The sequence below is a fragment of the Petromyzon marinus genome, chromosome 1 (assembly GCF_048934315.1).
Source record: "Petromyzon marinus isolate PM22_M1 ecotype Great Lakes invasive population chromosome 1, UKy_Petmar_22M1.pri1.0, whole genome shotgun sequence".
NCBI classification, from domain to species: domain Eukaryota; kingdom Metazoa; phylum Chordata; class Hyperoartia; order Petromyzontiformes; family Petromyzontidae; genus Petromyzon; species Petromyzon marinus.
Genome location: NC_133667.1, coordinates 775050 through 919228, shown reverse-complemented (window position 1 = coordinate 919228; position 144179 = coordinate 775050). Strand labels below are relative to the sequence as shown.

At 51.0% G+C, this 144179-nt stretch overlaps 2 protein-coding genes and 1 long non-coding RNA gene across 6 annotated transcripts; 1 reads left to right on the top strand and 2 right to left on the bottom strand.

The window, feature by feature from the left end:
- Positions 1-46325: 46325 nt before the first annotated feature.
- Positions 46326-48225, bottom strand: LOC142925123 (uncharacterized). Its single transcript, XM_076068000.1, has 3 exons — positions 48217-48225; positions 47722-48047; positions 46326-47639 (listed from the first exon to the last, which is right to left on the bottom strand). Exons 1-3 carry the CDS (start codon positions 48223-48225, stop codon positions 47033-47035), a joined length of 942 nt encoding a protein of 313 aa, XP_075924115.1. The 3' UTR covers positions 46326-47032.
- A 4924-nt stretch (positions 48226-53149) lies between these two features.
- On the top strand, positions 53150-85184 carry LOC142931187 (uncharacterized). Its single transcript, XR_012947171.1, has 2 exons — positions 53150-53639; positions 78919-85184. It is a non-coding gene; the product is annotated as an uncharacterized LOC142931187 (long non-coding RNA).
- Positions 85185-101942: 16758 nt separating this feature from the next.
- Positions 101943-138048, bottom strand: FANCC (FA complementation group C). Of its 4 annotated transcripts, none has more exons than XM_076074674.1 (16): positions 137910-138048; positions 133974-134192; positions 133087-133171; positions 131781-131875; positions 130418-130534; positions 129838-129902; positions 128622-128789; positions 126618-126777; positions 124622-124677; positions 120639-120741; positions 120194-120269; positions 109833-109949; positions 109479-109566; positions 107368-107536; positions 104893-105081; positions 101943-103067 (listed from the first exon to the last, which is right to left on the bottom strand). In XM_076074674.1, exons 2-16 carry the CDS (start codon positions 134154-134156, stop codon positions 102903-102905), a joined length of 1836 nt encoding a protein of 611 aa, XP_075930789.1. In that variant the 5' UTR covers positions 134157-134192; positions 137910-138048; the 3' UTR covers positions 101943-102902. The 4 variants fall into 4 exon arrangements, with proteins under 4 accessions (XP_075930789.1, XP_075930805.1, XP_075930823.1 ...); XM_076074690.1 differs by having other exon boundaries at positions 137780-138027; XM_076074708.1 differs by lacking the exon at positions 137910-138048 and adding an exon at positions 135469-137772.
- Positions 138049-144179: the final 6131 nt, after the last annotated feature.

The window sequence follows — 144179 nt, the reverse complement described above, 5'->3', positions numbered from 1 at the left end:
TAAGAAGAAGGAGCAGAGCCTGAAATCTTTCATTCAAACAGGGCGGGGGGCACATAAAGCAAAGCATTGAACAAAAAAACCCCGAAATGATGAACGAAGCAAAGTGCCGACTACACCGAGCATCTTCTTGTTTCCTCTGATCGTAAACAAAGAGAGAGAGAGGAGAGAGAAATCGAGGAGGGAGCGGTGGTGTGGTGGAGTGGTGGCGTGGGAGGGGGTAGTGGAGATGATCCCGGCTCGCTTTGCACGAGTTTCGTATCGGGCACACACCACGAACAACAACAACGACACGCACACGGTCCGTGTGATCCATGCGAGCCAAGCTACCGACTTCCCCCTGCCCAGCGGTCAACTCGCCCCGGCGCTCCTCCGAGTCTCCGAGTCGAGTCCCGGGTTCCCCGTGACGGCTGCGGTGTTCACGCGGAGGGAGCCGCCCGCGGGGGGTAGGGAAGGGCGGGTGCGTGTACGGTGTCCCAGGGTTCTCTGCCAAATACCACAGGCTCGCTCGCTCTCTCTCTCGCTCTCTCCTCCCTCTGCCAAGCGTCCCTCTCACGCGATACGCGCCCGCCCAGCCCAGCCCGGCCCAGCCAGGCACAGCCAGGCATGGGAATCGTTTCTCGCGGCTGTCGAGTTCGCTCGCTGCACATTGTTCGGTGACGCTGCAACGCGGTGTGCTGGTGGCCGTGGCCACACTGCTTCAGTATTATAACACCACCAACAACAACACCACCACCAACACCAACACTGCCACCAACACCACCAACACCACCAACACCAACACCACCAACAACAACAACACCAACACCACCAACAACACCACCACCAACACCACCACCACTACCAACACCACTACCAACACCAACACCACCACCAACACCACCACCAGCACCACCAACACTACCACCAACACCACCACCACCAACACCACCACCAACACCACTACCAACACCACCAACACCACTACCAACACTACCACCAACACCACCACCAACACCACCACCAACACCACCACCAACACCACCACCAACACCAACCCCACTACCAACACCACCAACACCACCACCACCACCACCCCCAACACCACCACCAACACACCCCACCACTACCAACACCACCAACACAACCAACACCACCAACATCACCACCACCAACACCACCAACACCACCACCAACACCACCACCACTACCAACACCACTACCAACACCACCACCAACACCACCAACACCACCACCAACACCACCACCAACACCACCACCAACACCACCAACACCACCACCACTACTAACACCACCAACACCACCACCAACACCACCAACACCACCAACACCGCCACCACCAACACCACCACCAACACCACCACTACCAACACCACCACCAACACCACCGCCAACACCACCACCAACACCAACCAAAACTACCACCACCACCAACACACCCACCACCAACACAACCAAAACTACCACCACCACAACCACCACCACACTCACCACCAACACAACCAAAACTACCACAACCACAGACCCACCACCACCACCACACTAACCACCAACACACCAACCACCAACACAACCAAAACTACCACCACCACCACACTCACCACCAACACAACCAAAACTACCACAACCACACACCCACCACCACACTCACCACCACCAACAACATAACCAGTACTATCACCACAACCACCACACTCACCACCACCAACACCACAACCATCAAACCCACCACCAACAACCCAACACCACCACCAACAACAACCGCCATTCGCCACTGAGTGGGGGTGAGGCCACCGCGACGCTTGTGCCAGGTTAGGTGCACATTGAGGCCACGTGCGAAGTTTCAAACGCTCGCCGGCAGGTGACGGGGCAGACCCAGCAGGTGCCATAACTGACTGAGATGAGTGGCCGATGCACCGCCTGTGCCCCCTAACACCACCACAGCCACCACCACCACCACGGTATTGTCACGTATTTGTTTTATCGGCAAAACAAACGCCAAGGTGATTCCCCGCTGCTCAAAGGAGCAGTGAACGAGAGACGTCGACGCTCAATCTCCCGTTCACAGCCCTGCTGCCTAGAGCCAGCGGTGTTCAAATTCCACATTTCCACGATGAGGCCAGGACACCCCATTGAGGCAACCACTGTCGACTTCCCCACGGAACAGGAGTCACAGGCAACGATCACCATCCGCGTCACCTACAGGGGGGGGGGGGGGGTATTGAGCGTCACCACCGGAAGATTCACCACCCGTGCTCCCCACTTGTGCCACCTCGCTGCGCCAGGCACTCGCGAAACGCCTGCACCATTCTCAGACGATTCGATGGCACGGTCATTATGATTGTCATCATTATCATCATCACGACTCCGCCGCTAAGTTTTACCGAGCAAAGCCTCGCCGAGTCTCGAGACCCTTCATTCAGGAGGGTCCTGCCAAGTCTTCGCAGTAGAAGGCGACGATGTTGCTGCTGCTGCTGCTGCTCTGAAATTCCAATCGAGCGATTTGCAATGGAATTATTTTTCGGCATTCGGGATGATTTTGTTGGGCAGGACCCCTTACACCCCGTGCCGGATGAAGCTAGTGTGGGGCCTGTAGCATATGTTATAAAGGGGGCTCTAAATACATAAATAAAACAATTAATAATAGAACACAATTGTTTTAACTTGCACAGTAAAGTAATTGTATTGTTTCATTTACTATACAGCCAGATAATACGACAAATCGCTAACCATAACACGTAGTCGTTCGTAAAAGTTGAAGGCGGTGTAGTACTATAGTAATAGAGCAAGTGCAGAATCACTGAACCGGAATAGATAGCTTGAAAGCATTTAGCGTGGGGGGGGCCTTAAAAGTGCGGGGCCCGTGATGGTGGTGGTGGCGATGGTGGTGGCGGTGATGGTGATGGTGGTGATGGTGGTGGTGATGGTGGTGATGGCGATGGTGGTGGTGTTGATGGTGATGATGGTGATGGTGGTGGTGGTGGTGATGGTGGTGGCGATGGTGTTGATGGTGGTGGTGATGGTGGTGTTGATGGTGATGATGGTGGTGGTGGTGATGGTGGTGGTGGTGGTGATGGTGGTGGCGTTGATGGTGATGATGGTGGTGGTGATGGTGGTGTTGATGGTGGTGATGATGGTGGTGGTGGTGATGGTGGTGGCGATGGTGGTGGTGTTGATGGTGATGATGGTGGTGGTGGTGGTGATGGTGGTAGCGATGTTGGTGGTGCCGGCGTTGTCTCATCGACAGACGAATCTGAGACCCCACCGGGACCAAAGCTTCGCTCTCACGCCACCGAAGACAACGGTTGGAGTCCGGAGCAATGCAGCACCGCAGGAACTGCTGATGGGTTTATTTTTTTTTTAGCATAACGCGCACATACCCTGCGCGTGTGCTGTGCGTCGTTTAACACCCGTGGCTCCTCCGGCCTCTGCGCCGTCGTTCTGTCGCGACGGTGGGGTTGTTTTTTGTTGATGTCTCGAATCGAGAACGATGAAACGAGGAGGCGCTTTCGGCGAACGAAATCCACGCATGGCGGGCAACTTTGAAAGATAAAAAAAAAACCCAAAACACGTTCCGGCGGAGCCCTTCGCGAGCCCATCGTCAAGCGTCGGCACCGGCACGCGGCCACGCTCCGCACGCGAGGCGCTCGCCACGAATTGACCGCAGGAGCAGCAATCTCGCTGCTGATCTCGTCGAGGAAGCTGTAAGCCATCGTCACGCGACACTCCGCTCGTCATCCTCGCAGCAGCAGGGGCGGCAGCAGCAGCGGCTTTCGTTTGGCCATCGAACAAAGACGGCGGTCACCGCATCGCGTGGCGCTTTCAGATGCGTCTCTGCGGCCGTCTGGAATGCTCTTCCTTCCGATATTAGGAAGCCACTTTTAAATCATCATCGAGATTGAAAACTCATTTCTTTCGCACTGATTTTTGTGTTTAGTTTGCTGTCCTTTCCCCGCACCTCCGCTTAGCGAGGTTGGCTGCGTACGGTGCGAAAGAAGTTCAACGTACACACGTAGACGCACGTTCGGGAGTGACACACCACCACCCCACCGAACCGTCGCTGGCGCGGCTGCAAGGGACGGAGAAATACGCGGGAGTGTGAGCATGGGGTCGAGCATGGGGTCGAGCATGGGATCGAGCATGGGATCGAGCATGGGGTCGAGCATGGGGTCGAGCATGGGATCGAGCATGGGATCGAGCATGGGGTCGAACATGGGATCGAGCATGGGGTCGAGCATGGGATCGAGCATGGGGTCGAGCATGGGATCGAGCATGGGGTCGAGCATGGGATCGAGCATGGGGTCGAACATGGGATCGAAATTGCTTTTCACAAGAAAGGGTTTTTTTTGGGTTAGATCGCGTAAATATAAATGTGCCATTAAACCCGCCACCACCGGACACACGGCCAATTAGCAAGGGTTTGTCACGTACACAAAACTTAGCAACTCGTGACTAGTTGAGCACACACTGGTTGCGTGCTAAACTAGTCACGAGTGCCGTGACGTTTCGCCAGCAATTACAACCAGCTCCATCGGTCGCCGAGAGTCTACGAGAGAAAACTGAAATCGCTATCACTTGCATCGACTTCTGTTCCATAAGCTCCTTACGACGGGCAAGGGACAAGGGACACGCCCTTGCAAGGGACGCGCCATTGCAAGGGTAATCTTATTCGGAGAAGACAAAGACAAAGATCCCCCGTATAGCCTTAACAGACTGTCGGGGCAAGTGCTGTTAGCGAGCACCTATGAAGACCGGAACGGTACACGAGGGGGTGGGTGGCCAGCACCACGCCCGTCCGCCTTTGTATCCCTAGTGACGATGTGTACACACCGCACCAGGTACTCATTTGAGGCTGAGTCGACCTAGGGGAGGCCCGGGACCGGTTCAGATAATCGTCACTGGTGTTGGCCGTGAGCAGGAATCGAACCCGGGTCGCCAGGTTCATAGCGCAGCGCGCTAAACGCTACACTACCGCTCCCCCTACACACACAGACACACACACATACACACACACACACAGACACACACACAGACACACACACAGACACACGTGCGCGCAGAGCGCATCGCTATTTTCCTTTCACCGCTGCAGCTTTCTTGCGCCACTTCGTTCTCTCTCTCTCTACTCCTCTCTCTTTCTACGAAGTTGGCGGTGTTACAGAACGGGGGAAAAGAATGCTGGAAGATGACACTGACGGCTGCTCCGTGCTGCTTCCAGTGTTCAGGGGCCTGCTCAAGGCGCGGCTCCGGCTGGAGCACGCCACGTACCACACACACACGTGTCGGTGATGTGCAGCGCGTCTTCTTCGAACGCTGGGGAGCCGGAATGCATCGAGAGCCGCCACCGTCGCCGTCACGCGGGACCTGCGCGGGCCTGCGCTGCACATTGCATGCCACTGCCGCTGCCGCCGCTAAAGCGGCATGCCGTTCCCATTTGGTGAAAACCACTTCAAGTGCCGAGGCTTCCAACCGCAACGGGGCAAAAGCCCCGACGCGCACGAGGGAGTTCCAAGCTGGAGACGAGCGACCGAGCACAATGATCGCGCTGTGCTCTGAATGTCTGCCAACGGGTGACAAGAGCCGCTGCCACGCTAGGGCGCGTGCGTGCAACGCAACGCACGCGTACACACAACAACAACAACGCCCGCTGGCAGGAGGTCACGGGGCAGACCCAGGTGCCACGGGTCGACCGAATGAGATGACTGAGATGACCGTCTGATTTACCACCTGTGCCCCCTACTGTGCCAACTTGCTGTGCTTTAGCCACCCGGCGCTCCGCTCGTGGTTGTGAGCATCGCTCCTCCGCCCTCCGTTGTTGTTGTAGGGCGACTGCCTCCGACTGCACAGTAGCATCCTTCACGAGCCTCCTCCACAGAGGCCGATCTTGACACCGCTGGTACCAGTCATCGGCAAGTCCACTCAGCTCCACGTCCTCCTGTACCACATCCCTCCATCTCTTCTCTAGCCCGTGCCGCGCCCGTTTAGCCCCCTCGATCCGGTCGAACAAAAGCTGTTTAGGCATGCGATGGCTAGGCATGCGGGCTACATGACCCAGCCAACGTAGCCTTGCCTGTCGGAGGAGCTCACAGATCTTTTACGGGTTTGTGAGCTCCTCACACAATCCAGCCTTGTTAAACCCAGGATGGATCGTAGGCAGGCCAGCCTAAATGTTTCTAACCGGCGAAGATGTTCCATTAGGGGGGTCCACGTTTCGCAAGCGTAGAGAAGGGAGGGAATGACTGTGGCCGAGAAGACCTGAAGCTTCGTCCGGAGCGGCAGACCAGGTAGCTTCCACACAACGTTACGCAACCAATGAAAAGATATTGCCACTCGACTGATTCGTAGTGAGACCTCTGCTGTTAAATCGGAACCGGTCATGAGCACACTGCCCAGGTATGGGAAACTCTCCACTCTCTCCACAACTGCCCTATCACCAATTATGAGTTGTCGGGGTGAGGTGTCCGATGGTACAAAATACCCAAGCAGGTGCTTAGTTTTGGTGGGGCTGATGGTAAGGCCCCACCTCTTAGTGGCAAGCTCCAGGTTCAGCAGCAGCGCCTCCAACTCCTCCTCTGAGTGAGCAGAAATTACCAGCTCATCGGCATACGTAACATAGTTGAGCAATAGGGAGCCATCCCTTGACCGTTCCCGGGCATCGATCAGCCTCCCATTGCATTGTATCTGTACCAGATGGAAATTCCTCCGGTACAGCTATTGAAAGCTTCACTAACTACGTGGTTGAAATTATTGTTAAATAATGTGGGAGCCAGAGGACATCCCTGTCGTACCCCAAGGTGTACAGGGAATGGCTCCGACTCCCGGCCACGTAGTTTTACCTGGGCCCGCTCACCATCATGGAGGTCCTTAATGATCGTGAGCAGAGGGTCAGGGACTCTGAAAGCACGAAGAACAACCCAGAGCCCTGGCCTACTGATGGTATCATATGCCTTGAACAGGTCAATAAAGCAGAGATGTAGGTCTTGTTGGAATTCCCTACACCTCTGCTGTAGTAGACGGACAGAAAATATGGCATCTGTGCAGGACCGCCCTTTCCTGAAACCGCATTGGGGCTCAGCAAGCCTCTCCTCAGCGTGCCTGGCAAGGCGATGTTGAATAATCCCTGCCAGGACTTTTCCCGGCACACTGAGGAGTGAGATGCCCCTGTACTTGTTACAGTTTGTGTGGTCCCCCTTCTCAAAGAGGGGGACCACCAGGGCATCCTTACAATCCTGCGAAACCTGTCCAGTGGTCCAGGCTGTTGTTATGATGTCATGTAGGGCAGTCTGTGCACAAACGCCACCCTCCCTCAGCATTTCGCTTGGGAGATCATCTCTGCCCGGCGTCTTTCCCGGTTTCAGACTCTGGATCGCCTTCAGTACTTCTTCAACAGATGGAACCTCAGCCAGCCACTCACAGGAGGTGACTTCTTCCAATATTTGAGGCACCGCAGCCTCACCAGGGTCATCCTCACTTTGTGCCATGATGTTATCCAGGCTGAGGGGTGTCCCCTCCTCCAGGACCTCACAGAAATGCTCAGCAAATCTGCAAACCTGTTCCTGGGGGTTGGAGATTCGATCACCGTTCTTTCCCCTAATGATGGTAATAGGTGTGGCACTGCAGGTTAATTTTTTGATGGAATGAAAGAGCGATTTGTGATCGCGGGTCATTGAGGCAGACTCCATCTCCTCAGCAACCCGCGACCACCACCCATCCTTGCAGCGCCTCATGGCTCTCCGAACCTCCGAGCGAAGGCTGCGGTAAGCCTCCTCATTCTCCGACGTGGGATGCTGTAGCAGCTGAGAGTGGGCCTGTCGCTTTTTCTCAGCCAGCCTGAACACCTCCTCTGTCAGCCAGGGTCTCTGGGGAGGTCTGGACCGCATACCCAAAGCAGCCATTGCAGCTGCATGAGCCACAGTCCTAAACCTCGCCCATTTCCCCTCGACATTAGGAGGAGTAGGGGATGATGCAAACCCCAGCCGCAAGCGATGATTAAATTCTCGTTTGCAACTTTCATCAGCTAGCTGAGACCATGCCACTAAGGGTTTAAATGGGGTCCTAGGTGTACACCCACCACTGGAGTGGAAAAATGGCAGGCGCATAATACAGATGACAAGTCGATGGTCAGTGGGCAGATCACTATGTAGTCCAGCAGCTGTTCTTGCTTGGACCCGGCATGCATCCATGATGTTGTGTGGATACGCCGATGTCGGAACAGCGTGTTGGTAATCACAAGCCCATGGGCTGCACAAAAATCTTGCAGCCTCCTGCCGTTATTATTGAGCTGATCTGGCCCATGCCCTCCAATCACTCCAGACCAGGTGCCAGCATCATGACCAACTCGGGCATTGAAGTCACCCAAGAAGATGACTCTATCCCGAGGGGCCACTTTAGCCAGCACCTGTGACAGGAGGTCATAGAAGACATCTCACTCCTCGGCCTTGCCTGCATCCCTCCTCGGATGTCCGTGTTCAGTGTGGACATAAGTTACCACGACCACCACTCCTCGCCTCTAGTTGATGGGAAGGCGAGCCTAAAGTAGCCTGGGACTTACAGCTTCCCACACCGCTCGCACAACCGATGTGTTGTCCTTGGCCAGGAATCAAACCCGGACCGCTGGAATCCAAAGCGCAGTGTGTGAATCGCTGTACCCCCCCCCCCCCATTGCACAACGCCACGTGTACACACACATATACATATACATGTATATGTGTGTGTACACACACATATACATATATGTGTATATATGTATGTGTGTGTACACATACATGTATATGTGTGTGTACACATACATGTATATGTGTGTGTGTATACATACATATACATGTATATGTGTGTGTGTACACATACATATACATGTATATGTGTGTATGTGTACACGTACATATACATGTATGTGTGTGTATACATATACATGTATATGTATGTGTACACATACATATATATGTATATATGTGTGTGTACACATACATGTATATGTGTGTATACATACATATACATGTGTGTGTGTACACATACATATATGTGTATATATGTATGTGTGTGTACACATACATATATGTATATATGTGTGTGTACACATACATGTATATGTGTGTATACATACATATACATGTATATGTGTGTGTACACATACATATACATGTATATGTGTGTATGTGTACACGTACATATACATGTATACGTGTGTATACATACAAATACGTGTATATGTGTGTGTACACGTACATATACATGTATATGTGTGTGTGCACACATACATATACATGTACATGTGTGTATGTGTACACGTACATATACATGTATGTGTGTGTACACATACATATACATGTATATGTGTGTATGTGTACACATACATATACATGTATATGTGTGTATACATACATATACGTGTATATGTGTGTGTACACGTACATATACATGTATATGTGTATGTATGTGTACACGTACATATACATGTATGTGAAGAGACAATGACCTCCTACCCCACCCAGCCCCCTCGTGTAGCCTAAACAGAATGTTTGGGAAAGTGTCAAGTGTCTAGTGATGTTAGCGAGCAGAACCAACGCACTCTCCAGACGCGCTCTCTGTCTGCCTGTCTGTCTGTCTGCCTGTCTGCCTGTCCGCCTGTCTGCCTGTCTGTCTGCCTGCCTGTCTCTCTGTCTCTCTGCCTGTCTGCCTGTCTGTCTGTCTGTCTGCCTGCCTGCCTGCCTGTTTGCCTGTCTGCCTGCCTGCCTGCCTGTCTGTCTGTCTGCCTGTCTGTCTGCCTGTCTATCTCTCTGCCTGTCTGTCTGTCTGCCTGCCTGTCTGCCCGTCTGTCTGTCTGCCAGCCTGTCTGTCTGTCTGCCTGTCTGCCTGACTGTCTCCCTGCCTGCCTGCCTGTCTGCCTGTCTGTCTGTCTGCCTGTCTGTCTGCCTGTCTGCCTGTCTGCCTGCCTACCTGTCTGTCGGCCTGCCTGCCTGCCTGTCTGTCTGTCTGTCTGCCTGTTTGTCTGTCTGTCTGTCTGCCTGTCTACCTGTCCGTCTGTCTGTCTGTCTGCCTGCCTGCCTGTCTGTCTGTCTGTCTGCCTGTCTGCCTGCCTGCCTACCTGCCTGCCTACCTGCCTGTCTGCCTGCCTGCCTATCTGCCTGCCTGCCTGTCTGCCTACCTGCCTGCCTATCTGCCTGCCTGCCTGTCTGCCTCCCTGCCTGTTTGCCTGTCTGTCTGTCTGTCTGCCTGCCTGCCTGTTTGCCTGTCTGCCTGCCTGCCTGTCTGTCTGCCTGTCTCTCTGTCTGTCTGTCTGCCTGCCTGCCTGTTTGCCTGTTTGCCTGTCTGCCTGCCTGCCTGCCTGTCTGTCTGTCTGCCTGCCTGCCTGTCTGTCTGTCTGTCTGCCTGCCTGCCTGCCTGCCTGTCTGTCTGTCTGTCTGTCTGCCAGTCTGTCTGCCTGTCTGCCTGTCTGCCTGTCTGTCTGACTGTCTGCCTGCCTGTCTGTCTGCCTGCCTGCCTGTATGCCTGCCTGCCTGCCTGTCTGTCTGTCTGCCTGTCTGCCTGTCTGTCTGCCTGTCTGCCTGCCTGCCAGCCTGCCTGTCTGCCTGTCTGTCTGTCTGTCTATCTGCCTGTCTGCCTGTCTGTCTGCCTGTCTGCCTGTCTGCCTGCCTACCTGTCTGCCTGCCTGCCTGCCTGTCTGCCTGTATGTCTGTCTGTCTGTCTGTCTGCCTGCCTGTCCGTCTGTCAGCCTGTCTGCCTGTCTGTCTGCCTGCCTACCTGTCTGTCTGCCTGTCTGCCTGCATGTCTGTCTGTCTGTCTGTCTGCCTGCCTGCCTGCCTGTCTGTCTGTCTGTCTCTCTGCCTGCCTGTCTGTCTTCCTGTCTGTCTGCCTGCCTGCCTGCCTGTCTGTTTGTCTGTCTGTCTGTCTGCCTGTCTGTCTGTCTGTCTGTCTGTCTGCCTGTCTGTCTGCCTGTCTGCCTGTCTGTCTGCATGTATGTCTGCCTTCCTGCCTGCCTGCTTGTCTGTCTGTCTGCCTGTCTGTATGTCTGCCTGTCTGTCTGTCTGCCTGCCTGCCTGTCTGTCTGTCTGTCTGCCTGTCTATCTGTCTGTCTGTCTGTATGTCTGTCTGCCTGTGTGCCTGTCTGTCTGTCTGCCTGTCTGCCTGTCTGTCTGACTGCCTGCCTGCCTGCCTGCCTGTTTGCCTGTCTGCCTGCCTGCCTGCCTGTCTGCCTGCCTGCCTGCCTGTCTGCCTGTCTGTCTGTCTGACTGCCTGCCTGCCTGCCTGTCTGCCTACCTTGCTGTCTGTCTGCCTGCCTGCCTGTCTGCCTGCCTGCCTGCCTGCCTGTCTGTCTGCCTGCCTGTCTGTCTGTCTGTCTGCCAGTCTGTCTGCCTGTCTGCCTGTCTGCCTGTCTGTCTGACTGTCTGCCTGCCTGTCTGTCTGCCTGCCTGCCTGCCTGTATGCCTGCCTGCCTGCCTGTCTGTCTGCCTGTCTGCCTGTCTGTCTGCCTGTCTGCCTGTCTTTCTGTCTGCCTGCCTGCCTGCCTGCCTGTCTGCCTGTCTGTCTGTCTGTCTGTCTATCTGCCTGCCTGTCTGCCTGTCTGTCTGCCTGTCTGCTTGTCTGCCTGCCTACCTGTCTGCCTGCCTGCCTGCCTGTCTGCCTGTATGTCTGTCTGTCTGTCTGTCTGCCTGCCTGTCCGTCTGTCAGCCTGTCTGCCTGTCTGTCTGTCTGTCTGCCTACCTGTCTGTCTGCCTGTCTGCCTGCCTGTCTGTCTGTCTGTCTGTCTGCCTGTCTGTCTGTCTCTCTGCCTGCCTGTCTGTCTTCCTGTCTGTCTGCCTGCCTGCCTGTCTGTTTGTCTGTCTGTCTACCTGTCTGTCTGTCTGCCTGTCTGCCTGTCTGTCTGCCTGTATGTCTGCCTTCCTGCCTGCCTGCCTGTCTGTCTGTCTGCCTGTCTGTATGTCTGCCTGTCTGTCTGTCTGCCTGTCTGCCTGTCTGCCTGCCTGTCTGCCTGTCTGTCTGCCTGTATGTATGTCTGTCTGCCTGCCTGCCTGTCTGCCTGTCTGTCTGTCTGCCTGCCTGCCTGTCTGTCTGTCTGTATGTCTGCCTGTCTGCCTGCCTGTCTGTCTGTCTGTCTGCCTGCCTGTCTTCTTGCCTGTCTGTCTGTCTGCCTGCTTGTCTGACTGTTTGCCTGCCTGCCTGTTTTCCTGTCTGTCTGTCTGTCTGCCCGCCCCAACTTTGGCAACATCCCCCAGCTTAGCAGGAGCGCTCAGCCATTCCAGACAAGCCAGGTACCTAATTGAATTTGGCGCATGATTTAGCGGCCGATGGGGGCTTTGCCGCGCATAGCTCTGGGCTCAGAACTTCGCGACAGATCGCCGGGCGCTCGCGAGCTGCGCCTAATCCTCATCGAGAAGAAACAACACGGAGCAAAGTGAGAGCCGGCACGGAGACGGCAGGAGGCGAGCCAGACCTGCCGTAGTCTGGCCCCAGTTGCCCTGCCCTCGGGGCTGGAAACTGATAGCTGTTTACTTTGACAATAACGTCGCAGCAGCAGCAGCAGTAAGCAAGCAGCTGGATTGACACAGACGTGTGATTAATTGTAATTATTATGATCACGCTTTAGTTTACCCCAGGAGAGTCTCGTCGAGTCCGAGGGGGGATAGGGAGGGAGGGGGGGCTACTAAGTTTTATATTTGGCAGGAAGGGAGTGATGCTGATTCGGAATCACCCCCCCCGCCTCCCAAGTAAAGTTCGCTTTGTTGTTATTGTTGTTGCGGTGTGATTTTTAAAATTTGGCTGAACAAAAAATTTGCGCCGTGACGGCTTTCCCCGGCTCCTTCCGAGTGACGTAGCGAGGACCTTCAACGTCCATCGTGAAGCAGACCGCGCACATTTTTTTTTGGGGGGGGGGGGGAGGTTTGTTTATTAACACGTTTAAAGCACAAATAAAGCGTTGCAAATTACCACAGGGCGGCCTGCCGGATTAGAACCGCAACAAAGCCACGCTCGCGCCACCGCTGGGCCGTCCCGCCCGCACGAAAGCTGAAAGTGACTTTGGAGCGGTGGCATCAAAAGTTTTTATTTTTATTTTTCAGTGACTCCCTTCATCATTGACATTCGTTCAGAAATTATATTGACCACATTTTAAGGGATCGGCCCCGGGGGCAAAATTCGAAACTTAAATTGTCTTTCCCTCGTTCCACCCTTTAACGTCCACCAGGCCCCGGATTTAAGGCCCAAATATGGGAAGGAAGCGAGCCACCCGGACCACGGCCACGTGACGCTGGGGCCACGCGGCAGCAAAGGCGCAGCCCCTGCAACTGCCCGCTCGCGGCACCCGCTGGCGGACGGAGAGGAGAGAAAGGGGCACTGCGCTTGAGAGTTGACAGTAAACCGTGGGGGTGCAGAAGAAACAACAACAACAACAAACAAACAATAAACAAAACTCCTCGCTCCACCCGGTGAGCGGGGCAATGCCAAGCGGAGAGCGCGTGCCAGTGAGAGGAGCGGTGGTGCAACGGTTGGCGCACCGCGCGAAGCACCCGGCGACCCGAGTTCGACTCCCGCTCACGGCCAGCCTCGGTGATGATCGTCATCCGACGCGGCCCCTCGGCCCCAGTACACGGTGCGGTGTGTGAACATCAGCACTGGGGAGACAAAGGCAGCCGGGCGTCGGCCGCAAATAGTTGCTCGCCAACAACACTTGCCCCAACAGTACCTTGAGGCTATACGGTGTGGGGGATCTTTGTCTACGCTCGCCGGTGGTTTATTAATGCCAACACCAATCCAGTAAGGGAGCCTCCGTGTCAAACTGACCTCAAACACCCCCGGGGGGAATGGCACGGGACGCAGTTTTGTTTTTCCGATACATTTACCGGCTGGCTTATACACCTGGCACGTATTCTTATACACCTGGCACGTATTCTTATACACCTGGCACGTATTCTTATACACCTGGCACGTATTCTTATACACCTGGCACGTATTCTTATACACCTGGCACGTATTCTTATACACCTGGCACGTATTCTTATACACCTGGCACGTATTCTTATACACCTGGCACGTATTCTAACACCACGCACAGCACGGCTACTCATTTGCTTTCAACGGCAGAGGGGGTGGAGGGCTGTAGAACTTCCCAAATAGGGGGATTTGGAACTTCCCAACTGGGAGTCGACGTAGGGGAGGCCCAGGGCCCGTTCTGGTAGTCGTCGCTGGTTCTGGTAGTCGTCACTGGTTCTGGTAGTCGTCACTGGTTCTGGTAGTCGTCACTGGTTCTGGTAGTCGTCACTGGTTCTGGTAATCGTCACTGGTTCTGGAAGTCGTCACTGGTTCTGGTAGTCGTCACTGGTTCTGGAAGTCGTCACTAGTTCTGGTAATCGTCACTGGTTCTGGTAGTCGTCACTGGTTCTGGAAGTCGTCACTAGTTCTGGTAGTCGTCACTGGTTCTGGTAGTCGTCACTGGTTCTGGTAATCGTCACTGGTTCTGGTAGTCGTCACTGGTTCTGGAAGTCGTCACTGGTTCTGGTAGTCGTCACTGGTTCTGGAAGTCGTCACTGGTTCTGGAAGTCGTCACTGGTTCTTGTAATCGTCACTGATTCTGGAAGTCGTCACTGGTTCTGGTAGTCGTCACTGGTTCTGGTAATCGTCACTGGTTCTGGTTCTGGTAGTCGTCACTGGTTCTGGAAGTCGTCACTGGTTCTGGAAGTCGTCACTGGTTCTGGTAATCGTCACTGGTTCTGGTTCTGGTAGTCGTCACTGGTTCTGGAAGTCGTCACTGGTTCTGGAAGTCGTCACTGGTGTTGGCCGTGAGCAGGAATCTAAACCGGGTCGTTAGGTTCGTAGCGTAGCGCTAACCGCGACACTACTAGTCACAAAGACAAAGATCCCCCGTGTAGTCTTAACAGACTGTAGGGGTAAGTGCTGTTAGCGAGCAGCACCTATGAAGGCCGGAACGGTACACGAGGGGGTGGGTGGCCAGCACCACGCCCGACCGCCTTTGTCTCCCCTGTGGCGATGTTTTTGTCCACCGCACCAGGTATTCGTTTGAGGCTGAGTTCATAGCGCAGCGCGCTAACCGCTACACTACCGCTCCTCACAAGTGTGTGCGTGTGACTGCTAGTCACACGCACACACTCACACACGCACACACACGCTGCTACACACTGACACACACTGACATACAGACACACGCGCGCGCCTGAGTGTGTGTGCATCACGCGCGTGTGTGTGTGTGCATCACGTGTGTGTGTGTGCATCACGCGTGTGTGTGTGTGCTCACACGCGTGTGTGTGTGCATCACGCGCGTGTGTGTGTGTGCATCACGTGTGTGTGTGTGTGCATCACGCGCGTGTGTGTGTGTGCATCACGTGTGTGTGTGCATCACGCGCGTGTGTGTGTGTGCATCACGTGTGTGTGTGTGTCCATCACGCGTGTGTGTGTGTGCTCACACGCGTGTGTGTGTGTGCATCACACGCGTGTGTGTGTGTGCATCACGCGTGTGTGTGTGTGCATCACGCGTGTGTGTGTGTGTGCATCACGCGCATGTGTGTGTGTGTGCATCACGCGTGTGTGTGTGTGTGCATCACGCGTGTGTGTGTGCATCACGCGTGTGTGTGTGCATCACGCGTGTGTGTGTGTGTGCATCACGCGCGTGTGTGCGTGTGTGCATCACGCGCGTGTGTGTGTGTGTGCATCACGCGCGTGTGTGTGTGTGTGCATCACGCGCGTGTGTGTGTGTGTGCATCACGCGTGTGTGTGTGTGCATCACGCGTGTGTGTGTGTGTGCATCACGCGTGTGTGTGTGTGTGCATCACGCGTGTGTGTGTGTGTGTGCATCACGCGTGTGTGTGTGTGCATCACGCGTGTGTGTGTGCTTCACGCGTGTGTGTGTGCATCACGTGTGTGTGTGTGCATCACGCGCGTGTGTGTGCGTGCATCACGTGTGTGTGTGTGTGCATCACGCGTGTGTGTGTGTGTGTGCGTGCATCACGTGTGTGTGTGTGTGCATCACACGCGTGTGTGTGTGTGCATCACGCGCGTGTGTGTGTGTGCATCACGCGTGTGTGTGTGTGTGCATCACGCGCGCGTGTGTGTGTGTGCATCACGCGCGTGTGTGTGTGCATCACGCGTGTGTGTGCATCACGCGTGAACTCTCATGACACACACACACAAAGTGCTTCTCGTGTGAGCGGCACAGTGAGCGTTGTGCCCTGCCGACGAAGACGCCGGCAGCGTCTGGGACGCGGAGCGGCCACCGGTGGCCATGCCGCGTCGGAGGCCTCCACGCTCGCCACCTCCTTCCGGTGGAGCGAGCGCGTGCGGTGACTGCTCACCAGTGCCCCTTGTGGGGGGGCCCTTGTGGGGGGCCCCTTCTGGGGGGCCCATTCCCCGCTCCCCGTTCCCCGGTGTCCGTGTGAGCATCGCCGCGGGTTGACGAACGGCCACCGCAAGCCGTCTGGACGCTTCGGCGCGCAAGTAAATAAATAAATAAAGCCTGCGGCCAGAGCGCCAGCGCCCGTCGGCGGTCAAGCCCCCCCCCCCCACTGCCCCCCCCACTGCCCCCCCCCACTGCACCCCCCAGCCACTCTCCACAATTGACGATGGACGCGAGGGTGTCGAGAAGGGAGACCACAGCGGGCATCGATGACGGAGCCGGGGTAGAGAGGTGGGGGGGGGGGTGTGGGGGGGTGTGTGGGGGGGTGTGGGGGGGTGTGGGGGCCGTTTCCCAGGGGACTGCGACACAAACGCAGCAGCCGCAGCAGAGGGAGGGGTGGGGCCGGCCACACCCAATCGCCCCCCCCCTGCCCCCCCCCCCGTTCGCCCACGTGGTGCCTGGCACGCGACGCTTGCCGCCCCCCATGGCCACCAGGTGCCGGCTGGCCGCTGATCGGTTTCCTTTCTGCTTCTTTTCCGAGTAAAGGAAGCGGTGGGGGGCGCGTGATTATTTATTTATTTAGTTATTCATTTAGTTGCGACCTGGAACTTTCGTGGCTGCAGGAATTCGTGTTCTTCGGTTGGTTCGGTAAAGTCACGTTAGATATAAAATAAAATTTAAAATAAAAGCAACCAAAACCACCCCCCCCCCCCCCCACGACGTTTCGATCGCTCGTGTTGCGTAGATAGAAGAAAATAAAAATAAAATAAAATTAGAAATTAATTAAAAAATAAAAGCAACAGAAAAACCCCCCCACGACGTTTCGATCGCTCGTGGTTGCGATCGAAATATCGTGTGTTTCTTACTTTTATTTTACTTTAATTTTTTACGTTCTATCTACGTGACTTTACCGAAAGAACCAAGAATATTTAAGTCGTTATCGATCGATCTATCGCTGCCGTGTCCAGAGAGAGCGCGCGCGATGCCACACGTGTTAGCCTCCACGTGCAGCAGCAGCAGCAACAACAACACATTCTAAACAAATTAATCTTTTACATTATGAGACCTCCTTTGCCAGTAACAAGATATAGAAATAGGTTTCACCCTTTTAACTGGCACAAAAACTGACACCTTTATTCAAGGCATCATGTTTGCAATAACCACAACACAAGCCAACTCTGATAATAAGGACAGTGCCAATATTATTATCAGAGTTGTCTCTTTTGTTTGCATTTTGACTGCTGGTGTTGCGGTTATTGCAAACACGATGCCTTGAATGAAGGTGTCAGTTTTTGTGCCAGTTAAAAGGGTAAAACCTATTTCTACAAATTAATCTTGTTGACGCATGTCCATCAGCCTGCGACGCCATTGTGCGATATCGTATGAACCACCCGTATTGGGTCTCCAATACCGTACGCAATGTGTCGCTGTAACAGGTGAGGCTTTGGCTCCCCTGCCTCTCCTGACCGCACGTACCTGTCGCGTACGGTGGCACGTGCCCCCCAAATGATCCCATGGAAATCCCTTGTTTCGATGGGATCATTGGGGTTTATGAGTAATAAATCTGCATTTTCCGACCCCCACTGCCACTGTGTAGCATATTATTATTATTATTACTACGTGCCAGGGACTCAATGAGATGATAGGACAATAGTCTGAGTCCATAATTGGCAATAAGTAACGGCAAAGCGGTTATAAGTGACTCACAGAATTGTGCGCAGCTGCGTCTACAGAGTCCACGACTTCCCTGAAGGCATCGACACCTTCAGCGAGCGTGATGCCGATCACACAACGCGGTTCCAATTCGACCCCTCGATCGATGTCTGCGTCATCGCCGCACACGCGTCGAGTAACAAGCAAGGGACAAGTCCTTACTTTTGATTTAAAGCTTTCGTGACTGCAGGGATTCATACTCTTGGTTCTTTCGGTAAAGTCACCACGTAGAAGGGAAACATTCAAAGAATAAAAATATAAAACGATAAAATTATCACGACGTTTCGACTGCAACACAAGCAATCATGTGTTGCAGTCGAAACGTCGTGAGAATTTTGTTTAATATTTTTTTATTATTATTTCATTGTTTCCCTTCTACGTGACTTTACCGAAAGAACCAAGAATAAGTCCTTACTAACAACTCCTTACTTCCTAACAACTCCTTACTTACTAACAACTCCCTACTTACTAACAACTTCGTACTTACTAACTCCTTGCTTACTGACAACTCCTTACTTACTAACAACTCCTTACTTACTAACAACTCCTTGCTTACTAACAACCCCTTACCAACAACTTCTTACCCACTAACAACTTCTTACTAACTAACAACTCCTTACTTACTAACTACTTACTAACAACTCCTTACTTACTAACAACTCCTTACTCACTAACAACTCCTTACTTACTAACAACTCCTTACTTACTAACAACCCCTTACTAACAACCCCTTACCAACAACTTCTTACTCACTAACAACTCCTTACCAACTAACAACTCCTTACTTACTAACTGCTTACCAACAACTTCTTACTCACTAACAACTCCTTACTCACTAACAACTCCTTACTTATTAACTGCTTACTAACAACTCCTTACTCACTAACAACTCCTTACTTACTAACAACTCCGTACTTACTAACAACTCCTTACTTACTAACAACTCCTTACTAACAACTACTTACTAACAACTCCTTACTAACAACTACTAACTAACAACTCCTTACTTACAACTCCTCACTAACAACTCCTTACTTACTAACAACTCCTCACTACCAACTCCTTACTAACAACTCCTTACTTACTACTTACTAACAACTCCTTACTCGCTAACAACTCCCTACTCACTAACAACTCCTCACTACCAACTCCTTACTAACAACTCCTTACTTACTGCTTACTAACAACTCCTTACTCACTAACAACTCCCTACTCACTAACAACTCCTCACTACCAACTCCTTACTAACAACTCCTTACTTACTGCTCACTAACGACTCCTTACTCACTAACAACTCCCTACTCACTAACAACTCCTCTATCATTTTTCATTGCTGGAGGGGTTGCTCATCCCCCACTTACCTGAAGATCCTGGCTAAACCATGGCTCGCCCTGCCTGCCTTGACTTCAGATCCCTGGCACGCAACAATCTCCCCCCCCCTCACCACCGCTCCCCACTGTGAGCCGCTCCCATTCAAGGTGTCGGTGTACCCGCAAAGGTGGCGCGGTTGTGTTACAAATTTTTTATTTAAAAAAGTGTCAATTAAGTTCCCAAAAAAGCAAACTTTGTCATTAAGCGACGCTCATTTTTTTTTAGTTTGTAACAAACAAACAAACAAAAATAACTGCATCCCACTCAATGCGGGCCGTGGAGAACAGCGTAACAGGTTGCAACACGAACAACACCGCGCCCAGGGGAACTTTAACACAGGAGAAAGACGAGTCTACTTCACAAGACGGGGGAAGGAGGGGGGGGAGCGGAGGAGGGGGGGGCTGGGCCCCCCACCTCCCATTGTCTCCCCGACAATCGCGGAAAGGGGGTGAGAGGCGGCCAGGTGAGACGCAGCAGGTGAGACACAGCAGGTGAGACACAGTAGGTGAGACGCAGCAGGTGAGACGCAGCAGGTGAGACGCAGTAGGTGAGAGGCAGCAGGTGAGACGCAGCAGGTGAGACGCAGCAGGTGAGACGCAGCAGGTGAGACACAGTAGGTGAGACGCAGCAGGTGTGACACAGCAGGTGTGAGACGCAGCAGGTGAGACACATCAGGTGTGAGACGCAGCAGGTGAGACACAGCAGGTGTGAGACGCAGCAGGTGAGACACAGCAGGTGAGACACAGCAGGTGAGACGCAGCAGGTGAGACAGCAGGTGAGACACAGCAGGTGAGACACAGCAGGTGTGAGACGCAGCAGGTGTGAGACGCAGCAGGTGAGACGCAGCAGGTGAGACGCAGCAGGTGAGACGCAGTAGGTGAGACGCAGTAGGTGAGACCCAGCAGGTGAGACGCAGCAGGTGAGACGCAGCAGGTGAGACGCAGCAGGTGAGACGCAGCAGGTGAGACACAGCAGGTGAGACGCAGCAGGTGAGACGCAGCAGGTGAGACACAGCAGGTGAGACACAGCAGGTGAGACGCAGCAGGTGAGACACAGCAGGTGAGACACGGCAGGTGAGACGCAGCAGGTGAGACGCAGCAGGTGAGACACAGCAGGTGAGACGCAGCAGGTAAGACACAGCAGGTGAGACACAGCAGGTGAGACACAGCAGGTGAGACGCAGCAGGTGAGACACAGCAGGTGAGACGCAGCAGGTGAGACGCAGCAGGTGAGACGCAGCAGGTGAGACACAGCAGGTGAGACGCAGCAGGTGAGACACAGCAGGTGAGACGCAGCAGGTGAGACGCAGCAGGTGAGACACAGCAGGTGAGACGCAGCAGGTGAGACACAGCAGGTGAGACGCAGCAGGTGAGACACAGCAGGTGAGACGCAGCAGGTGAGACACAGCAGGTGTGAGACGCAGCAGGTGAGACGCAGTAGGTGAGACGCAGCAGGTGAGACACAGCAGGTGAGACACAGCAGGTGAGACGCAGCAGGTGAGACGCAGCAGGTGAGACACAGCAGGTGTGAGACGCAGCAGGTGAGACACAGCAGGTGAGACGCAGCAGGTGAGACGCAGCAGGTGAGACACAGCAGGTGAGACGCAGCAGGTGAGACGCAGCAGGTAAGACACAGCAGGTGAGACGCAGCAGGTGAGACGCAGCAGGTGAGACGCAGTAGGTGAGACGCAGCAGGTGAGACGCAGCAGGTGAGACACAGCAGGTGAGTCGCAGCAGGTGAGACACAGCAGGTGAGACGCAGCAGGTGAGACACAGCAGGTGTGAGACGCAGCAGGTGAGACGCAGCAGGTGAGACACAGCAGGTGTGAGACGCAGCAGGTGAGACGCAGTAGGTGAGACGCAGCAGGTGAGACACAGCAGGTGAGACACAGCAGGTGAGACGCAGCAGGTGTGAGACGCAGCAGGTGTGAGACGCAGCAGGTGTGAGACACAGCAGGTGAGACGCAGCAGGTGAGACACAGCAGGTGAGACGCAGCAGGTGAGACACAGCAGGTGAGACGCAGCAGGTGAGACGCAGTAGGTGAGACGCAGCAGGTGAGACGAGGTGTCAAAAGGAACCCATCCAACAGCCGCGCCCCCCACACCCCCCCCTGTGCGATGACCAGCTTCACGGGCCGACAGGTTCGGCGTGTCCCGTGTCAAACTCGCGGTGTGCAATTGTCGAGCTGTGAAAGTTTAATGAGCAAACTGTCTCTTGTTGTTTTGTGCTGCTGCTGCTGCTTCTTCTTCATCTGCCGCGTGTCACTCGCCGGCCGTTGCCAGGCAGAACCAAGGTGAGACTAAAATACTTTTTAAATAAATGATAATGGTTATTAATAATGGAATTATACCGCCAAGGGCTGATTTCAAGCAGGGTCGGGTCGTGTCAGCTACCTGGGTAACGTCGCCACGCCCGGCACACCACACCCAGTATCGCCCCTCTGTCACTGCTGCCCTTCACTGACTCATCGAAAGCTTTGCCGAGACTGAGAACCCCTTTTTTAGAGAGCATCCTGCGGCATTGGCATGGACGTATGTTGGACTTCATTCGCACCGTACGTAAGCCAACCGTGCGAATCGGAGCGTGCGGGGAAGGACAAGAAACTGAACACACATAAGCAGTTGCAACATTTGTTTTTTGTCAATCCAGACGATGACTTAAAAGTGCGTAGCTCCGGCGATGTCCTCATACCGGAAGGAAGAGAGCGTTCCAGACGGCCCGCAGACGCGCGTCCGAAAGCGCGCTTGTGGACAGAGAGCGCGAGTTACCCGGAGGAAACCCACAAGTACGACGGGGAAATCCAGCAAAAGCGACGGTGCATTTTGGCTGTGCTATTTTTGAGTTTCCAGGAACCCCAACGAATTGGAGACGTTGCTTTCGATTTGACCAACGCCAGATCGCGCAGCGCGTGGGTGGCTCCGCTTCTCCCATGGGTGTACAGCCGATTGCTCCAACAACTACAACAACACCACCACCACCACACACGACGGCATTCCCATTTCCGTTGCCCCTAGATCTATAGAGGGATTGTTGTTGTTTGTTTCAAATGATGACGGACGCGTCAGTGGACAGCAGACGAGCGGGCTTCACGCGAGCCACTCTCCAGCTGTCCATCAACTCGCCTTGGGTTAAGGAGCGACACCGCGGTTGAAGTTTGTCAGAAAGGGGAGAGAGAGAAATCATCATCACCGAACGGATGACTTTATAATGATAATAATGGTGGTTGTTGGCTGTCACAGTGGACGGGGGTTTGGGCCGTTCATGCCCGAGGGAGGCGATTCGCTCATCACGCCAGCAGCTTCTGCAGCTGCTGCAACTGCTGCAGCTGCTGCTGATGATGCTGCGTAGGGACGGTAGTTGTGGTGGTGGTGGTAGTTGTTGTTGTGGTGGTAGTTGTTGTTGTTGTGGTGGTTGTGATGGTGGCGGCGGCTACGCAGCTGCTGCTGCTGCACGCGGCTGCTGCCTGGAAGAGGAACTCAACGTGGGTTGGTGGATGACCGCACAGATGGGCTGTGAAACTCCCTTCCCGTGGTGGCCGCGGTGGTGGTGGTGGTCGAGGTGGTGGTGGTGGTGACCGCGGTGGTGGTGGCCGCGTTGGTGGTGGTCGAGGTGGTGGTGGCCGCGTTGGTGGTGGTCGAGGTGGTGGTGGTCGAGGTGGTGGTGGCCGCGTTGATGGTGGTGGTGGCCGAGGTGGTGGTGGCCGAGGTGGTGGTGGTGACCACGTTGGTGGTGACCGCGCTGGTGGTGGCCGCGTTGGTGGTGGCCGAGGTGGTGGTGGCCGAGGTGGTGGTGGTGGTGGTGGTCGAGGTGGTGGTCGAGGTGGTGGTGGCCGCGTTGGTGGTGGTCGAGGTGGTGGTGGTGGCCGAGGTGGTGGTGGCCGAGGTGGTGGTGGTGTCCGCCATTGTTTCTCAGTTCAAGGCACCGCGCGCACCGCTCCACGTTCCAACATCCCACACGCCACGTGGGGCGGTGCGGCGGGGACAACAGTGAGGGCCCCCGGGCTGCGTACGGCTGAAAACTTCAAACGCCACCACCACCGTCAAAGTGCGTCTCGTCAATCTGGCGTTCGTGTTAGAGGAACATAGAGCAGTGGACGTGACCGTCCGTCAGTCAGCTAGCTACTCAGTCAGCCACCCAGTCGGTCAGCCAGCCAGCCAGCCAGTCAGCCAGCTACTCAGTCAGCCAGCCAGTCAGCCAGCCAATCAGCCAGTCAGTCAGCCAGTCAGCCAGCCAGCCAGCCAGTCAGCCAGTCGGTCAGCCAGCCAGCCAGCCAGCCAGTCAGCCAGCTACTCAGTCAGCCAGCCAGCCAGCCAGTCAGTCAGCTACTCAGTCAGCCAGTCAGTCAGTCAGCCAGCCAGTCAGTCAGCAAACCAGTCAGTCAGTCAGCCAGCCAGCCAGCTACTCAGTCAGCCAGACAGTCAGCCAGCCAGCCAGTCAGTCAGCCAGTCAGCCAGCTACTCAGTCAGCCCGCCAGTCAGTCAGCCAGCCAGCTACTTAGTCAGCCGGCCAGTCAGCCAGCCAGATACTCAGTCAGCCAGCTACTCAGTCAGCCAGATACTCAGTCAGCCCGCCAGTCAGTCAGCCAGCCAGCTACTTAGTCAGCCAGCCAGTCAGCCAGCCAGATACTCAGTCAGCCAGCTACTCAGTCAGCCCGCCAGTCAGTCAGCCAGCTCTCAGTCAGCCAGCTACTCAATCAGCCAGCTACTCAGTCAGCCAGATACTCAGTCAGCCAGATACTCAGGCAGCCAGCTACTTAGTCAGCCAGCTACTCAGTCAGCCAGCTACTCAGTCAGCCCGCCAGTCAGTCAGCCAGATACTCATTCAGCTACCTATAAGTCAGCCAGCTACTCAGTCAGCCAGATACTCAGGCAACCAGCTACTCAGTCAGCCAGCTACTCAATCAGCCAGCTACTCAGTCAGCCAGATACTCAGTCAGCCCGCCAGTCAGTCAGCCAGATACTCATTCAGCCACCTATAAGTCAGCCAGCTACTCAGTCAGCCAGCTACTCAGTCAGCCAGCTACTCAGTCAGCCAGCTACTCAGTCAGCCAGATACTCAGGCAGCCAGCTACTCAGTCAGCCAGCCAGTCAGCAAAACTGTTTTCCACCTTCTAATGTGCAGGAGTATGATGTACGCACGCATATGTGTGCTTGGGCCTCCCCTAAGGACGACTCAGCCTCAAATGAGTACCCTGTACGATGCGTATAAAAAAAACCATTTCCACTCGGGAGACAAAGGCGGCCGGTCGTGGCGCTGGCCTCGTGCGCCGTTCCGGCCTTCGCATGTGCTGCAACTCGCTAAACAGCACTTGCCTCGACGAGCTGTCGGGGGCTACACGAGGGGACTCTTTGTCTTTGCTTGCTTGCGAGCGTGGAAGCGCAACATCCCAACGTGGCCCAGGGGGTCGCCCCGGGCAGTGGCAGCGAGCGAACCAGCCGCAGCAAAGGGAAGGGCCGCGAGTTCAACACCTGGCTGGGGAGGAGGAGGGTTGGCTCGGCCCATCATCATCATCGCTTGCCCGTGGGTTCGCTAAAGCGAGCACCGAGGAACTCGACCGTGTTTATCTCACAGGATCGGCGCTGCCGCAATCAGCGCGTGGCATTGCCACCGCTGTCTCCTGCAGCGCTGTTCAAGAGGGAGAAGCACCAATCCCTCAATGCTCATTTGAGCAGCAGCATCAGCAGCAGGAAGTCACTCTGACTTGTGAACTCTGACCGATGGCAAGACAGTTCAAATTAGTTCTCCCCTCCCCCGCCGCCCGCCGCTACTGGACATCTGCGAAAAGAGCTTCATAGATCATCGGATTCCTCCTGCAGTTTAAATAAAGCTTCAGGTACAATCACATTCGTCGGTCGATCGACAAGGTCGCGTGCGGTGGAGTGAAGTCCAAACGCGTCTGGTTAGGGTGGAAGAGGAGGCCAAATTCTTCCCGACAGGGGAGCTCTCTCGAGCGGAGGCCACTCCGTCAACAGCGCACCGAGGGGGTAATTGCAGGGCTGCGCCTTTATCCGCCGGCGCGTCTCGGTGGGGGGGGGTTACGATGTCCAAGTCCTCTAGACTAGGGGTCCCCAACCCCAGGGGCCGCGGACCGGTACCGGTCCGTGACCTGTTTGGAACCGGGCCGCACAGCAGCAGCAGGAGGTGAGGGCTGTGAGTCCGCACGTAGCCCGCCCACATTATTTTATTATTTACCACTTCCGTCCGCGCCTCTTTCGCGCACTGCGCACCCAGTCACGTGGTGTTGCTAAGCACCACAAGCTCTAACCCCTAGTAGCCACAATGAGTAAGCCCACAAGCTCTAACCCCTAGTAGCCACAATGAGTAAACCCACAAGCTCTAACCCCTAGTATCCACAATGAGTAAGCCCACAAGCTCTAACCCCTAGTAGCCACAATGAGTAAGCCCACAAGCTCTAACCCCTAGTAGCCACAATGAGTAAGCCCACAAGCTCTAACCCCTAGTAGCCACAATGAGTAAGCCCACAAGCTCTAACCCCTAGTAGCCACAATGAGTAAACCCACAAGCTCTAACCCCTAGTATCCACAATGAGTAAGCCCACAAGCTCTAACCCCTAGTAGCCACAATGAGTAAGCCCACAAGCTCTAACCCCTAGTAGCCACAATGAGTAAGCCCACAAGCTCTAACCCCTAGTAGCCACAATGAGTAAGCCCACAAGCACTAACCCCTAGTATCCACAATGAGTAAGCCCACAAGCTCTAACCCCTAGTAGCCACAATGAGTAAGCCCACAAGCTCTAACCCCTAGTAGCCACAATGAGTAAGCCCACAAGTTCTAACCCCTAGTAGCCACAAGGAGTAAGCCCACAAGCTCTAACCCCTAGTAGCCACAATGAGAAAGCCCACAAGCTCTAACCCCTAGTAGCCACAAGGAGTAAGCCCACAAGCTTTAACCCCTAGTAGCCACAATGAGTAAGCCCACAAGCTCTAACCCCTAGTAGCCACAATGAGTAAGCCCACAAGCTCTAACCCCTAGTAGCCACAATGAGTAAGCCCACAAGCTCTAACCCCTAGTAGCCACAATGAGTAAGCACCACAAGCTCTAACCCCTAGTAGCCACAATGAGTAACATAACAAACTTCGCTGGAGAGCTTCTTTGAAAAGTGGGAAAGACCCAATGATGAACACACCCCCCCCCCCACGGTCCGTGAAAAAAAATTGTCTTCCACGAAACCGATCCCTCGTGCCAAAAAGGTTGATGTCGGCGTCACCCGCGTGAACCCACGCGAGTATCATCGTCGTCGTCGTCACAAAGACGCGAGACATCGCGGCTCAACTCCATGACAATGGCCAAGACTAATAATGTCGACAACATTAGCGGACGTCCGCTAATGATCTATAATAGCCATCATCTCCCCGCCATCCATCCCCACCTCCCCGTGTTAAACAGTCGCGAGTTTGTCATTGAGAAGGCTGGCCCCGACCTGCTTGGAGCGCCGCTTTCTCCTCGAGTCTCGGCCTCGTTCCACAGCGGGTCGCGCTCGCCTTGAGCCAGTGCACTCGGGGTGAGAATGTTCGTCTTCATTACTGCGTGAGGAATCCGATGAGCTGTGAAGCGCTCATCACGGTACGTGACTTTGCCGAAAGAACCAAAGAGTAAATTCCTGCAGTCACGAAAGCTTCGGATCTTCTTGTTTGAACGACAGAACAACGCAATAGGCAGCGCGTCGTACGAGAGCGGTGAATCGAATCGCCCCAAACACGCACGGAGTGAAACTGAACTCCTAAGAAGGAAGACTCGGTTTTGGCTGACGTGATGTCTACAAAATATAAATGTGTATTTAGGCACAGCACGTTCGTGAAATGGTTCCACGTGGCTGGACAGATGTGTGACCCGAAGCGTCAGATCGTTACGTCTGCGTGAGTATACAATCTCTACGAACGTACAACCGGCAACATTGAATAACTTTACTTTGCGTACAAACGAGTTGAATTAAGATGTAAAGCACCTCGTCACCTCGTTGGAGGTGCTTTACATCTTAAATCAACTCGGGAGGAATCCGAGTTGATTTAAGAGATGTCTCCGGTACGATCGCTGTGACTGTTTATATACCAAGTTGATGACAAAATGATCATCCAAATTGTAAATTCACATCGGGCCCTGGCGGTGCCAACTCGTACAGCCTCCAACTCTCATCGTGCAATAATTATCCGCTCTATTCATGAGGTATGAGGAAGGGCCATTGCCCGAAACGTCACACACATATTTCTAGTGCCCCTCCATTAAGGCCACACAGCCGTGCTATTGACTCGGAGCGCGTAGAGAGTCGTTGTGTTGTTGTTGTATTGTTGTTGTGTTGTTGTTGTGCATTAAATTTTGGACGCCTCGCGTGAAGCGACCACCCAGCAAGGGATGGCGAGCGGCCACCTGGACCCCCCCCCTCCACCGCCCCCTGCTCCACCCCCCCTTCACCCCCCTTCTCCCCCCCCCGCCTCTGCTCCCCGTGGCATTTCCCTGACGTTACAAATCGCTGCCAATGATGACGCAGTCGGAGTGGGCCTGCGTTGGGGGGGGGGGGGTTGTCGCATCACAGCCGTGCCGCGACAGACGACATTCACCGATCCGCGATCACTCACACGACTCCTCCGACTTGGCCGACGTTAAAAGGCACGGAGAGGAAGTGGGAACTCTCGTAACAACACTCGGGCTCGAGAGAGAGAGAGAAAGACAAAGATCCCCCGTGTAGTCTCGACGGACCGTGGGGGCAAGTGCTGCTAGCGAGTGGCGGTATCTATGAAGAGCCGGAACGGTCCGCCTTTGTCTCCCGAGTGGCGATGTTTACTACACACCGTAGCAAGTACTCATTCGAGGCGAAGTCGACCTAGGGGAGGCCCAGGAGCGGTTCAAATGATCGTCACCGTCGTGTTGGCCGTGAGCGAGAATCGAACTCTGGTGGCGGCTTGGTTCGAAGCGCAGCGCGCTGACCACTGCACTACCGCACCCCATCCACATAAAACAAGCGCACACACACACACACAAGCATACACACACGCACGCATACAACACACGCGCACACGCACGTGCACACGCACGCACACACACCCCCGCACACACACGCGCACACACGCACACACTCACGCACACACACACACGCGCACACACGCGCACACCCGCACACACGCGCGCGCACACACGCGCACACACAAACGCACACACACACACACACCCGCGCGCACACACGCGCACACACAAACGCACACACACACCCGCACACACACACACGCGCACACCCGCGCGCACACACCCGCACACACACGCGCACACGCACACACACACACACGCGCTCACACACGCACACACCCACCACACTTTCAAAGGACGGTGGTGACCTTTACGATTGGCGCAACGAGTAGAAGCGAAGGGCCTCTTCTCGACTCACAGGGAGACAGAGCGCGTTGTCTTCTCGCTTGTGGCACGGAGAAGGCGGGGCCCTGCTGCCGGACTGTGTGCCCGCCCATTCCTGCAGCCGTCCTTCAAAGCGAACTTCAAATCCGCGGCTTGCTCGCCCAAAGGGAAGGGCTCCTAACGCAAAAGGGCTGGAGGCCGGGTCGGGTTTGGAGGTCGAGACGCCCCCGGGGAGTGGAGCGAGCGAGAGAGGGCGAGACTCGTCTTCCCGGCCTGAGTCGTCGACGAAATACGTTTTGTTCGTTTTATCTTCTTTGGTTCTTTCGGTAAAGTCACGTAGAATGAGAATGAAATAATACATTGATGTATTCTCATTCTACGTGGTGACTTTACCGAAAGAACCAAAGAAGATGGATCATTGCAGTCACGAAAGCTTTAAATCGAAATTTTTGTTCGTCTGTTGCCAAGTCTCAAGAGTCCGAGAGATGGGAAGGGATGGCAACTTTGGCTTCACGCCCAACTCCACCACGACCGCCAGCCGCCGCCAACAATCCACCCAAAACCCATCCCCAAGCACGCCGTGAAAGCGAGGCCCAGTGCCGGACCGCTGGCTCTCTTCATTTGGAGGACTCAAACATTCGCGACAGATTTGTCGATGTGCCCCCCCGGTCCGGGCAAACATTTCGAAACTTTTTTTTGATCTCGTCGCGCGTGTTGTTTTGCTGTTATTGTTGTTGTTATTGTTGTTGTTGCGTATTTTATTATTTTAATCAAACTGCGGGCCGAGACGCAGCCTGAACATTTGGGGCCGTCCATAAATGACGTCACGCACCTGGGGGGGGGGGGGGGGTGGTCAGACATTTGTGACGATGTGTGACGAAGGGTGGGGGGTTGAGAAATGTGACGTCACATCAAAATGCGCAACTTTAAATAAATAAATATAGACAACACGTTCTACTTAATTAAATATACTTTTAAATAAATGTTTTCTCCTACAACATCAGAGTGCAGCGGCACATTAAATACGCGCTACAATGACAATAGTTTAAAGCGATTTTAAGCATTTTTTATTTTCAAATAGAAATGTGGTTTTCGGGGGGGGGCGGTGGGGCAGAGCTTTGTGACGTCATATTTGAAGGGGGGGGGTCTGACTTTTTGTGTCGCCGTGTGACGTGGGAGGGGGGGGTCAGAAATCGTCAAAAATCTCGTGACGTCATTTATGGCCGGCCCCTTTTACAATTCTCTCGCCCCCGCGAGGCTGAGCGTCTACGGCTCGTCACCACGGCACGGGCCACCGCGTGCCTTGTGGGCGCAGGGGGGCTGCCCCGAATGTGACGGATGATTGACAGCGTGACGGAGGCACGAATTGGTCATTTGTGTTTTGCTGCTGCTGCTGCTAGTGTCGCTGTTGTGGGCGATTTCTCGGTCCTAGAAACCTCGCGATACGCAGCACGGCGCGCAGCTCAGCCGCATCGGTGTCCCGCAGAGCCCGTCGGTGGAAATTCCACATTCCTACGGCCAGGGGGATGAGTCTTTACAGAGGACAACCGCCACAAATTGGTACTCATTGTCTCGACCATGGCGGGGATGATGATGGTGATGATGGTGGTGAGTCAAGCCCAGCCAACCTGCATATTCGGGAGGTGTGTCATAGGATTCCTCCAGTATGAATATTCAGATTCTGACCGAGGGTCGCAGTTTCGTAAGAATGAACATGAATAATTATTTTCATCTTCATTTGAAGCCTTCGTGACTGCAGGGATCCATACTCTTTGGTTCTTTCACGTAGGTATAAAAAAAACCATAATAGATCTCGACGTTTCGATCGCAACACAAGCGTCCGTCATCGGGTGTGAAACGAACGCAGCAGGATTGCTGACGTAGGAGAGAGAGAGAGAGAGCTGCTGCTGCTGCAACGAGAATTTATATTTTTACACGATTTCGTTGTTGTTGTATCCTCAAATCTTGTAACTCGATTTTAACCCACATCCCAATGTGGTATCGACTGCAAACTTGGTATGCTTATGTCATACTGATGACAATACTCTATCATATCATAAAAACATGTAACATTATTTTTTTAAATATGTTATCTTTCGGCTTGGCTCTAATTGTCCGCGCTCAACTGACGTTGGCTGTAATTGGCCACGGGTCCCCTTTCGTCGTGGCCAAGCTTCGGGGCCACTTCCTGGAGTCGTGGAGTTCTTCCATTACTAGTACGGTACATTTCATTAAAGCGTGTTTAAAAAAGAATATTTTTTTAAAAAAAATATTACTTATTTTGTTCCTGTTGCCCGGCTCTCTTACATTGACACGCTAATCTTCTCACATTTTACAGCTTCAAATCAACATTCACGTACACATTCCTTCTCAAGCGCCGCCCACTTACCCTTGTGTTGGACCCACCAACAATCCTATAAAAAAAACTCTCGTTGCAGCAGCACCAGCTCTCCTCTCTCTCTCTCTCCTACGTCAGCAGTCCTCCTGCTGCGTTCGTTTCACACCCGATGACGGACGCTTGTGTTTCGCTAGCGAAACGTCGTGATCTATTATGTGTTTTTTTTTTACTTTACCGAAAGAACCAAAGAGTAATGATTTAAAATGTTCTCTCCTTGCACAACAGAGGGAAGCAGCGCCCTCAAACAGTTAACAACAACAACAATGCACCGGGATAATGCCTTTTACAAGCGGACCTATAAATGCCCCGCTGCTGGCTTTAAAAATATAAATAAATAAACACAGGGCTTTTTTACTGGGCAATACAGGAAACTGTACAGTGTCTCGAACACCCAAATGCATCGCTTCATCTCACGGCCAAGGAGGCGAGGAGTTCCATTGCGCGCACCCCCAAACTCGAGCCACGTGACTCTTCGTTTATTTTTTAGGATGGTCCTGGCCGCTACCACGTTGGGTTTTTTACTTGTAAGATGTTTGCAAGCCAATAACTGATGACGAGTCGTGTTTATTATTATTATTATGCCGCGTGTGGGAGGAGGAAATCAGAGGACCCGGAGAAAACCCCACGCCTTGCAAGAGGGAGCAACGCTCTATCCCCCACGTACAGGTGGAAACGGACGGCGATTGGTCCGCACTTTCTTCTCCTGGCGAGTCAGGGCACGGCGCCTCCTCCTCAACGCCCACGGGTAGAAGGGAGCTTCTCAACAACATCTGTGTGGATTCAACATCTGTGTGGATTCACAATCTGTGTGGATTCAACATCTGTGTGGATTCAACATCTGTGTGGATTCAACATCTGTGTCGATTCAACATCTGTGTGGATTCAACATCTGTCTGGATTCAACATCTGTGTGGATTCACAATCTGTGTGGATTCAACATCTGTGTGGATTCAACATCTGTGTGGATTCAACATCTGTGTGGATTCACAATCTGTGTGGATTCAACATCTGTGTGGATTCACAATCTGTGTGGATTCACAATCTGTGTGGATTCAACATCTGTGTGGATTCAACATCTGTGTGGATTCAACATCTGTGTGGATTCACAATCTGTGTGGATTCAACATCTGTGTGGATTCACAATCTGTGCGGATTCAACATCTGTGTGGAATTCAACATCTGTGTGGATTCACAATCTGTGTGGATTCACAATCTGTGTGGATTCACAATCTGTGTGGATTCACAATCTGTGTGGATTCAACATCTGTGTGGATTCAACATCTGTGTGGATTCACAATCTGTGTGAATTCAACATCTGTGTGGATTCAACATCTGTGTGGATTCACAATCTGTGTGGATTCAACATCTGTCTGGATTCACAATCTGTGTGGATTCAACATCTGTGTGGATTCAACATCTGTGTGGATTCAACATCTGTGTGGAATCAACATTTGTCTGGATTCAATATCTGTGTGGATTCAACATCTGTGTGGATTCAACATCTGTGTGGATTCACAATCTGTGTGGATTCACAATCTGTGTGGATTCAACATCTGTGTGGATTCAACATCTGTGTCGATTCAACATCTGTGTGGATTCAACATCTGTCTGGATTCAACATCTGTGTGGATTCACAATCTGTGTGGATTCAACATCTGTGTGGATTCAACATCTGTGTGGATTCACAATCTGTGTGGATTCAACATCTGTGTGGATTCAACATCTGTGTGGATTCAACATCTGTGTGGATTCAACATTTGTCTGGATTCAATATCTGTGTGGATTCAACATCTGTGTGGATTCAACATCTGTGTGGATTCAACATTTGTCTGGATTCAATATCTGTGTGGATTCAACATCTGTGTGGATTCAACATCTGTGTGTGCGGTGATCCACCAACCCCTTGCTGCTGCTTCCACACAGCGCTTGGTCACAGTAGGCCACGTCCATCATCATCATCAGCAGCAGCGGCTGCAGCAGCTGCAGCAGCTGCGTAGCCACCACCACCGCCACCACCACCGACACCGCCACCACCACCGACACCGCCACCACCGACACCACCACCGCCACAACCACCACCGCCACCACCGACACCGCCACCACCACCACCGCCACCACCACCGACACCGCCACCGACACCACCGCCACCGACACCACCACCACCACCGACACCACCACCGACACCGCCACCGACACCACCGCCACCGACACCACCACCACCACCGACACCACCACCGACACCGCCACCACCACCGACACCACCACCACCGCCACCACCACCACCGCCACCACCACCACCGACACCACCACCAGCTCCGCCACCACCACCGACACCATCACCACCGACACCGACACCACCACCAACACCACCGCCACCACCACCACCACCACCTCCACCGACACCACCACCGACACCACCACCACCGACACCACCACCGCCACCACCACCGACACCACCACCGACACCACCACCACCGACACCACCACCACCGACACCACCACCACCGACACCACCACTGCCACCACCACCGACACCACCACCACTGACACCACCACCGCCACCACCAGCGACACCACCACCACCGACACCACCACCAACACCACCGCCACCACCACCGACACCACCACCACCGACACCACCGCCACCACCAGCGACACCACCACCAACACCACCGCCACCACCACCGACACCACCACCACCGACACCACCACCACCGCCACCACCAGCGACACCACCACCACCGACACCACCACCGCCACCACCACCGACACCACCACCACCACACGGGCGCTGGCTCGACAGATATCTTTGCGGGGAAAGCAGCGCGCCACGTTTCACGAATGAAAGAATTCCCAGCGACGGGGCACGTGGCGGCGGCGGCGGGACGCATCGCGAGAGGAACCTGCAAGACGCCGAACCGCGCGGGTACTGTTGGCGATCTATCGTCTGCCTTTGGTGGGGGAGGGCATGAAACGTCTGGCTTTGGAGGTGGGAGGGGAGGGGGGCATGTGATGATGATGATGGGACGTCTGCTTCCGCGTGCGATTTTTTTTTAATTCTTCTCCCGACCAGATGTGGGGCGAACGAAACCGTTCGCAGCCCGTGCGCCTTGGGCGAAGGGGGGAGACGGAGAGAGCGAGAACGTTGGCCTCGGGACGCACACAGTGCCCTCCTTACTCCACTGCTGCTGCTGTGTAGTAAAAAATGATGAACTGCCTGCCCGTTAAAGTTTTACAGGCGGACGGCCGCGGCCACAACTGAGCATGCGCACAGAGACCCGGGGAGTCGACTGCAGGGTGGTGCCGGGCGTGCCAGAGCCCCCAACCCACATAGATCCCCCGCGCCCCGTCCGCCCTTCCGAACAAATCTGTGGTGGGGGTGTGGGAGGGTTTTTAATTCCAAAACCTTGCCAGCGTTTGCCGGCGGCGTATCTAAAGGGTGCGTCGAGTTTCAAAAAGTCAAACAACAACAAAAAAAAAGTCTCCGGTTGCCGACCCGGGGCGAGAACGTCATCCTCGACTGGCGTGCGCGCGGGCCCCCTCTCTCGTTTCAGGGGCCACGGCGGTCTTCACCAACTCGACAATTGTGCCGACGGGAATTCGTGGCGTGGATGGGGCGAGCGACTCCTCCCTGGACGTAGAGAGCCTTGAGACTCGGCCCGAGGGCCTTATGAGCCTACCTCTCTGGCAAGAGGGGGGGGGGGGGGCCGGGTCGCGTGCGTTTGTATCAGCGCCGCGTTTCGGTCTGAAACATCGCCTGTCGTGACACACGTTTCACCTCCCCATTGACACCCAATGGGGAGGTGGCCGGGCCGCAGGAAAGATTCAGAACCGCTGCTCTAGCGAAGGAGACCTCCGATCCCCGGCGTCTACAACGTCTCAGCCCTGGTTAGACAAACCCAACTATGAACTTGCCCATCGCCGTGTCTGTGACTGACCCCACTGGGGTCTTCTGGGTGGCCCCCCTGCCCAAACTCCGCAGAGCAGAGCGGGCGGGAGGGCTACCGGCCCAGTGCCGGATGAAGCGAGTGCGGGGCCTGTAGCATTGTTATAAAGGGGCCTTAAATAAATAAATACATAAATATTAAAACACATACATTTTTAACTTGCACAAAGTCATTATATTTTTCCATTTGCTATACGGCCAGATAATACGAAAAATCGCTAACCCTAAAACACCCAGCCGTTCGTGAAAGTTGAAGGCGGTATAGTGCTATAGTAATAGAGCTGGTGCAGAATCACTGAACCGGAATTGATAGCCTGAAAGCATTTAGCGCGGGGGTCCTTGAAAGTTCGGGGCACGTAGCTACATATGTAGCACCTACTACATATGAAGTAGCTATGTATGTACATATGTAGTAGCTACTTCAGATGTAGTAGCTACTACATATGAAGTAGCTATGTAAGTAGCTATGTATGTACATATGTAGTAGCTACTTCATATGTAGTAGCTACTATGTAGTAGCTAATATGTAGTAGCTACTACATATGTAGTAGCTACTTCATATGTAGTAGCTACTTCATATGTAGTAGCTACTTCATATGTAGTAGCTAATATGTAGTAGATACTTCATATGTAGTAGCTACTTCATATGTAGTAGCTACTACATATGTAGTAGCTACTAGCTTGAAAGCATTTAGCGCGGGGGTCCTTGAAAGTTCGGGGCACGTAGCTACATATGTAGCACCTACTACATATGAAGTAGCTATGTATGTACATATTTAGTAACTACTTCATATGTAGTAGCTAATATGTAGTAGCTACTTCATATGTAGTAGCTACTACATGTGTAACTACATATGTAGTAGCTACTACATGTAGTAGCTACTACATATGTAGTAGCTATGTAGTAGTTACTACGTAGCTACTACATATGTGTAGCTACCTGTGCTACGAGTGAGCCAGGGGTGTGGTGGCTGGGGCGAGGGGCCACCCAGGCAGACGTTGGGAGGCCAATTAAAGACGCGTCTCGTCGTGAGCTCTCCCACAAGTTCCCCGAAACGTGTTGCCTCCTCGTGAAGCAACTGGACATCCGGCCAGCAGATTCCAAGACATTGAGCGACGAAGCTTGGGGAGACGAGGAGCCACGTTCGTGGGGCCTGCACGCAGCCAAAACGCCTCGGATCAACGGTTTGATCCCAGCCGCAACAGCAGCAGCATCAGCTGTGATCGACCCACTGCTGGATGAAGTCATCCCACCACCCACCCACCCCATGCCCAATCCACCGCCATCTCTCGCGCTCTATCGATGCAAACGAAAATAAACAATCCAGCGCCCGAAACCGACTCCACCGCTCCATCTCCTACTCGGCCGGACGTCCTCTCGGACGCGTTCTGTCCAGCGGCTGCCGCTCCGTCGTTAGCCTCGACCATCACCGGTCCTGACGTCCTCAAATCCACGTGGTCCTCTCTCTCTGCCTCTCTGCCTCTCAATGGAATGGCAAGGCGTGGCCATCTGTCCCCGTGCTTCTCTCGAAGCACTTTCCCAACGTGCCGCCGTCCTCCTTCTGGATCTCGACGCTTCCCGCTCGTCCATTCCGCGCCGCGCGTTGTCACAGCGGCGCTTGCGGGGGCCCACCCGCGCGGTCGTTCGAAACCCGACCTGGGTGCCACCTGGCCACTCTGCCGCGAAGTGGCGCGCACCGGGCCCGGCGTGCGGTGGCGAAAGAAGTTCAACACACAATACACGTGAGAGCCCACTCTGTTCGCCACGTTTACCGGACGTTCCGCTCCGCGTGTTCCAACCCGTTCCGCCCACCGCATCAAAACAATCGTTCGAGAATCCGCCCACGCCGGCGCCACGTTCGGCGAGCCGGCGTGCATCGCCCCGCGCTCTCCACGCCGGGGCCCGGCCCATCGGCGGCGGCGGCGGCGGTGGCTGAGCCTGCGCTCGGGGGCCGTGGGTTGCGGTGTTATTATTATTGCTGCTGCTGCTGCTGCCGCAGCCACGGCAACCGGCGGATACGAGCGAGCGAGAGGCGTGCGTGCGTGCGGGCGGGCGTGCGTGCGGGCGTGCGTAATGGCACACCGCCAGCGCCTCGCCTCGCCCCACAGCCCTCCCCTCTCTTTTCGCCCCTCCGTGGGCGCGGTGGCGATGTCGTCAAGGGAGCGGAGAAAGTTGCGCGCGGTGGGGGGTGGGATGGGGTGGGGTGGGGAGCTCCCGGGGCAATCCCGCCGCACCCTCTGTGGCTCCGGCGCGCACGGCGGGCGAGCCCGAACAATCGAGAGAGAGAGAGAGTCGGGGTGGGTCCTGGGTGCGGGTGGAGGGGGGTTGGGGCGCACGAGCCGTGAAGTCAACGCCGACCCCCCCAGGCCCCCAGTGAAGTCACCCAAGGTGTGCGTGGCGGCCGCTCCGAACGCTGTCGCGCGCGTGTCCCACGGCGCACGCGCGAGAGCGAAGCGCGCGCTGTTGTTGTGTTATTGTTGTTGTTGCTGATGCTGCTTTGCGCGGCTTTCTCTTGGTCGCGTTGCGATGCTTTTACGCTGCGTTGCCTTGACGTGTCTGGGGGTGAGCCGGGTCGCACACTTGCGCGACGAGGCTTCATCCCGTCTGATTGTTGAGTTCTCAACTGGTGAAACAAAATCTATCTGAACTTGAAATCACTCACGCACACATGGTCTCACTCGATCATTTACACCATTCACTCACTCAGCCATCTCACAAACCCAGCCATCTCACTCACTCACCCACCCAGTCATCTCACTCAGCCATCTCACTCAGTCACCCAGTAATCTCACTCACCCAGTCATCTCACTCACTCACCCAGCCATCTCACCCACTCAGTCATCTCACTCACTCAGTCATCTCACTCACCCAGTCATCTCACTCACCCAGCTATCTCACTCACCCAGTCATCTCACTCACCCAGCCATCTCACTCACCCAGTCATCTCACTCACCCAGCCATCTCACTCACCCAGCCATCTCACTCACCCAGTCATCTCACTCAGCCATCTCACTCACTCAGCCATCTCACTCACTCAGTCATCTCACTCACCGAGCCATCTCACTCACCCAGCCATCTCACTCACCCAGACATCTCACTCACTCAGCCATCTCACTCACTCAGCCATCTCACTCACTCAGTCATCTCACTCACTCAGCCATCTCACTCACTCAGCCATCTCACTCACCAAGTCATCTCACTCACCCAGTCATCTCACCCACCCAGTCATCTCACTCACCCAGTCATCTCACCCACCCAGTCATCTCACTCACCCAGCCATCTCACTCACCCAGCCATCTCACTCACCCAGTCATCTCACTCCCCCACAGCCATCTCACTCACCCAGTCATCTCACTCACCCACAGCCATCTCACTCACCCAGCCATCTCACTCACCCAGTCATCTCACTCACTCAGCCATCTCACTCACACAGTCACCTCACCCACCCAGTCATCTCACTCACCCACAGTCATCTCACTCACCCAGTAATCTCACTCACCCAGCCATCTCACTCACCCAGCCATCTCACTCACCCACAGCCATCTCACTCACCCAGTCATCTCACTCACCCAGTCATCTCACTCACTCAGCCATCTCACTCACCTAGTCATCTCACCCACCCAGTCATCTCACTCACCCAGTCATCTCACTCACCCAGTCATCTCACCCACTCAGCCATCTCACTCACCCAGTCATCTCACTCACCCAGCCATCTCACTCACCCAGTCATCTCACTCACCCAGTCATCTCACCCACCCAGCCATCTCACTCACCCAGCCATCTCACCCACCCAGTCATCTCACTCACCCAGTCATCTCACTCACCCAGTCATCTCACTCACCCAGCCATCTCACCCACCCAGTCATCTCACTCACCCAGCCATCTCACTCACCCAGCCATCTCACCCACCCAGTCATCTCACCCACCCAGCCATCTCACTCACCCACAGCCATCTCACTCACCCAGTCATCTCACTCACCCACAGCCATCTCACCCACCCAGCCATCTCACTCACCCACCCAGTCATCTCACCCACCCAGTCATCTCACTCACCCACAGTCATCTCACTCACCCAGTAATCTCACTCACCCAGCCATCTCACTCACCCAGCCATCTCACTCACCCACAGCCATCTCACTCACCCAGTCATCTCACTCACCCAGTCATCTCACTCACTCAGCCATCTCACTCACCTAGTCATCTCACCCACCCAGTCATCTCACTCACCCAGTCATCTCACTCACCCAGTCATCTCACCCACTCAGCCATCTCACTCACCCAGCCATCTCACTCACCCAGCCATCTCACTCACTCAGTCATCTCACTCACCCAGTCATCTCACTCACCCAGCCATCTCACTCACCCAGTCATCTCACTCACCCAGTCATCTCACCCACCTAGCCATCTCACTCATCCAGCCATCTCACTCACCCAGCCATCTCACTCACCCAGTCATCTCACTCACCCAGCCATCTCACTCACCCAGCCATCTCACTCACCTAGTCATCTCACCCACCCAGTCATCTCACTCACCCAGTCATCTCACTCACCCAGTCATCTCACCCACTCAGCCATCTCACTCACCCAGTCATCTCACTCACCCAGCCATCTCACTCACCCAGCCATCTCCCTCACCCAGCCATCTCACTCACTCAGTCATCTCACTCACCCAGTCATCTCACTCACCCAGCCATCTCACTCACCCAGTCATCTCACTCACCCAGCCATCTCACTCACTCAGCCATCTCACTCACCCAGTCATCTCACTCACCCAGCCATCTCACTCACCCAGTCATCTCACCCGCCCACTCAGTTATTCACGAGCTCGGTCTCCTAGTCGCTTGACTTCTCACTTGGTTAAACAAAAGGAACGTGACACTTCCTACTCTACGCGAAGCGAGAAAAAATGTTACACACGCCGTGACTTTGAAACGAAGTGAGCGCCACGTTCATTACTTGAGCATTAACATTTATTATAATAATAAAAAAAATAAAAGATGACAATCGGTCCGTAGTCAAGCAACGCGCATCCTGAGAGAGAGGCAGCGAGAATCCCACGGTGGGTTCGGGTCACGCCAGGCCACCAATCAGCACAGCACAGAGCCACTAATACTACACTGCCCAGCTTCCACTAGACACAGCTCATCAGCGAGTCCACTAATACTACACTGCCCAGCTTCCACTTAACACAGCTCATCAGCGAGCCCACTAATACTACACAGCCCAGCTTCCACTAGACACGGCTCATCAGCGAGCCCACTAATACTACACTGCCCAGCTTCACTAGACACAGCTCATCAGCGAGCCCACTAATACTACACTGCCCAGCTTCCACTAGACACAGCTCATCAGCGAGCCCACTAATACTACACAGCCCAGCTTCCACTAGACACGGCTCATCAGCGAGCCCACTAATACTACACTGCCCAGCTTCCACTAGACAAAGCTCATCAGCGAGCCCACTAATACTACACTGCCTAGCTTCCACTATACACAGCTCATCAGCGAGCCCACTAATACTACACTGCCCAGCTTCCACTAGACACAGCTCATCAGCGAGGCCACTAATACTACACTGGCCAGCTTCCACTAGACACAGCTCATCAGCGAGCCCACTAATACTACACTGCCCAGCTTCCACTAGACACAGCTCATCAGCGAGCCCACTAATACTACACTTCCCAGCTTCCACTAGACACAGCTCATCAGCGAGCCCACTAATACTACACTGCCCAGCTTCCACTAGACACAGCTCATCAGCGAGCCCACTAATACTACACTGCCCAGCTTCCACTTGACACAGCTCATCAGCGAGCCCACTAATACTACACTGCCCAGCTTCCACTAGACACAGCTCATCAGCGAGCCCACTAATACTACACTGCCCAGCTTCCACTAGACACAGCTCATCAGCGAGCCCACTAATACTACACTGCCCAGCTTCCACTAGACACAGCTCATCAGCGAGCCCACTAATACTACACTGCTAGCTTCCACTAGACACAGCTCATCAGCGAGCCCACTAATACTACACTGCCCAGCTTCCACCAGACACAGCTCATCAGCGAGCCCACTAATACTACACTGCCCAGCTTCCACTAGACACAGCTCATCAGCGAGCCCACTAATACTACACTGCCCAGCTTCCACTAGACACAGCTCATCAGCGAGCCCACTAATACTACACTGCTAGCTTCCACTAGACACAGCTCATCAGCGAGCCCACTAATACTACACTGCCCAGCTTCCACCAGACACAGCTCATCAGCGAGCCCACTAATACTACACTGCCCAGCTTCCACTTGACACAGCTCATCAGCGAGCCCACTAATACTACACTGCCCAGCTTCCACTAGACACAGCTCATCAGCGAGCCCACTAATACTACACTGCCCAGCTTCCACTAGACACAGCTCATCAGCGAGCCCACTAATACTACACTGTCCAGCTTCCACTAGACACTGCTCATCAGCGAGCCCACTAATACGACACTGCCCAGCTTCCACTTGACACAGCTCATCAGCGAGCCCACCACCACATTGCCCTGCTACAATCTTCCAACGAAGCAATGGGTGAGTGGGTAGGTGAGCTGAACAACACAAACCCACGAGCTCCAAACAACACCAACATCAGCAGTCTGCTCCAATTCTCTTCGGCCACCTTCACAGTGAATTTGAGCAAAGGTGACCGACTGACAACAGCATCAGCAGCCAGAAATGTGGGCCCGGTTTCGCCTTCATTGGGACTCATCGGCGCGGTATTTACCACCCAGTGCTCACTGCTGCAAATTCTCAACTCGCTGGCGACAACTGCTGCTGCTGTAAGTTTCTGGCGACAGCAACACCTCGAGAACATTCCACGCATGCTATTAATAGCGCTCTGTGTAATTCCCTGAAGAAGAAGAATAACCTCCTTCCACCTCCTCCTCCCTCCCCTCTCGTGCTCCCCCCCTTCTCCCCCTCCTCCTCCTCCCTCCTCCGAAGATCGGGCGGAGTCGCCGAGATGACAAGAGGCGTCGCCTCAAGCAGCTCGCGACGTTCAACGCAAAAGACAAAAGCGGCGATCTCGCGCTCGCGCGCCACGTGCGTTCGTGGCGCGCGTGTACGCGCGCGCGGAAGAAGCTCGCGCGCCACGTGGCCGCGCCACCGAGGCGGATGAACGCAGTCGGTCACTCCGCGTTGGCGTCGTCGTCGCGAGCAGGGAATTAACACGAAACAACCCCCCACCCACCACCCTCCAAAACAACAACAACCTCAAACCCACGATGTCGCCACAAATCACGGCGTGGCCTTGAAATTAAAAGTATCCCGAGCACGTGCTGTCAATGTGCCCACGCGAACAAAGGGTCGTTGCCCGAAACGTCGTCCGTTAGATATTTTGCCTTGCCTCTTTGTCGCTGTGTTGTGGCCTTTCTCCTTCCCCCCGCACGTCCGATGAGCACGGTCGGCTACGTACGGTGCGAAAGAAGTTCAACGTCCGGCACGCACTTCGACTTAACTAGTCCAGATGTCGCTTTGCCCAGGGAAGCCTCGCTGATCCTCAAGACTCTTTTGTCAGCAGGGTCCTGCCAGGCTTTCGCTGCAGGGGTGTGGACGATGTTGCTGCTGCTGCTGTTGCTGCTGCTGTGAGATCCCAACCGAGTGATTTGCAGGCAAATCTTTCAGCATTGCGATGTTTCTTTGAGCCAAAATCACTTTTACACCGCACGGTTACTTTGTAGCTACGGGAGGAGGGAAGCGAACGGAAATCCATGCGGAACAAAGTGGGGGTAGAGAGAGCGAGAGCGAGCGAGCATACAAACTCCACGCAGAGAGTCGCGTGCCCTCCAGAATCGAACCCAGGGCCCTGTTGCCGACAGGAGAGGGCAGCGAGAGGATGGGGCAGCGAGAGGATGGAGCTGGCCACCCCACGGGGAGACGGAGCTACGGAATCAACTCGCGGCGGCTGGCGCTGCGCAATGAGCGGACAGCTTGGGGAGGGCCTTCATCCAGCAGTGGATAGATCGCGGACGACGACGCCGACGCCGACAGAGCCGCCGCGACCCATCACGGACAGCACGGCAATGACCGCGCGTGTGCCCGACGCGCGCCGCCGGAGTGATCCGTGCCAACTCGCAAGCCGGGCCGGCTCCGCCAGCGACGTCTGCCTCGGGAGGCCCTAGGGGGCGAGCCATCGGGGGTCGGTTTCGGGACCCCCCCCCCCCCGCTAATTGACGGCGAGGCTCTGGCTCCTCGTAGCCACCAGCAGCAGCAGCACCACCACCAGCACCACCACCAGCAGCACCACCACCACCAGCAGCACCACCACCAGCAGCACCACCACCAGCAGCACCACCACCACCACCAGCACCACCACCACCAGCAGCACCACCACCAGCACCACCACCACCAGCACCACCACCACCACCAGCAGCACCACCACCAGCACCACCACCAGCAGCACCACCACCAGCAGCACCACCACCACCAGCAGCACCACCACCAGCACCACCACCAGCACCAGCACCACCAGCACCACCACCACCAGCACCACCAGCAGCACCACCACCAGCACCACCACCACCAGCACCACCACCACCAGCAGCACCACCACCAGCACCACCAGCACCACCACCAGCAGCACCACCACCAGCACCACCAGCACCACCAGCAGCACCACCACCAGCACCACCAGCAGCACCACCAGCACCACCAGCAGCACCACCAGCAGCACCACCAGCACCACCAGCAGCACCACCAGCACCACCACCACCAGCAGCACCACCACCACCACCAGCACCACCACCAGCACCACCACCACCACCAGCAGCAGCAGCACACGCGAGAGAGAGAGAGGTGGGGGGAGCGCGCGAGGCGTTGGGATGAACGCCGTCACCACGACGGGTGACGTCGGCACGGCGAGCACGCGCGCGCCGTTACGTCAGAGCCACGGATGTGCGAGCTGACGTCACCCGCTGCTGCGGTACAGTTCGCCATTCCAGTTACATATTTATATATTTATCCCTCCCCCTCTCGCCCCCCCTCCCCATCGGGACGGCTATAAACGGAACGTCGCGCACAAGACTCGGCCGCCGCAAGTTCCCTGGAGTTGATGGAAGCGGCGAGGCTTACCGCTGGTGTCTCTCACGCACAGTCGCAGTACAGCCCGTGGCCACCGTCACAGCTGCTTCGAACCGCTCCGCCAAAACAAAAAAAAACGAGCGGATCGACCGCCGCGCATTGATCGCCGATGTTGGCAGAATCTGTCAAAGTTATTTATTTATGATGACGGATGGGAAGGGTCCGGAGCCATCCGCCCCTTGTCACTCTTCTATCGCTACTACCATGGCTGGCGATCCTGTTCACTTCACTCTTCATTCGTTGATTCCCTCCACCCATGTCGAGGACTCGGTCCTGCCAGACGCTGCCTGTTGCGTCTCATCCAACGCTCCTGCGTTCCGGCCACCATCACCACCGCACGTCACAGCAACTCGCACACTCACCCACTCAGTCACTCACTCACCCGCTCACCCACTCGCTCACCGACCAACTCATCCACTCACTAACCCACTGACCCACTCGCTCACCCACTCACTCAGTCACCCACTCACTTACCCACTCACCTACTCGCTCACCCACCCACTCACCCAATCACTCACCCATCCACTCACCCACTCGCTCACCCACCAACTCATCCACTCACTCACCCATCCACTCACCCACCCAATCACCCGCTCACCCACTCGCTCACCCACCAACTCATCCACTCACTCACCCACCCACTCATCCACTCACTCACCCACTCATCCACCCACTCACTAACCCATTGACCCATTCGCTCACCCACTCACTCACTTACCCACTCACCTACTCGCTCACCCACTCACTCACCCACCCACTCACCCAATCACTCATCCATCCACTCACCCACTCACCCACCCACTCGCTCACCCACTCACCACTCGCTCACCGACCAACTCATCCACTCACCCACCCACTCATCCACCCACTCACTAATCCACTGACACACTCGCTCACCCACTCACTCACTTACCCACTCACCCACTCGCTCACCCACTCACTCACCCACCCACTCACCCAATCACTCACCCATCCACTCACCCACCCACTCACCCACCCACTCGCTCACCCACTCACTCACCCACTCGCTCACCGACCAACTCATCCACTCACTCACCCACCCACTCACTAACCCACTCGCTCACCCACTCACTCAGTCACTCACTCACTTACCCGCTCATCCACTCGCTCACCCACTCACTCACCCACCCACTCACCCACCCACTCACCAAACCGCAGGTCACGCTTCCCTTTCTCACCGCTCCGCTTTGGGAGAACTTCCTCCTCCCGTCATTATCATCGTCGCCGTCATCCGTCTTCCCCCCCGAAAGCTCTCATCGGTCTCAATAACCTCGCTCAATTCAAGAAAACGCGTTGCGCTCGCAGGATCTGTGACAACTACCGCTGGACCTTGCTAATTGTTGATGGCCCCAGACGTGATCTTGGGCGCCGAGTGTTCAGCAAATAGTGCGGTGGTTTAAAAAAAAATTATACAAAAGGCAACGCGTTCAAAAATGGCTCTGGGTCGTCTGAAATTCCCCGCATTGAACCCGAGAGGTATTCTTCCATTGTATGGCATTTACTCAACAGTTTGCACAGGTGATGTCATAGTTGAATCTTAAGGCCCTTCAACCAATCCGAGGCGCCAGGGTGTGCGGCGTGGATGGTGCACTCCCGTCGGGCCTGTGTTTGATGGTTAGGGCTTTACCACAGTCACAGATCGGTGAATCTTTGATTTGCCATTGCTGGAACACCGTGGAACGACGCGCTGCGTCTCCCGCGCTCTCTGTCCGAGCTCGGTGCGGTGTGGGGCCCACAGCCGCCGTGGGAGACGGAGACGTTTTATTTTTACTCGCGGAGTTTGTGGGGAGTTCGTCGGGGCGACGACGGGGAATCACTCTCGGCCACAAGAAAGGACTTCCCTCCTTGACGAGACTCAAGGGGGGAACGCGCGCGGCGTATAAAGTGAGCGGTGCGGATCGCACGGGGCTCACCACAAAGAGCAACGACATCAAACAACAACAACGACATCTCGCGCTCCCAACAACAACAACAATACAAACGGCATCTCCGCTTTTGGGAGAGACACCACCACCACCACCGCCACCCCTCACACAAATATCTCCTGTCAGGGGCTCATTAAACCGAACCTTTGTGTCTCTTTTTTATTGCTTTTCAATCCACAGTTTTGCTGAGCACGGGGCCATGAAGGCCGAGTAACGTTAAGCGGTCAGCAACAAACAGCGAGAGGGAAAGCTTCACTTGAAGTCGACTGTCTTGAGTTGAGCGAGGCTATTACAGTTGTAAGAGTTTGGGTAAAGGTGAGTATGGTGATGATTATAAAGACGATGACGATGAATGGAGGAGATCATTCTTGGGTGTGGTGCAGAGCGAGGGGAGAATGAGAAGTGGGGTGACTTGCAGTGTGGTGAGTGGGTGAGTGTGTTGTTGTTGTGACCTGCAGTGTGGTGAGTGGGTGAGTGTGTTGTTGTGACTTGCAGTGTGGTGAGTGGGTGAGTGTGTTGTTGTGACCTGCAGTGTGGTGAGTGGGTGAGTGTGTTGTTGTGACCTGCAGTGTGGTGAGTGGGTGAGTGGGTGTGTTGTTGTGACTTGCAGTGTGGTGAGTGGGTGAGTGTGTTGTTGTGACCTGCAGTGTGGTGAGTGGGTGAGTGTGTTGTTGTTACCTGCAGTGTGGTGAGTGGGTGAGTGTGTGTGTTGTTGTGACCTGCAGTGTGGTGAGTGGGTGAGTGAGTGTGAGTGAGTGTGTTGCTGTGACCTGCAGTGTGGTGAGTGGGTGAGTGTGTTGTTGTGACCTGCAGTGTGGTGAGTGGGTGAGTGTGTTGTTGTTACCTGCAGTGTGGTGAGTGGGTGAGTGTGTTGTTGTTACCTGCAGTGTGGTGAGTAGGTGAGTGTGTTGTTGTGACCTGCAGTGTGGTGAGTGGGCTAGTGTGTTGTTGTGACTTGCAGTGTGGTGAGTGGGTGAGTGTGTTGTTGTTACCTGCAGTGTGGTGAGTGGGTGAGTGTGTGTGTTGTTGTGACCTGCAGTGTGGTGGGTGAGTGAGTGTGAGTGAGTGTGTTGCTGTGACCTGTAGTGTGGTGAGTGGGTGAGTGAGTGTGAGTGAGTGTGTTGTTGTGACCTGCAGTGTGGTGAGTGGGTGAGTGTGTTGTTGTGACCTGCAGTGTGGTGAGTGGGTGAGTGTGTGTGTTGTTGTGACCTGCAGTGTGGTGAGTGGGTGAGTGTGTGTGTTGTTGTGACCTGCAGTGTGGTGAGTGGGTGAGTGAGTGTGTTGTTGTGACCTGCAGTGTGGTGAGTGGGTGAGTGTGTTGTTGTGACCTGCAGTGTGGTGAGTGGGTGAGTGTGTGTGTTGTTGTGACCTGCAGTGTGGTGAGTGGGTGAGTGAGTGTGTTGCTGTGACCTGCAGTGTGGTGAGTGGGTGAGTGTGTTGTTGTGACCTGCAGTGTGGTGAGTGGGTGAGTGTGTGTGTTGTTGTGACCTGCAGTGTGGTGAGTGGGTGAGTGAGTGTGTTGCTGTGACCTGCAGTGTGGTGAGTGGGTGAGTGTTGTTGTGACCTGCAGTGTGGTGAGTGGGTGAGTGTGTTGTTGTGACCTGCAGTGTGGTGAGTGGGTGAGTGAGTGTGTGTGTTGTTGTGACCTGCAGTGTGGTGAGTGGGTGAGTGAGTGTTGTGTGTTGTTGTGACCTGCAGGGTGATGAGTGGGTGAGTGTTGTTGTGACCTGCAGTGTGGTGAGTGTGTTGTTGTGACCTGCAGTGTGGTGTGTTGTTGTGACCTGCAGTGTGGTGAGTGGGTGAGTTTGTTGTTGTGACTTGCAGTGTGGTGAATGGGTAAGTTTGTTCTTGTGACCTACAGTGTGAATGAGTGGGTTAGTGTGTTGTTGTGACCTGCAGTGTGGTGAGTGGGTACATTGTTGTGACCTGCAGTTTGGTGGTTGACCCACAGTATGTGGTGAGATGAAACAAATGCAAACGATTTATAATGAAAGGAGATTAACACTGAAGCCAGCTAAACTTACATAGACCATTGTCAGTTTAGCACGTAGTCGGCTTTCGCGACCAGTATTATTCATAATAAAGGGTTTTGAGTTAGATCGCGTTATTTATAAATGTGTCGCAACCCTCCACCACCCAACACGGCCAATCAGTAAAAAAGTGTCACGTTGACAAAAGAGTGGATCCAAAACATTTACAATTTGACTAGTACGACGTTTCGCTGAAAATTTCATCCAGCATCTTCGGGCGATTTACCAGAATAGTGAAGCCATCCACCTACTTCCGGTCTTAAATAGTGCTGGATGACGTCATCATTGTTGAACCCCCATCAGGATTCGAGATCAGAGGCGGAGGTGTGTGGGTGGGGTGAATGCAATTATGGAATAGAGCGGTAATCAGCCACTTAGCACGTGACTCACCTGTAAGGAATTGCAATATATAAGTCCGATTTATCTCAGCCGCAATCAATACAGACATTACCCACAGTTCCACTTGGCACCGTCACGTGTCTGTCCGTCTATCTGGCTGACATTTGTCGTGGGGCGCCATTGGCTGGAGGCCACGCGCGCACCGCCCACTGCGCCTCCTCATTGGCTGTCCCTGACTTCACGTTCCGCGGTGGGTGTGACGACGTCACAGGGGAGCGGCCCAGCGCGCGGGTGGGGTGTGTGGGTGGGGCTGCGGGGGAAGGGCGGGGTTGGGGGGGGCTATTGGGGGGGGGCTATTGGGGGGTCTTCCTCTCGCCTTGTGGATGATGTCTCTCTGAACTTAACGTTGTCGCTGTGATGCGGTGCAGTCGAAGGTCAGGGATCGACAAAGCTGCGGTGCTCCATCCAGGGACTGCTTCGTGATCGGAACACCACCGCCTCGTATTCACCACGCAGCGCATTGCGACTCTCTTGAAATCAAGAGGGGTTTTTTGTTTAAATAGCTAATTTTAAAATAAATGTATCTTGTTGTTATTTAGGTTTCCGATCCCTGGTCTAAGACGACCCAACCGGGTCCACTCCCGCTACAGGCAAGGTCATTTTTTAGTTATCACCGATTTATCAATTTGCCATATTCTCTTAATTCTCACGTGACATCGCAGATCACAGCTCCACTTGCTCCGATGTTTATTTGTGTCGCCGCCGCAGTTCATTATCTCTTTACAAACGACACTCTACAGTAAATCCCTGGGTATCTCTCTGTGTGTGTCTCTATCTCTGTCTCTCTCTGTGTGTATCTCTCTGTGTGTGTGTCTCTGTGTATCTCTCTCTGTGTCTATCTCTGTGTGTCTCTCTCTGTGTGTCTCTCTGTGTGTCTCTCTCTCCCTCTGTGTATCTGTGTGTGTGTCTCTATCTCTGTGTCTCTCTATCTCTGTGTGTGTCTCTATCTCTGTGTCTCTCTCTGTGTCTATCTCTGTGTATCTCTCTCTGTGTGTGTCTATCTCTGTGTGTGTCTATCTCTGTGTGTGTATCTCTCTGTGTGTGTCTCTATCTCTGTGTGTGTCTCTCTCTCTGTGTGTGTCTCTCTCTCTCTGTGTCTATCTCTGTGTGTGTGCCTCTCTCTGTGTGTGTCTCTGTGTGTATCTCTCTCTGTGTATCTCTCTGTGTGTCTCTCTCTGTGTGTGTCTCTCTGTGTCTCTCTCTCTCTCTGTCTATCTCTGTGTGTGCCTCTCTCTGTGTGTGTCTCTGTGTGTGTCTCTCTCTGTGTATCTCTCTCTGTGTGTCTCTCTCTGTGTGTGTCTCTATCTCTGTGTGTGTCTCTCTCTGTGTATCTCTCTCTGTGTGTCTCTCTCTGTGTGTGTCTCTATCTCTGTGTGTGTGTCTCTCTCTGTGTCTATCTCTGTGTGTGTGTATCTCTCTCTGTCTCTCTCTGTGTGTCTCTATCTCTCTGCGTGTGTCTCTCTCTGTGTGTGTCTCTCTCTCTGTGTCTATCTCTGTGTGTGTCTCTCTCTGTGTGTCTCTGTGTGTGTGTGTCTCTGTGTCTCTCTATCTCTGTGTGTCTCTCTCTCTGTGTGTCTCTATCTCTGTGTGTGTGTCTCTCTCTGTGTCTCTCTATCTCTGTGTGTGTGTCTCTCTCTCTGTGTCTCTGTGTGTGTCTCTCTGTGTCTCTCTGTGTGTCTCTCTGTGTGTGTCTCTGTGTGTCTCTCTCTCTGTGTGTGTCTCTCTCTGTGTGTCTCTCTCTGTGTCTCTCTCTGTGTGTCTCTATCTCTGTGTCTCTGTGTATCTCTCTCTGTGTGTCTATCTCTGTGTATCTCTCTCTGTGTGTATATCTCTGTGTGTGTCTCTCTCTGTGTGTCTCTCTCTGTGTCTATCTCTGTATGTGTCTCTATATCTGTGTCTATCTCTGTGTGTCTCTGTGTGTGTCTCTGTGTGTGTCTCTCTGTGTGTCTCTCTCTGTGTGTGTCTGTGTCTCCCTCTCTCTGTGTCTCTCTCTGTGTGTGTCTCTCTCTGTGTCTCTCTGTGTGTCTCTGTGTGTCTCTCTCTCCCTCTGTGTCTCTCTCTCTGTCTCTCTCTGTGTCTCTCTCTCTGTGTGTCTCTCTCTCTGTCTCTCTCTCTGTGTGTCTCTGTGTGTGTCTCTTCAGGTCTTCTCGGCCACGGTCATTCCCTCCCTTCTCTACCTTCTCTATGCTTGTGAAACGCCGGTTAGAAACATTTAAGCTAGCCTGCCTACGACCCATCCTGGGTTTAACCAGGCTGGATTGTGTGAGGAGCTCACAAATCTTTTAAAGATCTGGGCAAGGTCCCATCGGTGAGCTCCTCCATAGGGCAAGGCTGCGTTGGCTGGGTCATGTAGCCCGCATCTCCATCCACCGCATGCCGAAACAGCTTTTGTTCGGCCGGATGGAGGGGGCTAAACGGGCGCGGCACGGGCTAGGGAAGAGATGGAGTGATGTGGTACAGGAGGACGTGGAGCTGAGTGGACTTGCCGATGACTGGTACCAGCGGTGTCAAGATCGGCCTCTGTGGAGGAGGCTCGTGAAGGGCGCTACTGGGCAGTTGGAGGCAGTCGCCCTCCAACAACAATGGAGGGCGGAGGAGCGACACAGTAGGGGGCACAGGTGGTGCATCAGCCAGTCATCTCAGTCAGTCGACCCGTGGCACCTGGGTCTGCCCCGTGACCTCCTGCCAGCGGGCGTTCGACACTTCACGTGGCCTCAAGGTGCACATGGCCTGGCACAAGCGTCGTGGTGACGCCGCCGCCACTTAGTGGCGAATGGCGGTTGTTGTTGTCTCTGTGTGTCTCTCGTGTCTCTCTCTCTCTCTGTGTCTCTCTCTGTGTCTCTGTGTGTCTCTCTCTGTCTCTGTTTGTGTCTCTCTGTTTGTGTCTCTCTCTGTGTGTGTCTCTCTCTGTGTGTCTCTCTCTCTCTCTGTGTCTCTCTCTGTGTCTCTGTGTGTCTCTCTCTCTGTCTCTCTCTGTCTCTCTCTCTGTTTGTGTCTCTGTGTGTGTGTGTCTCTCTCTCTCTCTCTCTGTGTCTCTCTGTGTCTCTCTCTCTGTCTCTCTCTCTGTGTCTCTGTGTGTCTCTGTGTCTCTCTCTGTGTCTCTCTCTCTGTGTCTTTGTGTCTCTCTCTGTGTGTCTCTCTCTGTGTGTCTCTCTCTGTGTCTCTCTATGTGTCTAACTCTGTGTCTCTCTCTGTGTGTCTCTCTGTGTGTCTCTCTGTGTCTCTCTCTCTATGTGTCTATCTCTGTGTGTGTCTCTCTCTCTGTCTCTCTCGAGCTCTCACCAGGCTAAACAAACCAAACCCACGAACGGTTCCTAACTTCTCACCATCGATGGAACTTCACCAGGACACCCATCAACCAACCCCGTGCAGTCTCCCGCGCCGGACGTCCGAGTCGGATCACCCGCACATGCGGCGTCTACAAGCCAACAAACAACAACAAACAACAACAAACAACAACAACAAACAACAACAAACAACCAACAACAAACAACCAACAACAAACAACATCCCCCCCTCCTCTGTGGTGTAAATCCATGGTACCCCGTTGCCATGACGACGGCGGGATGGTTGCGACACAACGCGAGCCGGAGACACGTGCGCGACAAGGGGGAGGGGGGGGGACGCGTCACGCAGCACGTGATGGAACAACCCCCACTCAAAGTCACGGCCGCCTGTTGTGTGTGTTGTGCGTGTGTGGTGTGTGTGTTGTGCGTGTGTGGTGTGTGTTGTGCGTGTGTGGTGTGTGTGTTGTGCGTGTGTGGTGTGTGTGTTGTGTGTGTGGTGTGTGTTGTGTTGTGTGTGGTGTGTGTGTTGGGTGTTGTGTGTGTGGTGTGTGTGGTGTGTGGTGTGGTGTGTGTTGTGTGTGTGTTTTGTGTGTGTGGTGTGTGGTGTGTGTTGTGTGTGTGTTGTGCGTGTGTGGTGTGTGTGTTTTGTGTGTGTTGTGTGTGTGTTGTGTGTGTGTTGTGTGTGTGTTGTGTGTGTGTTGTGTGGGTGGTGTGTGTTGTGTGTGTGGTGTGTGTGGTGTGTGTTGTGTGTGGTGTGTGTTGTGTGTGTGTTGTGTGTGTGTTGTGTGTGTGCGTGTTGTGTGTGTGGTGTGTGTGTGTGGTGTGTGTGCGTGTTGTGTGTGTGGGGTGTGTTTGGTGTGTGTGGCGTGGTGTGTGTGTGGTGTGTGTGTTGTGTGTGTGTGGTGTGTGTGGTGTGTGTGTGCGGTGTGTGTTGTGTGGTGTGTGGTGTGTGTGTTGTGTGTGTGTTGTGTGTGGTGTGTTTGTTGTGTGTGAGTGGTGTGTGGTGTGTGTGTGGTGTGTGTGGTGTGTGTGTGTGGTGTGTGTGTGTTGTATGTGGTGTGTGTGTGTGGTTTGTGTGTGTGTGTTGTGTCTCGTCGTCACGGAGACCCGAGCCGCCAATCATGCGAACGTACGGTTGTAGGGAGTGGGTGGGTAATGGGTGGGTGGTGGAGTTACAGCTCACGGAATGTGCGTGTGTGTGTTGTGCGTGTGTGTGTTGGGGTGAGAAAGGGCTGTGGGGAGGGAGGAGAGGGCGGTGACACCGGCTATACCGGAAGGCCGTCCCCAACCCTACACCCAGACACGCACGCAGCAGCAACAGCAGTGCGCACACCCCGGACTGTATATATGTGTGTGTGAGTGAGTGCGAGCGTCTGACAGCACCGCTCCCATTCATCACGACTCCTTAGCGGCGACGTGGAGCAAAAGCGGACGCCGCTGCACTGCCGGACAAATTCGCTCGCCGCTCGCTCGTCAGAAAACAGAAGTTGGATGGAACCGAGAAACACCGGTCCGGTGTGAGAGGGAGAGAGAGAGAGAGAGGCGGAGAGAGAGACGTCTCCCACGTCTCTCACGTCTCTCACGAGCCCGAGACAATCAGCGAGCAGCGACTCACTCCGAAGTCGGAACGCTGAAAGGTGGCAACGCAACGCAACGCGCGCACGGACGGACGGACGGGAAGGAGCCCCCCACCCACCCCGGAGCCCCCCACCCACCCCCACGAGTTTCGAGGTAAGAAGTTTATGAGTCCAGCGCAGGTGGCAGGTTCGAGAGGCAGCGAACGTTCGAGGCAAAGCTCCCCCGTGTATCCCACGGTGGAAGTTTCCGTTTGGCGAGTAGCGCCTCTGAAGGCCGGGCACACGAGAGGTGGTGGGTGGTCAGCGCCACGCCCGGCCGCCTTTGTCTCCCGAGTGGCGATGTTTACACACGCACACGCGCGCGCGCGTCGGTGTGTCTTGTGCGTTCACAGCTCTTGCCCCAACAGTCTGTTGAGGGCTAGACGGGTGATATTTGTCTGTGTTCACCTTTATGTGACAATGTACCTATTCGCCAACTGCAATACTTTGGGATTGCTGCGTCAAATTGCACGCGCTATTTAAAAAAAAAGGTCATTAGAATTTTTATTTTTTAAGTTCTCATCATCATCATCGGGCCTCCGTGGTGTGAAGAGCGCAGTCGTCCCCAGCTCTCATCGTCCACTCGATCTCTCTGCTGGACTCGCTCTATTCATGTGCTGTGCAGAAGGGCCATTGTCTGAAACGTCGCCCTTTATATATATAGGCGTATAAGGCCACACACGTACACACAGTGCTATTAATTCTTACATTATTATTCATTTACTCGATACAGAATGCGAAAGGGCCCTCGAGGAGATATCTCGCCCTGGCAGAGCAAGTCGCCACTTGCCACCCACTGCCGCCACGTGCCACCCACTGACGCCACGTGCCACCCACTGACGCCACTTGCCACCCACTGCCGCCACTTGCCACCCACTGCCGTTGAGCGAACGGCCGGATACTGAATGGCCGGACGTGTGAACCACGTGGTGGGGAGGCTGAGTTCTCGCCCAAGGCTGTGAGTCATTCCCTGTTAGCGATCAGGAGGCAGACGCCACGTGCGGTGGGGAGGCGACCGAAACTCTGCGTTTCTCTCTCTCGCGCGTCAACGTTGTTCATAATCGAGAAAATTCTACTAATGACACACATCGCTTCACCTAGAGTCCTAGACCAACACGACTCTGAAGCATAGCGACTCGCTGGCTTCCCGGCTTGTTTTATATTTCGCAATATTGTTTTATATTTCGCAATATTTCCAAGTGCCAGTCGTAAATTCGCAGCGCCCGTCGACGGCTGACCGCCTGCGGGCTTAGCAAAGCAACGAGGAACATCGCCGGCCGTCTGGAACTCGGCGTGTGTGAGAGAGACACTGAAAACCTACACCGCACTTTCTAAACGACGACTCATCATCATCAGCAGCGGCGGCGGCGGCTCACGCTCGTACGAGAGGGATGAGCTTGCGGCGAGGCGGTAGCAGTTCGGGCAGCCCGGGCCCCCGGTAGAGTGGGTGAAGTTCGCCGGTCAACTTTCCTTAACCCCAGCGGACCCACGTGGCGATTTCCCGACTCAGAGACGTGGGGGGTGGGGGGCCGCTCCCTAGGCCGTGCCACTCGGGGCGGCGCGTGGCCGGGGAGGGAGCCCCGTAGGGTTCGTGGGGAGGCTCGCAAGAGGCGGCGAGCGCTGAGCGTAGCAGAGTGTAGCAGAGTGTGCCCAGTGTGTATGGGGAGCGGTGGTGCAGCGGTTAGCGCTACGCTGCGCTACGAACCCGGCGACCCGGGTTCGATTCCCGCTCACGGCCAAAATCAGTGACGGTTATCTGAATCGGTCCTGGGCCTCCCCTAGGTCGGCTCAGCCTCAAATGCGTACCTGGTGGGGTGTGCAAAACATCAGCGCTGGGTAGACAAAGGCATCCGGGCGTGGCTCTGGTCACCCGGCCCTTCAGAGGTGCGCCGTGCCGGTCTTCATAGGTGCTACTTACTCGCAAACAGCACTTGCCCCAACAGTCTGTTGAAGGCTACACGGGGGATCTTTGTGTGGGGAGCGGTGGTGTAGCGGTCAAGCGCGCTGCGCTACGACCCTGGCGACCCGGGTTCGATTCCCGCTCACGGCCAACACCGATTATCTGAACCGGGCCTCCCCTAGGTCGACTCAGCCTCAAATGAGTACGCGGTGCGTAAAACATCGCCACTGGGGAGACAAAGGCGGCCGGGCGTGGTGCTGGCCACGCACCCCCTCGTGTGCCGTTTCGGCCTTCATAGGTGCTGCTCGCTAACAGCACTTGCCCCTACAGTCTGTTACAGGCTACACGGGGGATCTTTGTCTTTTTTTTTTGGACCTGCATGGGCCTCGACGTTTGGCGGAGACAGACCGCTCGCAAAACGTTCCCTTTGTCCGACACGATTTTTTTTAAAACTCTCAACACACGGGCGGGAGGAAGAGGAGGAGGAGGAGGGAGGGAGGGAGGAAGGGAGCAGGAGGGTGGCGAGGTGGATGGAAAACTACCCTGGCAAATGGACAGCGAAAGTGAAGAAATATGTGTGTTGTGTGTGTGTGTGTGCAGTACACCAGACGAAACTTTACGTCGTCATTTAACCAGACTCGCTCAGGGCAATTTTAAACGAGACTCTGAGCAACAAACACAGAGATTAATATAAATTAAATAAATAATTACCAACTACCCCATTTCAACGAAGACAATTTTGGGGGGAGGGGAGGGGATCGTCGCGTCGCTCTTGTTACCCTGCCCGGCCCGGGGGATTGGTGAGGTGATGGGTGAGGTGATGGGTGAGGTGATGGGTGAGGTGATGGGTGAGGTGATGGGTGAGGTGATGGGTGGATGGGTGAGGTGATGGGTGAGGTGATGGGTGGATGGGTGAGGTGATGGGTGAGGTGATGGGTGAGGTGATGGGTGAGGTGATGGGTGAGGTGATGGGAGGATGGGTGAGGTGATGGGTGGATGGGTGAGGTGATGGGTGAGGTGATGGGTGAGGTGATGGGTGGATGGGTGAGGTGATGGGTGAGGTGATGGGTGAGGTGATGGGTGAGGTGATGGGAGGATAGGTGAGGTGATGGGTGAGGTGATGGGTGGATGGGTGAGGTGATGGGTGAGGTGATGGGTGAGGTGATGGGTGAGGTGATGGGTGGATAGGTGGATGGGTGGATAGGTGGATGGATCGGTGGATGAACGGATCGGCAGATGGGTGGATGATGGGTGGATGAACGGATGGGTGGAGCTCACAATGCAAACTATGTGGCGGGATAACCGCCACCTGTGGACTTCGTGAGGCGGGATTGTGATCGGAGTTAAACCCAGCAGCGCATTTTGAAAACTTCCGACACCGTACGGAGTTCTGAAATGGAACAAAAAGAAAATCCACTGTTGGTGAGAATTAAGCGCGAGTTTTTTCTCTTAAAGTGACAAACCGTTTATTTGCGTGTGGATACACCGTACTGTATCGTAGGGCTGAACGATGTGGATAAAATATGTAATTGCGATGTTTCTGACATATATTGCGATTTGCGATTATATTTTGTAAAGTCAAGCTTCAGTTAAATATTCACTGTGTAATAGATTTACAACACGTGATGGAGCATTACCACGTGATACCATCACAATATGAACTGCTCTAGATATTCTAATGCAAGGATGAGAACTTAAAATATATTAATTGCTTCCAACGTGTATTTATTAAAATTATTGAATTGAAATACATAGAACAATTAAGTTAAATAAATAAAGTTATAATGATAACAAATACAACAATTCCAATAAGAAAGAAATAGGACTTTTAAATTGTTTTGCCTTTGCGATTTGCTAATCACATTGTTTCAAATTTCGATTTTAAATCGATTAATCGTTCAGCCCTACTTTGTGGTACGCACATACAATCACGTGTGCGTCGTATTGAACGTACGCCGTACCATATATATAAACGATAAATAATGACAATACGTTGTATCGCGGCAACGTCTAGTTAGCGGTGTTCCAGCAACTGCACAGAGTTGGGGGAGAGACCTTCATCTAGCAGTGGATAGAGTAAGGAGGCTGTGAATCATCACGATCGTCACCGTGGCATTTTAACTCAATCTGATGCGACGAGGGCGCCGGCATCAATTTTTACTCGCTCTCAATTTCTCGAAGCGATTGCTCGCGCGATTGGCGGTGCGAAATAAGTTCAACGTACACACATATATACGTAACAGTACAATCATTGATTTAAAACAACTTTTTTTTTGTATGTACCACCGCACTGACTGAGCGGGACGCTGGCTTGCTCAGTGAACGACCTCCACACTACAAGTTTAGTCGCCAGCTGTAGCATCGACCGTGGCGATTCTCTTGATGGTATTACACGCGACGCGTCTTGTAATCACCAACTCGACCCGCCGATGCTGCCGCCGCTGCTTTGGCGCTAGCGCGCCAACCAACAACAAACACAACAACAAACGCAACACGCTCCGTGTCAATACCACTCGGCGTGTGTGTGTGTGTGACTTTAAAACATATATATGAAAGAGGCGACGTTTCGGGCGATGATCCTTCTTCGCGGCACACACACACACACAGAGTCTGAGATGCGTGTGTGTGTTTGCAATGATACCGGGAGTCGTGCCCAGATGCGATCTCGAACACGGGAGACGGACACAGGGAGGAGTTGGACGCCGTTGATTGAACCCTTCCAAAAGTGAGACAACGTCCAGGTCTTTGGCACGAGCTTCCAACCAAGGCGCACTGCACCACGCGCTTTCATGCGCGCTTCTGCGGCTGTCTGGAACGCTCTTCCTCCCGATGTTAGGAAGCCACTGGAGCTTACGCCGCTTTAAAATCTAAGGTTGAGAACTGCGTTTTGTCTTGAGCTTGTTGACCTTCCCGCCCCACGCCTCCTATTTGAAACGGTTGGCTACGCACGGTGCGAAAGAAGTTCAACGCACGTACTACGTCAAGCTCTCACTCTTACAGAGGACAGCAGAGGAAGACAATAAGGCACCTCTTAAATTTTGACTTGAAACTTTCGTGACTGCAGGAATTCATATTCTTTGGTTCTTTCGGTAAAGCCGCGTAGATAGGAGAAAAAGAATGTGAATTAAAAAAAAAACCTCACTATGTTTCGATCGCAACACAGGTGGTCATCATCAGGAAAAGGGGGGTTAGCCTCTCAAGGCAAACAACCATCACTTACATTACGACATTAACATTAGCTGCCCTGCCCATGCTGCTGACACTTGGGCTACGCCCATTTTAAACCTTTATAAACAGTTTGCCTTTAGAGGCTAACCCCCTTTTCCTGATGACGACCGCTTGTGTTGCGATGGGAACGTCGTGGTTTTTATCTTAATTTTTATTCACATTATTATTGTTATTTTTCTATATACGTGACTTACCGAAAGAACCAAAGAATAAGGCACGTCTTGTTTGAACCGCGAAGTTTCCAATAACCCAGCGGTGTGGGGCACGGCAGTCGTGCCACTGGACTCGAGGTGGGGGAGGAGGGTTGGGCAGACCATTAGGGCTTCGTGGTGGAGGCCGTGGGTCACCGATCCGGGCAGGAAACGCGAGTAACCAGACTCGCGCGGGCGACGTTTAAAGCGGGAAGAGCTCCGAGCTAAATTTAAACTCTTCCCAACCCTTCACCTGCACGGCCCGGGAGATGGGGAATGGGGTGGGAGATTGGGAATGGGGTGGGAGATTGGGATTGGGGTGGGAGATGAGGATTGGGGTGGGAGATGGTGATTGGGGTGGGAGATTGGGAATGGGGTGGGAGATGGTGATTGGGGTGGGAGATTGGGAATGGGGTGGGAGATTGGGATTGGGGTGGGAGATTGGGAATGGGGTGGGAGATTGGGAATGGAGTGGGAGATTGGGATTGGGGTGGGAGATTGGGAATGGGGTGGGAGATTGGGAATGGAGTGGGAGATGGGGAATTGAGTGGGAGATTAGGATTGGGGTGGGAGATTGGGATTGGGGTGGGAGATTGGGATTGGGGTGGGAGATTGGGATTGGGGTGGGAGATTGGGAATGGGGTGGGAGATTGGGAATGGGGTGGGAGATTGGGAATGGGGTGGGAGATGGGGATTGGGGTGGGAGTGGAACTGGAGCCGATGGCACGGGCGGCACTGGCAGCAGTTGGCTCTGTACTACGGTGCGAAAAAAGTTCAACATCCATACATACGATAAGCGGACCACATCAGGTGCACATCCCCATCCCTCCAAGCTAATACTAATACAAGTACAGTATATAGATTTCACATATCGCATCGGCCACACGGATGATTCAGGAGGCGTATTATTATTATGTATTGTCCGATCTCAGTTGTTGTTACTTGTGTTCTGCACGACGACGCTCCGCAGGACTACGATGATTTTGCGGCAGCTTCCTTTTTGATTTCTCGACGTGAAGCAAATTCAAATTAAAAAAAACCTCAACACGTTCGCCAATAACAACGGCAACACTCCTCCGATATAATAGCCGACGTTTTGGCCAGTCGCCCTTCTTCATTGCGCACCTACACAGCCGCTGTACGTGCTGCGAAGGCCCATTGCCTGAAACGTCGCCCATTGTATGACTTTGTTTTTTAAAGGGTCACGGTGTCGTCGTTGGCAACGGAACTCAGCGTGTTGAGTTTATCGTCGACCGTGCTTTGTGCACCACTCCCAACGCGGCCGCAGCAGCGGTGGCAGCAATCGTCGGATAGAAATTGTCGAAGAAAATGCGGTTACAAAGCAAACCGAAAAAAAACCCCATCGCAGCCTACCCGGTCGGGCGACAGGCGACTCGGGCAAATGAGCGTGAGGGCACCCGCGGGGTAGAGATCCGTACCGTACAGCACAGGACTGGGCACAGGGGCAAGGCAGGACGCGGGGGCACAGCGGCCGCATGGACGTGGGAAAAGGTTTATTCATTTATTTAGTTTTGAAGTCAGCCTGGAAATATACACGGCGTGCTTTCCCTTTGCAAATTAAACTTCCGTTGAACTCGACCGCTGCCAAAGCCGCTGCTGCTGTTGCTCTGACTTTGTGCGTGTTCAGGAAGCGGGGTGGGGGGGGCGCGGAATGGTAGACGCGCGGCCTCCATCGCCGCTTGCGAAATATCCGTCGGGAATCTCCCCGTGGCACCTTTGCCGCGCCGTGGCGGAGTTTTCAGTTTTCCCAGAGGGTTCGCCGGTCCGGTTTTGGGAGAAACACGGAGGTTCAGCGGCAGCAGCCGCGTCAGATGGAGACGTTTGACTGCTTCAGAGAGCCATCTTTCTCTTCCCTTGCTTCTGACGATTTCAAAAATATAAAAACTGGCGGTTCCGATTCATAATTGCTTTCAGTTTGGGTCAGCCCGTCGTGTCGTTATAACGCCGATTCAGTTCACGACAACCCTCCGCCACCAACCGACCAAATCAAGTTGTCCACACTCGCGGGCAAATGTGGCCCTCAAACTGATCTGGGTGTTTCGGCAACAACGGAGAAGAAGGATGTGCAGCAGGAGGAATGCTGACAAGCCAGATCGACGTTTTGACAATTTTTACACCGGCTGTCATAGGTGCCACGTAACGCATATATACCGTACCGGTACGTACGTTCATCTTCCTTCGCACCGTACATAGCCAACCGCGCTAATTGGAGGTGTTGTGGTGGGGGGGGGGGGGTGGTATGCATGGCCGACAAACTAAACACAACAACAGCCGACAGTTTGTGTTTAGTTTTGTTGTTGTGCATGCGCATAGCAACCGGGGCGAACAAGTGGGGACATCAGCGCGGCTCGGCACACTCGCCAGGAAGACGCATTCCAACCATTTTATATCACGGTGGCCCCGCGTTCTTTCTTTCGGTGTTTTTTTTGTTGTTGCCGCAGAGCGATAAAAATGCTTTATTGCCACAGCTGAGACGGAGGCATCTGCAGATGCCGGGGCCACTTTGAAGCGGCGTTTTAATAGCGGAGGGCGCAGCGCTCAAGCGGGTCCCCACATGTGCGTGCGGGCCGGCTGGCGCGCATCAGCCAGCGCAAGCGGTCGATGCGCTCCGACTGGCGCGACGCCGGTGGGGAGCGCGACCGCCACGTCGCCTTCTCCCGCCACCCCTCGGAAGCGAACTCGGCGTGGACGGCGGCGCCGCGATGGCGGCGAGTTGACGACAGGCGGTCGTGGGTTCGATCCCGACCCCTTCTGTATGAGTTCCGATTTAAAGCTTTCGTGACTGCAGTGATTCGTGTTCTTGGTTCTTTCGGTAGAGTCACGTCGAAGGGAAACAATAAAATTCTCACGCCGTTTCGACTGTAACACAAACAGTCATCATCAGGTGTATAGTTGGAGTTTGCGTCTCTCTCTCGCTCACTCCCCCCGTGGTCGTGTGGATTTTTCTCCGGGTCCTCCGGTTTTTCCCTTCACATTCATAATCCGCATCGCCACGCGTTTATAGAGTAATTTGGCTGGCTGCTATAAATTTCCACGTGACAAGCCACTTGGTTGAGCTGTCACTTGTGGCCAGGCCGCTTCTCAATAAAGAGCTACGCAGCTCAGTGGGCCTTACCTGGTACAATAAAAAATAGTTCCGTTTAGAATGGAAAACCAAACCCGACGCGTTCGTCAATAACCTCCGCTCGCTCGCGCGCACCCTCGCAGGAACACGCGTGCACCCTCGCAGGAACACGCGTGCACCCTCGCAGGAACACGCGTGCATCCTCGCAAGAACACGCGTGCATCCTCGCAAGAACACGCGCGTGTCGGGCGATGCAGTGGGCGATGGGGGGGGGCCCTTCTCTTGGCAGCGCAGAAGCAGCATCGTCAGGGTCAATCGTCGACCTCACCGGAAATATAAACGACCGGCTGAGTGGACGAATTTATCTTCACCGGTGGCAGGAAGGAGGGTTTTTGTTGGCGTGCGACATGTGTCGGACGCGGAAGCACGGCCGCTTGCCGTCAACAGCGCGGCAGTCCGGGCGCTGCTGCCGATGGCGATCCGTGACGAGATAATGCGCCCGCCGTTACGGGGAAAAAGAGTTTTTCCGGCCACAACACCGCGGGTTTCAAACAACGGGCCACCTGGCGGGCCCTGCACAAAGGCAAAGGGATGCAGAACTCCTGCAGGCGGGAGGATTATAATTTTTTCTCCCCCCCCCCCCCCCGAACTACCACGCGCTGCACGAAAGTGCGTTTAACGGTCGGTGGGTTCGGAACGCTTGGGGGGTGACTAGCGTCGTCGTAAGGACAACGACACGGGCCATGTCGTTTGTCATTTAGCGCCGCCACTCGCGCAAAGTGCAGAGCGGCGCGCTGCTGCCGGTGGGATCCGCAACGCTGCGGGCGGTCACTTTGGGGCGGCCGCGCGCGGGGTCGGGGTAAGCCAACGCAGCCGCAAGCGGCGCCAACAATTGCCCAGGCTCCGTGGTCCGACATTGGGACGCGTCGCGAACTCCGTGGGTACTTTCTTCACGCGCTTTGTCCCCGTACAAACGGAGTCGTTCCCAGGGAAAAGAGCCAGGCCCACAGACAAAAGTTGAGACCCCCAAAGTGGCTGGGACTTGAGGGTGAGGAAATACGCAGCACGTGGCCTCGCGAGGAAGGATGCTCTCGGATTGCGAGAGGCCGCTAAACACTTCAGGATAAACTGTGACAACAACTGTGGCCGGCCACTTTTCCTGCCCACCAATAATCACTCTGCGCTGATGATGATGATGATGTCGTAGGGCGAATGAGGAGCGACGATTTGAGATTCAGTTCTCAGTGATTTAGCCGATTGATTGCTTTGTCTGAGAGTCGGTGACTCACAGATTCGCTCACCCACTCGCTGGCTCCCATGCAACAACACCCATATACACACGCATCCACCACTGCCTTCACGTGTATAGGTGTGGGGCAGCGTGAAGTTCTTTGCTCCTCAACGGTTTTGAGTTTTTGTAGCCACAGGCGCACTCGGGAGGGAGCGAGGGAGGGGAGGAGACGGGAGGAGAGTGGAGGGGAGGGGAGGAGAGGGGAGGGGAGGAGAGTGGAGGGGAGGGGGGAGGAGGGTTCTCCACCCGTCAAGTTGGGACTCTCCTCATCTCCCGTGGTTCGTGCTGCTCATTGGTTCTGAGGAAGTTGGAAAGCCACGCAGGGCAGTGGTGGTGATGGGCTCGCTGATGAGCTGTGTGTAGTAGAAACCGTGCAGTGTGGTGGTGATGGGCTCGTTGATGAGCTGTGTAGTAGAAACCGTGCAGTGTGGTGGTGGTGATGGGCTCGCTGATGAGCTGCGTGTAGTAGAAACCGTGCAGTGTGGTGGTGGTGATGGGCTCGCTGATGAGCTGTGTAGTAGAAACCGTGCAGTGTGGTGGTGGTGATGGACTCGCTGATGAGCTGTGTGTAGTAGAAACCGTGCAGTGTGGTGGTGATGGGCTCGCTGATGAGCTGTGTGTAGTAGAAACCGTGCAGTGTGGTGGTGGTGATGGTGGTGATGGGCTCGCTGATGAGCTGCGTGTAGTGAAAACCGTGCAGTGTGGTGGTGGTGATGGGCTCGCTGATGAGCTGTGTAGTAGAAACCGTGCAGTGTGGTGGTGGTGATGGGCTCGCTGGTGAGCTGCGTGTAGTAGAAACCGTGCAGTGTGGTGGTGGTAGTGATGGGCTCGCTGATGAGCTGCGTGTTGTGGAAGCAGGGCAGTGTTGGTGGTGGGTGTTTCCACCTCTCCCGCTCCGTTCGGCGTGGATTGCTCCCCGCGCGCTCTCCGCACCGACCGGAGCAGCCCAGAGTGCACGGTGCACGAATTCACCTTTGCCCATCAAAGCCTCATTCAATCTTAAGCCCAAAATGTGAATAATTTGCTGCGCAGAATGCGTGGGCAACATCCCGCGGGTCGCGTAAAACGATGGATAACCTTGCGGGGGGGAAAAACAGAAAATTCGACGACGTTATTATTGACGAGGGGAACCCGTGGGTGACTTGTCACGGCGCGTAACAAAAGTCCCCCCCCCCGAACCTAAATAACTGCACCATGAAGCTCGGATGATGCGGCGTTAATGGCCGAAATCAAAGGCTTCCGTGAAAACCAAAAAACCCTTGTGATGCAAATTCTCCTGCCAGGGGCTTCTGCGTTACCGTCTCGCACGGAGCACCAAGCACACCGGCGCCGATGTCTGGGTAGCGTCTGACTGCTCGTGGTGTCTGGGTAGAGTCTTACTGCTCGTGGTGTCTGACTGCTCGTGGTGTCTGGGTAGCGTCTGACTGCTCGTGGTGTCTGGGTAGAGTCTCACTGCTCGTGTCTGGCTAGAGTCTCACTGCTCGTGCTGTCTGGCTAGAGTCTCACTGCTCGTGATGTCTGGCTAGAGTCTGACTGCTCGTGGTGTCTGGGTAGAGTCTCACTGCTCGTGATGTCTGGGTAGAGTCTCACTGCTCATGGTGTCTGGCTAGAGTCTGACTGCTCGTGGTGTCTGGGTAGCGTCTGACTGCTCGTGATGTCTGGCTAGAGTCTCACTGCTCATGGTGTCTGACTGCTCGTGGTGTCTGGCTAGAGTCTGACTGCTCGTGGTGTCTGGCTAGAGTCTCACTGCTCGTGGTGTCTGGCTAGAGTCTCACTGCTCGTGGTGTCTGGGTAGAGTCTCACTGCTTGTGGTGTCTGGGTAGAGTCTCACTGCTTGTGGTGTCTGGCTAGAGTCTGACTGCTCGTGGTGTCTGGGTAGAGTCTCACTGCTCGTGGTGTCTGGCTAGAGTCAGACTGCTCGTGGTGTCTGGCTAGAGTCTCACTGCTCGTGGTGTCTGGCTAGAGTCTCACTGCTTGTGGTGTCTGGCTAGAGTCTGACTGCTCGTGGTGTCTGGGTAGAGTCTCACTGCTCGTGGTGTCTGGCTAGAGTCTGACTGCTCGTGGTGTCTGGCTAGAGTCTCACTGCTCGTGGTGTCTGGGTAGAGTCTCACTGCTTGTGGTGTCTGGGTAGAGTCTCACTGCTCGTGGTGTCTGGCTAGAGTCTCACTGCTCGTGGTGTCTGGGTAGAGTCTCACTGCTCGTGGTGTCTGGCTAGAGTCAGACTGCTCGTGGTGTCTGGGTAGAGTCTCACTGCTTGTGGTGTCTGGGTAGAGTCTCACTGCTCGTGGTGTCTGGCTAGAGTCTGACTGCTCGTGGTGTCTGGCTAGAGTCTCACTGCTCGTGGTGTCTGGCTAGAGTCTCACTGCTCGTGGTGTCTGGCTAGAGTCTGACTGCTCGTGGTGTCTGGGTAGAGTCTCACTGCTCGTGGTGTCTGGCTAGAGTCTGACTGCTCGTGATGTCTGGCTAGAGTCTGACTGCTCGTGGTGTCTGGCTAGAGTCTCACTGCTCGTGGTGTCTGGGTAGAGTCTCACTGCTCGTGGTGTCTGGGTAGAGTCTCACTGCTCGTGGTGTCTGGCTAGAGTCTCACTGCTCGTGGTGTCTGGGTAGAGTCTCACTGCTCGTGGTGTCTGGCTAGAGTCTGACTGCTCGTGGTGTCTGGGTAGAGGCTCACTGCTTGTGGTGTCTGGGTAGAGTCTCACTGCTCGTGATGTCTGGCTAGAGTCTGACTGCTCGTGGTGTCTGGCTAGAGTCAGACTGCTCGTGGTGTCTGGCTAGAGTCTGACTGCTCGTGGTGTCTGGGTAGAGTCTCACTGCTCGTAGTGTCTGGCTAGAGTCTAACTGCTCGTGGTGTCTGGCTAGAGTCTCACTGCTCGTGGTGTCTGGCTAGAGTCTCACTGCTCGTGGTGTCTGGGTAGAGTCTCACTGCTCGTGATGTCTGGCTAGAGTCAGACTGCTCGTGGTGTCTGGGTAGAGTCTCACTGCTCGTGGTGTCTGACTAGAGTCTGACTGCTCGTGATGTCTGGCTAGAGTCTGACTGCTCGTGATGTCTGGCTAGAGTCAGACTGCTCGTGGTGTCTGGGTAGAGTCTCACTGCTCGTGGTGTCTGGGTAGAGTCTCACTGCTCGTGGTGTCTGGCTAGAGTCTCACTGCTCGTGGTGTCTGGGTAGAGCCTCACTGCTCGTGGTGTCTGGCTAGAGTCTCACTGCTCGTGGTGTCTGGGTAGAGTCTCACTGCTCGTGATGTCTGGCTAGAGTCTGACTGCTCGTGGTGTCTGGCTAGAGTCTCACTGCTCGTGGTGTCTGGGTAGAGTCTCGCTGCTCGTGGTGTCTGGCTAGAGTCTCACTGCTCGTGGTGTCTGGCTAGAGTCTCACTGCTCGTGGTGTCTGGCTAGAGTCTCACTGCTCGTGGTGTCTGGCTAGAGTCTCACTGCTCGTGGTGTCTGACTACTCGTGATGTCTGGCTAGAGTCTCACTGCTTGTGGTGTCTGGCTAGAGTCTCACTGCTCGTGGTGTCTGGCTAGAGTCTCACTGCTTGTGGTGTCTGGCTAGAGTCTGACTGCTCGTGGTGTCTGGCTAGAGTCTCACTGCTCGTGGTGTCTGACTGCTCGTGGTGTCTGGGTAGAGTCTCACTGCTCGTGGTGTCTGGCTAGAGTCTCACTGCTCGTGGTGTCTGGCTAGAGTCTCACTGCTCGTGGTGTCTGGCTAGAGTCTGACTGCTCGTGGTGTCTGGCTAGAGTCTCACTGCTCGTGGTGTCTGGGTAGAGTCTCACTGCTCGTGGTGTCTGGCTAGAGTCTCACTGCTCGTGGTGTCTGGCTAGAGTCTGACTGCTCGTGGTGTCTGGGTAGAGTCTCACTGCTCGTGATGTCTGGCTAGAGTCTGACTGCTCGTGATGTCTGGCTAGAGTCTGACTGCTCGTGGTGTCTGGCTAGAGTCTGACTGCTCGTGGTGTCTGGCTAGAGTCTCACTGCTCGTGGTGTCTGGGTAGAGTCTGACTGCTCGTGGTGTCTGACTGCTCGTGGTGTCTGGGTAGAGTCTCACTGCTCGTGGTGTCTGACTGCTCGTAGTGTCTGGGTAGAGTCTCACTGCTCGTGGTGTCTGGCTAGAGTCTCACTGCTCGTGGTGTCTGGGTAGAGTCTCACTGCTCGTGGTGTCTGGCTAGAGACTGACTGCTCGTGGTGTCTGGGTAGAGTCTCACTGCTCGTGATGTCTGGCTAGAGTCTCACTGCTCGTGGTGTCTGGCTAGAGTCTCACTGCTCGTGGTGTCTGGCTAGAGTCTGACTGCTCGTAGTGTCTGGCTAGAGTCTCACTGCTCGTGGTGTCTGGCTAGAGTCTCACTGCTCGTGGTGTCTGGGTAGAGTCTCACTGCTCGTGGTGTCTGGGTAGAGTCTGACTGCTCGTAGTGTCTGGCTAGAGTCTCACTGCTCGTGGTGTCTGGGTAGAGTCTCACTGCTCGTGGTGTCTGGCTAGAGTCTCACTGCTCGTGGTGTCTGACTGCTCGTAGTGTCTGGGTAGAGTCTGACTGCTCGTGGTGTCTGGGTAGAGTCTGACTGCTCGTGATGTCTGGCTAGAGTCTCACTGCTCGTGGTGTCTGGCTAGAGTCTCACTGCTCGTGGTGTCTGGCTAGAGTCTCACTGCACGTGATGTCTGGTTAGAGTCTGACTGCTCGTGGTGTCTGGCTAGAGTCTCACTGCTCGTGGTGTCTGACTGCTCGTAGTGTCTGGGTAGAGTCTCACTGCTCGTGGTGTCTGGCTAGAGTCAGACTGCTCGTGGTGTCTGGCTAGAGTCTGACTGCTCGTGGTGTCTGGCTAGAGTCTCACTGCTCGTGGTGTCTGGGTAGAGTCTCACTGCTTGTGGTGTCTGGCTAGAGTCTGACTGCTCGTGGTGTCTGGCTAGAGTCTCACTGCTCGTGGTGTCTGACTGCTCGTAGTGTCTGGGTAGAGTCTCACTGCTCGTGGTGTCTGGGTAGAGTCTCACTGCTCGTGGTGTCTGGCTAGAGTCTCACTGCTCGTGGTGTCTGGGTAGAGTCTGACTGCTCGTGGTGTCTGGGTAGAGTCTCACTGCTCGTAGTGTCTGGGTAGAGTCTGACTGCTCGTGGTGTCTGGGTAGAGTCTCACTGCTCGTGGTGTCTGGGTAGAGTCTCACTGCTCGTGGTGTCTGGCTAGAGTCTGACTGCTCGTGGTGTCTGGGTAGAGTCTGACTGCTCGTGGTGTCTGGCTAGAGTCTCACTGCTCGTGGTGTCTGGGTAGAGTCTCACTGCTTGTGGTGTCTGGCTAGAGTCTGACTGCTCGTGGTGTCTGGCTAGAGTCTCACTGCTCGTGGTGTCTGACTGCTCGTAGTGTCTGGGTAGAGTCTCACTGCTCGTGGTGTCTGGCTAGAGTCTCACTGCTCGTGGTGTCTGGGTAGAGTCTCACTGCTCGTGGTGTCTGGCTAGAGTCTGACTGCTCGTGGTGTCTGGCTAGAGTCTCACTGCTCGTGGTGTCTGGGTAGAGTCTCACTGCTCGTGGTGTCTGACTGCTCGTAGTGTCTGGCTAGAGTCTGACTGCTCGTGGTGTCTGGGTAGAGCCTCACTGCTCGTGGTGTCTGGCTAGAGTCTGACTGCTCGTGGTGTCTGGGTAGAGTCTCACTGCTCGTGGTGTCTGGGTAGAGTCTGACTGCTCGTGGTGTCTGGCTAGAGTCTCACTGCTCGTGGTGTCTGGCTAGAGTCTCACTGCTCGTGGTGTCTGGGTAGAGTCTCACTGCTTGTGGTGTCTGGCTAGAGTCTGACTGCTCGTGGTGTCTGGCTAGAGTCTCACTGCTCGTGGTGTCTGACTGCTCGTAGTGTCTGGGTAGAGTCTCACTGCTCGTGGTGTCTGGCTAGAGTCTCACTGCTCGTGGTGTCTGGGTAGAGTCTCACTGCTCGTGGTGTCTGGCTAGAGTCTCACTGCTCGTGGTGTCTGGCTAGAGTCTCACTGCTCGTGGTGTCTGGGTAGAGTCTGACTGCTCGTGGTGTCTGGGTAGAGTCTCACTGCTCGTGGTGTCTGGCTAGAGACTGACTGCTCGTGGTGTCTGGGTAGAGTCTCACTGCTCGTGGTGTCTGGGTAGAGTCTCACTGCTCGTGGTGTCTGACTGCTCGTGGTGTCTGGCTAGAGTCTGACTGCTCGTAGTGTCTGGGTAGAGTCTCACTGCTCGTGGTGTCTGGGTAGAGTCTCACTGCTCGTGGTGTCTGACTAGAGTCTCACTGCTCGTGGTGTCTGGCTAGAGTCTGACTGCTCGTAGTGTCTGGGTAGAGTCTCACTGCTCGTGGTGTCTGGCTAGAGTCTCACTGCTCGTGGTGTCTGGGTAGAGTCTCACTGCTCGTGGTGTCTGGCTAGAGTCTCACTGCTCGTGGTGTCTGGCTAGAGTCTCACTGCTCGTGGTGTCTGGGTAGAGTCAGACTGCTCGTGGTGTCTGGCTAGAGTCTCACTGCTCGTGGTGTCTGGCTAGAGTCTCACTGCTCGTGGTGTCTGGCTAGAGTCTCACTGCTCGTGATGTCTGACTGCTCGTGGTGTCTGGCTAGAGTCTCACTGCTCGTGGTGTCTGGCTAGAGTCTGACTGCTCGTGGTGTCTGGCTAGAGTCTGACTGCTCGTGGTGTCTGGCTAGAGTCTCACTGCTCGTGGTGTCTGGCTAGAGTCTGACTGCTCGTGGTGTCTGACTAGAGTCTGACTGCTCGTGGTGTCTGACTAGAGTCTGACTGCTCGTAGTGTCTGGGTAGAGTCTCACTGCTCGTGGTGTCTGGGTAGAGTCTCACTGCTCGTGGTGTCTGGCTAGAGTCTGACTGCTCGTGGTGTCTGGCTAGAGTCTGACTGCTCGTGGTGTCTGGGTAGAGACTGACTGCTCGTGCTGGTGGTGGCAGCTGTCGTTGAAATTGTGTTTCCGAGCCACTCCAGGAAGTTCCCTGTCGTTATTGACAGCTAGATCTGTAGTAGAGACAGATCTTCTTGTTATTGACGGCTAGATCTGTAGTACAGACAGATCTTCTTGTTATTGATGGCTAGATCTGTAGTAGAGACATATCTTCTTGTCATTGATGGATAGATCTGTAGTGTTTAGAGACAGTTCTTCTTGTTATTGACGGTAGCTCTGTAGTATTTAGAGACATGTCTTTGTGTTATTGATGGCTAGATCTGTAGTAGAGACAGATCTTCTTGTCATTGACGGATAGATCTGTAGTGTTTAGAGACACATCTTCTTGTTATTGACGGTAGCTCTGTAGTATTTAGAGACATGTCTTCGTGTTATTGATGGCTAGATCTGTAGTATTTAGAGACATGTCTTCGTGTTATTGATGGCTAGATCTGTAGTATTTAGAGACATGTCTTCGTGTTATTGATGGCTAGATCTGTAGTATTTAGAGACATGTCTTCGTGTTATTGATGGCTAGATCTGTAGTATTTAGAGACATGTCTTCGTGTTATTGATGGCTAGATCTGTAGTATTTAGATACAGGTCTTCGTGTTATTGATGGCTAGATCTGTAGTATTTAGAGACATATCTTCTTGTCATTGCTGGATAGATCTGTAGTATTTAGAGATGGGTATTCTTGTTATTGATGGCTAGATCTGTAGTATTTAGAGACATTTCTTCTTGTTATTGACGGTAGCTCTGTAGTATTTAGAGACATGTCTTTGTGTTATTGATGGCTAGATCTGTAGTAGAGACAGATCTTCTTGTCATTGACGGATAGATCTGTAGTATTTAGAGACAGATCTTCTTGTTATTGACGGATAGATCTGTAGTATTTAGAGACGGGTATTCTTGTTATTGATGGCTAGATCTGTAGTATTTAGAGACATATCTTCTTGTTATTGACGGTAGCTCTGTAGTATTTAGAGACATGTCTTTGTGTTATTGATGGCTAGATCTGTAGTAGAGACGGATCTTCTTGTCATTGACGGATAGATCTGTAGTATTTAGAGACATATCTTCTTGTTATTGACGGTAGCTCTGTAGTATTTAGAGACATGTCTTCGTGTTATTGATGGCTAGATCTGTAGTATTTAGAGACATGTCTTCGTGTTATTGACGGCTAGATCTGTAGTATTTAGAGACGGGTCTTCTTGTTATTGATGGCTAGATCTGTAGTATTTAGAGACATGTCTTCTTGTTATTGACGGCTAGATCTGTAGTATTTAGAGACATGTCTTTGTGTTATTGATGGCTAGATCTGTAGTATTTAGATACAGGTCTTCTTGTTATTGATGGTGAGATCTGTAGGATTTAGAGACAGGTATTCTTGTTATTGATGGCTAGATCTGTAGTATTTAGAGACGGGTATTCTTGTTATTGACGGCTAGATCTGTAGTATTTAGAGACATGTCTTCGTGTTATTGATGGCTAGATCTGTAGTATTTAGAGACTGGTATTCTTGTTGTTGGCGAGATCTGTAGGATTTAGAGACAGGTATTCTTGCTATTGATGGATAGATCTGTAGTATTTAGAGACGGGTATTCTTGTTATTGACGGCTAGATCTGTAGTATTTAGAGACATGTCTTTGTGTTATTGATGGCTAGATCTGTAGTATTTAGAGACTGGTATTCTTGTTATTGATGGCGAGATCTGTAGTATTTAGAGACGGGTATTCTTGCTATTGATGGCTAGATCTGTAGTATTTAGAGACAGGTCTTCGTGTTATTAATGGATATATCTATAGTATTTAGAGACGGGTATTCTTGTTATTGACGGCTAGATCTGTAGTATTTAGAGACATGTCTTCGTGTTATTGATGGATATATCTATAGTATTTAGAGACGGGTATTCTTGTTATTGACGGCTAGATCTGTAGTAAATAGAGACATGTCTTCGTGTTATTGATGGCCAGATCTGTAGTATTTAGAGACATGTCTTCGCGTTATTGATGGCTAGTTCTGTAGTATTTACCGACAGGTCTTGTTATTGATGGATATATCTATAGTATTTAGAGATGGGTATTCTTGTTATTGATAGCTAGATCTGTAGTATTTAGAGACATGTATTTGCGTTATTGATGGATAGATCTGTAGTATTTAGAGACGGGTCTTGTTATTGACAGCTAGATCTGTAGTATTTACATACAGGTATTCTTGTTATTGACGGCTATATCTGTAGTATTTAGATACAGATCTTCGTGTTATTGATGGCTAGATCTGTAGTATTTAGAGACAGGTCTTCGTGTTATTGATGGCTAGATCTGTAGTATTTAGAGACAGGTATTCTTGTTATTGACGGCTAGATCTGTAGTATTTAGAGACGGGTCTTCTTGTTATTGATGGCTAGATCTGTAGTATTTAGAGACATGTCTTTGTGTTATTGATGGCTAGATCTGTAGTATTTAGAGACATGTCTTCGTGTCATTGATGGCTAGATCTGTAGTATTTAGAGACAGGTATTCTTGTTATTGATGGCTAGATCTGTAGTATTTAGAGACAGGTCTTCGTGTTATTGACGGCTAGATCTGTAGTATTTAGAGACGGGTATTCTTGTTATTGACGGCTAGATCTGTAGTAAATAGAGACATGTCTTCGTGTTATTGATGGCCAGATCTGTAGTATTTAGAGACATGTCTTCGCGTTATTGATGGCTAGTTCTGTAGTATTTACCGACAGGTCTTGTTATTGATGGATATATCTATAGTATTTAGAGATGGGTATTCTTGTTATTGATAGCTAGATCTGTAGTATTTAGAGACATGTCTTTGCGTTATTGATGGATAGATCTGTAGTATTTAGAGACGGGTCTTGTTATTGACAGCTAGATCTGTAGTATTTACATACAGGTATTCTTGTTATTGACGGCTATATCTGTAGTATTTAGATACAGATCTTCGTGTTATTGATGGCTAGATCTGTAGTATTTAGAGACAGGTCTTCGTGTTATTGATGGCTAGATCTGTAGTATTTAGAGACAGGTATTCTTGTTATTGATGGCTAGATCTGTAGTATTTAGAGACATGTCTTTGTGTTATTGATGGCTAGATCTGTAGTATTTAGAGACATGTCTTCGTGTCATTGATGGCTAGATCTGTAGTATTTCGAGACAGGTATTCTTGTTATTGACGGCTAGATCTGTAGTATTTAGAGATGGGTATTCTTGTTATTGATGGCTAGATCTGTAGTATTTACAGACAGGTCTTCTTGTTATTGATGGCTAGATCTGTAGTGTTTAGAGACAGGTATTCTTGTTATTGACGGCTAGATCTGTAGTATTTAGAGACATGTCTTTGTGTTTTTGACGGCTAGATCTGTAGTATTTAGAGACACGTCTTCGTGTTATTGACGGCTAGATCTGTAGTATTTAGAGACAGGTATTCTTATTATTGATGGCGAGATCTGTAGGATTTAGAGGCAGGTATTCTTGTTATTGATGGCGAGATATGTAGTATTTAGAGACATGTCTTCGTGTTATTGACGGCTAGATCTGTAGTATTTAGAGACGGGTCTTCTTGTTATTGATGGCTAGATCTGTAGTATTTAGAGACGGGTATTGTTATTGACGGCTAGATCTGTATTATTTAGAGACATGTCTTCGTGTCATTGACGGCTAGATCTGTAGTATTTAGAGACAGGTATTCTTGTTATTGATGGCTAGATCTGTAGTATTTAGAGACAGGTCTTCGTGTTATTGATGGCTAGATCTGTAGTATTTAGAGACATGTCTTTGTGTTATTGACGGCTAGATCTGTAGTATTTAGAGACAGGTCTTCTTGTTATTGATGGATATATCTGTAGTATTTAGAGACGGGTATGCTTGTTATTGATGGCTAGATCTGTAGTATTTAGAGACATGTCTTCGTGTTATTGATGGCTAGATCTGTAGTATTTAGAGACATGTCTTTGTGTTATTGATGGCTAGATCTGTAGTATTTAGAGACATGTCTTCGTGTTATTGATGGCTAGATCTGTAGTATTTACCGACAGGTCTTCTTGTTATTGATGGATATATCTGTAGTATTTAGAGACGGGTATTCTTGTTATTGATGGCTAGATTTGTAGTATTTAGAGACAGGTATTCGTGTTATTGATGGCTAGATCTGTAGTATTTAGATACATGTCTTCGTGTTATTGACGGCTAGATCTGTAGTATTTAGAGCCATGTCTTCGTGTTATTGACGGCTAGATCTGTAGTATTTAGAGATGGGTAGTCTTCTTCTGTTGTATTTAGGGACAGGTCTTCGTGTTATTGAGGACGAGATCTGTAGTATTTAGAGACATGTCTTCGTGTTATTGACGGCTAGATCTGTAGTATTTAGAGACGGGTATTCTTGTTATTGATGGCTAGATTCGTAGTATTTATAGACAGGTATTCGTGTTATTGATGGCTAGATCTGTAGTATTTAGAGACGGGTCTTCTTGTTATTGATGGCTAGATCTGTAGTATTTAGATACATGTCTTCGTGTTATTGACGGCTAGATCTGTAGTATTTAGAGACATGTCTTCGTGTTATTGACGGCTAGATCTGTAGTATTTAGAGATGGGTATTCTTCTTCTGTAGTATTTAGGGACAGGTCTTCGTGTTATTGAGGACGAGATCTGTAGTATTTAGAGACGGGTCTTCTTGTTATTGATGGCTAGATCTGTAGTATTTAGAGACATGTCTTCGTGTTATTTACGGCTAGATCTGTAGTATTTAGAGACAGGTATTCTTGTTATTGATGGCTAGATCTGTAGTATTTAGATACAGGTCTTCGTGTTACTGACGGGGCCCGCGCGCGTGGCGCTGCAACGATCGAGCTCTTTGCGTGTTCGGAGGCTGCCAGGTTTAGATTTGTTTGCACAGCTCGGTAGTAAGGGAGCGGCGGGCTTGTAGATGTGTCGGCAAGAAATTCCTTTTGTTGGTCGATGCGCGGCACGCTGGAGGTGGCATAACGCGCAGGCGAGGCAATATACGCGCGCGATGATCGCGATGAAGAAAAAGGTTTTTCAAAAGTTGATTTTGTTTGACCACAGTGAGGACCACGGTGAGAACTCCGCGTGAAAGGGACGAGTGTGACCTGGGCCATCGGTCTGGCGGTAGGGGGGGCAATGATGAGGGCGATGTTTGTTTAAGACTTGGTGGTGCGCCCACGGGTCCGACAGGCAGTGTGTGCGGTGCGGTTGACTCATCCTGAGCAGCAGCAGCAGCAGAAGCGCTGTTGCCAAAGCGTGCCATCCCGCCGTACATCGCGAGTTTGACGACGCTTGCAATTACGTCGAGCACGAACTTTTCCATTCACGATATTCGTCTGTAAATATGCTGCGGTTAAAATCGAGTTTAATCACAGCCAAGCAGCACTTGCACACGGTCACTTGTCAAAGCAATGTTACGAAACGTTCACTGAAATATATCCCGAAGCAACATTTTTTACAAAGGGCACTTGGCATACTTGGACACTGCTAAAACGGGGGGGGCGGAAACACTAATTGTAACTTATTTGCAAGGATTTAACATCAACTTTACAGCAAATGAAATCCCTGGGAAATTTACCACCGTATAGCATGGACTGACGGCTGTGGGAAGTTATCTTTATTTAAAACCTCTTAACAAATCGGCAAGCTCGTTCACTGGACTCCGCTTACTTCTGCATCACAGCAAGGATTGCATGGGTTCAATTCCCGACGCGGGTGCTTTTCTGCGTGGAGTTTGCATGCTCAGTTTAACACGTAGGCTTTTAAATTTTGATTTAAAGCTTTCGTGACTGCAGTAATTCATATTCTTAGTTTTTTCGGTAAAGTCACGTTGAAGAGAAACAACAAAATAATAAAATATATATAAACAATAAAAAATTCTCACGACGTTTCGACCATAACTCAAACGGTCGTCTTCAGGTGTGTTGGTTCGCATCACACCTGAAGACGACCGTTTGAGTTATGGTCGAAACGTCGTGAGAATTTTTAATTGTTTTATATATATATTATTATTTTGTTGTTTCTCTTCAACGTGACTTTACCGAAAAAACTAAGAATACGTAGGCTTTTGTGACCAATATCATCCGTAAAACAGGTTGTTCTGGGTTAGATCGCGAAATTGACGCCATCTAACCCAAAACAATTTTGGATTATGGAAGTTTGTATGCTCTCTCCCTGTTCTGCACGGGTTTCCTCCCAAGTTCCTCCCATAGCTAAACACACATACACCACACACCATACAATGGAACTGGCATTGGCCAAATATACCAATGCAGAAGAGTTACCGGCAAACTACTCGATTCGAATCACGCACACAGACACGGTAGCGGCAACCGCCGACGACTCTGAACACCTGGCAGGACCCTCCTGAAGAAGAGTCTTGAGACTCGGCGAGACTTTCCGGGGTGAAGGATCGGACGGCCATACTCATTTGCGATACATTGCGGTACGGTAGCAACTTGGGAGCTGTATACAAAGTTGCGGCTTGAACCGCAAATCGTAACATAAGTAAGCCTGATACTGGATGCGCGATCAGACCCTGATATCTGGCTGAGTCTTCTTGGCGTTGCGTGCGTGTATGTGGCGTTGCGTGCGTGTACGCAGGGTGTGTGCGTGTACGCGGACTGGGTGCGTGTACACTGGTTGCATGCGTGTATGTATGTGGGAACAAACAGGGGAGCAGTGGGTGGCGCAGCAGTTAGCATGCTGCGCCACGAACCTGTCGACCCCGTTCGATTTTCCGCAAATGGTTACCAACACCGGTGACGATTATCTGAACTGGTCATAGGCTTCTCCGAGGTCCACGCGGCCTCAAACGAGTACCTGGTGCGATGTGTAAACGTCGCCACTGGGGAGACAAAGGTGGCTGGGCATGGTGCTGGCCACCCACCGCCTCGTGTGCCACAGTGCCTGCCTTCATAGGTGCTACTCACTCACTCACAGCACTTTCCCTGAACAGTCCGTTGAGGCTATACGGCGGATCTTTGTCTTTGGGAACAAATATAAAACGTGGCCACTTTGTGCGTCACACCCATCGCTCGCGGCGTCAAATCCCAGCAACGCCTCATGAAAGGAACCAGCCGCTGCCAAACTTCATAATCTCTCGCGCAGGCGAAGCGTCCGCTCAAGAGGCGACACGTCTTAATCCGCTCGCACATTTTTTTCGTTAAAAAAATATTTTCCCCAAGATCCGCCACCCAGATCCGTCGCTTTGTTTACAACGGGGAGCGCCTCGGTTGTTTAGACTACCCTCCGGGCCTCCGGGACGACCGAGAGATCCGGGGGGGGTGGGTCACGCGGCCGACACCGGCTCGGATCGGTAAAAACCGCCCCTCAAGGGCACCGCAGCCGTGCCGCTTGCTTGCCGGGGGGCTGGGGGACGCCCGGATCCAGAAAACTTTCCCTCCGGAGCCGGGGTCCCAAAACAACTCCTCCACCGTGAGCGCGGCGCGTCGCCCCCCCGCAGTCGAGCCGCCGGGCCGCGGATGCGACGGCACCGCAAGGGGACCTCTGGACTCGATCGCTCAGGTTCCCGTTCTCCGCCGAGACCGGCCGCGCGAGTTTCGCGGCTCGTGTGAGACGTGTGCGGGCCTCGCTGCCGAGCGGAGACAGCGGCCCTGTGCTGGCGCGCTTTGCTCTCATAACGTGCGCTGCGGTGCTCTCAAACGGACACGCGGCTCGGGACGAGAAGGCGTTCATACAAATGAAGTCGATGCGCGGACGGAAATCTACGACGACCGCCACGTTTCCGGGACAATGCCTCAACGCCTCACGAATGTTGAGATATCTCTCTCTGGGGGATCTTGGGGCATGCAGGCAAGGGTTGTGGTTTTAGGGCCTCGCAGGTGCCTGCACACTTGTTCACAAAACAACTGTAGCTAAGGGGGGGGGGGGGGAGTGCGAGAAACACGTTGGGATAAACAATGGTACGCTCGGGTGTTTGTAAAACCAAACATTTGAGTTAGAAGGTGTTTGATGTATCCTGGCTTTCTTACGCCATCCCACGCGCTGCGCGTTCAAAACCATTTTGCAGTATCAATAGATGGACAGACGCCACTGTATGATTCAGAAATACTTGATAATTACTCAAAGGATGAAATCGTTTCTCGCTGCTCACGAACAATTATGCCCCGTTTCGCAAAAAAGCAGAGTTGACAACTCATTTCCCCCGTGCGATGATGAACGTTTCAGTGGAAAAAATCCAACGGTGAACGATTAACTGCCAAGCCGTCACGTGATTGGTCCTCCCCTCAAGTCTGGCCGAGTATTTGTGCCAGTACATTTTTCGTCAACCGTTTATAGCCCTTGGCAGGTATCGCCACGACCACCACCCGTCACCGCCGCCGCCGCCGCGGTCGGATGCCACGGTAACGAAGGCCCGCTTGACGGAGCGACCGTTGTCTCTCTCCGGCGCGCATCCTCATCGTTAGCGGCGGCGTGGAGAGTCGCGAGACAGGACGAGCGGACGATAAGTCACCCATTCCCTATGCCCGGGTCTCTCCACGTAAAACTAAAATTGCGGTGTTTCTTACGCGACCCCCCCCCCCCATCGGGTTAGTGTACGCAAACACGCTCGCGGTTTACACAGAGAGAGATGGGACCTACGGAGGAGACGTACTGAAGAGACGCCCGTCGCCCGTTCGTGTGTTTCATTTCTTTCCGGCGCAGGCCGTTCCCGACGTGCCTGTGCCACGCCCACCCGCCCGCCAGCCCGCTCTGGCGATCTGGCGGCCGAGCGAGTGGCGAGGTGCCGCTAATGCGGAACACGTGCGCCGCATTCCTACGCTTTTATCTCCAGCGTTTTGTTCTCGCTTTGCAGGTCGGCTCGCCGGCGCAGGGCGGGCGCAGGGCGGGCGCAGGAAGGCCGAGGGCTCTGGAGCGTGCGCCTCGTGCCTGGCTCCAGGAGGCTCGCAAAACGGGAGGAGTCGGGAGAATAACGTGAGCCGAGAGATTTAAAAAAAAAACCGACGGCGCGTCTGGGCAGGGAGCGCCTCTCCTGCGCACCACCACCTTGATGTAAGAGGTCCCCTCCCACGCGAGGAGTGGCGCGCCGCAACGTGTGGTCGATCCCTTCTTGGCAACGACGTCAACAAAAACCCTCAAAGGGCGCGCGGGTGACGAGTTCGGGCCCACGTTCAGCGACGGCATGAGGCCTGGCCGGATCGTGGATTTTATGGCAACATTCTTGTCGTGAACCCTCCACCACCCAACAAGACTGTCATGTTTACACAGATGTTATTTTTTATTATATTATATAATAATATATGTGTCCAATGCGTCAACCAAACACACCGCTGGCTCGAGACTTTTCACGATAGACTCAAACATCGACGTACATTCGACACAAATACAATCGCACCAACGTGACAATATTCGTGGACGGCGGGGTTTTAATGACAACGTCGGCACAATGCCACCGCGACAGCCACCGCCGCGCGTGCCGAACCCGGGCACAAACCAGGGATCGCCGCATCGGCCGTGAAAACCCACGCCGCTCCGCGGAACGATTCCATCTCCGCGGGTAAACAGGCTATTAGCGGCGAGCAAAACGGCGTCGAGCGGCATCACGGTAGAGCCGCCGCTGCGGGGATATCGCATTGCAACGGCGCGATCGGCGATCAAAGTGGCCGCGCAATTACGTTCAAACCTCGCTCGCGCATATCCCGTGTCCGAGACGCCCAACAAAACACGTCGACGTTTTTTTGGTTTGTTTGGGCGTCTCGCTGATAAGAGGCCCTCGGACGGCTGGGACAGAGTGTGGCAAATTAGATTCCGCACGCATTACCGCAGTGTCCCGGCCAAGTGCATGGCAACCGCCCGTCCCTGTTGAAGCAACGTCGCGCTCGTTGCGGCAGATACGAGGGCATTTACGCGAAATTGCATTGCCCACACCCTGCCACCCACCGCCGCATCACCGAGTGGAGCTGGTAACATCATTTGCGCATCGTAAGTTTCAATCGACACGCTCGAAAACCGTGCGCACAGGCGCAGAAGGCATGCCCGCCCCGTGCGTTATGCAAAAACCATCGGCGCTTCCTGAAGAACTGCCCTGCTGTTGTGGTCCTATTATTTTGGTGAATGTGCTTGATACCGCATGCGGCACCAAGGGGCATACGCAGGCTCGTCCTATCGGGGGGGGGGGGGGGGAAACGGCTCCGGAAATTGCCGTTCGGAATGATCCAGCTGTATCTCCCAGGAAAGCGCCGATTCGCCCGTGATAACTTGCTCGCGTATCACTCGTCGGTCGCGTCACCCCGAATTCGAGACAGTGCACACACAAAGACGACCCGCGTAGCCTTCACAGACTGTTAGAGCAAGTGCTGTTAGCGAGTAGCAGCACCTATGAAGGCCGGCAGGCTAAACGAGGGGGTGGGTGGCCAGCACCGTGCCCGGCTGCCTTTGTCTCCCTCATGGCGATATTTACACGCTGTACTAGGTACTCTCATTTGAAGCTGAGTTGACCTCGGGGAGGCCCAGGAGCGGTTTAGATAATCGTCACCGTTGTTGGCCGTAAGCGGGAATCAAACCTGGGTCGCTGGGTTCGTAGCGCCAAGCACTAACCGCCACACCACCGCTCCCACATTACAGTGCACACACACACACGAGAGTTGGACAATTTGCAAACATCCAATGTAGCTTTTCGTTGGCGTGTAAAGCTATTCCCGTGCCACACCGTACATCGCGGCGTTAACGGCTCAGGCGAAGTTGAAGTGTTCCCCCCCGCCCCGCCGCCAAGTTCCGTTTCGCTGGCACAGCGGTGGTGCAGTGGTAAGCAGCGCAACAGACTTGCAATCCAGAGGAGCCCGGGTTCGACCCTTTCAGTTATGCATCGGTTAATAACTGACTACAGTTTGGAAGCCAGGTAAGGTTGTTACAGGCATGCCATTTGGAAAGGGAGCTTTGTGCTCGAGGCTGTTACAGGAAATGTTTCAGCGCACGCCATGGTGGCTTGTTTCCCGCAACTAGCCAACCCAAGTGGGATTCTGTCCGATATCCGCTCCTGAGATATCAACTTTTAATTAGGGCTTCACAGAAGGTCGACGTTGTTATTGAGCGAGCGCGGTGGGTTTTAATGCTAAATTCAAAGCAACGGTCACCACGGGGTGGCCATGGAAACTGAGCGTTCGCTGCGACATGGTCATTAATTCATTTATACGTCTCCCGAAGAGGCGCGGCGCCAATTATAGACGGCGCTGCTTGCATGCACAGCTGCACGCCTCCCGTGTTAAACAACGTTTACAACATCGTCACCGTAGCAAGCCCCGCTTGGTTCGATGGTGCGCGCGATTCCTCGTCAAGGGAAAATACATTTAAATCGGCCGCTGCAGTCAGAGCGATTGAACGAGCGCTGAGAGACGTTGTCGGTGCTCATCTCCCATTGTAACCCAGCGGAGCCAGTGGTAGAAATTCCTCGTTCCTATGGCAGGGGCGAGTCTATCCTAGTCATAGCTGAACCACTGTTGACTTCTTCCCGGAGATTTGTACTCATTTACCGACCGTGAAAAGAAGGGCGACGGGCTGAGTCCACCGATCCCAAGCAGGGCAACGGGCTGAGTCAACTGATCCCAAGCAGGGCAACGGGCTGAGTCCACCGATCCCAAGCAGGGCAACGGGCTGAGTCAACCGATCCCAAGCAGGGCGACGGACTGAGTGAACCGATCCCAAGCAGGGCAACGGGCTGAGTCAACTGATCCCAAGCAGGGCAACGGGCTGAGTGAACCGATCCCAAGCAGGGCAACGGGCTGAGTCAACCAATCCCAAGCAGGGCAATGGGCTGAGTGAACCGATCCCAAGCAGGGCAACGGGCTGAGTCCACCGATCCCAAGCAGGGCGATGGAGTGAGTCAACCGATCCCAAGCAGGGCGACGGACTGAGTGAACCGATCCCAAGCAGGGCGACGGGCTGAGTGAACCGATCCCAAGCAGGGCGACGGGCTGAGTCAACTGATCCCAAGCAGGGCAACGGGCTGAGTCAACTGATCCCAAGCAGGGCGACGGACTGAGTGAACCGATCCCAAGCAGGGCGACGGGCTGAGTCAACCGATCCCAAGCAGGGTGACGGGCTGAGTCAACTGATCCCAAGCAGGGCAACGGGCTGAGTGAACCGATCCCAAGCAGGGCAACGGGCTGAGTGAACCGATCCCAAGCAGGGCATGAACTCTGCGCCGTTCCCACTCGCTCCACCGCCGAGCCACCCGTCCACATTAACAACAGACGAATAGAGTACAGTCTCGTACTGTGCCTAGACACGCACGGACACAATATATACAGTACGTTCCTGATAAGAGCGCAATAGCCACTGCAGCAAGGGGGGCAGTGTGGTGCAGTGGGAACACTTTATATCTCGCAGCGAGAAGCACCTGGGTGTGATTCCCGACCTCCGGCACCTTTCCACGCGGAATTTGTGTCTTCTCTAACTCCACTGTTCTGCGCGAGTTTCCACCAGGTTCAAGGTTTCTTTCTGTATTTTAAAAAAACCCACACACTCACACACAGAGCATAACCGGCAAACAACATCAATGCTGAATTCTATTTCACTGCAAATCACTCAACTGTGATCACACACAGCAGCAGGAGCAGCAGCAGCAGCAGCATCGCATTCTCCCCATCCCACCCCCGACTGCAAAAATACTCGGCAGGACACTCGTGAATAAGAGTCTGGAGGGTTCGGCGACCCTCTCACGGGCGAGCCGGCAGAGGAATCACAACGAGAATGCACGCTGACCATTATTGCATTAGGGTGCGTACGGCGCTTAAGCGGAGTTTGGTAGGCAGTGGGTGGGATTTTTTTTTTTTCCCGGGGTGCAGCTGCCGCGAGACTCTCCCGAGCGGCCGACTCTTTGAAATAGGAGCGGTCCCCCGCCGCAGAAAAAAAAAATCATGGCCTGCGTGACGCAAACGGCGTTTGACGGCGTTCAGCCATAACGCACGCAAGGGTGGCACATTCCAATAGCGGAGACGGGTGAGGCAGAGGGAGGCAGAGAGAGAGAGAGCGGTGCAACGACCGTGCGTGCCGTCGGTCGGAATTAGCGGAATTACTTTCAAAAGCGCGACGAGAAAAAAAATACCCTTAGCGGGAGACAGGTGGCTGCCCTCACCGCTCCGTTTGGAATGCCGTGTAGGGGGGCCCTGCCCATGGGGACCCCCTCCCCAGAGGGGGGGGGGGGCATCAAGGGCCTGCACACCAGGTGACTGAGCGGGGCCGACGGAGAAACTGAACCGGAACGAAGGGACCTCTTCGTGTCTTCTCCGTTTGTTTGTTTTTGGCGGTGAGCCCTTTGCAAGGCATTGTGTGTCCTGGTGGGCCATAAGCCTAAAACTATACTAAACTATTTGTATTTTACGAGGTAAGGCCCACTGAGATAAATAGCTCTTTTTCAGAAGTGACCTGGCAATCACAAATGATAGGTTAAAGAAGCAGCTTATCATCATCACCACGTGGAAATGTATAGCAGCCAAATACTCTAAACGTGTGATGTTGGTTCTAAATGTGGAGGGAAAACCCAGAGGATCTGGAGAAAATCTACACGACCACAGGGAGAGAAGAGACAAGCAAACTCCAAATAGACAGCAGGCATCAAGATCAGGATCGAACCCAGGCCTTCCTGCATGCCGGGCGAGGTAGTTAACATCTCCTAGCCATCGTGGCGCAAATCTGACGCTTCATCCGACCAAACATACCCGATGTGGACAATTTAATTCACACTTTCCAACGGAGGGTGGGCGGAGGGCCAAATGAAATGGCGACGCTTCACTGTCTGCCCGACGCGCAAGAAAATAAATGCTCGTGTAAGAAGCAACGCAGCCTCTGTGTGTTATGCCAAAGCCATCAGCAGTTCTGGTAGAACTGCATTGCGGTCCCTCCTCTTGTCTGAGGTCCCCATCACAATGCGTTAGAGCCAATGTGACCGACTGACAGGCAGCAGTGATTGTGGCGACAGACGAGTCTGGTTGACCGGTTTTGTCCACACGGGGACTCATCAGCAAGGTATATTCACCCAAGCCGACTGTTGAAAAACGTCTGCCGCCGCCGCCGCTGCTGCATTGCAGAGTGGGCCCGATGAACAGTGCATTCCTTCGACTGTGTGGGGGAAACGATATCACGAGCGCCATGCCATCTGCGGGACTGAATTAACGACAGCACTCGCTTCAAAAGCGGCGTCTCTGCAGCGTGCGTGCGGGCGGGTGTGCCTGCGTCTCCCAGTCAGTCAACCCCCACGGCATCTGGGTCTGTCCCGTGACCTCCCGCCAGCGAGCTTTTGACACTTCGCGTGGCCTCGGAGTGTACCTGGCCTGGCACAGGCGCCTTGGTGACGTCACCGCCACTTAGCGGCGGACGGTGGCTGTTGTTGTTGTGGTCTCGAATTAGCCGGGAGATTAAGTTCATCCATTGAGGCGCGTTGTTGGGTGACACTGCGTTGGTGGTGGTGCAGAAGCACAAGTAACAAAACCACTCAACAATGGCCCTTCGCAGCAGCAGTGCTGCTGATGAAGGGCCATTGCCCAAAACGTCACCTTTTGAATACTTATTTTTATATTTAAGGCCAATGTATTATTGACGAATGCGGTTTTTTTTTGTTCACCGAGACCCACAAGGCACTGCCATCGCCACGGCGACCTGGGCCACATCAAGAAAAATTTAATAACGCGATATTTTAAAAGCGTTTAAATGTAACAAAAGCCAACTGAATATGACGATAAGTTAATACAGTACAATGTGATTAAGGCCGAGTAAAAAAAGGTAAACTGCACTTAAGCTTGTAAATATATACTGTGTATATATAAATATATTATAACTTCTGGAAAGGAATGTGACTGGATTAGGCAAGAAGAGGAAATGGACAAAATGGAACAAAATCTGATCAAATGTGAACATAAACGATGATCCAATCACCAATTGTAAAGGCCATGCAAGTGGTAAGCATGCAAATTCTAACATTCCCACGAACACATGCATTTCACACTGCGAGAAGTTTAATTTCAGTGCCTCCCAGAGAGGCTCTAAAAATGTATGCAGGCCTATTAATGCTGAAGCCTAGAGTCCTGTGCGTTTGCTCATAACAGCAAAATAAACCCATCGCTCGGAGACGGAGCCAAAGTGAATTCCTGCTTAAATGAACATTGAGGCACTGGTGCTCAACTCCTATCTACAGTCCTGCAGAGCTGCTGGTGGAAATTCCACATTCCCGTGGCGGGGGGGGGGGGGGCGAGCCTATCATCAACGTTGATATATAGACCTGGGAAGGATGATGATGATGATGGGCTGAGCCAACCCCCAACTGGGATATTACCTCACAACCGAGCCGATAGCTCGAGCTCCCAGGCTCCTGGCCGTAATCGTGGCACGAGCAGTGGCAACTCACGTGACTGGCGCGCTATCCCGTTCTACCAGTTCCCTCCATCGTGGCGGTTGTTGCCATCTAAAGCATTCACGTTTAAACTAAAACAATTTTAAAACATTTTACCCACCGAGCTATGAAAGCTTTTTTTCAGCAGCGACCACGCCATCACAGATGAAAGCATCAACTTAGTGGCTTATCATTTATAGCAGCAGCCTTAATACTCTAAACGCGTGATGTCGATTGTAAATGCGGAGGGAAAAGCCGAAGGGCCTGGAGAAAAATCCACGTGACCTCGCCTGTGCCTGTGCACCAGGCGAGGTCGTTAACAACTTCTGGTCGTCGTAGCACCCCTGAGTTCACCGACTGGGTGGAGTTGGTATCGGCACGCTCGAACCGACGCTGATCGGCGCTCGTCAACGCGATGCTAAGATTTGGGGCCAAGGGGCACCCATCGGTTAACTCTCCCCCCGCCCCCCCGCCCCCCCACGTCAACCACTACCCGGGGGGGAGGGGGGAGGAGTTAACCGATGGGTGCCCCTTGGCCCAAAATCTTCCCATCGCGTTGACGAGCGCCGATCAGCGTCGACCTTTGGTCTGGCACCTTTCCCGAGGCGCCGCGCCATAATTGTATCACCCTGGCACGCTCGGCGATTCCAGACTAGTACAGCGAGTCGACAGAGTGGGCCACGGTGATCCGCGCGCGGTATCCAATTAACTTTGACGAACGTGGTCTCCGGCGTCGGGCGCGCTGCGTAGCCCCGCGCTTCTCTGACAAGGCCAAGCTGCTACTGCTGCCACTGCTGGTGCCGAGATTCGCGCAGTGTCTGAGGAGTGGACCATTCGTCCTGCGCGGCGCCAACTCACGACGCATCTGCTCCACGGTCCATTCGACGCCACGGTCGCAACGTTTTACTGTGCGCCACGGAAAAAAACTTGCATGTCGTGTTCCCCCTCCCACACCACCACTAAGTCTCCGCGATTAAAACAAAAGTCCGCCACGTCTGAAAAGCATGCAAAACATCTCGAAACGTCGTCTTAACAAAAAAAACGCCACCAAGAATGTTCCAGTTGGGTTTCGTTTCCCGTGGGCGGTGTGCGAAGACACCCGAAGCTACGCCGAGGGCCGGAGGGTTCCTGGCAAGGTGATTTGCGACTGCGTTTCTAAGAAAAATCACATTGCCAGGGATTACCACTGGCCCTCGGATGAAACCCACCGAAGGCGACCGCCGGCAAAGCGTGCCGCAGCTTCGCTCCGTCTCCTCGCGCCCGCTTATCAAACGGCTGCGGGCTTTGCAAGATCTTTACGGGAATCTTTGCGGGACGCTGCAAAGGGCCCATCATCTGCACCGTATTTTTGGACAAACCCCTCCGGGTTCAGTCCCCGGCTTTGTTGAACCGCGAGCCAGGAATCGTCACAGAATCGGAATCTTTACTTCAGACTTCAGTGTCACGGTCCTCTGTGCCGTCAGCCAGCGACATTGAACTCGCCAACGCAAAACGCGGCAGCAGGCGGCGCCCACGTGGATTATTGAACGTGCGTCGTACATTTTGTTCGTAAACTCTCAACCTCGTTTGTGTTTGTATACGCAAACGAGGTTGGGGGCGGGATGGGGGCAAATAGCCGTACCTCAGGTGATTTTTAATTGGTTGAGGTCTATCGTTTGAAGGATTGCACGAGCTTACAGAGAATGCACTGAAGTGCTTTGAGACGTCACTAACAGAAGGGACGTGTGTGTTGAACTTCTTTCGCACCGTACGTAGCCAACCGCGCTAATCGGACACCAGCCTTGCATTTTAATTTGGAGATTTTCGTTGTTGTTTTAATCTGCGCAGACATTAATTTGGCACAAAATCATCTGCACAGAAGCCATGCGGTGGCCAAAGGGGATAATAATTAAACAACCGCACGCACGCACTCGATTTACACAATGCCTGCTTAGCACTAGTGAGCTGGGTACTGTGGCACGAAACGACCCCGGAGAAGCTATTCCAATGATAACGACGGCCCTCTGTCAACCCACTGCCGGACCGAAAGTCCCCCGTGGACGACGCGAGCCGTGGGGGATTTTCGCCTGGCCGTACTTCACCACGCCGGCCGGTGTGGCTTGGTGACGGGCGCGGGGAACTCCGGTGGGGGCCGGGGGCCCGCGAATCGAACCGGCGGCGTCGGGAGTGCCACCGACCCACCGTAGCGGACGGGAGACGCGGTGCAAGGGTCGCGTTCCTCGCACGGCACGATCGTGCGATCGACGACGAAACAACGCAGTCACGAGTGAGCGACGGCGTTGGTCGTTCCGCGCGCAAGTTGTGAGAGTGTTTACCCAAAAAAGTATCACGGCAATTGCAAACGATGTGCATGTAGGTGACGACTGTCGTTACCTGCAAACACTATTCAAGTCCTCGTTTAAACATTGTTAGGAGCAACAGGTGCAATAAAATGTACACTAAAAGGTGGATCGATAGCGCTACTAACCCTGTGTGGGTCTATGGGTCTCTGCGCGAGTCTATGGGTCTCTGTGCGAGTCTATGGGTCTCTGTGCGAGTCTATGGGTCTCTGTGCAAGTCTATGGATCTGTGTGTCTATGGGTCTCTGTGCGAGTCTATGGGTCTCTGCGTGAACTCGTGTCCACGGTGAGTGATCTCCCAAGGGCACACGGCTGGTATGCACAACTCGCCGCGTCCAGAAGCCAGCAGCTGCATTCACAACCAACTTAGACGGAATTAAGAGTTGCTATTCAATTCGAGCGAAGGCGTCCCGGTCCGGTGAAGGGCTTAACCCACCTGTGAGCAGCGCTTTACGATAAGTGTTCACAGTGGCTAAGTTCTGCATCTGTCCGGGGATTATTACTTCTGCACCTGCTCAGGTGACATATTCCGCATTGTTGGTCACGTTCAAGTCTGTCTCCTTCAACCAGGTGAGGATCAACGAGACCAGCATGCGAGTCGCATTTTCCTACAGTGACCTGGGTCACAAACGACACCTAAAGCAAAAGACAAATAAAGTACATCAATGAAGCCAACAGAAATTAGAGCAAATGGAGTTTGTGTAGTTTTCCTCCTGCGTTGAAGGAGCGCAGACAGCAGTAGTTTACTGTACGGTCCATAGTGGGAGTAGCATGGCCACAGTCAAACTGCCGTGGCAATCGTCTGTAATTTTCCATTCACGGAGGAGATGCGCGCATCGGCCCGTCGATGTTGTTCCGATGCGGTCGATGGTCATCACGCCAGTTGCTTCGAGGAATGCCAAGGCCAAGGGGGAGGTGGTGCGGTGGTTTGGGTCTCGGATGAGGTAAACATCAATGGCAGCACACGACGAAAATTAAGATGCCAGATACCCACCGAGACGTCAAACATTAATCAACTCTGTCTGCGGTTGGAAGCCGTGATGGACAGGTGGTAAGTGGGAAGGACATGTGGGGATGTCAAAAGCCGCTTCATCACATACTCGTGCCACCACCTGCCGTGGCACAAGATGCCGTTCACACGCCACGTAGCTCCGATGCTCGCGGTATACCGAGACTCGTCCACACCTCGGTGTCCGCTCTCGGTAAGAGCTCGCAGAGAGACGCCGACGGGAACAAGGCGTTGGACTTCTCTTCCCCTCCCCGATGAATTTGCTAAAAAAAAAATTTCGAGAGTTAAAATTGCCTTTTGGCAACATGCAAGAGCTGTTAACGTTGTCACGGGAATTGCTCAACGGAATGTTTGCTGTGATTACTGCACACGAAATAAAAATGTCGCGAAGTGAAACGCGCGAACGCTTGAACTCTTATCGGCATTGCACTTTGTTCCAGCTCCTCCTTTGCTCCCGAGTTGGAAAAAAAAAATTCAAAGCAGAACATGCACAAGGATACGGCCGCTCCCCACCCATCATTCAAACCCCACACTGAATCTTGCCTCGATTGCATTGCAGGTACATAGCATGAACCAGACTGAATTAAATAACAAAATACGCCAAGTGTTATGCATGGTATGCTTGCTTAGCCAGGAAAGTATCACCGAGCCTCAAGACTCATTCTGAGGAGGGTCCTGCCAAGTTTTCGCCATAGTGGGGGGGGGGGGGGGCGTGGGGGGGGGACGATGTTGCCGCTTCTAATTCCAATTGAGTAATTTGCAGGTCATTTTTCAACACTGCGATCTCGTTTGGCCGATACCAGTTACATTGTGAGTTTGTTTTTAGCTATGGGGAGGAGGAATCCCATGCAAAACAGGGGGAGAAAAAAGTTTGTTGTCCTTCCCCCGCACCTCCAATTAGCACTGTTGGCTACGTACGGTGCGAAATAAGTTCCAACGTACACACATCCGTACGGAACAGAAAGGCGCCCGGGTCAGGAGTCAAACCAGGGACATTCTTGCTGCGAGACATTCTTGCCCATGTCGCCAAAATTTCGAAATGAAAAGCGGCGCCGAGGCACTCGCCTCCGAAACTAAACACATTGCAGACGAGCCTGCACCAGTCGTGGTAGCATTGGTGAAATATCCACCGAAACCAACGGGAGGAGAGGGTACGTGAAATTAAAGTCACATTTTTTTTCTCCCATTTACACCCATTAACATTATCGCCATCGAAAGAATAACAGCATTATTGCCGCACAGTGTGCGGAGAAAGAAAAGCAGGACAATAAACCGCCAACTTAGCGCTCGAGATTTGCAGGGTTCCTTGGAAGCGTCACATGCTCTGCCATGGCAGCGAAAAACATCTTTATTCATTAAAATAAATCAATCACGACGTTTCGACCACAACAGAAGATCGCTTGTGTTGCGGTCGAAACGTCCTGACTGATTTATTTTAATATAATTTCATGGTATTTCTACATACGCGACTTTACCGGAAAAAAAACCAATGAGTAATTTATGCATTCACGAAAGCTTTAATTCTTTATTAATCTTTATTCATCTTTGCTGCTCACAAAGCGCTTATTCAGATTTAATCGTGGCAGCTTCAAGTCCAGCGCTCGCGCGCGCACACACGCACGGGCACTACTCGCTTGGCGTACGCCGCCCGCGCGCACTTTTCTCCGAGCCAAACGAGGAGGGAACGGATTGCCAGGGATCGCCAGTGCACGCTCTAAGAGCCGATTTTCTTTGCGCGGTTAAGTGTCCAAGTAGGCAGAATAACAGCGGAGGGAAGCGATTCCTCGCGTGTAATATTCGCCGATGCCAAAGGAAACAAAGGCTTCTGCCGTTCAGATGAATAAATGAAACTGCGACAAAAAAAAAAGGCTAACTTGGAGGCATCGCTCCGCAGTCGTTTCCTTTCGGTCGGCAGAGCACGCGAGCGTTTAAACTCCGTGCGCAAACTCAGCCGCACATCAACACTGGATGTCATCCCTTCATTTGCGTGGAAAAAACGTGCATTCTCCGGTTTTGGGCGTCGTCATTCAAAGCTGGTAAAAGGCGCCGCCCTGCGACCGCTCGCCATCACCGCTGCCGGCGGATGAGCCTCCAGGAGGAGGGCGAACTCTCCAGGGCGTTTGGTCTACTCCTCCCCTCTCCCCAGCATTGATTCGAGCAAGCCGGACCGCTGACGAGACGTTTAAATGTCAAAAACGCTCAAGAGCGTTGCTCGCACCGAATCATCGGTCCCGAAATTATTCACTCCCAGGGAGGCCCCCCCGTCGGGCTGATTGGGGCCGTGTAAGAAACACTCGAGTTGTTTTCTTACGTGGGCGGACAGCTGTGTGAAGGAGACGCACCGCCTATGTTGTCTGATGTTTGTTCATGCACAGCTGGTTTACAAAAGCTGTGCGTGCCGAGCACGTGGGCGTACGCACGCACGCACGTACGTACGTACGTAGAACTTCTTTTGCACCGTGCGCAGCCGAACGTGCTAGCCGGAGGCGGACGGTGCAGCGCGAGCGGCTGCCAAGCCAAGAGGGCCCACCGTGCGCGCGAGGCAGCGTGGCAAGCCCGCAGGGCCAGCGTGCAACGTCGGCGAACCGGGCTCGGCCGTGGAGAGACCAATCGGAGAGCGCTCCGCGGAAATGCCCCCGGCACGGCGGCAGTTATCAGACGGCGGAAGTTTATTTTTCCCCCAGGAAAAGCCGATCGCGAGCCATGCGGCGGACTTGCCTCGGCCTGGCAGACGACGGCGGCGGCGGCGGCGGAAAAGTGTCGCGCGTTGTAAGTCACGCGTGCTCAGTAACAAAAGTTAACTTGGACGATATTCTCTTAAAACTTTATTTGGAGCTTTCGTGACTGAATAAAGGTGTCAGTTTTTGTGCCGGTTAAAAGGGTAAAAACCTATTCCTATATCTTGTTTCTGGCAAAGGAGGTCTCATAATGTTAATGCTCACCCCGAGCACCTCAATACTCTGATAGTGGCGCTGTTTTTGAGTTGTACGCCTTTTGGCGTCTTCTGGTCCAACACCAGTGGAGACTAGGCTCTAAGAAAAGCCGTCTCGGGTGTGGACCAATCAAATTCAAGGACAGTGCATATTATTATCAGAGTTGTCTTCTTTTTTGTTTGCATTTTGACTGCTTGTGTTGTGGTCATTGCAAACATGATGCCTTGAATAAAGGTGTCAGTTTTTGTGCCAGTTAAAAGGGTAAAACCTATTCCTACTCTTTGGTTCTTTCGGTAAAGTAACGTAGAAGGAAAATAAATTAATCAAATTAATCAAATTAATTTTCTTCCTACGTTACTTTACCGAAAGAACCAAAGAATATACTCTTAAACTTTTCCGCGATTATATCTACAGCACGTTAACCGAACGCCCTGCCAAAAGGGCAGCCGACCAGAGCATGTGTGTGTTACACAAGGTCTCCCTCGTAAGAAGGTCGGTGAGTGCTGTGGCTGGAGTACGTACGTATGCTGAACTTCTGTTGCACCGTACGTAGCCAACCGTGCTAATCGGAGCTGAAGTGCTCAGCTTGCTGTCAGAGTTGTCAGGTTATCCCCGAGCCAGTGGGCTAACACTTCCAATCATCGTCAATCATCATCCCTCTGGGCTCAACAACATGAACACCGCTCGGTCGGCTGGCCATCGGACAAAGACGGTCAACGCATCGCGCGGCGCTTTCAGATGCGCTTCTGCCGCCGTCTGGAACGCTCTTTCCTTCCAATATTAGGAAGTCACTGGAGCTATGCACTTTTAAATAATCCAGATTGAAAACTCATTTTCTTAGAACTGCTCTTTGTGTTTAGTTTGTTGTCCTTCTACCACACCTCCGATTAGCACGGTTGGCTACGTACGGTGCGAAAGAATTGCAACATACACACATACGTACCCTACGGAGAGCCTGGAGTCAGCCGTGGGAATGCAGAATCTCCACGCGTAGGGGGAACAGAGATCGCAGAGTGGAGATGGTCAGGAAAAGAAGACGCCAGGGTGGTTCCAACACCGTGGGAGCAGCTACAGATTAAAAAAAAAAACTTTCGAAGGAAATTGTGTACATAAATCCCAGGAATTGTCAACGGACAATTTATAATGCACACCACGAGTCTCCTCGGCAAAGCCGCGCAGCCTCCTTAAACAGTCATCGCCACAATCACACGACATTTGCTCTCGGAGGCTTATCTTCCTCCCATTTAAATTAATCAACGTGAACAATGCTCGTACATTAACCTTAGAGAAATCCTCAACCCTGTGTTCATCAATGGACTGGAGATAAACACTATTGCAAGAGGTATCGTCTTCTCCGCGTGGCTGACGTTGACACGGAGCAACGGATAAGTCTTTGAACGGGTACGCTGAGTACGGATGTGTTGGACAAGCGTGACAAGCGTCGCACGCGTGCCGTGTCTTCCTCATTGGACATGCCATGTGCTCCCACGCACAAAACCCTGTTATTAGGTTAAGACGCATCGCCCGGACTGTATTACATTTCTTTACATATTCTACCCACAGGATGAGTCCGAAAGCAGTTTTAAATTTACCAATTTGCTCGAAAACGACAGGACGTGGTCTTCTTGCACGGGTTTACAGGACGGCAAATGAGAATATGTCACGCAACAAGCTTTCTTGTGAGTGAGCAACAAACATTTATAGACGAGACGATCAAAAATTAAAACATTTCTGGTGATTGCAGTGGTGCGCGCAGGCTCAATGACCGAAAAGGCCCGACTCGTTTGCCGACAACACCGTGGACTTAAAAAAGATAACGTAAATATATAATGGGTGACGTTTCGGGCAATGTCCCTTCGCCACGGCACCCACACACACATGGCAAGAAGGAAGAGCCTTTGCTCAAAACGTCGCCTATAATTTTTCGAATCAGAATATTTACGTAGACTGCAGGAATCCGATGAGCTATGAAGCTCTTTTTTTTACAAGATGTCCAGTTGGGGCACGGGATGAGAACCTTACAACAAACAATACCAAAACATTACAGGAAGGCAAAGTACAAGGCAAACAAATCGCCCAAACACATACAAATAAAACTAAACCATCTCCGTCCAGACAAAGCCCACCGAGGCATTCAGTTATTTTTCAAAAACGACCTGGCCACAAATGATAGCCAAAGTGGCTTATCATTTGGACATTCGTCACAGAAAAATAATCTCAATAGTCTAAACGCATGTTTCTAAAGGCCAGACGGTGTTATTGGCGAATGTGTCGAGTTAATTTTGTTGTTGCGATTTCTCCGCTGGGATAAAAAACGAACCGACCCCTAAGGTAAGATACCCACGGCGCTCGGGGTGTAGCATTCAGCTCGTCGCTCCCCTGGACAACATTTGGCCACTTAAAAACGTTTCTACGCTTAAAAAAGAAATAAAAACTAAAACACATTTTCTGCCCTGCCAACCGACACTGGCAGAGAAACACGATTAGCATTTATAATTAAAAGCACTTGCGGAAATGAAAAAATAACACACTTTTTTAAAGGGGGGGGGGGGCGGGAAAAAGAATTCCACGAGTTATAAATATTGTGCAGACAACAATAATCGCCGGTGCTCGCAGCAGCGTTGAGACTCCCGAGCTCCGAGTTGCCAAGCGCATTCCCCCCGGAGCGAGCGAGGCTGCTCGTCTGCAAAGTCTGAGTGCTAAATGCAGCCGCCGCCGCCGCCGCCGCCGCCACCGCCGCATAATGGAAACCATTCGACCGGCTTTCGTGCCGTCTACTGTGCCCCGTTGCAACGAAAGCGGGGGTTTTATTTTCCTGTTTTTGCTGGAGAACCGCTGGATACTTTCCACGCCTAGAGCTGCGCGCCTTGCGGCAGGAAGGAACAGCGTGGGATCTTGCCAGAATGTTAAATAACGCGAGAAAATAAAAGTGAAAGGCAAACAGTGCTCGCTCGCTCGCTCGCACGCTCGCACGCTCGCGCGTGCACACACGTACTCTGGGGGGGGGCCCTGGCCAACAAACACTAAAGGTGGCCCTTCTCATAGTGCGTACACAAAATTGAAATCCACCGAAGGATTTATGCGGCCAATGTTGGGACTTTTATGATTGGCAACCTATATTTCCGAGTACGTTAAAAGTCAAGGGTCAAAGTTATTTCCTGCTCAGGCGACTATTGGGGCAGTTGCTCATTTACAACATCCCTCCGTTGGTTGATAAAATAGGTACCGCTTTGTGGATTGTCTCCAGCGGCTGGACAGACTCACCAACACCATCGGGATGCATATATTCCACCTCGGGATCTGCAGGGCTGTGAACGGGATATGAGCACCAACGCGCCTCGACGCTCACTCGAGCAGGAAACTTTGAATTTGACGTCTCCCCGTTTACAGCCGCGAACGAGCGGTTGCAAATCCCGCACACCTACGGCGGCAAGTCTCTCCAAAGGCCATAAGAGTTCGCGCAAAAAGCGGCTCTCGTTTTTGTCAACCCCGTAGGGGTGATGGGGCGAGTCAACCCTCCGACTAGGATAATTTGAACTCGCTCACCTCTTACCATTCCGACTTTCGAGCCCCCCCGAACCGTTGAGCCGCCGAGCCGGTTGGTCACGTATATTTACGGACACATCAAAACCGATGTCGATCAGGCCTCGGGTTGCACTGTGCTTATTTGTGATTTATAACCCACATATTGTGGGGTAAACATCACAACCCCACCCCAACACCCGCTGGTGTTTTTTTTTGTTGCATTTGTGCACCGCGGATCTGGCTGCGAGCATCTCTTAGGTCTATCTAAAGGGCGTGACATCACTTTTATTATTAATATTTTAAAAACCCCACTTTCCACGAACACTTTTATACTCATCAGCGGGCGGTTTGACACTCGGCTTTCATGTCGTCCCACCCAGGGATCGAACAGCTCACCGGGCAAGCGGCAATGACATTAAAGCTCCCCCCTCCACCCCCCCCCCCACGGGTGGATTAAATAGGCGGTAGCTTTACCCGCACAGGATAGGCACTCTGCTGGTGTCACGCACACATCTCGGGACTGTTGATTTTCTTTCAGCAGGTGTATGAACTCAAGAGACCAACGAAAGAGTCCCATCTGACAAGAGTGACCGGGGGTCACCGAAATTACTAAACAAATGGGGGGGAAAAAATCGACCGCGCCTTCACACGCGAGAGATCAAAAGCAATGCGCAAACACAAATTAACGTGAAATCGAAGTTAAATATTAAATTGTGGTTATATTTGGCGGCGTTTACACTTAAAACAAACTCACACATTTTCCATGATTAAAGAAACGAGAAAATGTAAGAATATATGATCGTCTTATGACAGCTTATTCGTGTCGATATTTTCAGGCAGTTATTCCTGCTTTAGATGTATCTGCATGAGCTTGGCAGTAATTCATTGTGGTCTAAATAATAATATTAATAAAAAATATGAAATGTCATCTAATGTTCTCCGAGTATTCTATAAGTACAGGCCAGGATTAATTAATTTGCATCCGATATACAGCACTTTCTGGATAACGAGGGCCAATTTAAATCAAGACATCCTAATTAACCTTCAAGAAATATTAACATTAACTTTTAGTGAAACTGCGTTGGCAGTGATGCACAAAAAACAAAGCACTCAACACATTCGTCAATAACACTGGCCTTCATAACAAAAAGTGTTGACTGGATGAAGTTTCGTGGCGATGGCCCTTCTTCACAGCACATGGAGGGGCCTGAGAGGTAGAGAGAGAGAGAGAGGCCAGAGAGGCAGTGTCTAGGTCAGGGGTGGGCAACCAAAATAACAAGGAGAGACTTTTTTTATTTGGTAAAAAAAACCCCTCAATATTTAGAGAGCCGCGGCGAACGAGACGGTGGTGGTCCTTAATAAATAACGACGAAGCAGTTCCTTAAAGCGTTGCAGGCTGCCGACCCCTGGTCTAGGTGGTGCCCACCTCTGGTTTACGTGCCGCTTCTACTCTTTGACGATCCGATTCCACTTCATTGAGTGCTCACATTATGGAACAAACAAGCACAAAAATAAATAAATAAATAGAAATCCTTCACGTGAACGAGTATGGCAACTTTTGAAGCACAGTGTTCCGAGTATTGCGCGGAATTCCTGCCGCACAAGGGACCGCCCGAAAGCTGGCTCCCAGAAGGCCGTTTTGCGGCGTGCGCGACCACGTGAAGCCGATGATGCAATTACCTGCGCGGGCCCCCTGCCAGATCCAAGCGGCACCACTTTGGGTCGGCCGTCGACCGAGGCCACACAGGCATCAGGCGGGGGGGGGGCCCGATAGCGCCCACGCCTTATGCCACGCGAAATTAAACACCCACTCACTGCTAACTGCGCAGTAAATTCGTAGCAACGCCCGTTGCACAAATTGGGGGGGGGGGGGAATTTAAACGCGTGGGGCAGCATATATCACCGGGCGACGTGAAAGGGCCATGCCAATGTGCCGGGTCGCTCTTCGTTAAGTAGGGAACTACTCGATTTATATAACGGCTACTCCCCGTCGACCAGAGCTTGGCCTTTCCAGCATAAACAACGCGGGCCTGGATTATACAACTCCTCGAGCCGACGAGTAAATTATCCGACGGTGCCAAGGCTGTGATTAATAGGGTCGGTTTAAAGATCTCGATGGTAGCTAGAAAACCACCTCCCCACCACGGGGATAAGATCGTCAATCTGGAAGTACTTGTGCGGTCTAACTTAATTGTGTGCAACACCACCACGGGATACCAATTAAACTTACCGCAAATATTCTCCTAAAACAAATGTTGCAAACAGTTCCTGTTGGCGCGCTTTCTTGTTTTGAAAGCACACAAAAACAAACGTCTAGTCTGGGGCACGGGATAAGTATGAAAATACAGGCACGTCATTTTACATTCAGCTTTCATAATAAGGCGATAATTGCGCTGGTGGGTATGCGATGCGTGTAGCCGGAGCGTGGCCTTGCCTGTCTCTCGTTCTTCACGGAGTCCCCGGGCAGAAGTAACCCCAAAGCTACTTTGGTCCAGAGGGCTGAAAAAACGCATCAACACTCTTTTGGCCCCGACTTCATCTGCTAAATTTAACCAGTGCGAGAATGCAGCCCTTTCGGGTTAACGTCCTGCACCCAATCAACACAATTGCTTTTCCTCTTCACATTAATGAAAGTTCAAGTCTCATCACGGTAAAGTGTGGACGATGGCGATGCTCTAGAATCGTATGATCGCGTTTGAGAAAGTCCGCCCAGTGACCAGCATGCCTGAACATTGCCACTCATCGATGATAACCTGCACCAAGAGCGGCCTCTGCTTATGGAAACCATCCTCGCCGTTGCTCGTGTGAGCAGGATGCCAACCTGGAACAACAGTTGGCGATTTCCCCGCCCCGTTCGTTTCTGAGCGGACTAACACTATAATTGTGAACACTGTTTCGTCTTCCTTCCACGGGGGAAACGTTTTATAAAACCGTGGGCTATTGTAGAAATGGCAGTGCCTCCAAACTTATATTTTTATGTCCCCCCACCCCCACCCCTCACGTTAACTTGCAAGTGAGTGTAATCAACTTCACATCGTTAGCCTGGTTCCAACAGCAGGTTGCCTCCACCTAGGGAAACACTCTTTTCCTTTGTTCGACTTTGGGTTTAAAACTAACAAAAAAACTTCGTAAAAGCTCAACGGCAATTTGTTGCCTGCGCCCAGATTAAAACAATTAAAATAATTAACGTCCGTTATTAAAAAGTATGGAGGGGAGTAACAATTGGCGCTAGCCCGCCAGTATACAGTGTTCCAAGAAGCAATACAACGGGAGCTTCTTTTTGGATCGGGGGGGGGGGGGAATGTTCTCTAAAATTACCTGCAAACACTCAGCCATGAAAACACAGCCCCAAGCCAGGGTTACACAGGCAAGCCGCCTCCTTGCTCCCGAGTGTGTACCCAGCATTCGCAAGCCTGCACACACCGCCACGGAAGGCCTCTGGTCCTTGCAAATAGTCTGTAAAAACATTGCAAGAGAGAAGTTCAAGCCGGCTGGAGAAAATGCTGCAATAATTGCAACAAGTCTTGCGTACCCTACTCTTCGGTTCTATTGGGTAAAGTCACGCGGAGGTGGTTTGTTTCATTGACGATTAAGTGGAGGAGATCCTCGTGTGCATTTCTGAATATGAACTTAAACACCAACACTAATATACAGAATTAGAATATTTATCGCAGAGGAATCCAATGACCTATAAAGCTCTTTATCACAGATGTCCAGTGGGGGCGGGTAAGAACGTCACAACAACAAACAGTACAAAAACATGATAGCAGTGCAAAGTACAAAGGTAAACAAATCACCCAGACACATACAAATTTAACTAAACCATCCCCATCCTACCAGGCAAAGCCCACTGAGGCACGAACTTATTTTTCAGAAGCAACCTGGCCACAAACGATAGCTCAACAAAGTGGCCCATCATTTGGACATTTATAGCACCAAAATAATCTAAATACAGTTTATGTTTCTAAATGTGGCGGGAAAAACCGGAGGACCCAGAGAAAAATTCCACTCGACCACGGGGAGCGAGAGACACGCAAACCCATGGGCACATTCTTGACCATCATTCTTTCAGGACTATTGTCAACTGAGATGATGCGAATGCTGGACACGGGTAGAAAAAAAATCCACGCACCAAAGTTGTTCGATTGTCAACAATTTTTTGTTGTCATTAAAGAACAAAACTAATTTGGAGTTGGATGGCACTGTGGGGGGGGGGGAGCCGACAGCACTGTGCGAAAGTAGCCACGTGCAGGACAATAAGCACCTGCAAAAGGTAGCAAAGTAAGCAGATTTATTACTCGAGTGTGGCCCGGTGCTTGGGTTTCCCTGGGTGTTCCGGTTTCCACCCTCAAGGCAAAAAGACACGCACGCATGCACACACACGACGAGACATTGGTGAAACATGCTGAGCGGGACGGTCCGAAAAAATATTATTAATGAAATTTCAGCGAGGCTTTTCCGATATAAATACACCCCACTATTAAGCAACATCCATGTAAATAAATGAAGCTGATATACATGTTTCTAATAGGCTTAGCAGCTTACATTTCCCCTTGCTATAGTTAGTGCAAGATCGGAAGGTTCTGGGCATGTCGGGTTAATTATTACAACCATTACACGGAGCTACAAAAAGGCAGATGCAGCCCGCCGCCTTGGCCTCTGCACGCCAAAAACTCCCCCGAGGGAAGAACACGTCGATGATGATGATGAACGAAAAAAAACACACAAACACCCAACAATGCATTAATAATAAAAAAAAGTATTAACTGCATTTTACAAACCGGGAGACCCCACCGCATGCCACCTGCGAACAAACACGCAGGGGACACTGACGGCGGTCGCGGCGGTGGCGGTGCGGGGCGGATAAGAGGCGAGGCGGCGGCGCTCGAGGGGGAGAGGTGATGCGGGGCAGTGGGCGCGCGTTGGGGGTTGGGGACCCGGCTTGACAGCTCTGCCGTTATTAAATTGCCCGCGCCGACCACCGAACAATTTCCACCGAAACTTAATCCGTCCGTGCCGAAGCCTTTGTGAAAATAAGCCCTTCTCCACTTATGGCGACTGTTCTTTTGCAAAGCTCCTAAATGAAAATGGCAAAGGGATGGTTTTTCATTTTTTACAGACGATCATTTAATGCAGCAGCACTCGAGTATGAATTATATTTATTAACAACTTGAGACTACTGCAATGCTGTCTATGCTCCCAAGTGGCTGCCTCTTGTTCCAGGCTGCCCTCCCTCCCTCATTTTCACCCAAGCCACTGTCATTACATCTTTGTTCTTCCTCTGCTTCCTCTAATCTCCACTTTAAACCTCCGCGTATGATGTCCCCCCACCCCTTCCACCACACCTCACCGCCCTCCACACGGCCGCACTGCCTCCGTCTTGCTTCCCCAGCATTGTCGGCGATACTCGGTGATCCCCCGGGTCATCCCCTGACGCGCTCACTTCTCTTGAAGTCTCTCGGCGTCACTCCGGCGATCCATTGCAGCCTGAGAATTTCTACTTTTTCACGCGCTGTCTCTCCCCCCACTTCCTTACATCGTCCAGCTCTCTGCTCCCAATAACGTACCATCACTGGTCTGATGTGTTTGTGCGCATATCTTCACGCGAGGTTTGCGGCTTCGAATTGGCATTGGTATACTTTAATTCACGAAGGCCACACCTTAAAATTCCTCTGTTTAACGACAGCTGAGTGAAGACTCCTGACAGCATTTGAATGCGATTTTTTTTTTCATTGGAAAAACTCAATGAGTAAGACGCTCCACTGAATGTACAATAACATGCCAAGTGACTCACGATGGATTTTGTCTAACATTGTCCATGCATAGTAGGCTCTGCGGACTGCTTTGTGTTCGTTGCATTACCTTCTAACAAAGGTACTGGCACTTGAACAAATTTCCAATATTATTATTTCTCTGAGTCATTCCGCGAGCACCGCCCTTGTGGTACCGCAGCACAACGAGGCCTGGACGAGCCTGGGTTTTATTTGTAGCCATGCGATGAATCATCCCCCCCGCCATCGCCCGCCTATTCGGAATCGCGGCATAAAAAAAAAAGGCGCCCGAATTTGCCCGCGTGAGAGCACAAGGAGCCACACCCTACGCCGGGGGCACATGCCTCGGTCCTTTCCCCGGTATTATTGCTGTGAGTCACTTTGCCGCGTGACCGCGCCCCTGCTCGCAAGGCCCGATTATATAGGACGGGTGAGTCACGGGGGACCGGAATGCAGCGTGGTGGGGGGGGGGGGAGATGGACAAGCCCGGCCATTCATTCCATCAACTCGCTGGAGGCGACCGTGGACTTGCCGGTGGCTGGGGCGCGTCAGGGAAGGGAAAGCCTCGGTACAGATTACCCGCCGAGGAAGAGCCCGGCGGTGACTCACTGCGAGGCGCGCGGATCCGGGGTTGCCTGCGCGGGTCCGGGTTTGCCTGAATGGGTCCGGTTGTGCCTGAACGGATCCGGGTGTGCTTGAACGGGTTCCCGGTGTGCCTGGACGGGCCCCTTTCACGTCCGGTGAGAAGAGGCAGCAACGCGCCTCCTCCTCCTCTATGGGCTTCGCGGCAACCATTTTGTAGAGGTTGCTCCGTTCCTTCGAGAGCCGCGGCGTTGTGGATACCACGACTGCTCTACTCAGCCACGAATTTTAATGAATGTTCCCATTCACAATTACTGTGTTTCTTTCCACTAAACAGTCAGCATCATGTTTTTTTTATTATAATTAAACTATTAACATCGGTTTTTTTTAAAATTCCACTCATGTTACAGTATTACTTCATGCAAAATTCTTAACTTTTATGGCATTGCTTTAAACAAGGTCGACTCACTTGTAAAAACACAAACTTGGCATCTATGCATTTTGCAAATAAATATATAATGTCTGTTAACCATTCAACAATAATTGCACTTCAGCACACAGTGTATACAAAGATACACATTACATCTCCCGTTGTCTTGCTGCCAAAATATATTTGTTTAAAGGGGTAGAGCACCAAATTGTCTTTTCTGGGTGGTCGGTACCACGCCCAGTCACCTGTTTCCCCAGCTGCTGATGTGTTATACACACCGCAGAAAGTACATATTGAAGGTTGAGTCGACCTAGGGGAGGCCCAGGAGTGGTCTGGATATTTGTCTCCGATGTTGGCTCGGGCAGCCAAGTTCGCAGTGCAGTGCGCCAGCCACTGTGCCACCCCGCACCCCATAGCAGTGCACACATGTATCACACATGGCAACTTCATTTGCATTACCTAACCTAATCGACAACATCCCACCCACAAAAAGATCAAACGTAGGGGATGCGTTCACATTTTTTTAAATTACACTGCACCAAAACAATTTGGAAGATGGACATTGGACGTTGGCACGCAGATTGTACAAATTATAACGACTTATTTACACGAAGACTAATTTTTCAGGAGGGTCCTATGTTGGGATGTTTTTTCCAACACCATGTATATTGTATGCTTTAAGCTACGGAAAAAATAAACTATAGGACCTGGAGGAAACCCATGCTGAACAGGGGAAGATCATACTCAGGTGGATCTTGCTGTGAGGCGCAAGTGATACACCGTAAGAGCTTATCACCAGAATCCGCAAGCCGGTGACGGGAAGTCAAGCGGACGTACTGTGCTTGAGAGAGGAGGGGCTCCCCTGGGCTATCGGGGGACACCGAGACCCTCGTCGCCTCGCCACTCGCTCAGGACCCGTCTCACGATGGCGGCGGCCCGGACGCTGGCGGGGTCCCCCGGTTGCGCGCGGGCACGCTCCACCCAGGCTGCGGCAGCTGCCAGCGTGTCCACCAGCTCGCACGGGCAGCGCATCTGGAGAGGCATCGACACGGCCCATGATGTAACGTGACTCGATCCCAGTTACGAAAGCGAGGGCGACTTCAGATCGTTGGTCAAAGTGGTGGGGATTCCACATTCCTACAGCAGGGGCGAGTTTCTCTGCAGAGCAATTGCTGTTTTATTATTCATAAAGTGGTACTTGTTTTAACGACCCCAAACGGATGATGGGCTGAGTCAACAGTCCCTCCAACAAATATTTGAACTCGCAACCTACCGATTGCTGAAGCCAGCTTGCCAGATCTCCGAGCCGTGTTGCCGCGTGTAATCCCAATCGAGGAGTTTGCAGGTCGTTATTCAGCATTCGGATGTTTTGGCCAATGACATTGTACGTTCTCTATTAGCAATGGGAGGAAACTAGAGAACCCGGAGGAAACCCATGGTGAACAGGGGCGAGAGCATACAAACTCCCACGTCGCACCCAAGGAGCGGGTCTTGCCACAGTGTGCCAACGTGCCGCCCATATTAATATCCTGCCATCATTAAAAAAAAGGCTGCACATGGTAAACCCCTAATTTAGCTGGAAATTTCCCTTTGTTGAGCACAACCGTGCAAATCCTTAACACAACAAGCACACGAGTTGGAACCTTAATAGGGTAAATAAGGTATTAAGATATTATGTCATTTAATAGGGCTCGAATTACTCCAGAAACCAGACACGCCGTTGTTCAGTTGTGAAATCTCCCGGACTGGCTAATTATTTGTTTTTCACTTTCTGTAAATTATAAGCAAATGCAGGAGGAAGGCAATGGTGACGCAATGGTTAGCACACTGTGCTCTGCATCTTATGATTTCACTTCAATTCCCGGCCGCGGATAACATCAGTGGCGATTGATATCTGAAGCCGGTCTTGGTGCCCGCCCCCCCCCCCCCCCCCGCCGCACCCGATACGAACCCACCGGTAAAGGTGTGGTGAAGTACGGGAACACAACCCCAATGACAGGCGCAGCATGGGTAAGCGCTCGAATCAGCAGCGGATTAACGAAGTACCCCGAATCGTTCAACCCGTGAAGGTGCACGCAGTGGAGCAGTGCTTTGGCGAAAGCGCGAGAGAAGAAATGCTCAGCACCCCACGTGACCCGGAAACCCACACTTGGAATTGAGCAACTTATGACAGTGCGGTACTTTATTTTCGCAAAAGCACGAGTGTGTAAAGCATCGATATGTTTTTTTTTATTCTATGCCGAGTGCATAAATAATGGTGCTTGGAATGTTTTAAAGCACGTAGTTTTCAAATCCTTGGTCACGAGTTAAAGGCTCACCCTGAAATTGCTTGCTCACACCATTGCTGGTGTATTTTGGCCTACTCTTTCGCATTACCCATACATCCTGGAAGAGGTGGGAGTACCGACACTTCACCTTTTGCGCTACCTCTTGTTCACACACTGGCATATAAAAAAATATTCTTTAATTTTCACAACACGCAAGCTGGAGTTGAGACCAAAGTGTGAACGTCACCCAAACTCTTCCGGCGACATTCAGGAGGTCGATCCAAACAAAAGCTTCTGGACACCACTAAAGACAGTGCATCTCCGATGAAAACTAACACTCAGAAATGTGAGGTTTCAGCAAAAAAGCTCACTTGGAATGTGAGGCACTGGAAGCAACAGAAGGCTGTGGCCAATGCAGGCAGCTCCAATTCCTTCCATTCATTGGGTACCTCCTGCAGTCCAAACTCACTTGGTGCGAACCCATGGGTTTGTGTGAAGGGACATGATAGCAAACTGTCAAATAAAACCCACTTTTCTTTTACGAGCAGTTAGTTGTTACGTCAGCTGGGACGCACGCGCGTGGTTCTTACTTGCTTCAAAACCTCTTCCGAAATTCCTCGGCCACTTTCCGCGAAGATGAGAAAGTACACGGCGAGTTGATTGGTGACGTCTGTCACACGGGTGTGAACAGACGGCAGGATGGCCGTGACGTCACTGGGATCCAGCCCGTCCGCATCAAGAAGGTCCCGGAGACAAACGCACGTCGCCTTCAGAGACGCCTGTCAAAAAGAACACGCGGGCATACGGCAACACGCTTTGAATTAATACATTCTGTTACGGGGGGGGAGAGGATGGAAATATCACATTACAGGGCTTGAAGTGAATACTGCACGAGGGCTCCGACATTTCACATCACTGTTCATTTAGGTCGGCCTTTATTAGCCAGAAACTATCTGTGCTAGGCAGCCTTAGACACACGATACAATAACACAAGTAGTAAGGAAATCATTGACCTGATATTCAGCCAAAATGCAATTACATAAATGTTATCTAAATAAATAACAGACGTTTAAAAAAAAACTTTTCTGGACAGGACTTCAATAATATTTTTTGCGCAGTTCCAGCTGTTTCCCACAGTAACTGAACACAGGCCTGTAACCTGATATACTCCAAGGGAAAAAAAAACCTTGAGGCCATATACTGCTTAGCACGTCTGCATTCAAAAGGACACTGAATCTACCCAGGGGGCCTGTTTTAAAAGTACACAGGCACGTTTCTGAATCGAAACCGACGCCGATAGGTTGCACACATCCATAGCCGCGCTTTCCCGAAGTCAAGAGGCCGAAATTTAAACTCTTTTTCAGATGCAGCACTACTGCACGCTGTAATCTTTATTTAACCGACAGCTGAAATAAACACGTTGAGACAAACAAAAGATCATTGCTTCTTTGGCAAAGGCGGATGTGGGTGATGCATCGAGACTTCAGTTGCCTTGGCCTTGGGAGCACAAAAGCAAAACTCCTGCGTGGGCCAGAGCACTGGGAAAGGCTGCCTCCCAGACCTGCAGTCTACATTTCTTGAAGGCAGGTTAGCAGCTGCGGCCGGTGATAATGTGATACATCCGCTGAAAGCACAACACACGGCTGGAGGATTCCGTTAACACCAGCTGCTGCGTGCAAAGTATATGACTGCCCAAAGCTAGTCTCTTCTTTCAATTTAAATAAACAGCTTAATTATTTATGACAAGTGTGTTCCATGAATTTTTTCTTCTTCTAACGAGTGTCAAATTCTGCCTCAATAAAATCCGAGGAAAAAATACAACTCTCTCCGTCGGTGATGGCTCCCGGTGAACACAAATCCTCGCGGCGTCACGGCCATTTCAAAGTAGCTGCTCGTGGCGACCCACGCGGCGTTTATGCTGCTCCGTAACCACAACACGGCTCGCCCGGTGGAACCGCCTCCCGTCGCGGTGACGTGGTCCAGCGGCAGCGCCGCGTTTGCCGCTCGTTGCAGACCTTTACGGTTCTAGTCACAGCAGCCGCGGCGATGTGCGCCGTCCGATCCACAGCGGACACGTTCAAGATGCCCTGACGTCATTTGGCAAGAGTGGGCCATTGTGTGCCAGCGACTGGGAGAGGGTAAGCAGCTTGGAGGTTGTGATGAGTGAGACTTGTGTGCAAGGTGGAGGAGAGCAGGTTGCCGAGAAGAGCATTGCAGTGGCACCCGACGGTCTGTGACCAACGGGAAGAGACACCGGAAGCCAGACAGTGGTGGTGATGATGGTGATGAGAATGAGACTGCAACAGTGGTCCTTGAAAATTGAGTGTCGAATGTGCCACATTCTTAAAACACACATCGCCCTCTACTGGCAAACTTATACCCCAGGTCACTCTTGTAAATGACTCATCGTGGTCTATTGAGTTCTCACCTGGTTAAACAAAATAAAAGCTAATATCTCTAAGCCCTTTGGCTAAACATTTCCCCCCATTCAGAGCGATCATTTGAACATTAATTTTTCATTTCTTGAGCCACAGAGAGAACACACCATCTGCTACATATGGTCAACTACACTTTACAATGTTTGCCAGTAAAGCTTCTTAGCCGCAATGGAACCACTTAAAAAAGTCACCGACGGCTACACGACTGGAAACGTGGCATACGTGGCTCAATACAACAACCACGGATGTCACAAAGCACATACATGCTGCCCAGCGCTTCACTGCTGGTGCAGAAAAAAACATCTATCGACCTGGATGTGTTTAAACCGCATTCGAGTGGGAGTCGGCAGGTCACATGTCAACGGGCGGAAGTGGGGCGACTCTTGACGACACTGACCCGTGCGACGGTGGTAAAACATTGACCAAAGAGCATCTCTTGGTCTGTCAGGAGCTACGTACAGAGGAGGACCTCACCAGGGCTACAGACCGGGAAACATCATCAGGCGTCTAATGTTGGATGAACATTTGGCTGTGGTGGCAGGACACGAGAAGAAGACTATTTGTCTGGGGTACAAAGTGGAGCCTGCCGTACAGAGCGAGGAGCAAACGGCCGTGCCAGCGGTGTACCTGGGCGTCCAATCGCTGCTGCTCAGTGAGCCAGGGCCAGTGGTAGAAGCCGAGGAAGCTCAAGAGCGTGTCCAATTCGCCAGGGCTCGCCGTGAGGGTCTCCTGCAGCACCACGTCGGCCCAGTCGCCACACTGCACCAACAGCGTCCACAGCTCGTGCCGCTCGGCCCTGTGATGAACGACGAGGGTGACATGACGGTCGCTCCCGCTGGGGATGGGCGCTTTCCTCCCTGCGGCTACGTTGAGTTACTTTCACAGAAAAAAACCGACGTATATAATAGAGCAATGGAAATCATTCGGCAGCACGGCGCGACGCTGCATTTAAACTTTGCCGAATGGGTAACAAAAACGATCGTGAGAAGTTCCAGCAGCTATGGGAGGCCTTTGTCCAGCAGTGGATTGACCACGACTGATAATTATTGACGACAAAGTATATAAAGTTGCCTTCACGCAACGCTTATTGCATTGAGGGGTCAAGAGGGGCACGCTTCCAAAGTTAATAATTACTCTTAAATGTTTTAAACATCCCTTAATTAGTAGCTATACAAAATTATAATTAGCATCGTTGTGGAGAATATACGTAACAACATAAATAAGCAAACAATAGGCCTTCTTTACATTATCTCTCCATCCACATAAAAAAAATATCCGTTACACATTCCATCAACCACACCGTCTTCTGGGTGTGCACAAATTCAGCAGCATCGGTTCAACACAACCAACCTCTGCACACGTTTTGACGTCCAGTGTCTCATCATCAACGTCATCAACATCATCAGAAACAGACAGGTGACGAAGGTGTCGTAGGGCCGGGTCGGCGTGCCGGGTTTAAACCGTGAGCACCTCTGCAACGAGTGGCCCAACTCGCTACCGCTGGGGCATGTCGCAGCCAGTGTGCCCAATGACTAAATGTTAATGTTTGTAATCGAAACAAAACTTGGTGGGTTAACATTTTTGTGTTTATAAAAGGAAGCAATACACTTTTCAATGTTTATTGCATAGTTGGATGCTCAGGTGTATGCATTCATGCCAGAGCGAAAGTATAGTACGTGCAATGCATACACAGTAAGCAATCAAACTAAGCTATACCAATTGCACAATGCCGAGTATTTATCGCGTGTACCTTAATATTTAGTTTTTGATAATTTTGAGAAAATATGCAAGTTTTTCCCCGTTTAAACCAGGTTTTAACAAACCAGTAACAGAAGCCGAATCTCTTGGAACTGTTTCGCACCGATTCAACCGTCTCCAGTTAAAGTGGTTTTCGGTTAAGCCGCACCCCGCACCGAAAACCAGACAAATCGATCGCATGGTTGACAGTTACTTTGGCTAAAAGTCCACTCATCCAAACCTCGCCAAACAAGAAATTCAAACCGAGTTGTCTTTTCCAGTGTCAGGGTTACGTCACACACTCAGGGTGCCGATGGGTACTGGCGTTTTAATATGCACCCTGGAATTGTTTGGAGACCAGCGGTTTTCCGTTGGTTAAAGAATGTGAGTAAAATTGGCCTACAGGGGGTCGTTTTGGACCAACCCAACTTAAACCGAAAATTACCCACAAAAATGACCCACATAAAACCCGTGATTCACACCTCGTGTTGCATCGCAGCGTTTACAGAAAACACTTCATCCTCTTTGAAAGTTCATGAGCAAGATTATGGTGGCTGCTGCTCATGCATAGCTGAACAGACAAAATACTGACATCCAAACAGGATAACTTGCTTTTGGCTGGTCATGTTATAATACTTGGGCAGGCGACATGTCCCTCTAATGATAGCTACAAGCACCGTAACACCAATTACATTCCCATCAGCCATATGGCCTTCTGGGAATGCAACAGTTCAGCAGCAATGGTTCAACACAAGAAAAACTCTAGACCGGTTTCGACCCTCAGTGTCTCATCAGCAGCAATCATCATCATCAGAAACGTGTGACCCCAGGCCTCCCATTATTTGCAAGTGTCCCCTAGAATCCCGCTAAATAACGGAGGGAGCATACTAATCCAGAGAACTTTGTGAACTGCTGGTCTGTCTGATTATATTTCCTCCCACACACGGCATATTTCACAGTTCATCAGCCTGAGTAGGATGGATTTTTGTGCCGTGACTCACGTTTGGGAGGCCGTGAGGTTCCTAAGAATGTTCAGCGTTCCACTCGTGATCCTGAGCAGATGGGGGTGCCAGGATTTGAGAGGTAAATCTGCAAGAAAATGGAACACATCCAAAAATAAAAGTTTCTTTTTTAAAAAAAACAGAGACTAATCCAACTGAGAAATGCAACTGAGACTAATCCAAGACAAAACGATCGCAAGTTCGTCAATTGTCAGAAATTAGATTTCCCATAAAATACGTGGTCTCACAAACTAAACGGGACAAAAGCTGGAAAACAGTCCGCAAAGAAATATTGAGCGATGCGTGCTTCGGATTACATTAAAATACAGAAATAAAACCCAACGTAATTCATACCAACAGTGAAGGAAAGAAAGTAAGTAGGCTTGGGCGGTGGACGCATCGCAAAGAAGCGTTCGATGGCTGAACAACGACAACGAGGTGACAGGATGGCAGCCAGAGGAGGGAATGAGCCTGGCAAGGACCAACGCAGAGGAAGGAATGACATCAGCCCACGAGCACAAGATAAATTGTGGCATCACAAGACCAGTAGAGGATTGGTGATGATTATGATGGTGATGACGTCTGAGCTATTATATGTTTTACCATGCTCCGATAATAATCATGATCCTTCATTATTATTTTCGTATAATGCTCATTTACCCATGAAAGCATCACAAATAAGTCTCAAGATATTTTCAGGAGGTTCCTGCCAAGTTTTCACAGTACAGGGTCCATGTTGCGGCCGTGTAATCCCAAGCGAGTCATTTGCAGTGTCGTTTTCCAGCATTGGTATGTTTTGGCCAATACGGTCAGCGCATCTGGAGAGGCGTCGACACGGCCCATGATATAACGTGACCCGATCCCCGGTTATGAAAGCGAGGGCAACTTAAAATCGTTGGTCAAAGTGGTGGGATTCCACATTCCTACGGCAGGGGCGAGTTTCTCTGCAGAGCAACTGCTGTTTTATTCTTCATAAATTTGGTACTTATTTTAATGACCCCTAACGGATGATGGGCTGAGTCAACAGTCCCTCCAACAAATATTTGAACTCGTAACCTTCCGATTGCGAAAGCCAGCTTGCCAGATCGCCAAGGCGTGTTGCTGCGTGTAACCCCAATTGAGGAATTTGCAGGTCGTTATTCAACATTCGGATGTTTTTGGTCAACGACCAGTCAAATTGTACGTTCTCTTTTAGCTCTGGGAGGACACCAGAGAATCCGGAGGAAACTCATGCAGGACAGGGAGGGGGGTGAGAATAGAGACTCCACACACACTCACACCCTGCATAACGGGGAGAGAACACACAAACTTAACAAAGTCGCCCGAGTTAGAAATCAAACGCAGGTCCTTCTTGCTATTATCACTGTGCCACACATCCAAGCAGCTCTCCTTGAATGCCATTTGAGAGGCACAGTGAAGACGGTGAAATTACATTCACTCATTACATCGAGTGGTGCAGGTTCAGACAGCTCCTTTGCTGAATGCGAGATCCTCACATCTGACCCGGGAATCTAAGGCAAAAATGCAGTACGACAACCCAATTAGAATCCTCTTTGCTCTGTAAACCATCCAGCTACCTTCGCTGATAACCAAGCACTTAACTTTTTACAGTTAAGTCAGATTTTAATTGGTTAAGTGCTGCCAGTTTTAGGCTCCGAGTCAGACTCGGGAATATCTGCGTCCAGGTACATATTTCACACGTGTTTGATAACATTACAATCGGAAAGATATTCATCGATTATATGTAATTTCCACAAACTGATTTGTTTAAATTGCGGACATTTCTTTTTCAAGTTCAGATTAAAGATATTACGTAATGTGACTATATCCTCAGAAAAGCTCGTTTTTTTGTACTGTATTGTGTAATCTGTATGGTAAAAAAGATAAAGTTTATTACACCGATACTGTATTGATAAGTGGTTGCTGCAAACAACGCTCTATGAACCGTTGTGTATTTTAAACGAGAACAGTTTCCACTATGGAACAAACAAGCCTCGAGTTGGCAGACCTCAAGGGAAGGAATGTCTGGCCTGGTGCTTCAGAAGCCGTGGAAAAAAAATTGGGTCAATTTCACAAAATAAAAAAATAGAGGAAAAATTTAATGAAAATAAAAACAAGAGGTCTTCAAAAAAACATGCACGGGGTGAAGCTGCACAGAATGCAGACCGCAAACATGCCAGGCCGCACAGTAGGGATCACAGGGAGCCTCCAGACACTGACATTTTAAAATCGGCAGTGAAGATCCGAGAATGGAAAAAAAAAGAGAAATTATTTCAAGCAGACGCTGCCATTATCAACGTCGCGCAAAAAAAGGAGCCGCCGCTGCGGTCTGCGATTATGGCGCCAATCATGGCCGGACCCCTTGGGCCCGGGCAGACCCGTCTAATGACATCCCTTGCATCCGCCAAAACCCATGACAAGTTCTGCAGGAAGGCCCCGCGTGGACGTGGGTGGGGAGGGGGGGGGGAGCTCTCGGCGGTGCCGAGGCCGGGTCATTACGTTGGTCGTGGAGCGGCGGGCGCTTTGTCTGAGCCGAGGTGTCAGATTGCATGGCGACATGGCCGCTGTGAGCAACGTCGTCGTCGGTGTTTGCTGTGAAAGGCTAGCTCCTCGTTTTGGTGAATAATGAAAACCGCCACTCACACTCGACACCGCCGCCGTGCTCAAGGCTCACTCCGAATTCTCATCCTTATTTAAGCAGGATTATTTTAGGTAGATATTAAAACTAAACTGGAATAATAATAGAGCACAACAAAAACGACGTGTCATTTTTAAAGCACAAATATGTGTTTTTTTACAAGCGCATGCAGGTTCAAAACTGGCGGGGTTGCTCTCGACGTTAAAGTGTCTTTTTAAAGTTGAGCGGCGGCCTCAGCAGTCTGACACAATCAATCAAGGGCGGTAATTGAGATGCAGAACCTGGGACCAGTGCTCCCAACAAAAAAAACGTTTAATGTGCTTAACCATGGCAGTCCAGGAACACTGCTGGGCGCAACAAAGCTTATCGACAGAACCATTTCCCAAACGCGGCGGTGCGAGGCTGCGCCACACAAAGGGAGCTTTCTCCCCGACAACGCGCCGGCCCCGGTGGCGGCACCGGCACCCTGGACCCCGCGTTATAAACGCTCTTCCACCGAGGCCCCACCCACCCGGCGGGACAAACAGAAACGACTTGGGTGCTGCCACCCTTGAGTCCTCCACGGCCGGCCCGCCCGCCCCCTGCACGGTAGAAGTCAGATGCGGTGGAAGGGGTGGCAAGGATTAAGCAAACAACAAGACATTTGTGTGTGGGTCGGGTTGATGACTAAGACGCCCTTTGATTCCATTTCCCTGCCATTGCCAGCTGCCCGCCACTGCTATTTTGGGGCCGTCCCGACGTAATTTGTTGCAGATGGGTTTCCTTCCTTTTTCCTTTCCAGGCTCATGAGAGAGAGCGCGTGTGCGTCAGTGTGCGTGTGTCTGTGTGAGAGCGTGCGTGCGTGTCAGTGAGTGCGAGTGTAAATGTGCAAGCGAGCGTGTCTGCTCACTCGCTCGCTCCCTTGCCACGCGGTACGTGTCTCACTGCTTTTCTTCCATCCTCTTTTTATTTAACAAAGTTTGCCGGGATGACTGGGAGAGGGAATTCAAGTGAAAATATAATAACGCAATAAACCCAATCCTCACATTTTCCAGGCATGAAGGATGCTTATTTTGGCAGCAGGCTTTGGGACCAGAGCTTTCACAAATTGTAATCAGGCCTGCCAAACTTATTTAGTGAGCAGCTGGGTGGAATAAAAAACCTAACACAATAAGGGGTTTATTTTTCAAGACACAACATGCACTCATTGATAATCAATTGGCGAAGGCAACTTATGACTTGAACAAAATAGGCCAGTTTTAATACAAAACGTAGTTCAATATGAATTACAATTTTAACACACTGGCAACATCGATAGCATGACTGACTATATATATACAGTACACCACATTCAACATTTAGTTCAGTTGTGGAAATATAAACAAATGTTTATTCTGCATCTTGATAGACAGCCTTTAATTTCTTTACGATTCCACTGTGGCCACTTAAGAGAGGCGACTGCAACATCTCAGCCGCAATGTACTGTTTTGAGCTCTATATTAAAACCAGACACTCGCAATTAGAGCCAAGGTGTGCTTGCTTGTGAGAGGGCTGTTTTTCTCTCGTCTGGAATAAATGATCTACCTAGACTGCATTTCTCCTGTACGTGGGATTTGATCAATAGACGGCAGTGTTTGTGTTCAGAACTTCAGTCATATAAGCACGCTTCTGTACCCTCCGTGTTTTTCCTACAAACCTTATATCCTGTACATTCCAAAATAAAATACCATATTTAATATCCTGTACGTTCGTTTTCATTACGCTGTACTATTCAAATAGCTAGACCTGGGCAAAGCGGCTTGGAACGACAACATTTCTTGCATTGTTGTTATTGTTTGACTTCGGGACAAGGCGGTTAACTCACAGCGTGGGTTTTCACAAGTTAATTGAAAAATGATTGCTGGCCGAGTTCAGCTGAATAAATGAAAGCGGATTTGTCGTGTAAATTATTCGGATTGCGGGCCAATGTATGTATGGAAGGGAAAGATTACAGTAATACGGCCCCTGTAACGGATAAAATAAAATGCTATGCTCCGTTAATTAATCTTCAGCTAAGTACACACAGAGAAGCTTGAGACGGGTGTCACGAAAATGAGCCGCAGCGCGAGTGCTGACAGGAGGGCACTTGGGTTGGGTGGGCAGTTACAGTGGTGCGAGCCGTGACAGTTTCTTATCAACCAGACACGCAAAACTCTAATCACCATCGCCACACTCCACTGCTGCTAAATCTGGAGCCCATGTTTAATCTTCAAAGGGCAGTTGCTAAAATTAAGCATGCCTTCCAGCCCAGTATAAATTACCCCAAGAGAAATTATAATGCATCCATACCAACACCATAATAAAGATATATTTTCGCAAAATCTGCTGCAAAGTCATATATCGTATATATACTGTACATCTAATGTTAATCAACTACTAATGATTTACAGCCAATTGTCAGTTCCCACGTAGTGTAAGTTATGGGGATTGTTTAACCAATTATATAAAATGTAATTTGACACGAATAACTGTAATGTAAGAGGGAGTGACTTTGTGGCAAGGGTAATTTTGTTCGGTTCCAGCTGTTCAGCTTTAGATCAAACTTGAACTCCTTCATACTGCAATTGTTCATCACTTTATAAAGCACTACGGTGCCTGTGTGATCGTCCGTGGTAATGGTCAAGATGAGCTGTCGCACCGTCCCCGTCGTGATAAAACATTTACATCGCTAATTTTTTTTTAGTTTAAATAACGCGCTGTTCCGTGAACGGTTTGCCCTTGACTTTACACTCTTGCACGAGGGCGGCCGAGACGAATCAAGGGTAGAGCGCCACATGGGAAAGGGAACGTTTTTGGACACCAGTATATATGTACAGCTCTTGAACAACAAACTTCAAAGCAGGTAAAAAAAAGCTTGTGCCAGGAGGCTTTGAGTGAAGCAAACTTCATAAGTAGCGGGTGATAAATGACGCATGCTGGCTGCCTATTATCACAATGATAATGTGAACAATGCTCCGTTTATAGCGGGCAGTGCACGATCGCTATCGTCTGCCAGCGGAAGGGTACAGTGCTCGAAGGTAAGCATTTTAATCTGGAAATTACAGGCAGTCGCCTCGATATTACTGCACACTATTGGTTTAGTGCTTCGGGGCCTGCATTTCTGGAAGCAGAGGTTGGCACAGCATGCACATTTGTGAAGCTTCCAAGCCCGCTTGGGCTGCAAAGTGGCCCACAGTTGGCAGTGCAACAGGCGGACTGAATCCACTTGTGCGAAGCTTTGAACGTTTGTACTTTGGTTTCCTCCCAAATGTCTAATGCTCATTAATAGAATTGGCCAAACGTGTACGAATGCAGGAGCCCTTCCGAAAGAGATTCTCAAAGTTCAGTGAGGCTTTCCTCATTATACATATTGAGTAACTGCTATTACTCAATAAGAGTCCCATTGACATATCCTTTATAAGGCGCACATTGGAGTAAAATACTTAAGTTAAACCTTAACACTTGTCTTTCTCTAAATGCTTTCAAAATAGAAAACTCCATGCGATTGAGTTAATTCTCTTGCAATCGCTTAAACCGAGTACAATTGAATAATTATAATGATCAGTGTTTTTTATATTGCGTCACTCATGCAAACTGCATCTGACAACGCTGTATCATCAGCAACACATGGAGGGCGCATATTAAGATGTTTTTTTGACAATTAATGATTGTTTATTATATGTGTGGGAGAAAACCCACAAGTGTGAGGGGGCAACACTCTATCCCTCTGATGATGGAACAGATGGAGGTTTGTCCACACATTTCTGCGACTGCCGTCGGCCAGAAAATCAAGGAATGGCACCGTGACACCCACCCACTGGAAGGGAGATTCACAAGATCCCTGCGGTGACCCACCAATCCTCGCTGCTGCCTTCAAAGCGCTGGATCACTACAGGCAACCGCGTGCAGCAGCATGGCAGCCACCACCCCCTCGACTCTTACAATGAGTTGGAGTTTCTTCTGTTCCGCCCTAAGTGCACGACTCGCACTTGGAATTTCCAGCTCACGAGCTATCTGGAAACATGCTCTGCTGGAGACATCCTGGGAAACACTCGAGCTACGAAGCGTCAAAAAAAGCAGACGTGTAAAAAAACGAAATCTAGGTGACGTGGTGGTTAACTTGGTTGCTAAATGCAGGCAGCCTCCACTGTGATATTCATTGCACTCTATGGAATCACATGACGTCACTTGTTCCCTGTTCCATAAAAAATCACGTCCCTCTTATATCCAGCTGAAGCAGAATATCCCCGAATCACATTACACGGAGAGACTGTACGGGAAATTATGCTAAGCACGGTGAAACCAGCAGGTTCCTTGGACTTATGAGTTAAGTATCAATGCAAGGTTACGCTGTTGCTCCTTTATCCCATCAAAGCAGTCGCATTTTAGCTGTGCAAAATTGAAATTTTGTAAATATGTTGAACTCTTTCGCACGGTACGTAGCCAACCGGCCATAGAAAGAGTTTCAATGTGCACCACTGTGAACGTTGAATGACATCCATTGCAGACAGCAGAATCAAACATCATCGACACGCCGCCGCCGGTGCTGCATGTTAAAGCAACCATCAGCTGCGGTGATTAAACAATACCGATGATACTAATGGTGACAACAAAACAGAACTGAGTTCCGTGAACGTGTCAGCCGCCTGACAAAATACAGGTGGGGGGGGGGGGGGTGGGGGGCAACGCGTGCCTCGGCCTACCACAGAGGGCACGAATATAGCCTGCTTCTGTCTCACACTGATGAGGACGGCACTCTGGGAGGTGGCCCACCACCCTGGGCTGTAATTACTGCTCACGCCACGTGCCAAAAAGCAATAAAAAAAATATATGTACGCGTGTGCGTAAGTGCAATTTAATAAATAAATGGCAATGCCGGCAGGCTGGGAGGTGAACACGCGGAGAGATGGGGGGGGGGGCGGGGAGGAATGAAACTGGACCACCAAACAGAATGCCATTCCCCTGAACTGGCAGCTATAATGGCTAATGAAGTAATGCAGCAATAACAAACGCATGTAAAGTGAGCGCTCAGGTTGAGGGCTGGCATGGCGTAGCGGCCAAATTGAAAGCCATCTTCGGCGATGGTGCCAAAGCCACTCGGCGCGCATCTCCCCTTGATGGCGGCTGGAAAGCAACGCCCTGGCATGGGCAGCGATGTGGGTCTGCACAACTTGCAGCGCAGCCGGGCTCAAGCTGCGGACGGGCAAGCCCAAGCAAAACTAGTGAACGTGCGGTGACTTTGCGTGCATGCGGCGTTTTAACGGATAATAACAACAACGGTTGTAACCATTGATGTCGCTTACCATGTGCGGGAGAGCCTTGCCGAGTTTCGAGATGATTTTTCTCGGCAAGGATGCAGACCCACTGGGATGTTTGGCCAATTTGTTTTTCAGAAATTTTCTTTGAGGCGGTGACCCGGCCCAGCGGTGGCGAGCTCACCGTGCGCTGCAGGGAGGGTCACGGCTCCAATCCAGCAGCCGCATTCACTCGAAAAAATACGTGCCGCCCGTTTCACAGCGGACGCGAAAGGTTCCGTGATGCCATTCTCAAAGACCCAGTGTTTGTGTGTGTGCCCGCGCCGTGGCCCAAGTTCGGCAAACTTTAAAACTTACTCCGCAAATGACTCGATTCAAATATACAAAAGCTCAATGGGGCTTTCCTGGCTGAACAAGCGATTTACACCGTTGGCTACGTACGGTGTAAACGAAGTTCCGCGTCCATACGTGCGATAATATTAATACGAATTCCAGTGAAGAAAAAAAAACTGCTCACAGTCACAAACATTGGCAAGCAGGTATGAACTTGGCAAAGGCTGACAGCGTTGATACTCGTCTGCTTTGCTATCCCGGTCTGCCTTTAGAGACGCACGCTTGAGTAGAGTGCTCTAGGAATCTGACAACGCACGTCATGACTTCACTTGGCTTCGTATACAAGTTCACCCTTGTGCATGTAATGTTATCGTCACTTGCTACTGCTGGCACAGAGAATGTTTTTTTTACACAATCGTGTTAACACAAGTGACTTTTGCTGGATAAGCGGCCAATTACAGCGCTCGGCTTTAGGTAAAACAAGTGCATTGAAGCTTCGCGTTAAGCAGACGTGATCCTGCATTGGGGAAGCGAGAGCTATTTAGGGCATGTTGACGTTAGCCAATAAAAAACGTCCCTCATGGTCACTCCTTGGAAACTGTTCTGTCACTGGAATGCACGTTTTAAAGAAAACCATTTTACCATGGAGAACAATCCGAAAAATGTTAATCCGTTAAGAGAAAACCAGAAATTAGTTAACCTGCTGCTGGTTTCACATTGTCGTGACATACAAATAGTTTTTCCCTGATAGCTGGCAAGATACGACGCACAGCCTAGCTGTGTTGAAGCCCATTGGCAGATGTCCACAGGATGCCAAGTTATCTGATAACATGTAGGGTGACCCAGTGGAAACACTTGAGCCTCACCGCAAGAAGGACCTGGGCTCGATTCCCAACTCAGGCACGTTTCTCTGTGGCAATTGTATGTCCTCCCACTGTTCTGCAAGGTGGTTTCCTCCGGGTTCTCCATTTCCTCTCATACAAAAAAAATACAAAACCCACACAGCGTAGCTAGCGATAGACAAAACATCCCAATGCTGAATAAATTACCAGAAAATGTCTCAATTGGGATTCCACACAGCAACATCGCCCCCTAACTGTGAAAACTTGGCAGGAAACTCTCCGGTGGTGGGGGGGAGCCTCGAGACTCAAGTGAGGCTTTCCTGGGTAAGCAAAGCGTTTAATAAGTGTGGCGTGTGCAGGAGGTCAAGTAAAAGGGTGGCGGAGAAGAACAGTGCCACACATCTTTGTTAACTATGCCCGTGACAGTTGTCCGAGGCGGGGGTGGGGGAGATGTGAACCTTGGTAATAGAGAACAGCTCCTTCTGTATGTTCCGTTCCACGCCGGCTTCGATAAGCTAAGGCAGTTTTTTTTTTCTCCTTCCCCCCGTTCGTTCTTGGGTGGGGGTCAGATTTCGCCGTCCATTTTAATAAGTGATTTTACATTCACAAGTTACCATGCACATTTTGAAAGGCACAGCCGCAGCCAACATTTTTCGGGCCTTTCAATTTCTGAGGGCTATCCGTGATGAGAAACAGGCGCGACTGTCAGTGGGGGTTGGGCGCTGTCTAGCTGTCGAGGATTTTCGAGAAGTTGGCGCAGAGCCCAACGCAGCATGCATTTAATGTTACCCTCTAGGAACTAGGGAGCTAAAATTCTCATGAAGGGGAACAAATGGTCAAGTTTAAGGGGATTTGTGAAAGTCGTGCATGCAAAGATATCCCTGGGGCGTGCGCGAGTTGATGGGACAGAACAACATCTGACCATTTCGGAATCTAGCAAACAGGCCAACGTACATAACGGCTTAGATATTTTTTTCAGCTAGGTTTCGTCTGGAAGAAATTACTCCCAAACTGCCTTGAATCCCACGCCATGCTCGCAGCCTTAAAAGGCATTTGACAACACGCCTATAATTCCATTACCACCCTTATGGGTTTGTCTTATGCGAATAATCTCTGATAAATAAGCCCGTAGTCAACCATTGTGTGCATTATATGATGGCATTGGTGACTCACGCTCGAGTATTACTATGTGTGTGTGTCTGACATTAAGCATGAGCAATACTGTACAGAAAATATGAATCTGATGAGACGCTGCGTGTCGAAACAAGTCCAGTGTGTTTGTGTTGACCTATTGCTGCCGCCAAAAATTATGCACTCCCTGAAGGCTGTGTAGCTGTTGGGATGTGCAAAAAAACTTTTTTGTTTACGTGCAAACACAGTTGTGTGAAGGAGGTAGTGTATCGTTCGCAAAGTTTTTGTTGTTACACGATTATTATATTTCAAAGTCCATTCAGGTACAATTAGGCAGCCGGTCCTCACCGTTAACGAATGCACCATGGTTGCTGACGATGCCTGCACTTGTTGTTGTTGTTGTGTCGTTTATTCACCCAAGCGATGGAAAATACAACTAAACCCGTGGAGATGCACGAAACATCATCACTGCAAGGACGATGACCCTGGGGTGGGGGGGGGGGAGGTCACATCGCTTACCTTCGCAGGGCTGCAGAATCAGAGGCAACAGCGGCCGAAGCAGCGCCGGAAAGTAGAGGTGAAGAGGGATCCGCACCTGGGCCATCAAGCGCAGACGGGGACGAGAATATATACGACTTGCCGCATCGCCGCGCCAGCGCCTCGCTCGATCGGGGCGATTAACTTCACAGAAGGCGAGCGGCGGGGTGACCCCGCACGAGACCGAACCGTTAGCTCGCCACACAATCACGCCATTGTGCGGCTTTATTACGTCGTCGGTGGCACCGCTCACAAACAGCTCTCGGGGCGAAGAATGCGCATTTCGGTACGGAATAGCAGCTACGCTTTTTTTTGTTTTTTAGCGAGCGGTGTTAGCGTCAGGAAATGAGCCCGTGGGAACGGCCCAGCCCGGGCCGGCTGGCCGGCCTGCGGACGCGCAATCGCCGTGGCCCGCGAGGGCGCCCACCTGCTGGACGTCGTCCTGCTGCCTGGCGCGCAGGAAAGACGCGGTGAAGCGGCGCGCGATGGCCGACACCGGCCAAGCGCCGGCGGCATCCGCAAGCAGCGCTCTGGAATGGTCATTGTTACAACAATCACGCCAAAACACACGGTCAACTGGCTGGCTGCGAAGCACTCCCCAAAGAATAGACGCAACTAGATAACAACTCCCGAGTGGTTTTTGTGTTTCCCTTCAATCATCTGTGCAATTTCAAGGTAATGGGCACATTTCAAGATTGTACTTGTTGTAAGGGCGGCGCAATGGTAACACTCGCGCCTCACAGCCAGAAGTGCCTGGGTTCGATTCCTGACTCAGGCACCTTTCTTGTGTGGAGTTTGCACCTTCTCCCCCGGTTCTGTATGGGAGTATCCCCAGCATCTTCGGTTTTCTCCCATTGCTAACAACAACATACAATGTAACTGGTATTGGCGAACAAACATCCTAATGCTGAAAAATTACCTGCCACTTACTTCATTGTTGGGAATCAAACCCAGAACCTACTTGCTGCGAGGTACCAGTATTACCGCTGAGGCACCCTGCCGGCCAACGTTTTTGCACCGCGTATTCGTCCACCCAGTGAAACACGTAAAACTATGCCCGCCTATCCTGCAAGAACAGGCTGTCCGCAGTCACACCTTAATTCCTTATAAAGGCACAAATCTTAATGCGTCTCAATACATAACACCTACATTCCATTGAGCATGGATTGCTGTAAGAGCAGAGCTGTAGGAGCTCGGTAGGAGTGTTCAAACATGAAAGATATAAATGAACGAATAAAGAAAATAACACAAAGACAGTGTTGCGTGCAAAATCATCCTGGCATCAAAGCCAGACGTCATCCATACCTGCCCTTCCCACAACTCCCATCACGCCCACGGTCGCGACGCTACTCTCTCTCGATCGCCTTTGTCATCGCGAGCGCTTTTTTACGTAACTCTGACGAACGCGCCGCACCGCCAAGTGAGAAGTTGCCAAGCACCAGCGCTCTTGCATAAAACGGGCCCCCGGTCTTGCAAGCATGCGTCGAGTGGGGGAAATAATCCGCGCCGTCTCCACCGCCGTCGTCGCAGGGAGTGACGCGAACAAAAAAAACTGAATGGTAATTTTCTGATTATTTGTTAGATCTGGGAGCCAAAGTAATTTTGCAAGATATGCCTACATAAAAAAATCACTCACTAAACAATGCAAGCAGCTGCTCGGCTGCTAAGAGCATAGTTTTCTTATTACAATGCTTATCTAAAGGTTTAGAAGGACTTGTCAGGATAGACCCTTACTGGATAATAGACAAATAAATGGTGTCACCAAAATGCATTTTATAAAGGCTGCATTCACAAACGTCCTTAAAACATCACTCAATGTTTGTTGAAATGCGTAGAAAATCACACTCATGCTTAAAGCACTTTACAAACGACTTGAAAAAAGCCGTTTCGGTTAAGCCTGCCGGCTTCATATGCCCGAGATCCATTTCGTGCTGCCCAAATTGATTCCAAGTACTATTTGAGCTGGAATGTGCCAGCTACCTGCGAACCGTGCGGGCACGGTGGTGGTGGTCATGTGACATGGACCGTGTGGGCCATTGAAAAGGTCCCACCCAGCTCAGATGATTTTGCAAAACAGCAGACGTCGAGAATTTTAACAGATTGATTGGAGAGGCTGTGCTGGTGCACAAGCTCGAGTAGTACTCTAACACGTACGTCTATAACACAGGCCTGAAAATAAAAAAAAAATATAGATAATAGGTGATGTTTTGGCAATGGTATCCTTCTTCAAAGTACATAGAGAGGCCAGAGAGATGGAATGGACACTATGGGGCCTAATGAGAATAACATTAAAAAAATGCAGACCAGTTGTTAAATTAGTATATGGAAAGTTACCAATTAGTAGCCATTGAGTAACAGACAAGCTCTTTAATCATAACAATAAAGTGTTTACAGATAAACTAATTTATGTGACAGTTAAAATTCAACAATGTTTCTGGCACATGGCATGGTGGGAAGATTTGTTCCCGTGAGCACAAGGCACAATCCACCTGGCAATGCACCCCCGGGCCCAGACACCGGGAAAGGAAAGCACGTGTCTCCAATATGCGCGGCTTCAGAAAAGTGTCTTCACGACGCACATTAATGAGCATGTGCCCGCCAATTGCTCCAAACACAACGGCTCTGGCGGACGGTGCACAGATAGGTTTTTTACGGGCGCACGCGAAACCGAGTAACTTTGGACGACTTTGAAAAAATAAAATTCCACAGAAGGCACACATTTACTTTTGTTCTGCAGCACGTGCGCAGGCTGCTTCTTGTGCCAAAAAACTGGTGAAAGGGTAAACAGGCCGTGCGCGCTCTCTTTCTGATAGCTCTACACGCATACTGCTGACAGTCCCTGGAAGGCTGCTCGTTAAAACAAGCCAAGCCAAACATGCGCGCGGAGGGGAAAAACAATTTACAGCGGAAATTAAATAAATAACAGCACAGCATCGTGCTTCCAAACCACTGCCTCTCCCTTGCAGCGGCAATCATAACATCGGCGCACGAACCAGAAAGCGGTTCAAGCAAATCCGATTTGACATGGCGGAATATATTTTTTTAGACTACATGTGAAAAACGATTGCTCGTCGACGACGGTTGTGAAGGTGTGTTCCAACGTGATTATTATTGCAAAATTATTCCTGCAAGCTACAACCGCACACCAAAAATGACTTGGGGCTATATTTAAATATACAAAAACGACCCTGATAAACTAGAATCAGATGTAGTTTAACGCAAAGTACCCACGCGTAGTTTAATCCTAATGCGAGAAAATAACGCAACTTTGCATGGAGAGCCTGCACAGGCCAAAGTGTCCACGGCTCGAGAAACTGGTAAACCTGCTTAAAATGGTTCTTAAATATGCAACAATGCATGGTATGTTCCGCCAATAATTTACCAAATATTCAGGAAAGTATAAGCATAATCACAATTTGCAAGTGATTGCATCTTATTGGAAAAAAATTCTAAAAGCCGAGCAGAAATATGATGTAGTTACCAACAAAAAAATCAACGGCGTGTGCTCCAAATCTTTGTGTAATGCACGAATGCACAGGGAAGGCATGTCGATTCTCGAGACAGTGCTAGTGTTGCCTGGAGATGTAATTGAATCCGACTCCTGCTTTAACAAAAAAAAGTTCCTTTAGAACTTCCACGGCTGTGCGGTGAATCCGGAGACGTAAACGGGACATCTGGCAGAATTCTACTCCAACCTGGGCTGCTTCTGGATCAATGCGGGGAAATAGTTTAAGATGGGAGATTGCCATCTGATCTACGGACAGGTATATAATTTTAAATCCTGATGAGACAAGATGTGAAATAATAAGCAAGGAGGAACCATGGCCTCTGCCATTCACACAGGACCAACCAAAGTAAAATTATACCAATGCATGTCATAGCCTTTCGAGTAAATGCGTTCATATCTCACGTAAAAATCATGCAGCGTTATTTCGGAAAAAAGTAACCAAATAAAAAATCAGACCGTACACTTCTTAAAAAAAATAGTTTTACATATCCCATCAGCCACACTGCCTTTTGTGAGTGAAGATGTTGAGCAGCAAACATTGGGCTTATTGACTGATAAGGGTTACAACTGTGTGCTTTTATTTAGCTATGAGAGAAAACAAGATATCCCACAGGAAACAGATGCAGAACAGGGGGAGAACATAGCAACTCCTCACACTTTTACACTCACACTGTAAACATGGGGAGATCATGCAAACACCTAACAATGATACACTCACATTCACGCTCATTCAGGAGAACATACGAGTTTGCACACAGAAAGGCGCCCGAGTCGGGAATCGAAACCCGGCCCTTCTTGCTGCAAAGTTCAGGCGTCACCACCACTGCACTGCCACTCAGTTTACCTCCCCCCCCCCCCCCACGTGCGTCCCAGATTCCAGTTCACACCACCGCCAAACTCACCGGAGTATGCCGAGGACTGCGCCAAACAGGACGGGGTGGTCAACGCACGCTGCAGGCTGTAGGAAAGAAGGTCAACAGTTACGCAGTGACACATTCATTCATTATATTCCAACAACAACAAAAACGGAGGGTGCAACACTAATGGGGGGAATTGAAATAAACCGGTGAGGAAACATGCCCTGCTGTGTACAACACAGCCAACAGAGGCATGCCATGCTGCCAATGAGACTGGACAAAACTGGATACCATGAAGCTATGGAGGGGGTGGCGGTTCGGGTAACCTGTGGAAGATTTTAAGTAAAATATAACCTCTTTAAAAGCCTCGTGTTGCAATCAAGAACATTGACGACTTTGGCAAATACATTTAAGTTTCCGAATTAACGCTTTAAGGCTTTCAAGAAAAGGAAAATGTACTCCGTGTGAGGACAGCAAGGAGGGAAATGCATTTCAAGCGTTATTAAAATTGCACAGTTCTCTGCAACCCTTATGTGTTTACACGCACGGAGTAGAATAACTTTTTCTGTAGGGAAATCTGCCTTCCACTTTTTCCACCCTTTTTTGCTGAAATTAACATTCACTATTCCGTCGTTAAAAATACAAAAACCAAAACTAAGTAAGTGCTGCCACCTGCTGGATAAATAAGTATGTTACCCATACTCCTGGGTTCTATTCGGTAAAGTCACGTAGGTAAAAAATAAAACAAAAATCACGACGTTTCGGCCACAACACAAGTGGCCTTCATCAGGTGAAGGGACCGTGCTGTCACGAAGACAGCATTCCACGCTGTCTTCGTGGGCGAAACGTCGTGATTTTTGTTGTTTTATTTTTTACCTACGTGACTTTACCGAATAGAACCAAAGAGTATGGATCCTTGCAGTCACGAAAGCTTCAAATCTAGAATGTTACCCATGGCAGTACCAGCAATACAGCCACCAACAACTCCCAAAACTGACATTTATAACAAAACATGAGCGGCTTGCTTATCAGCGCCAATGCATTGCAACGATAGCCAAGAGCAACAAGATACATTGCAGCAACGTTCCATACCTGCATTAACTATCGACGCACTGTTTTCGGAAAGAAAAATGCGATGCCAGAGGTGAAGTCAATGTGATTCCCTGCTCACATTGACCATTGAGGCGATTGTCACCTCCTGTTCACAGCCCCAAGCCAAAGTGGAAAGTTTACATTCCTATGTCAGGGCAAGTACATCCATAGGGCAACCATAGATGTCTATGATTATGATGGGCTGAGCCAAACCCCAACCAGGATTTGAACTCAGAAAGTTCTGATTGGGAGCCGCTCCCTCCACCACCAAGCCACCGGTCCGGTCGCAGGTGGCTCAAGGGATCCAATAATAATTCTGGACTGGACAGATATTGGAAGCTGCAACTTCTTTAAACATGTCGTAAGACTCGGTGAGACTTTAAGAATACAGAATTGTATTATTCTTATTCAGCTTGTTTACCTTGGAAAGCCTCACCGAGTCTCAAGACTCTGTCACAAGGGTCCTGCCAAGTTTTCACAGGAGGCGATGCTGCTGCTGCCGTGTGTAATCCCAAGCGAGTTATTTCCAAGGTAATTTTTCAGCATTGGGATGTTTGATCATTACCAGTTAGGCTGTTTTTTTGCTATGGCAGGAATGAGAGAATCCGGAGGAAACCCCATGCAAGAGGGGGAGAGAACATACACATTCATCGTAGAAAGGCATCAGAGTCAGTAATTGAACCCAGGCCCTTCTTGCTGTGAGCCACAAAGTCTTAATTTTGCTTCACACAACCATACAAATAATTACATTAAAAAACACATCAATGGCCCCATGTGAAGCAATGCAGTGGTGAAGCTGTTACGAGATGTTATCAGGTGGAGCTGTTACCAGCTGAGACTAGGCATTACCAGGTTGAGCTGTTACCAGGTGAAGCTGTTACCAGGTGAGGCTGTTACCAAGTGAAGCTGTTACCAGCTGTTACTATGTGTCACCAGGTGAGGCTTTTACCAGATGGGACTCCTCTGTAAGGCTCTGTAGCCGGCCCGGTGCTGAACCTGGGGGCAGAGCAGCCACCCTCTCCACCAACGCCAGCACGGTGGCTTCCAGAGATGGCAGGTGGCGCAACCACAGGCTCTCCTTGGCGGCACGCGACAGCTGAAGCCGACCGCTACGCACCACAGCCACGCACAGCCACACCCAATTCATACCGGTGGCCACAATCCATGCCATAGCACGCTTTTGTGCACAGTGGGACAGATAATCCCCTACTTAAGCCCCCCACCCGCCCCTTTCAAACGTTATAATGTTGCGTATCTGGCACTATTTTCATACGACGCCATTCTTGGCCAAGGTTGGGAGACGTTTATGTATACACGTCACGGGAAGGGCCGTTGCTGAAAACGTTAGCCTGTTGCATATGTTTATTTCTGTTATAAGGCAGTGTTCATGACAAACGTAGCGGGTTATTATTGTGGTCGTGCAGCACTGCCATGCAATTGCTGGATAATTGAGGGCTGTCCTTGAAAGAACTCGACAGTCACAAGAGTCCATAAGAGGTTTTTTTTTTGGGTTAGATCACGTGAAAATATATGAATGTGCCGTTAAACCCGCCACCACCCGACACAGCCAACTAGTAAGGTTGTCACGTAAACAGAACGCGCTAATTCGTCACCGGTACAGCACACCGGTGTGTTGGAGAGCCAAGCCACGACATTTACAATCTTGAGTACGACGTATCGCCAGTAATTACAACCAGCTTCATCAGGCGACAGCCAGACGTTTGGAGAAGTCCACCTGTTTCGTTCCTTATACAGAGGCGTAGATGACGTGGTCATCACACTTCTACACTCTTGCGCGAAGTGGGGGGGGGGATTAATGAGTCAACGTACATTATGCATGCGCATTATGCGATCCAATTGATCTTGTCCTTCCTGTCTATTGTGTGTATTAAAATAGCGTACCAACGGTAATCCCTACTGAAGTACGCTTGCCCTTTATAGGCATGCATTTAAACAATGTATTATTTGATGATTCGCTTCCACGCAGCACTAAGTCGGTAGCTATCCGAACCGTTTTAATTAGTTTTTTTAAAATTTCAATTTCAATCGATTCTCTAATGAGTCTTGAATCCTTTGTCCATAAATTCGGGCTTTATTGGGAGTAGGCCGATTAAGTGGGTGAAGTGAGTGAATGATTACGTTTGCGTGGTCATTTGTGAGGAGCTGATTCAATTGCAAGTATAAAAACGATGAATAGTCAAGTGTTGTTCAATAAAGCCAGCAAGGGTTGTACATTTTTACACCATCACATTCTACATCCGTCCACCTATAAGGGCTGACAAAGATCAGAGGTCTTCTTTGCACCATAGCCAAGGGTGTCTCATCAAGATCTTTTTGCACCACACCCATCGTGGGATGCTGCCATCGTGCAATGTTCAACAAGCCGGATTTGCTGTGCAGAGGTCAACGGTTCAATGTTTTCACATGGCAGTCGAAACAATGGGGCACATTCATTAAATCCCTCCACCTCAGTCCACGCATCACCAGTTAGTCGATGAGTAGGTTACGCGTGGCGGGGTAAAGTGTGGGTACCCCAAGCTCTTATAATGTCTGGCCAGTGTGGCGGGGCTGTTTAAAGCTCCTTCTAGGGGACGCATTTCCACCAACGTGAGCAAGTAATTACGGGGCTGCACCATTGCCTTTAATGCTCATCACCTCAGGTCACGGTGTATAACCTTTTCTTTTCATAGGTGAAAGTGTTGCAATTAAAAAATATATTCCATTCACAAACACTACAGCCGCAATTCGCCAATAAGTGGCGGTGACGTCACCACAGTGCTTGTGCCAGGCTAGGTGCACTTTGAGGCCATCACGTGAAGTGTGGAAGGCTCAAACTGAGGTGAATGGCAGTGATGCCAACTTGCTTCGTTCAGCCACCTGGTGCTTTGCTCATTATTGTGAGCGTTGCTCCTTCTGCAAACACACACGAGACTATTCAAGCATGTCAGCTTACCTGGCCAGGGCATCCCCTGCAGCTTGCAGGAAGCCGGTCGCCAGGGCTTCTTCCGTTCCCTCACCGTGGCAACAAAGCAATGTCTCCACCAATGGCAACATGGCAGGGAGGTCGAGCGCTGGCCAGCAGGCAAGAGAGAGGCTGTGCAAGGTGGCATCCCTGCAAGCCCTGCCACCCACAAACATAACTATAGCCAGCAGGCCATGCGGTTTGAGGCAGCAAGTCACAATTGTGCTCGAAGTTAAACGTATCACTGCTGCGTAGACGGAACATGTAGGTTTTTGCAGCCAATATAATGATTCGTAAGATATTTTTGAGTTAAGCCATGCAGTGATCTGGCCAAATCTGTGTTGCAAGACCCTCCGCCACCACCCGAAGGCAATGAGATTCATGAAATCAGTTATGACATTATCACGGGTTTCATTCCGACTTCATATATTTTATCCTGATGATGCTTTGCGCAGTTTCAAGTAAAACATAAAAAAGAAAATTGCTCAACTCACCGTTGAGCTCACCAATAATAACCGGTGCATTAAACGCTTGCACACTTTACGATTTAATCTGTTTGGCTGTCGGGTGGTGGAGGGTCTAATGACACAAATTTAGCCTGTGGCCTAACCAAAAATTCCATCACCTCCAATTAGCACGGTTGGCTACATATGTTGCAAAAGTTCACCATACATACATACAGGAATAGGTTTTACCCTTTTAACTGGCACAAAAACTGACACCTTTATTCAAGGCATCATGTTTGCAATAACCACAACACAAGCAGTCAAAATGCAAACAAAAAAGACAACTCTGATAATATGTACTGTCCTTGAATTTGATTGGTCCACACCCGAGACGGCTTTCTTTAGAGCCTAGTCTCCATTGGTGTTGGACCAGAAGACGCCAAAAGGCATACAACTCAAAAACAGCGCACTATCAGAGTATTGAGGGCTCGGGGTGAGCATTTACATTATGAGACCTCCTTTGCCAGTAACAAGATATAGGAATAGGTTTTACCCTTTTAACTGGCACAAAAACTGACACCTTTATTCAAGGCATCATGTTTGCAATAACCACAACACCAGCAGTCAAAATGCAAACAAAAAAGACAACTCTGATAATAATATGCACTGTCCTTGAACTTGATTGGTCCACACCCGAGACGGCTTTTCTTAGTGAATTACTGCAAGGACTGTGTGGTGTGACACATCTCAAGCAAGCTTACCCTGTGCTTTGATGACCTGGCCTCCAGTGACTGCCACTCAACTCCTTAACTAACGAGTTCACCATCTGTTGTTGAGAGTCAGAACACATTGGTTCATTTAGTATACAAGTAGTAAGAGGCATTCAATTCCCATCAAACAATATTGCGCCAATAATCGTTACAGTTCAAGTCATGCTGTGTAATTTACATAGAAATTAAATTACTGTAATCAATAATTTAGAAAAATTTACCCACGTGAAAATCTGGACTGTGAGTGTCAAGGAGAAATTGTATTTAGGCTGTAGAGTCTAGGGTTGAATATGGTTGCAAGAGCCTGCTGTGGATTAACCAATAAAATATAACTTTTTTACCCTGGAAAGCAATAATGAGTCCAAAGACTCTTTTTTGAACGGGATTGTGGCCAAGACCACATAGCGTATGGTTTCATCTTTTTTGTTTGTGTTTTAGCTATGTGAGGAAAGCGGAGAACAGGAAATAAACCCACTCAGAACCGAGTAAGCAATCAAACCCAGGTGCTTCTTTCTGCGAGGCAAGAGTGTTAATTATAACAACGCTACGTGCAAGATTCAAGGGTTCTCACATGAAGGTTCTGCTGGTGGTTGTACACATCTGGTGAGCAGCCAAGGACGTCCACAAAGAACTGAATTTCCTCTGTTCCTCTGGAATAGTGTGGTCCCAACAGAGCAGACACCATGTTCTGGAAAGTGACGAGATTGGTTTTGACAACATTGGCTCCAAGACTTCATCACGTTCATTTCACCCTCCGTCGCGTCGATTCAAAGTGCATTTACAACTTTAATAAATGACGACTTTTGCCACTGAGCATGACTATTTTAAATGTCACACCATGTTAATCTCTGAAATAAATGCCACGGTCAAAGTTTATTTACATAACCGCCAATTCGTCTAAAAGTGCTTATAGGCTCTTTTAGGAACAAAACAGCCTGTTGCTTGCATTATTCAAACATGCTGCATTGTGTAATTTGTCACAGATCTATGAAGCCTTGTGAATTCTCCCTACCATTGACATATAAAATAACTTCTGTAATGCATACGGAACGTGCCCTATAACTGATGCTTTGTACAGCTCAGAACGGTTAATTGAGTTATATGCTGCTAAAAGGATATATAAAATACTTATCATCATCATCAAACTAGATCTATCCACGCCTAAATGAAGGCATCCTCACCCCATTCCTCAATCCATCTTGCTCCTGCGCTTGAGCTGACCTCATACATTCATTTCCGCAATGGTCATCGTCTGTTGTGTTTCCCACCTTTAACTGTCATTCCATCACCAGTCATTCACTGGGCATCATCCCGTCTAGAGGAATCCCTCCGCTTACTTTCCTTCAAAGTCAACATTACTTTTCTAACTTGCATTCCTTCTCTGATGCAACTGTTCCTCTTTCTGCCTCTCAGTCGCATGCATCTCTCCATGCTTCCTATTCACCTTCTTTGCCATTGTTTCTGATCCAAAGGCCAAAGCAGACAATATGCAACGATTGAAAACTCTCTTCTTTAAACACAATAAAATGTTTATTTTCATAATGCGATGAAGCTTTACAAAAAACACCACACCTTGCTTGTATTCACCTATATTTCGTAAACGTAATGCTGGTCCGCCTTCTATAATTTCTATAGGTACACATATGCTGATGCATATTCTAGCTATGTTCCTCCAAACAGATATCTTCAGTGGTCGAGCAAGACTTGTTGTACACGGTTTTGCTTTAATGATATCAATCTTAAGCCCAGTGGGTGTACAAGCACACGTAACAATAGCTTTCAATATTCGTCCATAACACTGCCTGGCGCTTTGAAAAAGGACCACTGCGGAAATGCCGCCTGTAATATATATGTGCGGTTCATTTTAAGGCCACGGTGTTGACAAACGTATTGAATTTAAACTACCGACACATGAAAGGGACACGCATTCTCACCTGAAGCCACTCGTTGGCCTTGCGCTCAAGGGCAGTGCCTGGCTGGGCTGTGTAAAAGTTTCCAAGGCAACGCCGCAGGCCTCTGATGCTTTCTCCTGACAAGCAGATGGTACGCATCTTTACTGCAGCATAAACCCCTCCTCGGAGGTCACCTTTGACTCCAAAAACATGCCAGAGCGTAAAATGGACACTCCTCTCTTTTATCTGCCCATAACCTTCAAAGGGAGAATTGTAGCTGGTGGTGGTGCTGGTGCTGCGTATATTTTCTCCCTTCAAGTCAACAACTGTGTTAGCCATGATCCCAATGTGCATACAGTGAGGGGAAAAAAGTACTTGATCCCCTGCTGATTTTGTACGTTTGCTCACTGACAAAGAAATGATCAGTCTATAATTTTAATGGTAGGTGTATTTGAACAGTGAGAGACAGAATAACAACAAAAGTCCAGAAAAACGCATGTCAAAAATGTTATAAATTGATATGCGATGCTCCCAGAAAAAAAACCTTAAACCATGCCCGGCCCACCAATATTTTGCGGCGACCCGGGCTACCGCCAATCGATTCAAATGCACGTTGCCATTTCACATGACAGTACTTTACTAAACACCCTTTGTGTATAACTTGGAAATGGGTTGAGCACATTCAATTGTTCAGATGTGCATTTATACGGAACAATATACTTCTGCAAAAAATTCCATCATCTCTTTTAAAACTCTGTAACTTATTTTTATGAACACTCCATTTGGTTATTTGCAAATGTGATTTACATTTTTTCTTTCCCGGCTGACCTTTTGGTGACATTGAACACAATAGTGAACAGTTATAACTGGAACACATTTATTTCAAGTCAATGGTATTATGCCTCAGACAATTTGACTTACGATGTTGGCCGACACGTGTTTTTGTTGTCATGATTTATAGGATGAATCAGAATAAATGTACGCTGTGTGCTACGAGTACCCCTTTGTGGGAAATTCAACGGTGATTGTTCTATAAATAGAGTTTCTTCCCCTGTCATAAGAATGTGGAATTTACACCCCTGGCTCAGGGCTGTAATCAGGACATGAGCACTGCCTCAATGATCATTTGGGCAGGAAATTACTTTTGTGAGTTTGGCTTAGACCATAAAGATTTTCACTCAAATATGTTTTTCCTCCGTAATTAATATGGTTGAATCTATATGGACGTACGCCGTGTGATAATTTACCGCGGCCAAAAACAACACAAATGAGGTGACAGAACGATAGGTTTTTTTAGAGCACTGTAATTACAGAGTGTGGGTGATTGTGTGTGAGCCACAGTCCTCACCGTTGGACACAACAGCGACGTTGCAGCACAGGCGGCCAAGCAGCTGACCAATCAGTGGGAAGCGTCGAATAGCGCCTGTCACACCCTTCAAAAAATAATAAAATGAACAAAATCAAAACATAACAAGGTTTAAAAATAATGCATATGCATGGCCTCTGCAAGGCTCTCCAACGTGCGATAGTCATCGGAAGTATTTCGTTAGCGATTATAACGTCACCTTCCGAGCCTAATGAGATGACATCACATGTTATGATGCCACCTCGCGATGTCCTACATAACGACTGGCAAGGCAAATTTGTGTTTGTTGGGGCAACCACTTGATCAATCAGGTTTAGTGAACCATTCATGCTTTTGGCCCTCAAGACCAGGCTGTGGGATAATACAACGGCAGTCCCTAGAGGTCACTTGTCTACTGTGCAGCAGCTGCCAGGTCTGGCAATGCGTAGAGCGTAGCAAAAGCGTTGGCGATGATCCTTTGGTCACGATGTCATCTTAACCTTGATCTTTGACCTCAAGTTTAAAAGCGTGAAAAGCCCAACACGTGAGGTTAATTTAGCGGTAGATTGTGACACGCATGGTGAAACACTGGTGGCGCTATCCTCCTCCTGCACTTCCGATTAGAACGGTTGGCTACGGACACTGTGAAAGACGTTCAACATAAACCTATATTTATTTTTACCAGGTAAGGCCGACTGAGCAATATAGCTCTGTTTTAGAAGCGACCTGACCATCACAAATGATAGCTCAACGAAGTGGCTCATCATGTGGAAATGTATAGCAGCCAAAAACTCCAAATATACAGCAGGCGTCAGAATCGGGTTAGAACCCACGACCTCCTGTATACCGGGCAAGGTAGTTAACATCGTTCCACATACATACATACATACCCCGTGGCTGGTGATGTCGCCAAGTTTCGCAAGGAATTCCTGCAGCGCTGGCAGACGGAAGCATATGTCGGCAAGAATTGCGTCCGTTACATGTCCAGCTGTTTCCTGAGTACACAAATGCTCCCACTCTTTCGCCTTCTGCAGCCAGAATTCCAAGTCGTCATTAACACCTCGCTCGGCCATGGCATTTGGCGGTGCACCCGTTGTGAATTTTCAAAACTGGGAGAAAAAAATGATAAAAATGTTATATTATTAATGCGCCAACAAAAAAACGCGGGTTCAAATGTAAACGCGTAATGATCTTGCCTTGTGTTACAGTATTGTGTTGCAATGCTACTTGTTTGCACAAAAGTATCGACTGGATATGGGTACCTTAAAAATGTATCAGAGCACTGTGATACCACATTGGCATTGGTGCACAAACGCAAATACTGTAACTGAATGTTTCTATTATTTTGCATATGAAAGATATAGGCCTCTTATATCATGTATATTGTTTATTCTTCAAGGGCAGTGTTATTGCAGATGTTGAGTGTTTGTTATTTGTCAACGATCCACTTAGTTTTCTTGAGAAGACTCGAAGCTGATCCAAATGTCTACATCATCTCATGACATGACACTGATACCACAATCGGGATAATATGAGGGGAGGGGGCGGGAAATGACAAGAAATAAAAGCTAAAATATATAATTACCCTACTTCGGGATCAAAATTAGCTAGATATGGGGTTAGAACCATTGCTTCATTTCTCACTCAATATTTTCTCTGAACACTTCTCAGGCTAGCTTAGAGTAGCAATTATCAGTTTCATATACTACTGTAGTGTCTTAAAAAAATACTCACACGGACACGTTGTAACAAGTCACCTGCTTACACTTTATTTCACCTGTTCTTGCACCGGTTATAGGCACTCCTATAACTTTCAATTTAAAGCTTTCGTGACTGCAAGGATTCATCTTCTTTGGTTCTTTCGGTAAAGTCACGTAGAATGAGAATAAAATAATAAATTGATAAAATGAAATAACACACAGCTTAAAGGTCGTGATCTCAGCGTGGCTTTCTCACTCCAGCGCTGTCCTCCAGACAGTCTCGTCCCCTTCACCTGATGAAGGCCGCTTGTGTTGTGGCCGAAACGTCGTGAGAATATTGTGTTATTTTATTTTATCAATTTATTATTTTATTCTCATTCTACGTGACTTTACCGAAAGAACCAAAGAAGATGACTCCTATAACTATCTGTACGATGACATATACTTGACTTCTCCCTGCTCTTATATATTCTGCAACTCAATTATCCTGCACACAGCGACTTCGCACTCAGCGACTCCGCACACAGCGACTCCGCACACAGCGACTTCGCACTTAGCGACTCCGCACTCAGCGACTCCGCACACAGCGACTCCGCACTCAGCAACTCCGCGCACAGCAGCTTCGCACTCAGTAACTCTGCATCTCCACCGCTGCCTTCACCTACGCTCCCTCAGACCCGCTCACCCGTCTGTCCCGGGCGGGGGGGTTCAGCCAACACCCCCCCGGCGACGGCGTGAGGTCCCGTTGACGGCTGGAGCGGCAGCGGCAAGATGTCTTCACTCTTGGTTCCCCGGCAACAACTCCCTCTCGCTCGCTCACACACACTCCCGCTTATATCCCCCTGCTCATTCCGAGTCCTCACATGCTTCCACTTAAGCTCCCGTCAGCTTGGCGCCTGTTGCCGCATTAATCCCTTATCATCACCCCCCCATCTCCCGTCACCTAGGCGCCAACTTCCGGTCACAGCGTACCCACCTGTTCCACCTCAGTTGCACCCGCTTCTGCCCTTAATTACTGTCGGTTTGTCGGCGCAAACCTCATGTTGCAAAGCGCACACCTGTTTCCCCTCAGTTGTACCCGCTTAACTGTGCGCACCGCGTATTTCTCTCCTCTACACTACGACTAGAGTATAAGGTACGCCTATATTACTGCACCCCATGTCCTATGAACGGATTTATGAAAGCTAGGAGGAGAGAATAAGGAGATATGTGGCTGAGATTAAGCGCCGGTTATAACTAGGAATAGAACAGACTCGGAACTTAACTCAGAATTCTGTTCATTGCGTGTCGGTTCAATAGTGTTGATGGAAGCATAGCTCATGATGTAATTGGCAGATCCCCGTATTTTTTTTTTTTACAAAAACACATGTTCTATTCTAGTATGAAAAAAATAAGAAAAGCTTTTACCCTTTCCAGCAATACAACAGGTATTCAGATGGTCCTTGCAAAGGGTTTCTAGTGTCTGAACATCTTAACACGTGTTTAATTGCCAGAAAGGGGTAAAAATTTGTTACTTTTTCATACTTTGAGCCTGACAAAAAAAAAGGTCCCGTGTTGTAAGCTGCTCACCGCGAGCTGATAGTGCATTGCCCTTGCACTGTTCGCATTTGGCGTTCTCCGGTGTAACACTGCTTGAGACTAGGCCCTGAAGAAGGCCGTCCCGGGCGCAGGCCAATCAGTTTAAAAACACAATGCATATATTGATTTGAAGCTTTCGTGACTGCAGGAATCCATACTCTTTGGTTCTTTCGGTAAAGTCACGTGGGTATAAAATAAATCACGACGTTTCGGGCGCAACACAAGCGTCCCATCATCAGGTGGGAAAGCCGTGGTCTGCTGCTGAGGCAGACTGTTTTAAAAGGTTTGAAATGGGTGCAGCTCAAGGGTTATAAAGCAGCAGACCACGGCTTTCCCACCTGATGATGGACGCTTGTGTCACCGCCCGAAACGTCGTGATTTATTTAATTTTATACCTACCACGTGACTTTAACGAAAGAACCAATATTAATTATTTATCAGAGCATGTTTGTTGACATGTTCAACACAAGTACCGTGTGCGATTAAAGCAGACATGATTCCTTGCAAAATATGTATATTCGGTGTTTGAAAATGTTTTTAATACCTGAAAGGGTAAACCCTATTCTTGTTTTTTCAAACTTTGACAATGGTTGAGTCTATGGGTCTCTATGTAAGTCAATGGGTTTCTGTGAGTCTATGGGTCCTTCCTTATGAGTCTATATAAAACCGGGAGCAAGCGAGGGCTTTACCATTCTGGCGAATTGCCCGATGATGCTGGATGTATTTACCAGCGAAACGTCGTACTCAAACTGTAAATGTGGATTCACTCTTCAACACACCGGTGGGCTAAAGTAGTGAATTATTTGTCTTTTTGTCAACGTGACACTTTTTTTGCTGATTGGCCGTGTCGGGTGGTGGAGGGTTACGACACATTTATAAATAAACGCGATCTAACCCAAAAACCTTTATGAATTATTATGAGTCTGGATGAGTAAGTCTTATGACTATCTGTGTACGCCTATGGGTCCATATTCTCATTTACTAAGATAATATTTAGCAATGTTTACATGAAAAACCACCCACGATGTGAGTGCATCTCGAAAGCTAAGCAGTGAGGAGCCTGTAGGTTTGGGCGATCGACGCTCATAACAGGTGTTATAGGCATGGGCAGCAGTACAGCTGCCCTCTCTGCCCTCCCACGAACCCCTCTACTGACGAAAGTGGTGAAGTATGGCAAAAATAACCCGCACGAAACACGGACGCACGCACATCGCGTACAAACGCCTTTAATTAAAAACGTAAGCGCGCCATAAATGTGAACGCGATTCGGCTTCTAAGTCGCACACAACGCGTTCCATTCCCTTCAGCCTAAGACGCGGTTAATGCTTTGGCAACTTAACAGTGTATGGTTGAACTTCTTTCGCACCGTACGTAGCCAACCGCGCTAAAACGGGAGGCGCGGGGGAAGGGTAACAAACCAAAGTTTGTGGCATGATGACGAGCGTCCACACCCGCGCGTTCAGTCTGTAGGGTTTTTTTTATTTTCACTTTCTTTTAAACGCTTCATGCAACCCAAACGCGTCAGCCACTGTGCGGCACTGTACTTACAGTCGAATTTTACCGCCAATTTTTTTTTTCTCCTCGCGCGGACACCTCGCGCGACGACGCGCTCGAGCCCTCCGCCGCGTGACGTCACGCCCCGCCGAGTGACGTCATTCTCCCACTTGTCGCGTGACGTTTCTCCGCCACGACGACTGAGTAGCGAGAGCATCGCGCGTGACGTCACGGCGACTTCCTTCCCTCACGCGGCCGCGTTTGTGACGTCGCTGCGCCACCCAGTTGGCCGTGTGACGTCATCGCGAATCGGCTTAACGTGTTCACGTTAGGGCTAAACGATTAATCGATTTCAAATCGAAATCGCAATTTGAATACAACGCGATTGGCAAATCGCAAAGGCTGCGATTTGAAAAGTCCTCTTTCTTATTGTAATTGTTTTATTTGTATTATTAGAATTTTAATTATTTAACTTAACAGTTATTCTATGTTCGATTGTTCCATTTCAATTAAAACGTTTTAATAAATACACGTTGGAAGCTATTCGTATCTTTAAAGTTCTCATCCTTGCATTAGAATATCTAGAGCAGTTCATATTTTGATGGTATCACGTGGTAATGCTCCATCACGTGTTTTAAATCTATTGAACAGTGAATACTCTTTGGTTATTTTGGTAGAATTTTTTGTTAAATACAATTTTTATAATTATTTTTTCTATCTGGATCCTTGCAGTCACGAAAACTTCAAATCAAGATCACACAGTGAATATAGAACTGAAGCTTGATTTAAAAACATTGAATCGCAAATCAAATCGCAATGTCAGGAAAATCTCAATTTGATTTTTTTCCCCCAATCGTGGAGCCCGAGTTCACATCGGGGGGAGGTGGTGGGGGGAGGTGAAGTATGGTCAAACTACCCCCGCGGCTCAGTCAAAGGCCCCCCAATCCAGCAGTGGATCGGCAAAACAGGCCGTACGCATGCCACTGTGCGTGCCGCGTTAATTCGATTATAGAGCTCTTGGGCCCTTTCGGTAAAGTCACGGAGATTGAACACGAAGAAAATAACAAACAAACAAAACTACGACGTTTCGATCGCAACACGAGCGCTCGTCATCAGGAAGAGGGGAACCCCCCCTCTCCTCTTCCTCCCTTCTTCCTGATGACGAGGGGAGCCCCCCTCCCCTCTTCCTCCCCTCTTCCTCCCCCCTTCCCGATGACGAGGGGAGCCCCCTCTTCCTCCCCTCTTCCTGATGACGAGGGGAGCCCCCCTCCCCTCTTCCTCCCCTCTTCCTCCCCTCTTCCTGATGACGAGGGGAGCCCCCCTCCCCTCTTCCTCCCCTCTTCATCCCCTCTTCCTGATGACGAGGGGAGCCCCCTCTTCCTCCCCTCTTCCTCCCCCCTTCCTCCCCTCTTCCTCCCCCCTTCCTCCCCCCTTCCTGATGACGAGGGGAGCCCCCTCTTCCTCTCCTCTTCCTCCCCCCTTCCTCCCCTCTTCCTCCCCCCTTCCTCCCCCCTTCCTGATGACGAGGGGAGCCCCCTCTTCCTCCCCTCTTCCTGATGACGACCGCTCGTGTTGCGATCGAAACGTCGCAGGTTATTTTTTGTGTTTGTTATTTTCTTTGTGTTCAATCTCCGTGACTTGACCGAAATACGCAGGGAATATGAATTCCTGCAGTCACGAAAGCTTCAAGTCAAGAATAATAGAGCTCATCTTCTTTGCTTCTTTCGGTAAAGTCACCAACACGTAGAATGAGAATAAAATAATAAATTGATAAAATAAAATAACACAATAAAATTCTCACGACGTTTCGGCCACAACACAAGCGGCCTTCATCAGGTGAAGGGACGAGACTGTCTGGAGGACATCCTTGCCTTCTGCTAAACCACTGCCTGCCTAGGCAATTGAGGGGGGTGGGGGTTATAGGCGACGTTTCGGGCAATGGCCCTGCTAAGTTTGTTTGCAGGTAGGCGGGCATGGCGCTATCACCGCTCGGGCCCACTTGGTGCCAGCGCGCCCTCTGGTGGCCAAATTCCGTCACCACACCTCGCTCGGCCACAGCGGGGACGAGGAGGAATGAGGAGGTGGGATGGGGACCCCTGACGCGAGAGAGGGGAGGCTCGCCCCCAGACGACCACCTGCAGCGGTGACGCCGTGGGAGGGTTGTCACTCACGTTGTCACTCACTGTGCTCATCTCACTTCCAGGACCTGCCATCATCAAAGTGCACGGACCCGTTGCCCGTGTCACCTGGCCGCACAGGTGAGAGATGAGGAGCCACGGACTCTCACGCAGCTGTCACGCGGCGCTCATCGGCTCCCGACGGCAAAAAAAAAAAACAAAATGTTGACACTCGACGCCTTCCGTGGGTAAACAGACGTGATGATAATAACAAGGAGACGAAGATCCCCCGTGTAGCCTTAGCAGACTGTAGGGGCAAGTGCTGTTAGCGAGCAACTATGAAGGCCGGAACGGTACACGAGGGGGGTGGGTGTCCAGCACCACGCCCGACCGCCTTTGGCTCCCCAGTGGCGATGTTTACACACCGCACCAGATACTCGCTTAAGGCCGAGTCGACCTAGGGGATGCCCATGACCGGTTCAGATAATCGTCACCGGTGTTGGCCGTGAGCGGGAATCGAACCCGGGTCGCCAGGTTCGTAGCGCAGCGTAGCGCTCACCGCTACACCACCGTTCCGATAATAACAAACACACATTAACACACACACATTAACACACACATTAACACACACATTAACACACACACACAACAACAACAACAACCGCCATTCGCCACTAAGTGGCGGTGACGTCACCACGACGCTTGTGCCAGGCTATGTGCACCGTGAGGCCACGTGAAGTGTCGAACGCCCGCTGGCAGGAGGTCACTGGGCAGACCCAGGTGCCACGGGTCGACTGACTGAGATGACTGGCTGATGCACCACCTGTGCCCCCTACTGTGCCAACCTGCTGTGCTTTAGCCACCCGGCGTTCCGCTCGTTGTTGTGAGTGTCGCTCCTCCGCCCTCCGTTGTTGTTGGAGGGCGACTGCCTCCAACTGCCCAGTAGCATCCTTCACGAGCCTCCTCCACAGAGGCCGTTCTTGACACCGCTGGTACCAGTCATCGGCAAGTCCACTCAGCTCCACGTCCTCCTGTACCACATCACTCCATCTCTTCTCTAGCCCGTGCCGCGCCCGCTTAGCCCCCTCAATCCGGCCAAAGAAAAGCTGTTTCGGCATGCGGTGGCTGGGCATGCGGGCTACATGACCCAGCCATCGCAGCCTTGCCTGCCGGAGGAGCTCACCGATGGGACCCTGCCCAGATCTTTCAAGGATTTGTGAGCTCCTCACACAATCCAGTCTGGTTAAACCCAGGATGGATCGTAGGCAGGCCAGCCTAAATGTTTCTAACCGGCGAAGATGTTCCACCAGGGGGGTCCACGTTTCGCAAGCGTAGAGAAGGGAGGGAATGACCGTGGCCGAGAAGACCTGAAGCTTAGTGCGGAGCGACAGACCAGGTAGCTTCCACACAGCGTTACGCAACCGATGAAAAGATATTGCCGCTCGACTGATTCGGAGTGAGACCTCTGCTGTTAAACTGGAGCCAGTCATAAGCACACTGCCCAGGTATGGGAAACTCTCCACTCTCTCCACAACTGCCCCATCACCGATTGGGAGTTGTGGGGGTGGAGTGTCCGATGGTACAAAATACCCAGGCAGGTGCTTAGTTTTGGTGGGGCTGATGGTAAGGCCCCACCTCTTAGTGGCACGCTCCAGTCTCAGCAGCAGCGTCTCCAACTCCTCCTCTGACTGAGCAGCTATTACCAAATCATCAGCATACATAACGTGGTTGAGCAATAGGGAGCCATCCCTTGACCGCACCCGGGCATCGATTAGCCTCCCATTATATCTGTACCATGTGTACACACATTAACACACACACATTAACACACACATAAACACACACATTAACACACACACATAAACACACACACATTAACACACACACATTAACACACACAACAACCGCCATTCGCCACTAAGTGGCGGTGACGTCACCACGACGCTTGTGCCAGGCCATGTGCACCCTGAGGCCACGTGGAGTGTCGAACGCCCGCTGGCAGGAGGTCACGGGGCAGACCCAGCAGGTGCCACGGGTCGACTGACTGAGATGACTGAGATGACTGGCTGGTGCACCACCTGTGCCCCCTACTGTGCCAACCTGCTGTGCTTTAGCCACATACATTAACACACAAACATACGCGCACGCAAGCCAAGTAAAGCTCGCTGAGCTATGATAGCTCTTTTCCAGACGCGAACCTGGATATCAACGAAGTGGCTTACATCGTCGTGTGGAAATGTACAGCAGCCAAACACTCTAAGCGCAATGTTTCGAAATGTAAAGGGTAACACCAAATACGAAGAATCCCGTGAAATAGCCACGTGACTGCGGGGAGAGAGACACGCAAACTCCAAATATATCGAAATCCCTAATTTCGATCGGATCATTGGGGTTTATTCGTAATAAATCAGCATTTTCCGACCCCCACTGCCACTGTGTAGCGTATTATTACGTGCCAGGGACTCTACGAGATGATAGGACAACAGTCTGAGTCCATACTTGGCAATAAGTAACGGCAAAGCGGTTATAAGTGACTCAGAATTGTGCGCAGCTGCGTATCCAGTCCACGACTTCCCTGAAGGCATCGACACCTTCAGCGAGCGCGATGCCGATCACACAACGCGGTTCGAATTCGACCCTCGATCGATGTCTGCGTCATGGCCGCACACGTGTCGAGTAACAAGCAAGGGACAAGTCCTTACTTATTACTAACGTCTTACTAACAAGACCTTACTAACAACTCCTTACTTACAACTCCTTACTTACCATTAGCAACTTCTTACTAACAACTCCTTACTAACAACTTACTAACAAATCCTTACTAACAACTCCTTACTTACTAACAACTCCTCACTAACAACTCCTTACTAACAAGACCTTACTAACAACTCCTTACTAACTCATTACTTACTAGCAACCCCTTGCTTACTAACAACACCTTACTGACAACTCCTTACTTGCTAACAACTCCTTACTAACAACTCCTTACTAGCAACGCCTTACCAACAACTCCTTACTAACAACTACTTACTAACAACTCCTTACTTACGAACAACTCCTTACTAACAACTCCTTACTAACAACTCCCTACTTACTAACTCCTTACTAACAACTCCTTACTTACTAACAACTCCTTACTAACGACTACTAACAACTCCTTATTAACAACGCCTTACTTACTAGCAACTCCTTACTAACAACTCCTCACTTACAACGCCTTGCTTACTAACAACTCCTTACTAACAACTACTACTAACAACTCCTTACTTACTAACAACTCCTTACTAATAACTCCTTACTCACTAACAACTCCTTACTTACTAACAACTCCTTACTAACACTTCCTTACTTACTAACAACCCCTTACTAACAACTCCTTACTTACTAACAACTCCTTACTTACTAACAACTTCTTACTAACACCTCCTTACTTACTAACAACCCCTTACTAACAACTCCTTACTTACTAACAAGTCCTTACTAACAACTCCTTACTAACAACTCCTTACTAGCAACTCCTTGCTGACAACTCCTTACTCACTAACAACCCCTTACTCACTAACAACTCCTTACTAACAACTCCTTACTTACTAACAACTCCTTACTTACTAACAACTCCTTACTTACTAACAACTCCTTGCTAACAACTCCTTACTTACTAACAACTCCTTACTAATAGCTCCTTACTAACAACTCCTTGCTTACAACTCCTTGCTAAGAAGTCCTTACTAACTGACAACTCCTTACTCACTAACAACTCCTTACTTACTAACAGCTCCTTACTCAGTAACAACTCCTTACCAACTAACAACTCCTGACTTACTAACAACTCCTTACTAACACCTTAATTACCAACAACCCCTTACTAACAACTCCTTACTTAATAACAAGTCCTTACTAACAATTCCTTACTAACAACTCTTTACTAACAACTCTTTACTAACAACTCCTTACTGGCAACCCCTTACTCACCAACAACTCCTTACTAACAACTCCTTACTTACTAACTCCTTACTTACTAACAACTCCTTACTAACAACCCCTTACTTACTAACAACTCCTTACTAACAACTCCTTACTTACTAACAACTCCTTACCAACTCCTTACTTACTAGTAACTCCTTACTTACTAGCAACTCCTTACTTACTAACAACGCCTTACTTACTAACAACTCCTTACTTACAACTCCTTACTTACTAACAACTC

Coding starts and splice junctions, on each gene's coding strand:
- FANCC (XM_076074674.1), bottom strand. CDS start 134,156: ATGGCCGAGCGAGGTGTTAATGACGACTTGGAATTCTGGCTGCAGAAG. Junction 131,876..133,086: donor CGTCGCTGTTGTGTCCAACG/GTGAGGACTGTG, acceptor TCTGCTTGTCAG/GAGAAAGCATCAGAGGCCTG. Junction 107,537..109,478: donor AACCTCACGGCCTCCCAAAC/GTGAGTCACGGC, acceptor CGTTCATCACAG/GGCCGAGCGGCACGAGCTGT.
- LOC142925123 (XM_076068000.1), bottom strand. Junction 47,640..47,721: donor ACCCACTCACCACACTGCAG/GTCACAGCAACA, acceptor ACCACACTGCAG/GTCACAACAACACACTCACC.